This window comes from Carcharodon carcharias, chromosome 13 (assembly GCF_017639515.1).
Source record: "Carcharodon carcharias isolate sCarCar2 chromosome 13, sCarCar2.pri, whole genome shotgun sequence".
Lineage (NCBI taxonomy): Eukaryota > Metazoa > Chordata > Chondrichthyes > Lamniformes > Lamnidae > Carcharodon > Carcharodon carcharias.
In genome coordinates this window covers 85,756,629-85,900,807 of record NC_054479.1, presented here as the reverse complement: position 1 = coordinate 85,900,807, position 144,179 = coordinate 85,756,629, and the positions used below count along the sequence as shown (strand labels likewise).

Genomic DNA, 144,179 nt, shown 5'->3' with positions numbered 1-144,179 from the left:
GGGGCTTTTCAGATACCAATGAGTCCTGAAATGAAGCCTGGAAACGCTAAGAATGAAGCCCCGAGCAGAGATGAAGTTGCCAAGTACCAATAAGTCACCAGCAGAAACTATCTATCAAACTGCTCACTACTCCCACTGGCAATGCTGCTGACCCTTTTTACTCCACCCTTGGATGAGGTTTTTGAAAGTGTCGGCTGCCCGCCTGCCTGCTTTGCCCATGCAATGAGTGCGAAATCGCACAGGCAACAAAAAATCGTCGTAAATTGGACTGTTAATGGCCTTAAATGGCCTGTTAATTAATGGCAGGTGTGGCTCCAGCAGCTGCTCATGTCCGCCGAGCAAAATATTGCACAAGTGCACAATGATGTTGGGATGCTCGCCTGATGTCATCACGTGTTATTTTACACCCGATCAGGTGGGGCACACGCCCATCCACGGGACGTAAAATTCTGCCCCTGGAGTTGAGAGCACATGTGTAGTTGCTGCTGAGTATATTGTAAATAAACTTAATGTTTCCTCTTGAGAAGTGTCTGTCATTCAACTCTATTATCAATAGTACCACCCTACAACACCCATCATGTACCCAGCTCCCCATTTGCTGTCTTGTGTCCCAATGGCTGAGTGTAGGAGATACAGTCTTTGGCTGGGCCTTCACAGGCTCCAAAACCCAGAGACCTTTGCCAAGAATGCCGCGGCTATCCGAGCACAAATATGAGCAGCTTGCTTCTACCTATGCTGAAGGGATTGCACCAGTGATGTGCTGGGAAGAGGAAGAGTAAAGATTTGTAGTGCTCAAGTGTCCGTTAGACAATTTTAAAATATCATGAAGGCTCAGTTTACATACTGTGCCACCAGTTTCTCTTGCTACCCATTTTCGGTTACTGCCTGGCACGTGGCCTTTTCACCTGTGATGAACAGTAAGGCCTGAATTGATACTGAATAATAGGGGATTGTGAAAGGCAGGCTTGGCTGTTTGCAGGCTGCTGTGTGTTGGAGGAAGGTGTCGGGGGTGGGAGGAGTGGGGTTTAAGGGACTTGTGAATGTGGCTGTCAGGTGGGTAGACCAGTTATCCCATGCAGCAAACTGCATCACCGCTGGCACCTTGGCAGTATCACCTCCTCCTCTTCAGAGTCACCTGAGGAAACTCTGTGCTCTACGCCTTGTTTGTCCTCCAGGTCCAAACTCTCGCTGCTGCGCAACGTTGCGCAGAGCACAGCACCCCAAGATGATCCTGAATATCTGGGCTGGTGTGCATTGAAGATCGTGTCTGGATCTGTCCAGGCACCTGAAGCACATCTTCAGCATTGCTGATAACTTGCTCAAGGACACATCTAGATGTCACATGATTTTCATGGAAATACTCCTCGACCTCACTGGTTTGGGTTGCTCATGGGTTTCATCTGCCATGTTTTAAATGGGTATCCCTTATCTCTGAGCAAGCTGGCCAGGCACCCTGTTTCAAGGTATGGAGAGATTGGGGAGAGTGGAATGCCACAGGGTGAAAGCGTTGTAGTAGCTGCCTGAGAATATTGTGCACACCCCCATAAACATCTCTGTCCGTTTGCACACCAGCTGCACTTTGAGTGGAAGCATTTGCAGATGATGATCACTCCTAGATGACATGGGGCTGCCTTAACTGCCATGTGCATGTAGCCAGTGATGCCCAGCACCTTTGAGAAGACAGCCAGAGCTGCAAACCTGAGAACCTACTCATTCCGACTACAATCATCAGTGGCAAAGTTGACACAATTAACTCCACTGGCCAGCAAGCCATCAGTCACCTGTCTTACGCACTTGTGAGTAGCTGACTGGGAGATCCCGCAATATCTCCAGTAGAGACCTGGAAGGAACCAGAGGCAAAATTGAGGGCACTGCTGACCTTTGGCAATCACTGATAAAGTGTGGCCACCAGATCCAGTCTTGTTCCACCTGATGTGAGTCGCTGAACCTCCTGAGACACTCTTGTTCCAGCATAGTGAGGAAGCTTGTCCCTGTGTTGTGAGTATGAACTCCTGTGAGCTGCTCTGTCCTATGGAGCAGTAGATCTGTGTGGAACAGGATGGTGTTGTTTGTGCTGTTCTTGCTGCTATTGGGCATCTTGATCCTCATCTGAGATCCAAGGTAAATCAACAAAAGCATAGATAAATCACAGCTCCAAAATATAGATCAGAGGCACAAATCTAGTGAATTGTGAAATTCACTTTCAAGGTTGTGAAAATCACCTCTCAACACAAGTGCTGCGAACAGAGCCTTTCACACAACCAAGCAAGAAAACAGCTGTGTTTTTTTCAGTATTTATTGGCATATTTCCCTGTCATGCCTTCAGCCTCTCATTGGCCATGGAGTTTTTGCCTTGCTTTCACAGGAAACCTGTGTTCCCACTGTTACATTCCAAAAGCCATGTTACTGTTAACTCTACTTGACCAATTAACATATTGAAAATCAACAACCCTCCTCTGCTGAAGGGGTTGTTTGCATGCAGCCCAAAATGCTGCTGTTAAATGCAGAAGTCAGTGGGTTGGATCAAGCTGCCTGACATTGCTGTTAATTTGTGTTTTTAATCCATACCCTTCCACCCCCTAACTCCCAAAAGTACTTGCTCCTGCAAGGTAAAACTCACTCCATTATCTGCTTATGTAGCTTTCGTGACAAACTTTGTTCCATAACGCACTTGTAAATGATGCGCTGCAGCAAGCTTATAAGTATAGTGGGTGGTGCGTGGTGGTCAGAGCGCTTGTCACCTTTTGTTTTCAGCTCTCACCACTGGTTAGCAGTGTAACTATTTTGAAAAGAGAACCAATTGCCTCAGGCTCTCCCGCCAGTACATAGTGTCTTCATCATCAAGCCCAATGTAGTGCCTCCCCATGGTGACATATGAAAACTGAGTACCTTATGGACCCAGGCTAAACTACAGAGGACTCAGAGGAGGCCTGGCCCCCAGAAACATGACATACAGGCCCACTGGTGTGTGGTTACGCCCTGGTGCCCACAAACCAGACCCCCAGCTATGGATAAATAGCCCACTGCCTTGAAGGTGTCTGGCGAGAGAAGGCGGCTAGGGGAATAAACCTTGACAGAAAATCTGGAGTGGAGTCCCGTAGGCAGTAATCTGTCATCGATCAGGCAGCTTTCCGGCAACTCCTGCAGCAGAGCTAGTACTGAATAGTACTGATTTCATTCTTTCCTTTGGACAATCCTAGCAATGCTGAGAGGGGGGCCCTGATGCTTGGGCAACTCAGGGTCTCCATACTATTTTCCCAGGCCTGAACCCTAGAGAAACACTCCTGCTTTGTGGTTTCATCTGTGCCGGCTGCAGAAAGGACTGCCATTCACGAATCATCCTCTACACGCACAACAAATAATGTCCAATACATAAGTGACATACACCCTGGGTGCAGTCCATTGTCTCCCGAGGTGGATGGATGCCAACTATTTAACGTAAATGACCTTGGAATGTTTTATTACATTAAAGACAGTATATAAATGCAAGTTGTTATAGTTGGAGATGAGACAAACTCTTGATAGCTTAATTTAACTTGGATCATGTTTTCTCTGCAAGTGAGACAAGCCTTGGTGCTTGATGAGCTGACACATGTTGATATACCGCACTGTCTACCAGCTCTTGCACTATTTTCCCAGCCTTGATGCAGCAAGGAAGAGATCAAATTCATACAGCTTTCTGATTTTATGATCACACTAAACTTAAAAATACTTACAGCAGCAAAAGTAAAGCCAGTACCATTGACTGTTCCAGTTAAAATATTGGGTCTATTGTACATTGTAATTGCTGCCGCTTGTTGATACAGGATCGAATGCTTTCTGATAAAATATCTACTGCTTAAAGATCTTTTTGATTAACCTGGAACCAATTCTTCTAAAGAATGCGTTAGACTATACTTAAAGTATTTTATGGCATTTGCATTCTCAAAGCTAACATACTTATTATTGACACAAAGAGGCCTTGTTTTTGGAAGGTGAGTCAAATGAAACAGATTGGATTTTATTTACAAGTTTCCAAAACTTATCTGTGTGTACCATGCGTGTATAAGCAGAGTAAAGTTCAACTGAAGAGAAACTGAAACGTGATACACCGTTACTGGAAAATAAATTACTGAAGACAATAAAATGAGACAGTCCCACCAGCTTTGGTCTTTTCTCTTTACTAAGTTGGGAACAATTTTACCACACTCCGACCTCCATTTCACAGTAATTTTGAGTGGCTAACTAACAAGATGAGCTGAAAAGTCAATTGCTGCAGAAATCAGGACAGATTTGCTGAGACTCAGTGGGAACACCCTTGTCTTTGGATCAGATGTCCCACTTCAGAGATCTGTGCACTTAATCCAAGTTGACACTCGAATGCACCAAGGAAGTGTTGCCTCTTGGATGAGACCCTGCTTGTTAAATTGTACATCAATTGGGTGTATTCAGGTGGTGGGTGTTAGTTGGGGACTCATCTGTGTTTGTACACATATAGGAGCAGCCTGTGATCTGTCGAGTTGGAGTGCGCAATGTAAGCGTGTCTCTATAATGAAAATTTGTAAGTACATAAAGGCTAGGCTCCAGTTCTATCCTTTACCGCCTGGATAATTAAATTCTAACAACTGTCCTCTCAGATGGACATAAAAGATTCCACAGCACCATTTTTAAGAGGTGCAGAGGAATTCTGCCTGGTGACCTGACCAATATTTGCCTGACAACCGTACATCACTAAAACACAGATTTTCTGGTTATTAATTTATTGCTGTGTGTGAATTGCCTGCCCTGTTTCTCACAACTTCAAACGTGCTTTTTTTGGATGTAAAACGTTTTGACACAGCCCAAAGTTTTGAAAGGCATGGTACTTAAGTGCAAGTTCTTGCTTTGTTGGTTGTGTACATAACTGAGAGTGTTTCTTCTAAAAAGAGGATTTCTGCTCAGATAGTTTCTGCTGTGGAACTTTTTCCAGTTCTGCTTTTCATAGTTAAAGCTGTTGCTTCTCTACAAAAGCTGCAGTCATCATCATCACATTGTCTTAATCCTTCAATTTTGATTGATTAACTACTTTGGTCAAGTTCCTCTATGCAGATACAGGGGCAGTCAAATATATTTTTAATTCTTAACTTCAAAACCTGACATTCAAGTCGACAATTTTGCAGCCATTTTAATTGTAACTGTTCAATTGGGATATGGCTGGATATCGTTGACAAAATGAAGAGAAATGTCTTGCACAGTTTACCTATACAGATAGTCAAATAAACAGAAAAAGCCACACATAAAATTCCAACCGTTTGTTACAGATTTTTGGAAAAGTTACGTGATGATGCAATCTGAATATGCATTTGATGTTTACTGTAGCTTATGCCATTGGGTATATACTGAAATCCTAAGTTTCATTCCTCTACAATGAACAGGGTGTGTCCCTTTATTTTTAATTCATTCACAGGATGTGGGTGTCACTGGTAAGGCCAATATGTATAACCCATCCCTAATAGCCCTTGAGAAGGTAGTGGTGAGCTTAACTGACTTTAACCACAATGATATGGGCCTGGAATCATATAGGCCCAATCAGCTAAACACACCAGAACTGGTAGTTTCATGGTTACTATTACTCGTGCTAGCATTTTTATTTCAGATTTATTTAATTAACTTGAACTAAAATTGCGCAGATACCACTGTGGGGTGTCATTAGTCCAGGCCTCTAGATTACTAGTCCAGTAATATAACCACTATGCCACTATTGCCCAATTATGAGTGTATCTGTACAATGGTTGCCATTGATTTTGGAAAGCCTGTTCAAGTTCCACATCATGCCACTAATAACCGGATGCATTTTTTCCACTGTAGGCTAATGATGACTGTAAGAAAAATGACCCAGCCTTAAAACACTTGCAGAAATAAAAAAAGCATGTGTTTTGTATTTTGGTGTTTCAAACTAGAAAGGCCTGTTAAAGAGGTTTACAGTAAAACAGATGCCATTCAGCCCATCATGGCCAAGCCTGCTCTCTGAACGTATTCACAGATACCCATTTCCCTTCTCCTTTTAAATTGTTCCTTTTAAAATAATTTATCTGGTCCCGTTTAGTGCTTCCACCTGTTTTTGGTTGGGACTCCCATATCCCAACAACTTATGTAAAAATAATTCTCTTATCCTCTTTCTTTATTTTTCTGCGGATGATTTTATACTTCTATCCACTTAATACAGATGCACTGAGCAATGGAAATAGATGTAGGAAGACAGTAATATACACATCACTTATACAGTACATTATCGGCACCATATTTACTGGCTTAAACATCCACATCCTCCACTATCAGTGTAACGTGACTGTAATGTGCAGGAAACACTACAGCAACTCACTAAGGTTTCTTTGGTAGCACCTATCAGACCTGGGACGTCCAGCGCCTGGACGGACCAGGACAATAGGCACATGGTAATTCCATCATGTCCATATTCCCCTTCAAGTCACACGCTCCCCCGACTTGGACATAAATCATATTTCCTTCTTTGCTACTTTATCACAGTCTTGGAACTCCCTATCTAACAGCTCTGTGAGAGTAGCTTCATCACAAGGATTACAGGGGTTTATGAAGTTGGCTCACCCCCAACCTTTCCATAGCAACTCGGGATGGGCAATAAATACCAGCTTTGCCAGCAGCACCCACATCCTAAGAATGAATGGAAAAATGTAGAGCAACTCTGACTATGGGTATGCTTGCAAGCTTGCATTACACAAGCTTCAATTACTGTAATTCAATGCATATACTCGTGTTAATTGCAGGAGAAGTTGTCCTTCAATACTATTGAGTGAAAACATACCAGTTATTCCTGCCAATTGAGTCTCCTCACTTCCTATGAAAAAGACCTTTGTGGTCGCCATTGACATTTAGTTCATTGGGGGTTTGGAGATTGCAGCATCATGAGCGGCTGGTATAATGTATGCATCCTTGAATAGTTCAAAATTATTTTGCATTGACACATATTGCCATACCACTCCACTGCGGTACATAGCATGTGATCAGAAGGCATGACATTTAAGTTGCAGTGACACAGTAATAGCAATCTCTTTCACAGAAAAGCCAGTGTCATGAGAGTCCAAAGAGCAATGTGCCACTCATATCACTTTCCTCGAGGAATTCAACACAGAAATACAGCCCCACAGGGATGTAGCTGTAAAGGAACAGGAACTGCCACATGTGAGGTGCATCAAGAATTGACTGGGTTTTACAGAAATATGAGACGCTTTATGGATGCAATGATGAAATGTGGCTTCTTGGAAGCAGTTTGCAACTGTGTTCAGAGGAGGAGTTGGGGAGGGAAGAGGGAGGGAGGGAGAAGGAAGGGGGCGGGAGGGAAGGGGAAGGGGTGCGGAGAGAAAGGGGGGGGGCGGATAGAAATGGGGAGGGGGGGCAGAGAGAAAGGGGGAGGGAGGGGCGGAGAGAAAGGGGGAGGGAGGGGCGGAGAGAAAGGGGGAGGGGGGGGGGCGGAGAGAAAGGGGGAGGGGGGGGGCGGAGAGAAAGGGGGAGGGGGGGGGCGGAGAGAAAGGGGGAGGGGGGGGGGCGGAGAGAAAGGGGGAGGGGGGCGGAGAGAAAGGGGGAGGGGGGCGGAGAGAAAGGGGGAGGGGGGGGCGGAGAGAAAGGGGGAGGGGGGGGGCGGAGAGAAAGGGGGAGGGGGGGGGCGGAGAGAAAGGGGGAGGGGGGGCGGAGAGAAAGGGGGAGGGGGGGGGCGGAGAGAAAGGGGGAGGGGGGGGCGGAGAGAAAGGGGGAGGGGGGGGCGGAGAGAAAGGGGGAGGGGGGGCGGAGAGAAAGGGGGAGGGGGGGCGGAGAGAAAGGGGGAGGGGGGGGCGGAGAGAAAGGGGGAGGGGGGGGCGGAGAGAAAGGGGGAGGGGGGGGCGGAGAGAAAGGGGGAGGGGGGGGCGGAGAGAAAGGGGGAGGGGGGGCGGAGAGAAAGGGGGAGGGGGGGGCGGAGAGAAAGGGGGAGGGGGGGCGGAGAGAAAGGGGGAGGGGGGGCGGAGAGAAAGGGGGAGGGGGGGGCGGAGAGAAAGGGGGAGGGGGGGCGGAGAGAAAGGGGGAGGGGGGGCGGAGAGAAAGGGGGAGGGGGGCGGAGAGAAAGGGGGAGGGGGGGCGGAGAGAAAGGGGGAGGGGGGCGGAGAGAAAGGGGGAGGGGGGCGGAGAGAAAGGGGGAGGGGGGCGGAGAGAAAGGGGGAGGGGGGCGGAGAGAAAGGGGGAGGGGGGCGGAGAGAAAGGGGGAGGGGGGCGGAGAGAAAGGGGGAGGGGGGCGGAGAGAAAGGGGGAGGGGGGCGGAGAGAAAGGGGGAGGGGGGCGGAGAGAAAGGGGGAGGGGGGCGGAGAGAAAGGGGGAGGGGGGCGGAGAGAAAGGGGGAGGGGGGCGGAGAGAAAGGGGGAGGGGGGCGGAGAGAAAGGGGGAGGGGGGCGGAGAGAAAGGGGGAGGGGGGCGGAGAGAAAGGGGGAGGGGGGCGGAGAGAAAGGGGGAGGGGGGCGGAGAGAAAGGGGGAGGGGGGCGGAGAGAAAGGGGGAGGGGGGCGGAGAGAAAGGGGGAGGGGGGCGGAGAGAAAGGGGGAGGGGGGCGGAGAGAAAGGGGGAGGGGGGCGGAGAGAAAGGGGGAGGGGGGCGGAGAGAAAGGGGGAGGGGGGCGGAGAGAAAGGGGGAGGGGGGCGGAGAGAAAGGGGGAGGGGGGCGGAGAGAAAGGGGGAGGGGGGCGGAGAGAAAGGGGGAGGGGGGCGGAGAGAAAGGGGGAGGGGGGCGGAGAGAAAGGGGGAGGGGGGCGGAGAGAAAGGGGGAGGGGGGCGGAGAGAAAGGGGGAGAGGGGCGGAGAGAAAGGGGAAGGGGGGGCGGAGGGAAAGGGGAAGGGGGGGCGGAGGGAAAGGGGAAGGGGGGGCGGAGGGAAAGGGGAAGGGGGGGCGGAGAGAAAGGGGAAGGGGGGGGCGGAGAGAAAGGGGAAGGGGGGGCGGAGAGAAAGGGGAAGGGGGGGCGGAGAGAAAGGGGGCGGGGGGAAAGGGGCGGGGGGAAAAGGGGCGGGGGAAAAGGGGCGGGGGAAAAGGGGCGGGGGAAAAGGGGCGGGGGAAAGGGGCGGGGAAAAGGGGCGGGGGAAAAGGGGCGGGGAAAAGGGGCGGGGGAAAAGGGGCGGGGGAAAAGGGGCGGGGGAAAAGGGGCGGGGGAAAAGGGGCGGGGGAAAAGGGGCGGGGGAAAAGGGGCGGGGGAAAAGGGGCGGGGGAAAAGGGGCGGGGAAAAGGGGCGGGGGGAAAAGGGGCGGGGGAAAAGGGGCGGGGGAAAAGGGGCGGGGGAAAAGGGGCGGGGGAAAAGGGGCGGGGAAAAGGGGCGGGGGAAAAAGGGGCGGGGGAAAAGGGGCGGGGGAAAAGGGGCGGGGGAAAAGGGGCGGGGGAAAAGGGGCGGGGGGAAAAGGGGCGGGGGAAAAGGGGCGGGGGAAAAGGGGCGGGGGAAAAGGGGCGGGGGAAAAGGGGCGGGGGAAAAGGGGCGGGGGAAAAGGGGCGGGGGAAAAGGGGCGGGGGAAAAGGGGCGGGGGAAAAGGGGCGGGGGAAAAGGGGCGGGGGAAAGGGGAAAAGGGGCGGGGGAAAAGGGGCGGGGGAAAAGGGGCGGGGGAAAAGGGGCGGGGGAAAAGGGGCGGGGGAAAAGGGGCGGGGGAAAAGGGGCGGGGGAAAAGGGGCGGGGGAAAAGGGGCGGGGGAAAAGGGGCGGGGGAAAAGGGGCGGGGGAAAAGGGGCGGGGGAAAAGGGGCGGGGGAAAAGGGGCGGGGGAAAAGGGGCGGGGGAAAAGGGGCGGGGGAAAAGGGGCGGGGGAAAAGGGGCGGGGGAAAAGGGGCGGGGGAAAAAGGGGCGGGGGAAAAGGGGCGGGGGAAAAGGGGCGGGGGAAAAGGGGCGGGGGAAAAGGGGCGGGGGAAAAGGGCGGGGGAAAAGGGGCGGGGGAAAAGGGGCGGGGGAAAAGGGGCGGGGGAAAAGGGGCGGGGGAAAAGGGGCGGGGGAAAAGGGGCGGGGGAAAAGGGGCGGGGGAAAAGGGGCGGGGGAAAAGGGGCGGGGGAAAAGGGGCGGGGGAAAAGGGGCGGGGGAAAAGGGGCGGGGGAAAAGGGGCGGGGGAAAAGGGGCGGGGGAAAAGGGGCGGGGGAAAAGGGGCGGGGGAAAAGGGGCGGGGGAAAAGGGGGCGGGGGAAAAGGGGGCGGGGGAAAAGGGGGCGGGGGAAAAGGGGGCGGGGGAAAAGGGGGCGGGGGGAAAGGGGGCGGGGGAAAAGGGGGCGGGGAAAAGGGGGCGGGGGAAAAGGGGGCGGGGGAAAAGGGGGCGGGGGAAAAGGGGGCGGGGGAAAAGGGGGCGGGGGAAAAGGGGGCGGGGGAAAAGGGGGCGGGGGAAAAGGGGGCGGGGGAAAAGGGGGCGGGGGAAAAGGGGGCGGGGGAAAAGGGGGCGGGGGAAAAGGGGGCGGGGGAAAAGGGGGCGGGGGAAAAGGGGGCGGGGGAAAAGGGGGCGGGGGAAAGGGGGCGGGGGAAAGGGGGAGGGGAAAGGGGGGGGAAAGGGGGAGGGGGAAAGGGGGAGGGGGAAAGGGGGAGGGGGAAAGGGGGAGGGGGAAAGGGGGAGGGGGAAAGGGGAGGGGGAAAGGGGGAGGGGGAAAGGGGGAGGGGGAAAGGGGGAGGGAAGTGGAGGGAGAAGAAGGAGGGAGGGGCACAGGAGCAGGGAGGGGGAGGTAGGGGAAGGGAGGGGCAGGAAAGAGAAGAGGGAGGGTGGGGGAAGAAGAAGAGGGAGGGAGGGGGAGGGAGAAGAGACAGGGAGGGAGAAGAGACAGGGAGGGGGGGGAGGGAGAAGAGACAGGGAGGGAGGGGGAGGGAGGGGGAGGGAGTGAGGGGCAAGGAGGAGTAGGGACGGGGTGGGAGGGGAAGGACAGGGAAGGGAGGGGCAGGAGAAAAAGAGGGCAATTTTGAGGAAAAAGCAGGGGGTGGGGACAAAACGGTAGGGAGGGAGGGTGGAGACAAAGAGGGAAGGAGGGAAGGAGAAGGGGCAAGTGGAGGGAGGGAGGGGGAGGGGGAAGAGGGCAGGAGGAGGAAGGGGGGAAGAGGGCAGGAGGGGGAAGGTGGGAAGGGTAGAGGGGAGGGAGGGAAGAGTGGAGGGAGGGAAGAGGGAGGGGGAAGGGAGGGAAGAGTGAAGGGAGGGAAGAGGGAGGGGGAAGGGAGGGAAGAGGGGAGGGAGCGAAGGGGGAGGGAGGCAGGGGACGAAGCGGGAGGGAGGGAGGGAGGTCGGGAGGGAGGGGACAAAGCGGGAGGAGACAAAGCGGGAAGGAGGGAGAGAGGGGGAGGGAGAGAGGGGGAGGGAGAGAGGGGGAGGGAGAGAGGGGGAGGGAGAGAGGGGGAGGGAGAGAGGGGGAGGGAGAGAGGGGGAGGGAGAGAGGGGGAGGGAGAGAGGACTGAGGGAGAGAGGACTGAGGGAGAGAGGACTGAGGGAGAGAGGACTGAGGGAGAGAGGACTGAGGGAGAGAGGACTGAGGGAGAGAGGACTGAGGGAGAAGCGGGAGGGAGAAGACTGAGGGAGAAGCGGGAGGGAGAAGCGGGAGGGAGAAGACTGAGGGAGAAGACTGAGGGAGAAGACTGAGGGAGAAGACTGAGGGAGAAGACTGAGGGAGAAGACTGAGGGAGAAGACTGAGGGAGAAGACTGAGGGAGAAGACTGAGGGAGAAGACTGAGGGAGAAGACTGAGGGAGAAGACTGAGGGAGAAGACTGAGGGAGAAGACTGAGGGAGAAGACTGAGGGAGAAGACTGAGGGAGAAGACTGAGGGAGAAGACTGAGGGAGAAGACTGAGGGAGAAGACTGAGGGAGAAGACTGAGGGAGAAGACTGAGGGAGAAGACTGAGGGAGAAGACTGAGGGAGAAGACTGAGGGAGAAGACTGAGGGAGAAGACTGAGGGAGAAGACTGAGGGAGAAGACTGAGGGAGAAGACTGAGGGAGAAGACTGAGGGAGAAGACTGAGGGAGAAGACTGAGGGAGAAGACTGAGGGAGAAGACTGAGGGAGAAGACTGAGGGAGAAGACTGAGGGAGAAGACTGAGGGAGAAGACTGAGGGAGAAGACTGAGGGAGAAGACTGAGGGAGAAGACTGAGGGAGAAGACTGAGGGAGAAGACTGAGGGAGAAGACTGAGGGAGAAGACTGAGGGAGAAGACTGAGGGAGAAGACTGAGGGAGAAGACTGAGGGAGAAGACTGAGGGAGAAGACTGAGGGAGAAGACTGAGGGAGAAGACTGAGGGAGAAGACTGAGGGAGAAGACTGAGGGAGAAGACTGAGGGAGAAGACTGAGGGAGAAGACTGAGGGAGAAGACTGAGGGAGAAGGACTGAGGGAGAAGACTGAGGGAGAAGACTGAGGGAGAAGCGGGAGGGAGAAGACTGAGGGAGAAGCGGGAGGGAGAAGACTGAGGGAGAAGCGGGAGGGAGAAGACTGAGGGAGAAGCGGGAGGGAGAAGACTGAGGGAGAAGCGGGAGGGAGAAGACTGAGGGAGAAAGCGGGAGGGAGAAGACTGAGGGAGAAGCGGGAGGGAGAAGACTGAGGGAGAAGCGGGAGGGAGAAGACTGAGGGAGAAGCGGGAGGGAGAAGACTGAGGGAGAAGCGGGGAGGGAGAAGACTGAGGGAGAAGCGGGAGGGAGAAGACTGAGGGAGAAGCGGGAGGGAGAAGACTGAGGGAGAAGCGGGAGGGAGAAGACTGAGGGAGAAGCGGGAGGGAGAAGACTGAGGGAGAAGCGGGGAGGGAGAAGACTGAGGGAGAAGCGGGAGGGAGAAGACTGAGGGAGAAGCGGGAGGGAGAAGACTGAGGGAGAAGCGGGAGGGAGAAGACTGAGGGAGAAGCGGGAGGGAGAAGACTGAGGAGAAGCGGGAGGGAGAAGACTGAGGGAGAAGCGGGAGGGAGAAGACTGAGGGAGAAGCGGGAGGGAGAAGACTGAGGGAGAAGCGGGAGGGAGAAGACTGAGGGAGAAGCGGGAGGGAGAAGACTGAGGGAGAAGCGGGAGGGAGAAGACTGAGGGAGAAGCGGGAGGGAGAAGACTGAGGGAGAAGCGGGAGGGAGAAGACTGAGGGAGAAGCGGGAGGGAGAAGACTGAGGGAGAAGCGGGAGGGAGAAGACTGAGGGAGAAGCGGGAGGGAGAAGACTGAGGGAGAAGCGGGAGGGAGAAGACTGAGGGAGAAGCGGGAGGGAGAAGACTGAGGGAGAAGCGGGAGGGGAGAAGACTGAGGGAGAAGCGGGAGGGAGAAGACTGAGGGAGAAGCGGGAGGGAGAAGACTGAGGGAGAAGCGGGAGGGAGAAGACTGAGGGAGAAGCGGGAGGGAGAAGACTGAGGGAGAAGCGGGAGGGAGAAGACTGAGGGAGAAGCGGGAGGGAGAAGACTGAGGGAGAAGCGGGAGGGAGAAGACTGAGGGAGAAGCGGGAGGGAGAAGACTGAGGGAGAAGCGGGAGGGAGAAGACTGAGGGAGAAGCGGGAGGGAGAAGACTGAGGGAGAAGCGGGAGGGAGAAGACTGAGGGAGAAGCGGGAGGGAGAAGACTGAGGGAGAAGCGGGAGGGAGAAGACTGAGGGAGAAGCGGGAGGGAGAAGACTGAGGGAGAAGCGGGAGGGAGAAGACTGAGGGAGAAGCTGGAGGGAGAAGACTGAGGGAGAAGCGGGAGGGAGAAGACTGAGGGAGAAGACTGAGGGAGAAGACTGAGGGAGAAGACTGAGGGAGAAGACTGAGGGAGAAGACTGAGGGAGAAGACTGAGGGAGAAGACTGAGGGAGAAGACTGAGGGAGAAGAGGAGGGAGAAGACTGAGGGAGAAGCGGGAGGGAGAAGACTGAGGGAGAAGCTGGAGGGAGAAGACTGAGGGAGAAGCGGGAGGGAGAAGACTGAGGGAGAAGCGGGAGGGAGAAGACTGAGGGAGAAGCGGGAGGGAGAAGACTGAGGGAGAAGCGGGAGGGAGAAGACTGAGGGAGAAGCGGGAGGGAGAAGACTGAGGGAGAAGCGGGAGGGAGAAGACTGAGGGAGAAGCGGGAGGGAGAAGACTGAGGGAGAAGCGGGAGGGAGAAGACTGAGGGAGAAGCGGGAGGGAGAAGACTGAGGGAGAAGCGGGAGGGAGAAGACTGAGGGAGAAGCGGGAGGGAGAAGACTGAGGGAGAAGCGGGAGGGAGAAGACTGAGGGAGAAGCGGGAGGGAGAAGACGGAGGGAAGAAGCGGGAGGGAGAAGACTGAGGGAGAAGCGGGAGGAGAAGACTGAGGGAGAAGCGGGAGGGAGAAGACTGAGGGAGAAGCGGGGAGGGAGAAGACTGAGGGAGAAGCGGGAGGGAGAAGACTGAGGGAGAAGCGGGAGGGAGAAGACTGAGGGAGAAGCGGGAGGGAGAAGACTGAGGGAGAAGCGGGAGGGAGAAGACTGAGGGAGAAGCGGGAGGGAGAAGACTGAGGGAGAAGCGGGAGGGAGAAGACTGAGGGAGAAGCGGGAGGGAGAAGACTGAGGGAGAAGCGGGAGGGAGAAGACTGAGGGAGAAGCGGGAGGGAGAAGACTGAGGGAGAAGCGGGAGGGAGAAGACTGAGGGAGAAGCGGGAGGGAGAAGACTGAGGGAGAAGCGGGAGGGAGAAGACTGAGGGAGAAGCGGGAGGGAGAAGACTGAGGGAGAAGCGGGAGGGAGAAGACTGAGGGAGAAGCGGGAGGGAGAAGACTGAGGGAGAAGCGGGAGGGAGAAGACTGAGGGAGAAGCGGGAGGGAGAAGACTGAGGGAGAAGCGGGAGGGAGAAGACTGAGGGAGAAGCGGGAGGGAGAAGACTGAGGGAGAAGCGGGAGGGAGAAGACTGAGGGAGAAGCGGGAGGGAGAAGACTGAGGGAGAAGCGGGAGGGAGAAGACTGAGGGAGAAGCGGGAGGGAGAAGACTGAGGGAGAAGCGGGAGGGAGAAGACTGAGGGAGAAGCGGGAGGGAGAAGACTGAGGGAGAAGCGGGAGGGAGAAGACTGAGGGAGAAGCGGGAGGGAGAAGACTGAGGAGAAGCGGGAGGGAGAAGACTGAGGGAGAAGCGGGAGGGAGAAGACTGAGGGAGAAGCGGGAGGGAGAAGACTGAGGGAGAAGCGGGAGGGAGAAGACTGAGGGAGAAGCGGGAGGGAGAAGACTGAGGGAGAAGCGGGAGGGAGAAGACTGAGGGAGAAGCGGGAGGGAGAAGACTGAGGGAGAAGCGGGAGGGAGAAGACTGAGGGAGAAGCGGGAGGGAGAAGACTGAGGGAGAAGCGGGAGGGAGAAGACTGAGGGAGAAGCGGGAGGGAGAAGACTGAGGGAGAAGCGGGAGGGAGAAGACTGAGGGAGAAGCGGGAGGGAGAAGACTGAGGGAGAAGCGGGAGGGAGAAGACTGAGGGAGAAGCGGGAGGGAGAAGACTGAGGGAGAAGACTGAGGGAGAAGCGGGAGGGAGAAGACTGAGGGAGAAGACTGAGGGAGAAGACTGAGGGAGAAGCGGGAGGGAGAAGACTGAGGGAGAAGCGGGAGGGAGAAGCGGGAGGGAGAAGACTGAGGGAGAAGACTGAGGGAGAAGACTGAGGGAGAAGCGGGAGGGAGAAGACTGAGGGAGAAGCGGGAGGGAGAAGACTGAGGGAGAAGCGGGAGGGAGAAGACTGAGGGAGAAGCGGGAGGGAGAAGACTGAGGGAGAAGCGGGAGGGAGAAGACTGAGGGAGAAGCGGGAGGGAGAAGACTGAGGGAGAAGCGGGAGGGAGAAGACTGAGGGAGAAGCGGGAGGGAGAAGACTGAGGGAGAAGCGGGAGGGAGAAGACTGAGGGAGAAGCGGGAGGGAGAAGACTGAGGGAGAAGCGGGAGGGAGAAGACTGAGGGAGAAGCGGGAGGGAGAAGACTGAGGGAGAAGCGGGAGGGAGAAGACTGAGGGAGAAGCGGGAGGGAGAAGACTGAGGGAGAAGCGGGAGGGAGAAGACTGAGGGAGAAGCGGGAGGGAGAAGACTGAGGGAGAAGCGGGAGGGAGAAGACTGAGGGAGAAGCGGGAGGGAGAAGACTGAGGGAGAAGAGGGAGGGAGAAGACTGAGGGAGAAGCGGGAGGGAGAAGACTGAGGGAGAAGCGGGAGGGAGAAGACTGAGGGAGAAGCGGGAGGGAGAAGACTGAGGGAGAAGCGGGAGGGAGAAGACTGAGGGAGAAGCGGGAGGGAGAAGACTGAGGGAGAAGACTGAGGGAGAAGCGGGAGGGAGAAGACTGAGGGAGAAGCCTGAGGGAGAAGACTGAGGGAGAAGCGGGAGGGAGAAGACTGAGGGAGAAGCGGGAGGGAGAAGACTGAGGGAGAAGCGGGAGGGAGAAGACTGAGGGAGAAGCGGGAGGGAGAAGACTGAGGGAGAAGCGGGAGGGAGAAGCGGGAGGGAGAAGCGGGAGGGAGAAGCGGGAGGGAGAAGCGGGAGGGAGAAGCGGGAGGGAGAAGCGGGAGGGAGAAGCGGGAGGGAGAAGCGGGAGGGAGAAGCGGGAGGGAGAAGCGGGAGGGAGAAGCGGGAGGGAGAAGCGGGAGGGAGAAGACTGAGGGAGAAGACTGAGGGAGAAGACTGAGGGAGAAGACTGAGGGAGAAGACTGAGGGAGAAGACTGAGGGAGAAGACTGAGGGAGAAGACTGAGGGAGAAGACTGAGGGAGAAGACTGAGGGAGAAGACTGAGGGAGAAGACTGAGGGAGAAGACTGAGGGAGAAGACTGAGGGAGAAGACTGAGGGAGAAGACTGAGGGAGAAGACTGAGGGAGAAGACTGAGGGAGAAGACTGAGGGAGAAGACTGAGGGAGAAGCGGGAGGGAGAAGACTGAGGGAGAAGCGGGAGGGAGAAGACTGAGGGAGAAGCGGGAGGGAGAAGACTGAGGGAGAAGACTGAGGGAGAAGACTGAGGGAGAAGACTGAGGGAGAAGACTGAGGGAGAAGACGGAGGGAGAAGACGGAGGGAGAAGACGGAGGGAGAAGACGGAGGGAGAAGACGGAGGGAGAAGACGGAGGGAGAAGACGGAGGGAGAAGACGGAGGGAGAAGACGGAGGGAGAAGACGGAGGGAGAAGACGGAGGGAGAAGACGGAGGGAGAAGACGGAGGGAGAAGACGGAGGGAGAAGACTGAGGGAGGGAGGGGGAAGGAGGGGGAAGAAGGAGGGGGAAGAAGGAGGGGGAAGAAGGAGGGGGAAGAAGGAGGGGGAAGAAGGAGGGGGAAGAAGGAGGGGGAAGAGGGAGGGGGAAGAGGGAGGGGGAAGAGGGAGGGGGAAGAGGGAGGGGGAAGAGGGAGGGGGAAGAGGGAGGGGGAAGAGGGAGGGGGAAGAGGGAGGGGGAAGAGGGAGGGGGAAGAGGGAGGGAGGGCTGGAGGTGGAGGGGGAAGCGGGAGGGGGAAGCGGGAGGGGGAAGCGGGAGGGGGAAGCGGGAGGGGGAAGCGGGAGGGGGAAGCGGGAGGGGGAAGCGGGAGGGGGAAGCGGGAGGGGGAAGCGGGAGGGGGAAGCGGGAGGGGGAAGCGGGAGGGGGAAGCGGGAGGGAGTGAGGCAGAAGGAGAAGAGGGAGGGAGGGGGAGGGAGGGATGGGGAGGAAGGAGATGGAGGGAGGAGAGGGAGAGTGGAGAGGGAGGAGGGGGAGAGTGGAGAGGGAGGAGTGGGAGGGTGGAGAGGCAGGGAAGCGGAGGGAGTAGAGGGAACGAGGGAGAGCGGAAGAGGGGGAGGGGGAGGGAGGAGTAGGGAGGTGGACGAAGTGGAAGGGAGGGGGAGCGAGAAGAGGTTGGGAGAGAGGCAGAGGGAGAAGGGGGAGGGAGGGGGAGGCGGAGGGCATAGAGGGAAGGAGGTGGAAGGAGTAGAGGGAGGGAAGAGAGGGAGGGAGGGGGAGGGAAGGGGAGGGAGAAGAGGGAGGGAGGAGGACAGAGGAGTAGGGAGGGGGAGGGGCGGGGAGGAAGGGAAAGGGATGGGGAGGGAGAAGAGCCAGAGTGGGAGGGGTAGGGAAAAGAGGGAGGGAGGGGCACGGAGTAGGGAGAGGAGGGAGGGGGAGGCAAGGGCAGGAAACAAAAGAGGGTGGGAGGGGCATGGAGGAGTAGGGAGGGGGAGGGAGGGAGGGAGAAGGGGGAGGGGGGGGAAGGGGGAACGCGGGGGGGAAGGGGGAACGCGGGGGGGGGGAGGGGGAACGCAGGGGGGGGAGGGGGAACGCAGGGGGGGGGGGAGGGGGAACGCAGGGGGGGGGGAGGGGGAACGCAGGGGGGGGGGAGGGGGAACGCAGGGGGGGGGGAGGGGGAACGCAGGGGGGGGGGAGGGGGAAGGCAGGGGGGGGAGAGGGGGAAGGCAGGGGGGGGAGGGGGAAGGCAGGGGGGGAGGGGGAAGGCAGGGGGGGAGGGGGAAGGCAGGGGGGGAGGGGGAAGGCAGGGGGGAGGGGGAAGGCAGGGGGGAGGGGGAAGGCAGGGGGGAGGGGGAAGGCAGGGGGGAGGGGGAAGGCAGGGGGGAGGGGGAAGGCAGGGGGGAGGGGGAAGGCAGGGGGGAGGGGGGAGGCAGGGGGGAGGGGGGAGGCAGGGGGGAGGGGGGAGGCAGGGGGGAGGGGGGAGGCAGGGGGGAGGGGGGAGGCAGGGGGGAGGGGGGAGGGGGGGAATGGGAAGGCAGGGGGGAGGGAGGGAATGGGAAGGCAGGGGGAAGGGGGGAATGGGAAGGCAGGGGGAAGGGGGGAATGGGAAGGCAGGGGGAAGGGGGGAATGGGAAGGCAGGGGGAAGGGGGGAATGGGAACGCAGGTGGAAGGGGGGAATGGGAACGCAGGGGGAAGGGGGGAATGGGAACGCAGGGGGAAGGGGGGGAATGGGAACGCAGGGGGAAGGGGGGGAATGGGAAGGCAGGGGACAAAGCGGGAGGGAGGTAGGGGACAAAGCGGGAGGGAGGGAGGGGACAAAGCGGGAGGGAGGGAGGGGACAAAGCGGGAGGGAGGGAGGGGACAAAGCGGGAAGGGGGAAGGGGGAAGGGGGAAGAGGGAGGGAGGGCTGGAGGGGGTTGGTGAAGGTGGAGGGAGTGTGGCGGAAGAAGAGGGAGGGAGATGGAGGGAGGGAGGGAGAGAGGAGAGGGAGGGAGGCGGAGGGAGGAGAGAGAGGTAGGGGGAGGGCGGAGATGGAGAAGGGGGACGGAGGAGGAGGGAGAGGGACGAAGGGGGAGGAAGTTCAAGGGAGCGACAGGGAGAAGAGGTTGGAAGAGAGGTGGAGGGAGAAGGGGGAGGGAGGAGAATGTGGGAGAGGGAGAGAGAAGAGGGAGGAACGGGACGGAGGAGGGGGAGGGGGACGAAGGGGGAGGAAACGGAAGGGAGGGGGAGGGAGAAGAGACAGGGAGGGATGGGGAGGGAGGCGGAGGGAGTAGCGGAGGGAGTAGAGGGAGGGAGGGGCACGGAGTAGGGAGGGGGTGGGAGGGGGAGGCAAGGGAATGGAGGGGCAGGAATGAGGGAGGGAGGGAGATGGAGGGAAGAGGGAGGGAGGTGGAGGGAAGAGAGGGAGCGACGTGGAGGGAAGAGAGGGAGGGAGGGAGGGGCAGGAGAAAAAGAGGGCAGGTGAGAGGAAAAAGAGGCAGGGAGTAGGGACAAAGCGGGAGGGAGGGAAGAGACAAAGAGGGATGGAGGGAAGAGACAAAGAGGGATGGAGGGAAGAGACAAAGCGGGAAGGGGGGAAGAGACAAAGCGGGAAGGAGGGAGGGGGGCAACGAAGGGGGAGGGGGGAACGAAGGGGGAGGGGGGAACGAAGGGGGAGGGGGGAACGAAGGGGGAGGGGGGAACGAAGGGGGAGGGGGGAACGAAGGGGGAGGGGGGAACGAAGGGGGAGGGGGGAACGAAGGGGGAGGGGGGGAACGAAGGGGGAGGGGGGAACGAAGGGGGAGGGGGGAACGAAGGGGGAGGGGGGAACGAAGGGGGAGGGGGGAACGAAGGGGGAGGGGGGAACGAAGGGGGAGGGGGGAACGAAGGGGGAGCGGGGGAACGAAGGGGGAGCGGGGGAACGAAGGGGGAGCGGGGGAACGAAGGGGGAGCGGGGGAACGATGGGGGAGGGGGGGAACGAAGGGGGAGGGGGGGAACGAAGGGGGAGGGTGAAGAGGGAGGGAAGGGGAGGGAGAAGATGGAGGGAAGGGGAGGGTGAAGAGGGAGGGAAGGGGAGGGAGAAGATGGAGGGAAGGGGAGGGAGAAGGTGGAGGGAAGGGGAGGGAGAAGGTGGAGGGAAGGGGAAGGAGAAGCTGGGGGGAAGGGGCACAGAGTAGGGAGGGCTGGGCGGGGGAGGCAGGGGAAGGGAGGGGCAGGAAAGAGAAGAGGGAGCGGGGTAGGGGACAAAGCGGGAGGAGACAAAGAAGGAAGGGAGGGAGGGAGGGAGGGAGGGGGACGGAGGGAGGAGGGAGGGAGGGGGACGGAGGACGGAGGGAGGGAGGGGGACGGACGGAGGGAGGGAGGGGGACGGACGGACGGAGGAGGGAGGGAGGGAGGGGGACGGACGGACGGAGGAGGGAGGGAGGGAGGGGGACGGACGGACGGAGGAGGGAGGGAGGGAGGGGGACGGACGGACGGAGGAGGGAGGGAGGGAGGGGGACGGACGGACGGACGGAGGAGGGAGGGAGGGGGACTGACGGACGGACGGAGGGAGGGAGGGAGGGGGACGGACGGACGGAGGGAGGGAGGGAGGGGGACGGACGGACGGAGGGAGGGAGGGGGAAGGACGGAGGAGGGAGGGAGGGAGGGGGACGGACGGAGGAGGGAGGGAAGGGGACGGACGGACGGAGGGAGGGAGGGAGGGGGACGGACGGACGGAGGGAGGGAGGGAGGGGGACGGACGGACGGAGGGAGGGAGGGAGGGGGACGGACGGACGGAGGGAGGGAGGGAGGGGGAAGGACGGAGGAGGGAGGGAGGGAGGGGGACGGACGGAGGAGGGAGGGAAGGGGACGGACGGAGGAGGGAGGGAGGGAGGGGGACGGACGGAGGAGGGAGGGAAGGGGACGGACGGAGGAGGGAGGGAGGGAGGGGGACGGACGGAGGAGGAGGGAGGGAGGGAGGGGGACGGACGGAGGAGGAGGGAGGGAGGGGGACGGACGGAGGAGGAGGGAGGGAGGGAGGGGGACGGACGGAGGAGGGAGGGAGGGAGGGGGACGGACGGAGGAGGAGGGAGGGAGGGAGGGAGGGGGACGGACGGAGGAGGAGGGAGGGAGGGAGGGAGGGGGACGGACGGAGGAGGAGGGAGGGAGGGAGGGAGGGGGACGGACGGAGGAGGAGGGAGGGAGGGAGGGAGGGGGACGGACGGAGGAGGAGGGAGGGAGGGAGGGAGGGGGACGGAGGAGGGAGGGAGGGAGGGAGGGGGACGGACGGAGGAGGAGGGAGGGAGGGAGGGAGGGAGGGGGACGGACGGAGGAGGAGGGAGGGAGGGAGGGAGGGAGGGGGACGGACGGAGGAGGAGGGAGGGAGGGAGGGAGGGGGACGGACGGAGGAGGAGGGAGGGAGGGAGGGAGGGAGGGGGACGGACGGAGGAGGGAGGGAGGGAGGGAGGGAGGGGGACGGACGGAGGAGGAGGGAGGGAGGGAGGGAGGGGGACGGACGGAGGAGGAGGGAGGGAGGGGGACGGACGGAGGAGGAGGGAGGGAGGGAGGGGGACGGACGGAGGAGGAGGGAGGGAGGGAGGGGGACGGACGGAGGAGGAGGGAGGGAGGGAGGGGGACGGACGGAGGAGGAGGGAGGGAGGGAGGGGGACGGACGGAGGAGGAGGGAGGGAGGGAGGGAGGGGGACGGACGGAGGAGGAGGGAGGGAGGGAGGGAGGGAGGGGGACGGACGGAGGAGGAGGGAGGGAGGGGGACGGACGGAGGAGGAGGGAGGGAGGGAGGGGGACGGACGGAGGAGGGAGGGAGGGAGGGAGGGGGACGGACGGAGGAGGAGGGAGGGAGGGAGGGGGACGGACGGAGGAGGAGGGAGGGAGGGAGGGGGACGGACGGAGGAGGAGGGAGGGAGGGAAGGGGACGGATGAGGAGGGAGGGAAGGGGACGGATGAGGAGGGAGGGAAGGGGACGGATGAGGAGGGAGGGAAGGGGACGGATGAGGAGGGAGGGAAGGGGACGGATGAGGAGGGAGGGTAGGGGACGGATGAGGAGGGAGGGAAGGGGACGGATGAGGAGGGAGGGAAGGGGACGGATGAGGAGGGAGGGAAGGGGACGGATGAGGAGGGAGGGAAGGGGACGGATGAGGAGGGAGGGAAGGGGACGGATGAGGAGGGAGGGAAGGGGACGGATGAGGAGGGAGGGAAGGGGACGGATGAGGAGGGAGGGAAGGGGACGGATGAGGAGGGAGGGAAGGGGACGGATGAGGAGGGAGGGAAGGGGACGGATGAGGAGGGAGGGAAGGGGACGGATGAGGAGGGAGGGAAGGGGACGGATGAGGAGGGAGGGAAGGGGACGGATGAGGAGGGAGGGAAGGGGACGGATGAGGAGGGAGGGAAGGGGACGGATGAGGAGGGAGGGAAGGGGACGGATGAGGAGGGAGGGAAGGGGACGGATGAGGAGGGAGGGAAGGGGACGGATGAGGAGGGAGGGAAGGGGACGGATGAGGAGGGAGGGAAGGGGACGGATGAGGAGGGAGGGAAGGGGACGGATGAGGAGGGAGGGAAGGGGACGGATGAGGAGGGAGGGAAGGGGACGGATGAGGAGGGAGGGAAGGGGACGGATGAGGAGGGAGGGAAGGGGACGGATGAGGAGGGAGGGAAGGGGACGGATGAGGAGGGAGGGAAGGGGACGGATGAGGAGGGAGGGAAGGGGACGGATGAGGAGGGAGGGAAGGGGACGGATGAGGAGGGAGGGAAGGGGACGGATGAGGAGGGAGGGAAGGGGACGGATGAGGAGGGAGGGAAGGGGACGGATGAGGAGGGAGGGAAGGGGACGGATGAGGAGGGAGGGAAGGGGACGGATGAGGAGGGAGGGAAGGGGACGGATGAGGAGGGAGGGAAGGGGACGGATGAGGAGGGAGGGAAGGGGACGGATGAGGAGGGAGGGAAGGGGACGGATGAGGAGGGAGGGAAGGGGACGGATGAGGAGGGAGGGAAGGGGACGGAGGAGGAGGGAGGGAAGGGGACGGAGGAGGAGGGAGGGAGGGAGGGAGGGGGACGGACGGAGGAGGGAGGGAGGGAGGGAGGGGGACGGACGGAGGAGGAGGGAGGGAGGGAGGGGGACGGACGGAGGAGGAGGGAGGGAGGGAGGGGGACGGACGGAGGAGGAGGGAGGGAGGGAGGGGGACGGACGGTGGAGGAGGGAGGGAGGGAAGGGGACGGATGAGGAGGGAGGGAAGGGGACGGATGAGGAGGGAGGGAAGGGGACGGATGAGGAGGGAGGGAAGGGACGGATGAGGAGGGAGGGAAGGGGACGGATGAGGAGGGAGGGAAGGGGACGGATGAGGAGGGAGGGAAGGGGACGGATGAGGAGGGAGGGAAGGGGACGGATGAGGAGGGAGGGAAGGGGACGGATGAGGAGGGAGGGAAGGGGACGGATGAGGAGGGAGGGAAGGGGACGGATGAGGAGGGAGGGAAGGGGACGGATGAGGAGGAAGTGGAAGGGAGGGGGAGGTTGGGAGAGAGGCGGAGGGAGAAGGGGGAGGGAGGAGAAGGAGGGAGAGGGAGGGAGGGAGGGGGACGGACAGAGGAGGGAGGGAGGGAGGGTGGGGGACGGACGGAGGAAGGAGGGAGGGGGACGGACGGAGGAAGGAGGGAGGGGGGGAGGGGGACGGACGGAGGGGGGGGAGGGGGACGGACGGAGGGGGGGGAGGGGGACGGACGGAGGGGGGGGAGGGGGACGGACGGAGGGGGGGGAGGGGGACGGACGGAGGGGGGGGAGGGGGACGGACGGAGGGGGGGGAGGGGGACGGACGGAGGGGGGGGAGGGGGACGGACGGAGGGGGGGGAGGGGGACGGACGGAGGGGGGGGGAGGGGGACGGACGGAGGGAGGGAGGGGGACGGACGGAGGGAGGGAGGGGGACGGACGGAGGGAGGGAGGGGGACGGACGGAGGGAGGGAGGGGGACGGACGGAGGGAGGGAGGCGGACGGACGGAGGGAGGGAGGCAGACGGAGGGGGACGGAGGAGGAGCAAGTGGAAGGGAGGGGGAGCGAGAAGAGGTTGGGAGAGAGGCAGAGGGAGAAGGGGGAGGGAGGAGAAGGAGGGAGAAGGGGGAGGGAGGAGAAGGAGGGAGAAGGGGGAGGGAGGAGAAGGAGGGAGAAGGGGGAGGGAGGAGAAGGAGGGAGAAGGGGGAGGGAGGAGAAGGAGGGAGAAGGGGGAGGGAGGAGAAGGAGGGAGAGGGGGGAGGGAGGAACGGGACGGACGAGGGGGGAGGGAGGAACGGGACGGACGAGGGGGGAGGGAGGAACGGGACGGACGAGGGGGGAGGGAGGAACGGGACGGACGAGGGGGGAGGGAGGAACGGGACGGACGAGGGGGGAGGGAGGAACGGGACGGACGAGGGGGGAGGGAGGAACGGGACGGACGAGGGGGGAGGGAGGAACGGGACGGACGAGGGGGGAGGGGAGGAACGGGACGGACGAGGGGGGAGGGAGGAACGGGACGGACGAGGGGGGAGGGAGGAACGGGACGGACGAGGGGGGAGGGAGGAACGGGACGGACGAGGGGGGAGGGAGGAACGGGACGGACGAGGGGGGAGGGAGGAACGGGACGGACGAGGGGGGAGGGAGGAACGGGACGGACGAGGGGGGAGGGAGGAACGGGACGGACGAGGGGGGAGGGAGGAACGGGACGGACGAGGGGGGAGGGAGGAACGGGACGGACGAGGGGGGAGGGAGGAACGGGACGGACGAGGGGGGAGGGAGGAACGGGACGGACGAGGGGGGAGGGAGGAACGGGACGGACGAGGGGGGAGGGAGGAACGGGACGGACGAGGGGGGAGGGAGGAACGGGACGGACGAGGGGGGAGGGAGGAACGGGACGGACGAGGGGGGAGGGAGGAACGGGACGGACGAGGGGGGAGGGAGGAACGGGACGGACGAGGGGGGAGGGAGGAACGGGACGGACGAGGGGGGAGGGAGGAACGGGACGGACGAGGGGGGAGGGAGGAACGGGACGGACGAGGGGGGAGGGAGGAACGGGACGGACGAGGGGGGAGGGAGGAACGGGACGGACGAGGGGGGAGGGAGGAACGGGACGGACGAGGGGGGAGGGAGGAACGGGACGGACGAGGGGGGAGGGAGGAACGGGACGGACGAGGGGGGAGGGAGGAACGGGACGGACGAGGGGGGAGGGAGGAACGGGACGGACGAGGGGGGAGGGAGGAACGGGACGGACGAGGGGGGAGGGAGGAACGGGACGGACGAGGGGGGAGGGAGGAACGGGACGGACGAGGGGGGAGGGAGGAACGGGACGGACGAGGGGGGAGGGAGGAACGGGACGGACGAGGGGGGAGGGAGGAACGGGACGGACGAGGGGGGAGGGAGGAACGGGACGGACGAGGGGGGAGGGAGGAACGGGACGGACGAGGGGGGAGGGAGGAACGGGACGGACGAGGGGGGGAGGGAGGAACGGGACGGACGAGGGGGGAGGGAGGAACGGGACGGACGAGGGGGGAGGGAGGAACGGGACGGACGAGGGGGGAGGGAGGAACGGGACGGACGAGGGGGGAGGGAGGAACGGGACGGACGAGGGGGGAGGGAGGAACGGGACGGACGAGGGGGGAGGGAGGAACGGGACGGACGAGGGGGGAGGGAGGAACGGGACGGACGAGGGGGGAGGGAGGAACGGGACGGACGAGGGGGGAGGGAGGAACGGGACGGACGAGGGGGGAGGGAGGAACGGGACGGACGAGGGGGGAGGGAGGAACGGGACGGACGAGGGGGGAGGGAGGAACGGGACGGACGAGGGGGAGGGAGGAACGGGACGGACGAGGGGGGAGGGAGGAACGGGACGGACGAGGGGGGAGGGAGGAACGGGACGGACGAGGGGGGAGGGAGGAACGGGACGGACGAGGGGGGAGGGAGGGGGACGGAGGAGGGGGGAGGGAGGAACGGGACGGGGGAGGAGGTAGGAACGGGACGGGGGAGGCGGGAGGAACGGGACGGAGGAGTAGGGAGCGAGGGGGTCGGAGGAGGAGGGAGGGGGGGACGGAGGAGGAGGTTGGGAGGGGGACGGAGGAGGAGGGAGGGAGGAGGAGGGAGGGAGGGGGACGGAGGAGGAGGGAGGGAGGGGGACGGAGGAGGAGGGAGGGAGGGGGACGGAGGAGGAGGGAGGGAGGGGGACGGAGGAGGAGGGAGAAGAGGTTGGGAGAGAGGCAGAGGGAGAAGGGGGAGGGAGGAGAAGGAGGGAGAGGGAGGGAGAAGAGGGAAGAACGGGACGGAGGAGAAGGGAGGGGGACAAAGGGGGAGCAAGGGGAAGGGAGGGTGAGGTAGAAGAGGCAGGGAGGGATGGGGAGGGGGGAGGTGGAGGGAGAGAGGCGGAGGGCGTAGGGGAATGGAGGCGGATGGAGTAGAGGAAGGGAGAAGGAGGGAGGGGGAGGGAAAAGAGGGAGGGGGAGGGTGAAGATGGAGGGAAGGGGACGGAGGGGGAGGAAGGGGAAGGGAGGGGTAGGAAAGGCGAGGAGGGAGGAATGCGACGGAGGAGGAGGGCGGGGGTCGAAAGGGGAGGGAGAAGAGACAGGGAGGGAGGCGGAGGGAGTAGAGTGATGGAGGTGGAGGGAGTAGAGGGAGGAAGTGGGAGGGAAGAGGGAGAGAGTGGGAGGGTGAAGAGGGAGGGAAGGGGAGGGAGAAGAGGGAGGGTGAGGCACGGAGTAGAGAGGGGGAGCCAGGGGAAGGGAGGGGCAGGAAATAGAAGAGGGAGGGAGGTGGAGGGAAGAGGGGGAGGGAGGAGAGGGAGGGAGGAGGGAGGGAGGAGAGGGAGGGAGGAGAGGGAGGGAGGGTGAGGGGAAGAGGGAGTGGGGGGCACGGAGGAGTAGGGAGGGGGAGCAAGGGGAAATGAGGGGCAGGAGAAAAAGAGGTTGGGTGAGAGGAAAAAGAGGCAGGGGTGGGGACAAAGCTGGAGGGAGGTAAGGGACAAAGAGGGAGGGAGGGTGATAGGGGACAAAGCGGGAGGGAGGGTGGTATGGGACAAAGCGGGAGGGAGGTAGGGGACAAAGCGGGAGGGAGGTAGGGGACAAAGAGGGAAGGAGGGAGGGAGAAGGGGGAGGGAGGGAGAAGGGGAGGGGGAAGGGGAGGCGGAAGAGGTCGGGAGGGACAAGGGGGGAAGAGGGCGGGAGGGAGAAGGGAAGAGGGAGGTTGGGAACGAAGAGGGAGGGAGGGAGGGGGAAGGGAAGGAAGAGGGAGGGAGGGAGGGGGAAGGGAAGGAAGAGGGAGGGAGGGAGGGGGAAGGGAAGGAAGAGGGAGGGAGGGAGGGGGAAGGGAAGGAAGAGGGAGGGAGGGAGGGGGAAGGGTAGGAAGAGGGAGGGAGGGAGGGGGAAGGAAAGGAAGAGGGAAGGGAAGGCAGAGGGAGGGAGGGAGGGGGAAGGGAGGGAAGAGGGAGGGAGGGGGAAAGGGAGGGAAGAGGGAGGGAGGGGGAAAGGGAGGGAAGAGGGAGGGAGGGGGAAAGGGAGGGAAGAGGGAGGGAGGGGGAAAGGGAGGGAAGAGGGAGGGAGGGGGAAGGGAGGGAAGAGGGAGGGAAGGGGAAGGGAGGGAAGAGGGAGGGAAGGGGAAGGGAGGGAAGAGGGAGGGAAGGGGAAGGGTGGGAAGAGGGAGGGAAGGGGAAGGGAGGGAAGAGGGAGGGAGGGGGAAGGGAGGGAAGAGGGAGGGAGGGGGAAGGGAGGGAAGAGGGAGGGAGGGGGAAGGGAGGGAAGCAGGAGGGAGGGGGAAGGGAGGGAAGCAGGAGGGAAGGGGAGGGAAGCGGGAGGAAGGGGGAAGAGAGGGAAGCGGGAGGAAGGGGGAAGAGAGGGAAGCGGGAGGAAGGGGGAAGAGAGGGAAGCGGGAAGGGAGGGGGAAGGGAGGGGAAAGGGAGGGAAGCGGGAGGGAGGGGGAAGGGAGGGAAGCGGGAGGGAGGGGGAAGGGAGGGAAGCGGGAGGGAGGGGGAAGGGAGGGAAGCGGGAGGGAGGGGGAAGGGAGGGAAGCGGGAGGGAGGGGGAAGGGAGGGAAGCGGGAGGGAGGGGGAAGGGAGGGAAGCGGGAGGGAGGGGGAGGAGGGAAGCGGGAGGGAGGGGGGAGGGAAGCGGGAGGGAGGGGGGAGGGAAGCGGGAGGGAGGGGGGAGGGAAGCGGGAGGGAGGGGGGGAGGGAAGCGGGAGGGAGGGGGGGAGGGAAGCGGGAGGGAGGGGGGGAGGGAAGCGGGAGGGAGGGGGGGAGGGAAGCGGGAGGGAGGGGGGAGGGAAGCGGGAGGGAGGGGGAGGGAAGCGGGAGGGAGGGGGAGGGAAGCGGGAGGGAGGGGGAGGGAAGCGGGAGGAGGGGGAGGGAGAAGGGGGGGAGGGAGGGGGGAGGGAGTGGGGGCAAGGGAGGGGGGGCAAGGGAGGGGGGCAAGGGAGGGGGGAAGGGAGGGGGGAAGGGAGGGGGAAGGGAGGGGGGAAGGGAGGGGGGAAGGGAGGGGGGAAGGGAAGGGAGGGGGGGAAGGGGTGGAAGGGAGGGGGGGAAGTGGAGGGAGGGGGGGAAGTGGGGGAAGGGGAGGGGGAAGGGGAAGGGAGGGGGAAGCGGGGAAGGGAGGGGGAAGCGGGGAAGGGAGGGGGAGGGGGAGGGGGAGGGGGAGGGGGAAGGGAGGGGGGAGGAGGAAGGGAGGGGGGAAGGAAAGGGAAAGGGGTGAAGGGAGGGGGAAGGGGAGGGGGGAAGGGGAAGGGAAGGGGAAGGGGTGAAGGGAGGGGGAAGGGAGGGGGGAAGGAAAGGGAAAGGGGTGAAGGGAGGGGGAAGGGAAGGGGGGAAGGGGGAGGGGGAAGGGAAGGGGGGAAGGGGGAGGGGGAAGGGAAGGGGGGAAGGGGGAGGGGGAAGGGAAGGGGGGAAGGGGGAGGGGGAAGGGGGAAGGGAGGGGGAAGGGGGAAGGGAGTGGGGGAAGGGGGTGGAAGGGAGTGGGGGGAAGGGAGTGGGGGGAAGGGGGGGAAGGGATGGGGAAGGGAGGGTGGAAGGGAGGGGGGAAGGGAGGGGGAAGGGGGAAGGGAGGGGGAAGGGGGAAGGGAGGGGGGAAGGGAGGAAAGGGGGTTGGGGGTAGGGGTGTGGGGGGAAAGGGGTGTGGGGAAAGGGAGAAGGGGGGTAAAGGGGTAAGGGAGAAGGGGGTAAAGGGGTAAGGGAAAAGGGGGAAGGGGGTGGGGGTAAAGGAGTGTGGGAAGGAGAAGGGGAAGAGAAGTGGGGAAGGGAGGGAAGGGGGTGGGGGAAGTAGGAAGGGGTGTGCTGGAAAGGATTTTGAGGAGTTGGGGGTGGGGTGAACTCCAATTCCCAGGCAGCGATGCGCATGCGCCCTCCCGCCCCAGCGTCCAAAATGGCCGCAACGTGCGGTGTGAATGCGGCTGTATTTAAATAAGAGAAACCGGCGGAGCAGCAGAGAGTCCGAGAGGCTGGATGGAGACCGTTTGTCGCCTGTATTGAGAAATATATTAGTTACATATATTATCGACCCATCTTCTCTCTCTCTCCTCTTCGGATTGTCGGCGGCGGTTGCCCGCGCGCCTCGAGCCAGATGATGAAGATTAAGCACAACCAGACACGCACCTACGATGGCGAGGGCTACAAGAAGCGGGCGGCGTGTCTCTGCTTCAAGAACGAGTGTGAGGAAGAGGTGAGGATTTCCCGCCTTGTTGCGGCCTCACCGGCTGGTCTGTTCCGGGGATCCCTGTCCCCCGCTCTTCTCCGGTCCCCCTTCCGTTTTCACCGCTTAGTGGTTCCGCCTCCTTAAACCCCTTCTCCCTTTAATCCCCTTCTCCCCTCCCTTTAATCCGCCCTTAAACCCCCTTCTTTCCCCCTTTTTCTTCCTTCTTCCCCCCCACCCCCCTTAAACCCTCTTTTCTCCTCTCACAAAACCCCGTCTCTTTCCTTCCTTTCCCAACCACCATCCAATTCGGGCTCGTGTCCAGCCATTTGCCTAAAGGACGGCTTTAATACAAAGCACAGAAGCCAAACCTTTCCCCCGTGGCCTCCGCCCTCCCTCGGTCTCAGTATTTGGATCTTAAGTTTCGAGCGGCTCCCCCCAGTCCACCACATAAAATATTCGTAGCACTTTTTAATGCCTCCCCTGCCCTGCTTTGTTTTGAGAGCCTGTTGCCCTCTGAAGAATGGGTTCCCGCTGTCGATAAATCCGCGAGTTGTTGGATCGAAGGGTTCTCTTGGAATTTTGTTGTAAATTTATTACGTGTGGTTAAATGGTTCATAGCATCCCGAGACGAGTGTGTTATTTATGTGTGTATAACAGATCTGCAAGACGGGGCTTGAGCTCTCGTTAATTTTTACTAGATTTCCGTTGGGAGGAAACAAAACAGCATCCGAACGATGTTCTGCCTTCTCATGCAGACTTTGAATTGTGGCATCGATGTCTACCGTTTCTATAGCTGTTTAGCGATTGCCATCGATAAAGTAGGGTTGTTGGGAAGAATAGGCGATAGTAATGTGGGAAGCTATTGTGCAGCATTTTTAGAATATGAATGTTGATTCCTTAACCGCAACATTTAGAGGGAACTGTCACGGTCAGGTTATTTCAATGTTGAATAGACGCTACATGGACACTGGGTTATGGGTCAGGGGAAATAATCTGTTTTCTCTTTGCCCCCACTGTCCAATGAAGGAAATGTTTGAAGATGATACAAGAAGAGACTTGACTTGCCAGTTTGTCTCTTCTGTCTGAGATGCTTAGGGAATGATGAGAAATCTCCTTATTGCAGATACTGACTGCAGTACTTGCCTATAAATCAAGATTTAGTACTCTTGAATTCCAGTCTCGGCTGGTACCCACTTGGCTATGAGTGCTGAACTTGGGATTTAGAAGCTAGGGTGGTTGATTTCCCCATTGATGTCAACTGATAAAATCTGTCTGGGCTACATTTGGAAAGCATGAGTTTGTGAAGTATATCAATGTGAACTTTACTTGGAAAGTACTCTTCTTACATGTAATTTCTTGTATTCGGTGTATGTTGTGTTTTTCAAATATGGTTAGGGTTCAAGTTATTGGTAGCTGATTGTTAATCTAAGCATGTTATTGAGCACATGATCTGCAAAGTAATTACTAATTTTTGAGTCAAAGGCAGTAACTGTGGACAAAGATAGTAACTGTGGGCAGATGTGACCAGTAGGTGCCTGATTGAATTACAAGTAGTGATTCTAGATTTGTTGTAGCACACTGGAGTGCAAGAGTTCATGCAATAGCATTGGTGGTAAGTTACACAATGTCCCTTGTGACTGGTCTATTTATTTCTGTTGGGGGTGTCAGGGGAATGTTGGGTGGGATCTGGCTCCCAGTGTATCAACATTGGAAATTGGGCTGCTTTAAGGTGTAGTGTCTAAAGCCAGTGTCAACTTCACAACCCCTGGATATATGCAATTTTTTTGGAGATACATTCTAATTATTATTTCCTGCTGCTGCCCATTTCAGTAGCTGGATAAACTTCATGCATACAGTGACACTGAATTACCCTTACTCAGGAATGGTTAATTAGTTCAGTTTCTTAACCTGTTGGCAATCCTGTTGTTAACCATACCCTTCAAAGTGTGAACAGTTGAGCTGTAGGCCTCAGTGAAGAATTGCTGGAAAGAATCATTGAAGTTTACATGAATGTCAACACCTAGTGGTGTGTATTTTATGCATTGGTATTCCAGGAGTACAAAGTGTGTTTTCTGTTTAGTGAAACCTGTCAGTTGACCTTGTTACCAGCAGGTTAATTTAATCATGTAAATTCATAAAGGATTATGAAGCTTCACAAAAACAGTTGCTCTGTAATAATAGAAGATAAGATTTTGGGACTTGTTCCTTGGACTTTTATCTAAAGGTATATAAACTTTTAGATTACTGACTCGCCCAGGAAAATGTCTAGTCTTCCTGGAGGAATTGCTTTTCATAAAACTTAAGCAGTAATTAAAGAGCTACACAAATATGGATTATTACTGTAACAAACTCATTCAAGTAAAACCCACAGCTTCAACAGTTATAATGCCCCTTGTTCTTTTTCTTTTATTTTTATTTCAACTTGCAATTAATTTTGCCTTCCTTGATCTGTTCTCACTTAAAACAAAAAGTAACTTAAGTTGTTTTGTTCTTCCTCCTTTGGTCTAGTTTGAAGCTGGGAATCCAGTTTCCCAAAGTGTCATTCTGATAGTTTAGGTGGGTCTAAGTGAGGGGGTGAAACCCGGTCTTTGCTGCTTTTCAGCAGTACCTGCTGACTGGTGGTTAAGGTTGTACAGTCAGCTCAGACTTTGTGTCAGAAGAGGAAGAAAGCTTACTTGGGGTAGATGCTCCATGGAGCACAACACCAGTCCCAACAGCTGTGGAAGGTGTCTCTGTTAGAGGCAACAACATGGTCGAGGAGTTCCAACGAAAGAGCAAGTTTACTGTTGTTTTCACCACTCTTTTTGTAAAAGTTAGCTTGAAGGTGAATGAAGTAGCATGATTTTGGAACCAATTCTCATATATGTGATCAGAAAGTAACAGAGTAAATCCGTTTTTACTAACAATAAATCTCAAACTCCATCCATAGTCTTGTGCATCAACTTCAGCACCCTGTAGATACCAGCCTTTACAACTTCTCAGACTGTCAGTTTGTGCCTAGTGTGCATGAGCTCAAATCAATTGGGAACTAAAGTTGAGACTGAACCCAATGCTTTTCTTGAAATGGTGGCTAAGATTGTTGTGAATTCTTTCACTGTATAGAAAGACTGAACAGGTCATGCAGCCTGATCAGCCATCGGTTTTTAAATCCATTCTTTGCTGAATTTGGCACCAAAGGTGAAGTTTTCCCCCTCTTTGCCAGGAAGTTGGGGGGGGGAGGTGGTTCAGGGAATAAGTACCACATTGGTAAGTTGCTCCTGGGTTTAACCCTAGGTATAAATGAAAAAAAGCAACACTAATTAGAACATAGGAGCAAGCATAGACCATATGCTCAATCACCATTCAATAAAACAATAGCTGAACTTCTATATTAACTCCACTTTCCTGCCTATTCCTCCACCACCGGCCCCCTGCAAAAACCCCTTGTTTCCCTTGGTGCTCAGAAATCTATCTCATTGTCTGAGCATTCATAGCCATCAGGGTAAAAAATTCCATAAGAATTGCAATACTCTGCGAAAAAAAGTTCTTATTACCTGTAGTCCTAAAGGGCTGACACCTGATCCTGAGGTTGTGACTCCTAGTTTGAAACTCTGCAGCACAGCCAGTAACTACCCCAGTCAATCACCCTCAAAATCTAATATGTCTCAATGAGATCTCCCCTCATTTCCTCTCGCCTCTTTGGCAGAGAGCCCTATTTGCTTAGTCCCTCATTATTGGACAACCTCCTCATTTCATAAATTGAATTAAAACAAATACAAGATGGAGCTCATGAAGTTAATCTTTGTGGTTACTGGGAGGCACAAAGTAAACTAGGCTTCGGCACGTATTTGTCGCTAAATGGTGATCAGAGGTTGAAACAATTGACTAAACCACCTTACAGCACTGGAGGTCCTGTACCAGTGACCATTTGTCTATAGATTTGAACATTTATTTCTAGCTGGCACTCCAAAGGAACTCTTCAGTCTCTGGGCTATCCCAGATTAGAGCAGGTAAAAAGGAGCAGTTAGTTGATGCTGAGGCAGAAACCTGCCATCTGTTTGCAGCCCTATCACCTGGCACCCTACTCATCCTGCCTAGATGACCAAAAAAATAATGGAGGGAGAAAATAAACTTTGAGGGTAAACTAGCGGGTAATACAAAAACAAACAGTAAGAGCTTCTTTAAATATATAAGAGGGAAGAGTGGGACCAAAGTGAACATAGGCCCCTTAGAGAATGAGGCTGGGGAAATAATAATGGGGAACCAGGAAATGGCAGAAGAGTTGAATAAATACTTTGCATCAGTCTTCACAGTAGAACACACTAATAGTGTTCCAAAAATACTAAATAATCAAGGGGCAGGAAATAAGTACTTTCTCTAGTGATTGTTATTGTAATGGGGCTAAAGGGTGATAAGTCCCCTGGATCTGATGGGTTGCTTCCTAGGATATTAAAGGAAGTAGCTAAAGAGATAATGGATGCACTGTTAGCAATCTTCCAAGAATCCTTAGATTCTGGGAAAATCCCAGAGGATTGGAAAACTGCCAATGTAACAAAAAGGGAGGGAGACAAAAAAAACAGGTAACTGTAGGCTGGTTACCATATAGGCCAATTAGCTTAACAGTCTATTATAAAGGATGTAATAGCAGAGCATTTAGAAATTTGTAACCTAATCAAGCAGAGTCAGCATGGCTTCATGAAGGGGAAATTATGCCTGACAAGTTTATTAGAACTCTTTGAAGGAGGTAACAAGTAGGATAGATAAAGGGGAACTAGTAGATATACCTTTTGGAAATCCAAATATATTATTCGATAAGGTACCACAGTTACGGCTACTTAATAAGATGAAAGCCCATGGTCTTGGGGGTAGTATATTAGTAACAAATAGAGGATTGGCTAACTAATAGAAGACAGAGATAGGAAATGGTGGGGGGGGGGTGTGCATTTTCAGGATGACAACCTGTAAGTAGTGGAGTGCTGGGGCCACAATTAATTACAATATATATTAATGACTTGGATGAGGGAAGTGAATGTACTATCGCCAAGTTTGCAGATGACCCAAAAATAGGTGGGAAGGCAAGTGGTGAGGATGATGCAAGGAATCTACAGAGGGATATGGACAGGTTAATTGAGCAAAAACTTAGATGGAATATAATATGGGAAAATGTGAGGTTATGTGCTTTGGCAGGAAGAGCAGAGGAGCTGAATATTATTTAAATAGAGAAAGCTGCAGCATAGAGGGATTTTGGGTTCCTTGTGCATGAATCACAAGTTAGCATACAAGTTCAGGTAATAGGGAAGGCAAATGGAATGTTGACCTTTATTTTAAAGGGAATGGAGTATAAAAATATGGAAGTCTTGCTAAAACTATACAAGGCACTATTTAGACCACAACGAGAATACCATGAACAGATTTGGTCCCCTTATCTAAGGAAAGGTATACTGGCATTGGAGGCAGTCCAGAGAAGGTTTGCTCAGGTGATGCTGGGTATGGAGGGATTTTCTTATGAGGAGAGGTTGAGTAGGTTGGACCTGTACTCATTGGAGTTTAGAGGAATGAGAGGAGACCTTTATTGAAACATAAGATTCTTACGGAGCTTGATAGGGTAGATCTGAACGGTTGTTCCCCCTTGTGGGAGAGTCTAGGACCAGAGGGCATAATCTGAGTAAGGGATTGCCCGTTTTAAAACAGAGATGAGCAATTTCTTCTGAGGGTAGTCATTCTGTGGAGTTCTTTACCTCAGAGGGCCAAAGGGGTTGGGTCGTTAAGTATATTCAAGGCTGTGAGAGACCAATTTTTAATCAGTAAGGGAATCGATGGTTATGGGGGAAAAGGCAGGAAAATGGAGTTGAGGATTATCAGATCAGCCATGATCTCATTGAAAGACAGAGCAGACTCGATGGCTGAATGGCCTGCTTTTGATCCTACGTCTGGGGCCACAATTAATTACAATATATATTAATGACTTGGATGAGGGAAGTGAATGTAGTATCACCAAGTTTGTGGGTGGAGCATAAATAGGTGGGAAGGCAGGTGGTGAGGATGACAGTCTACAGACGGATATAGACAGGTTAAGCGAGTGGGTAAAAACTTGGCTTGTAGAATATGGTCTTATGGTCACCATGCTGAATAGATGAAGTGGAAGCTGAGGCTTGGAGTAAATAGTTTTCTTCCAACATAATCCTGGGTCTGGTGGGGATCGGATTGGCCAACCTCCTGTGGTGTTGCACACAGTTCCAGACCAAGCAAAGTGGGTGGTATTAAAAAGAGCGATGGGAGCATGAGGGTGAATAATTATACCAGAGCATGCTGGTGTTAATTTGTCCCTAATTTCAAGTCATAATTTCTGCCCTTATTTTATGTAGAAGTTTGATTTGTTAAATATCAATATCAATATAAATATCAAATTGGAGATGTTTGAAGCTTAAGTTTTATATACAACATGAGCTGACTACCTGGGCGATGCACAACTGAAGAGGGTGTAATGACTGCATGGTAAATTTTTACATGGCTAGTTTTCATTATAAATGTGTGTAGGAATTTGAAATACATGTGGGTCAGCAGAAAGTGCCAAACTTAACCATAAGAATTAAGATTTTGTTCAGGAAATTTGTGTAGAAGTAAGATTTTGGTCTAGATCAAATGTAATCTTTCAAGGGAAGTTGAAGTGTGGGAAACAAATTTAATTGGCCAAGACAAAGGGGAGCACTGAGGCAAATAGGAGTGAAGAGACGGGAAAGGAAGGGTAGAAGTGAAGTGGAGAAGAATGGGGAAGAAGGAAGACTGGTTTAGTCTGATCAGCTGAGTGGTTAATGAGAGGGAGATATCAGCAAGTGAAGAAGCTGTGCTACAATCGCCCAAATCATTCCTTTGTCTAAGTGGTTTGTTCAGCTGAATATGCTTTATAGCCCAATATCACGAGATGTTCTGATGACCAGAGCAATGCTTAAAACAGCATTTCCGCCAACTCCAGCATGATGCCATCACCAAACACATCTTCCCATCACCCCTCCAGCGGCATTCTGCAGGGATCTTTCCCTCCGGGACACCCTGGTCCACTCCTCCATCACCCCCTACACCTCAACCCCCTCCCACGGCACCTTCCTATGCAACCGCAGAAGGTGCAACACCTGCCCCTTTACTTCCCCTCTCCTCACCGTCCAAGGGCCCAAACACTCCTTTCAAGTGAAGCAGCATTTCACTTGCACTTCCCTCAATTTAGTCTCGTGCATTCGTTGCTCCCAATGAGGTTTTCTCTACATTGGAGCGACCAAACGCAGACTGGGTGACCACTTTGCAGAACACCTTCGGTCTGTCCGCAAGCATGACCCAGACCTCCCTGTCGCTTGCCATTTCAACACTCCACCCTGCTCTCATGCCCACATGTCTGTCCTTGGCCCGCTGCATTGTTCCAGTGAAGCTCAACGCAAACTGGAGGAATAGCACCTCATCTTCCGACTAGGCACTTTACAGCCTTCCGGACTGAATATTGAGTTCAACAATTTTAGATCATGAACTCTTTCCTCCATCCCACCCCTTTCCGATCCCCCTTTTTCCAATAATTTATAATTTATTAACAAATATATTTTTCTTTTTCCAGCTATTTTAAAATTTATTTCAATATATTGTTTCATCTTCATCTCTTAGCCCATTTCGATCCCTTCCCCCCACCCCACCCCCATTGGGGCCATCTGCCACTAGCTTGTCCTGCTTGCCTCACCTAATGTCCCCATTAGCACATCCTTTAGATAATATCACCACCGTCAACACCCCTTTGTCCTTTTGTCAATGACATATTTGGCAGTCTCTTCCTGGCCTCTACCTATCACTGGCCCCCTATCGAGCTCCTCCGGTCCTATCCCCCTCTACCAGCTTATATTTCATCTCATTTCTAGATCTTTTAGTTCTGATGAAGGGTCATACGGGTTCGAAACGTCAACTGTATCCCTCTCCGCGGATGCTGTCAGACCTGCTGAGTTTTTCCAGGTATTTTTGTTCTTGTGTTAGAACAGGAGTGCTTGGCTGTGGGGGATTCCAAATCTGAGGACAGCGTAGTTGGCTTCAACTCCCAAGTATTCATTGAGGGAGCGTAAGAATCACTTTCTGCTCTGCAAGGATTGTGCATATCTGGCTTCCTTGTATATATTTGTGCTGTTGTGGATAGAAACTGCTGGGGTGGAGTGAGGGTGTGAATAGCATGCTATCTCTGATTAATGAGAGAGAAACCTGAGGTGCGGTTGTAATTTGCTCAATATTGCTGCTTGTGCAATAAGATTGTTCTCTTTCAGCTTGCCCTCTGCTCACTGAAGACAATAGGTCAGAATCTGCTCTTAAAATGGGAGACTAACAGCACTTGCTTTTATGTGCAAATTGGACAGCAAATTCAAGTGAATACAAATGTGCAATTCAACACAGAAAACCTGAAGTTGCCTCTCCATAAGCTGCATCTCATCATCTGATTTCCCACTCAAACCTACTGAACATCGTGAAGTTCTTCTATACTTGCATGGTAGATATCAGCTAAACATGCTGCAGGATGTTGCACTTATCCATTTAAGTCTTAATTGCTGCCAGACAGCCTCTGACACTTAAAAGCACCTTTTTTTAACAAGTGTAGAATCTCCATTTTTTGCTTATAATTGTTGGAGTTTTAAATTATTTTTTTTTGCTTTCTTTTTCATTCAGTACAATCTTTCTTTCCTTCATTATTTTGTTTTCTGTACATTAAATGCCCTATTCTCATTTTGACTTCTTGGTTCAGTTTTTGAACTGTTCATTTCCAATTCTTTGATCTAGTTAAGGAGACACATAATTGCTTGGCCTATTTACACAGGTGTCGGCTTGGCCTGAATAGCCAAGTGGTTATGGTACTGGGTTTGTAACCCCAAGATCAAGAGTTCAAATCTCACAATGGCAAACTATGAAACAATGTAACTTCATCTGAAACAGATGGAAACAGGTTTACTCAAAAGAGTATCAAGAGTTTAAATCTCACAATGGCAAACTATGAAACAATGTAACTTCATCTGAAACAGATGGAAACAGGTTTACTCAAAAGAGTATCAAGAGATCAAATCTCACACTGGTGAAACAATGTAACTTCATCTGAAAAACAGATGGAAATGTGTTTGTACTCAAAAGAGTTACAAACTGGCTTCAGCATTTTAGGCCTAAATGGCCAAGTGGTTATGGTACTGGGTTTGTAACCCCAAGATCAAGAGTTCAAATCTCACAATGGCAAACTATGAAACAATGTAACTTCATCTGAAACAGATGGAAACAGGTTTACTCAAAAAGAGTATCAAGAGATCAAATCTCACAATGGCAAACTATGAAACAATGTAATTTCATCTGAAACAGATGGAAATGGGTTTGTACTCAAAAGAGTTACATCATTTACGCTTGGCCTAAATAGCCAAGTGGTTATGGTACTGGGTTTGTAACCCTAAGATCAAGAGTTCAAATCTCACAATGGCAAACTATGAAACAATGTAACTTCATCTGAAACAGATGGAAACAGGTTTACTCAAAAGAGTATCAAGAGTTCAAATCTCACAATGGCAAACTATGAAACAATGTAACTTCATCTGAAACAGATGGAAACGTGTTTGTACTTGAAAGAGTTACAAAGATACGTTAATTATTTAAAAGATTATTTAAAAGATTATCAAGAGTTCAAATCTCACAATGGCAAACTATGAAACAATGTAACTCCATTTGAAAAACAGATGGAAATGGGTTTGTACTGGAAAGAGTTATTTACACAGGTGTCAGATATCCTGTAAGGGTCCTGCACCATTTCGATTTCTCATTAACAGCAATTTGCTGTACAAGAGTTCATGGAAATTCATCAAGCAAGGGCAAGTGTGACATACAGTAAATTCTGGCCCATTAGCACATTTCTTCAAGGTAGCTGAGTGTTGCATTTGAACCATCTGTATAGATACATGTCCTTGAGAAAATCTGTATTCTTTTGCATTTCCTGTATCCCGCTGTCTGACAGACCACACTTGGTTTTTTGTGCTATCTTGCGTTACTGCAAAGTATTCTTTGGACAGCTACCGCTCTTTAAACCACAGTGTACCACTTGGTTTCTTTTTGGTTTCCCTGATATTGCTGTATAAAACACTGGTTCAGCCTCAACTGGAATATTGCATCCAGTTCTGGACACCAAGCTTTAAGAAGGATGTGAAGGCATTAGAGAGCGCGCAGAAAAGATTCATGAGATGCTTTCACGCAGCAAGTGGTTAGGATCTGGGATTACTGCCTGAGAATGTGGTGGAGGCAGGTTCAATTGAGACACCCCAGAGGGAATTTTTTTATTATCTGAAAAGGAAGAACCTGCAGGGTTATGGGAAGAAGTCTGGAGAGTGGCACTAGGTGAATTGCTCCATCAGGGAGCCAGCACAGATAAGATGGACTGTATGGCCGCCTTTTGTGCTGTAACCATTCTGATTTCTGTCCCAGGTGAAGCTTCCTTTATAAACAGGTGTGCCATTCTCCAGGCAAAAGGATTGCTGTGGCACCACCCCATAGCTGAAACTATGAACTATGCTAGCATTTGACTGTAGTTCATTTGGCAATCCACTAATGTGTGACAAAGTAAATGAGTCACAATTTTAATGCAGCTGCCTCTTACAGGTGCAACACTCAAAGTTGTAGCTGGATACAATATGCAACAGAGATCTTAGACCATGCATAAATCCAGACAAATTCAACATGACATCATTTAAATGATTTGCTTTTGTAATATTGAATTTAGTCAGTTTTCTGGGGGGTGTGGGGGTCAGACTTAATGTTAGCTGTACAATGTGCATTTTTTTGAATGGCTTGCAGTAATCCAATGCTTTTATTAGTCATTGAAACCTAATACAGAGTGTTGCAGTTAACAGATTGCTGTCTTGCCTCCTAGATTCTGCATCTGTACCCAGTCCAGATTAATGGGAGTAACATTTTTTTTCATCCTTGTTAAGGTAGTTTAAGTGATCAACTTGAACATTGGATACTTTTGCATTCCAGACTCTTATTTTGGCACTGAGCTGATCATTTCACATCAAAATATGTTGGTGTGAAAAGCAGAAATTCTGGCATCCTCTACTGGACTTTTTGAGTGCTTGCTCATGGTGGGGGGAAAAAGTGAGAAGTAAGGCGGCCAGTAATAGGGTACTTTGGAGTTGATGTAGGATCGATAATTGGACAAGAAGTGATCAGGTGACAATCTTGCCTAGTTTTTAAAAGTCTATGGGAGGTAGAGTTCCAGTTTTGATGTCATGGGAAGGGAATTTGAGTAGGCATCATTGTGATGAATCTTGATTTTAGTGCAGTGATGGTGTCAGGCAGTGGGATTAGATTGGGAAAAGATAGCATATTAGTAACGAAAAAGCCAATGTTATAACTTTTAAATCTGGCTCTCAAAACAAAAATGCTCACTTCCTGGGTTTTGATTTAGATGGAAATTTGGTTGCAGCAAGGTCTGAAAGTTGTATTTACCATCAATTATCACAATCACAGTGCAGAAGAGGCCCATCGAGTCTGCACTGACATGTGAGAAACACCTGACCTACCTACCTAGTCCTATTTACCAGCACTTGGCCCACAGCCTTGAATGTTATGACGTGCCAAGTGCTCATCCAGGTACTTTTTAAAGGATGTGAGGCAACCCGCCTCCACCACCCTCCCAGGCAGTGCATTCCAGACCGTCACCACCTTCTGGGTAAAAAAAAGTTTTTACTCGCATCCCCTAAACCTCCTGCCCCTCACCTTGAACTTATGCTCCCTTGTGACTGATCCTTCAACTAAGGGGCACAACTGCTCCCTATCCACCCTGTCCATGCCCCTCAATCTTGTACACCTCGATCGGGTTGCCCCTCAGTCTTCTCTGCTTCAACCAAAACAACCCAAGTCTATCCAACCTCTCTTCATAACTTAAATGTTTCATCCCAGGCAACATCCTGGTGAATCTCCTCTGCACCCACTTCAGTGCAATTGTGTCCTTCCTATAATGTGGTGACCAGAACTGCACACACAACTCTAGCTGTGGCCTCACCAAGGTTCTATACAACTCCAACATGCCCTCCCTACTTTTGTAATCTATGCCTCGATTGATAAAGGCAAGTGTCCCATATGCCTTTTTCACCACCTCACTAACATGCCCCTCCACCTTGAGAGATCTATGGACACACATGCCAAGGTCTCTTTGTTCCTCAGAAACTCCTAGTGTCATGCCATTCATTGAATACTTCCTTGTCAAATTACGCTTTCCTAAGCGTTTCACCTCACACTTTTCAGGGTTAAATTCCATCTGCCATTTATCTGCCCATTTGACCATGCCGTCTATATCTTCCTGTAGCCCAGACACTCAACCTCACTGTTAACCACCCGGCCAATCGTTGTGTCATCTGCAAACTTACTGGTCATCTATGTCATTTATATAAATGACGAATAACAATTTGTATAGCACCTTTTTTAAGAAGTAGTAAAACATCACAAGTCTCTTCACAGGAGCATTATAAAGTAAAATTAGACATTGAACTACATAAGCAAACGTTGGACTGGTGGCCTAAACTTTTGTCCGAGGTAGTTTTTAAGGAATGTATTAAAGGAGGAAAGAGGCAGACAGATTGAGGGAGGAAATTCCAGAGCTTAGCACCTAGGCAGCTGAATGCAAAGGCACCAGTGGTGGAGTAATTAAAATCGAGGATCCTTGAGGCCACAATTTGATGAGCATAGAGTCTTATGGGGTTGGAGGAGACAAAGACACAAGGTCAAGGAGGGATTTGAAAAGAAATGAGGATTTTAAACTTTGTGTTGCTTAATCAGTGTAGCTCAGTGAGCACGGGTGATGGGTGAAGACACACATTTTGTATGACAGGTTAACAGAAGTGTAGTATTTGGGAGGCTAGCCAGGAGTGTGTTGAATAGTTAAGTCTGGCAATAATAAAGGAATAAGGGTTTCAGCAGCAGATGAGCTGAGGCAGGGGTTAAGTGAGGTGACATATCAGAGGTTGAAATGGGTAGTGTTAGTGATGGTGGGATATGATATTGGAAGCTGATCTGTCAAATATAATATATTTTATATGGCACTTTTCAGGAGCACTGGACACCTCAACAAGCTTTACAGTCACTTATGGAAGCAGAGCAACCAATTTGTACACAGCAAGTGCCCATAAAGACCAATGATGTTTTTTTTGTTGATTCAAATATAAATATATGTCAGTTCACTAGGGATAACTCCCCTGCTTTTCTTTGAATTATTGCCACAGGATCTTTTACATCCATCCGAGCTGGCAGTTGGGTCTTGGTTTAATGTCCCATCCGAAGGACAACGCTTCTGATGGTACAGCACTCCCTCAGCACTGCACTGGAGTGTCAGGTTTGAGTTTTGTGCTGACGCTTTGGAGTGGGACTTGAATCCAGAAACTTGTGACTCCAAGTTGAAATTGCTACAACTGAGATGCAGCCGACACTGATGTTTCAGTAATATGACACCAAGGTTGCAAGCTGTCTGGTTTGGTCTTGGACAATTGCCATGGAAAGGGTGGAGATGGAGCTAGGGAATGGAGTTCGGAGCAGGAACCAACTTTCCATCTTTCCAATATTTAATTGGAGGAAATTTCTGCTCATCCAATACTGGATGTTGAGCAATAGCCTGATTTGGCTACAGTGCAGGAGAATGATGCACGTGCTCAAGAGTGGTGGAGGAGGGAAGGGTGAATTATGCAGTAGAGCTGTACAATTTGCATGGTATCTCCCAGAACTGAAAGATACGTGACTGATCAGCATTAGGTTAGGAAAGACTCTCTTATTTGCATCACTTTCAACTAAGCACTGTACATTGCTGCAGGGATGTAAGAGTGTAGCATATGGAGGGTATCTGATAAATTAAATGAGGTCAATGAAACTTGGAATATTTCATGTCATGGTGATCTTGAAGTTGGAATATTAACTGCCAATTAATGAAGAAAGGTGGTTTTAGAAGAAATGTAAACGTGCCCCATGTGTTTTGAAATGAAGAATTTTAAATATTAAGACTACTCATTTAAAACATAAGCTTAATTTGCTTAATTCTGTAATAGTTGACATTGATCTTTTTAAATAAAAAAACAATCGTGACCAAACAGTTACTTTTGCCCAGATAATTGAATTTTTTACAGTTTGGTTATAATGTGCAAATAATCAATATGTGAGTGATAAAGTTGTTTGGCAAGTAGAGAATGCTCAGCTGACAAACTACTTGGGTGAACTTTAAGTTAGAAGGGTCACCATAACCCCAAAGGTGAAGTGACTGCCCTGTAGTTACTCATTATTTCTCCTCCTTGTGATGTATTTTGTTTCTTTAGAAATGTGGAAGGGGGTGGGGGGGTGTAATTCTATTTTGGGATTTTGCTGATGGGCTTTACTGTTGCTGTGCATGATGCTGTTGATTTGTTATTTCCATGCTGCTGGAATGACTATAAGTCCAGTTTGCTCATCCAGTAGTAATGCTCAGTTAATTGGTCTGAAAAAATAACAAGTAAACCTCACTGTCTGCTGATTTGAGCTGCAGGGACTGAAGTCTGCAACTGGTTTGCACACGTTCTCATGGACGGATGGACGGACGGACGTTGGGGGGGGTGGGGGGGTGCGTGGACAGCAGAGAAGGAGATTTAAAATATGCCATAAAAAGGGAGAAGTCCTCATTTCCCTAATATTCTTGATATGCACTGAACTGAGTAGGAGTAAGCAGATATGTATATATGTAGTGCTAACTTTGAACACTGCAAATCTAGTTGCTCCATTAATTTGAAAAATGCAATCAAAAGGGCACTTGTACTGTAGGCTTCAGTCATATGAATCCAGTGGGAAAAATCTGCATCACTGTCCAGTGAATTCCTTCTAGTGTCTATATGTTAAGTGCCACATAAACTGGTAACAGATTATTTCAAGGATAACTTTGCATAAGTGAAAGCTGGCTTTTACACAATGATTGCCCCTAGTAAAATATGTCAGGTGGTGTATTTGCTGCTCAAAATAAAAGGGGAAAATGTTTAGTGGAGCAATGACCATAGTATAGAGAAGGGGGAAATGTTGAGATGCTGAATGGTAGGATGGAGACCTTGCACAAATGAATATGAGGAGAGTAGGTTGTTCAAGACCTTAAGGGCCGTGATGTCAGGATTCCTACCGATATCCTGAGCTAGGTAGTTGGTCAAAGTATATTTGATGTAATGATGCATGGTGTAAGTGAAGACACAGAAGTCAGTTTCAAATTACGTGGCATGGCTTCACCTTAAATGAACTGGTACCTGTGTTCTATGGGAGTGTAAAATGGAACAGTTGGGGAGACTTAAAACTAGGAAGGGAATTTAAAAACAATATAGCAGAAAATTGCACATTCTGAGAAAAGTTAATGATTGTAAAATTGAAACAAGGAGACGAAGAGGCTGCTGAAATGGGAGGGGATGAAATTGCAAAGATCTCCATTGGAATCAATGTGTGGAACAAAGGATTTGGGAAGATATCATTTATAGACCACCTGAGAAGGCCATAAGGGTCGAATTGCAGCAATCGCAACTTGCCAAGAAACTGGAAGCAAAGCACAACGGAGAAGCAAATTACCATACCGAATACGTTCAAGATAGTTTCCTAAAGCAAACATGGAACAGTTGATACATTTATGAGCAGTGAGCTTGAAATGGTGTCCTGGTAGAATGGGAGCATCTTGGGAATAGTGGCCATAATATGAAAGTTTTTACTGGAGCAAAAGGTCACAAACCAAAGTTTTTGACTTGTACAAGGCCAATTATAGAGCAATGAATAATGAATTAATCAACAGTGGGAAAGATTTGTGGTAAATCTGCAAACCAGCCATGGAATCTGTTTGAAATGTTAATTAATAGATGGGCTGATGTGGTAAGGGCCTCTATTTGATGTCAGGATTTAAAATGGAGACATGGGATTATACAAAGAAACAGATGATGACCAGGTTGAGGGGGTGCAGGTGGGACTTCTAGCTGGTAGGGGTAATATTTTTACGGACATCAGGAAAAATAATTCAAGGGATAAATGGCTTTATTTAAAAATTCAATTGTGGGATGTGAGCGTCAGTAGCAAGGCCATCATTTGTTGCTCATCCCTAATTCACCTTGAGAAGGTGGTGGTAGTTACATGGTTTAACATGGATTAAGTTTCAAGTGGGTTTAAAAGATCTCAAGGCACCATTTGAATAGCAGGGGCAATATGCAATGACTTAGATGACCCTCTTGTGTACACCAGGTTTCGATATTAATGGTTCTCCTGTTGGTTTCCTCCTAGTCTGAGCCTGTGGTTTTTAATAACTGAATGTTATTAGAGCTGATACTCAGCAGTGACTGAATAGCAAAATTCTGTTCTAGTGTAATTTAATTCCTCCGACTTGACGTCTATTTAAAAACTGTAAATCACAGCTTTTATAATGCATTCTTTATCAATGTACTCAGTTTTCATGTTAACACGGCCCACAGTACACTAGATGTATTAGGTTGAAGATTGGTACTCATTTAACAGTATTTGGGATTGTAACAGAAAAGAAGGCAGGTGTCTTGGATTTAACAGAAAATAAATGAAGGTATTTGAGTTTGGCAGCAGTGTGGTAAGGATCCTGAGGTTCACAGCACCATGAATTCGCTTGAGTCTGGGAGCATTGGGGAAGAGGTACTATGGCCTGTCAGGACTGGAGACCTAGTCTCTGGTTATGGCACTTACTGGGCACTGTAGTGATTGGAAAGGACAGTGCATGATTGAAGGAAAGGACGGCTTTATCTGGTTGGACTTGAAAGTCCCAGGGTATGGTAGCAGTGTTGAGGAGCACTGTAGAGGAATGGGTGTTCTCCTTTACCTGAAAGATCCGTGGCTATAGTACCATGAAGGGATTGGTAAAGAAGGGGCCTAGGAGCAGTCGCACAAGGAATGTTAAGGTAACTTAGCATTGGCAGGGAGCAAGAACCTAAAGGATCTATTTCAACTGCTGCTGGTCCTAATTCTTGATTTCCACAACACTTTGTGTGAAGAAATGTATTTTGCTTCTGAATGTTATAGCTCTAATTTTTAAAATGGTGTCCCCTTGCTCTGGATTCTGAGGAAATAGCTTCTCTGTAGCAATTGAACCTATTTATTTGAAATACCTTGATTTGCTTGCCCTTGTCCCCAACCCCACTGCCCCAAACCAATCTTTTCTACTCAGAGGAATATGAGCCAGGTTTACTATCTTGGTATTCTGGTGAAGCCGCATTGTGCCCCCTTCAAAAACCTTTTACCGTGCAGAAGGCAACATATTAGCTCACGGTGTCTGTTCTGACACTGTTTGTAGTTTGGCTGCAATTGTTGCAAAACCATGTTTTCAGATTTTTAAAGCTGAATGAGTTCAAGGCAGTCTGCAAACTGTGGGTGGTGGCTCCCTATGAATGACTTGACCGAGCACAGTGTTAAACCAGTAGAACAACTTGCTGGTACTGTGTTGCATTGTTCTAAAACAAGTTGTTAGTTTTTAGATGGCAAATGTGATACCCAAGGGACTGGCCTAGGTGATATTCCAAATATTCTCCAAATGATGCTCTTGTTATACGGCATTTTGCTGAGATTTCTTGTACCAGAACTAAGGCTGCTGTATAATGCCATTGCAGCTGGCTTGATCTCGACAGTTTTGATGGAAAACTACTTTGGAGATTGTCCAGATTGCATGTCTTTCTCTGCATACCACAGCTGCTGAGAGGCCTACCCTTCATCTGCCCATTTTAAAGTTCAGTGGCATCAGAGATTGTCTTTCTGGCTGCTGGTGGGAAAGATTGCACAATAATCATACATATGGTAAATTAGTGTGCATGGGTTTGAGGGTACATTGAGCTGAGCTATTCTGCTCCATAGTGGTGCAGTGGGCATGCAATTATTTTTCACTTGTTTTGATAACTTTTATGGCTGCTAATATAATTGGTATTACATTTTAAACCTCATGCATTCGACAATTGTAAACAAAGTAGTTTTTTTCTGATCTTTCTCATCTTAACACTTGTTTTCTTGTTTTCTGCAACACTGTTCCAAACATGATAGCTGACCTTTTTTAACTAATTGAAGCTTGAACAGCAGCAGTTACGCATTTGACACTTGCCATATTAAATGAAGCAGGTGCTGTATGCCTGTGTGCTTGGTACTACATTAAGGACTCCCACATTGCCTGTATAGAAAGCAAAGCCCTTTATAGCAGGGCCAGCATACCTGCATGAACATGCTAAATGCACTAGTCATTTTATGATTGTTAATGACAAAATATCTCTTACCAACTTTTGATAAGAGTTGAGAAATTTTGAGTGTTCATAAAATATAGTCATAGAGGAACGACTGTTATACAGAGTGGGATGCTTAAGAAATCCAGTTACACCCAGTACGGGCTGTCTGAAAATTACCTTGGAAGCGATCAGTTCTAAGGAAGTGCCAACATTGAGTGACACTTAGGACTTTGACATTCTGACTTTTATTGGGCCTCAGCACTCACTGGCATTGGCTGTAACTGAGGTGAGTTCTTTGGCCCCTGATAACAATAAGAATATCTGTATGTGCTAAAATATTGGTAGCACTAGCTGCTGCCAGATTTCAGAGTAGATAAAGGTGAATTGCACATCTAAAGAGGTAATTATCCTTCCCTCCGCTTGAGCAATCCTGGATAGGCTACAATTCTCTGGAGTGAGGAGGTGGTGTTTTTTATCCAGTGATAAATTGGCACTTGGCACATTGATTGAAAATGCTTGAACTTGAGTAACTTTTTTATATTGTACCTAATTCCAGTCATGTAAATGTTAACTTCAATTTGCTCCAGAGACTTTTTTAAAAAAAAAAAATTGTGTTATGTGCCAGGTTCAAATTACAGGTTAAGCTATTTCAACTGTTTACAGAGTATTCTCTAAATAGGATATTTGGTCAGGAGCCATTGGATGATTCACTTCCCACAAGTGATTTATGGTCAGTGCCTTGATTTTGGGGTAGAATGCATTCCATCATTCTGTACTGTAAATTTTTAATGGTGTAAACTAGATCCAGTGATTTCAGTGAAGCTTGCACTGCATCTGCCCCCAATGTATTCTCAATTATGGTATCCATTTATTATCATGTCGTATAATTTTGAAATGTTGGATACTCTTTTATTTGGCTTGCTTTGGTTCACAATCTAAGCTACTTGATCTACAACTTTAAACAACACTGAGAAGCCAATTTTTCTGTTCAAATCTGTACTGCTAATCAAAACTCCTTGTGCTCTTTTAATTACAAAGTTTAATCCTGTGACTGACGCTATGTAATGTTTCCTTTTGAGATGTGAAGAACTAAGCTTATGTTTGTGGCAATATTAATTGTTCAAATGCTCAAGGAGCATGACGTTGAGATGCCTAGCTCACTTCTCCAATTTGGTGTCATCTGGGCAGTCTTGAAACACATACCTGGCTTGTTTTGCTTGCAGTATTGGTTTATGGGATATAGTGGACAAAATTAGCTGAAAATCTATTTTAAATAATACAATGAGCTTTCGGTCCCAAGTCAATTAACTTACTTTCCTGCTTCATCTCAAAACAGCAAGAATTGAACAACATTCAAGCTTGGGCTTAGGTATGGCGTGAATGTTATTTGCCACTTAAGTGCCAGCCAATGACCATCCCCAACATGAGTTAACTACTTTCCCCATGACATTCAACAGCATTACAATTGCTTTTGAACTTAATGTTAACTCTTTCAGTCTCAATTGATGCTGCATGATCTGAGTGTTTTCACCATTTTCAGTTTGTATTTCAGACTTCTATCATTTTGATTTTTGTAAAATTATGGCATTTTAAGATGGTTGGAGATTCTCTACTTGCCAAGTTTACAATTTTGATTGAAGTAAAGGCAAAATGTGCACTTCCAACAAGTAAAGGAAGATCATATTCATGTTTATAGGATCTGGATTTTTTTTGTATTTGATACCGGATTTGGCCAACTAGGCCTGTACTCACTGGAGTTTAGAAGAATGAGAGGGGATCTCATTGAAATGTATAAAACCCTGACAGGGCTGGACAGACTGGCTGCAGGGATGACTTTCCTTTTAGCTGTGGGGGGGTCCAGAACAAGGGGTCACAATCTCAGGGTGTGGGGTAGGCTATTTAGGACTGAGATGAGGAGAAACTTCTTCGTTCAGAAGGCGAATAACCTGTGGAATTCTCTAACAGAAAAGGCTGTGGAAGCCAAGTCACTAAATATATTTAAGAAGGAAATAGATTTCTAGACTCTGAAGACATCAAAGGGTATGGGGAGAGAGCAGGAGTATGGCATCGAGATAAAGGATCAGCCATTATATTGAATGGTGGAGCTGGCTCGAAGGGCCGAATGACCACCACCTGCCCCCATTTTCTATATTTCTATGATACTTGTATGGATAATCTTCATAATGAACTCTATATATTCTATTGGAAGTGTTAAGGAACAGCAATAATTGCTGGATCATGCCATGAACGATGCCAACTTGGGTTTGAAGTAGGAATTTACAGTGAACTTTATACCGTAATGTTACCAATTGGTGCAGTAGGCTTGGCCAGTGACTGGAGTTCATTCCGCATTACTAGGGAGGCTGCATTGGCAGTTCGTGGAATATTGTGATCTCCTGTATCTGAATTGATGTCAACTTGTATGTGATCTAATTGTGTAGATCTAAATTGAATTATGAATCAAATCATTTTGGAGCATTTCTAGCTCAAGTACAATCTTAATACATGTCAGAAGAAATAAAATAAATGGTTCATTTTCTTGAACCACTTCAAAGTTGACAAGTTTGGGATAGCTCTGCGTTCGTGCTTATGAGCACGTATCTGCAGAACCTGGCACCCAAAAATGTGATTCATAGCCCGCGGAATAACTAAAGTGTTTCCTGATGTGAATTGCACTCTTGTGAAGCTATTGATTCCTGGCCCATTCTACAGCTGATGTCAACACTTTACTGTTTTAATGTTTTTGTTTAGTTTGATGTTGAATACTGTGCATTTATTGGTTGCTCTTCCCTGGTCATTCTGTCACCAAAATGGTTGGCCATCTCATTGAGCCACTGTAGCCCCTAGGATGATAGTGTTTCCACAAAGGTGTTTGGTCGGAAACTTAAGAATATTAACTGGTGGCAATGAAGGAATGTACAACCAAGTTTGTGACTTGGATGTAACAGTGCCTCTTTCAAAAGGGTTGGTATTTCTCTTTCGTGTCAGGGAATCGGTGCTTCTTCACACCCAATAGATTACTTTTGAAGTGCAGTCAATAAGTGTACAGAAAGACCCCATAAACAGTAGGGAGAGAGACTGGTATGTTTTTGGTATTGATTTAAGGGGTGGCCAGGCCAAGACGACCAGTGCACTTCAGGGCATTCCATACAGAATCTAGAAGTTTAGATAGTGACCAAGTATTAAATGGTTGCACAAAGTTTTTAAACTAAATTGGATTTTGAAGCTTATCAGGTCAGCTCGTGGATCTTTCACTCAACTAAATGCATGTGTCAGAAGTGTTCCCATTTCAGCAAACACTGGGATTGACTTGTCTGTAACATGACTCTGAATTCACTTAGGGTTTAAAAATTCCACAATCTATACATTTTTGCAGTTTTTAATTTTAATGTTTTCATACCAATTGTAATGCGTACATTTATTTATCAAAAGTAGCAAAGCCACAGAAATTGTAATAAAGAAAGCTTGCATTTATATGGTGCCTTTCACAACTACAGGCTGTCCCAAAGTACATCATTGGTTGTAAAGCACTTTTGATTTAACAATAGTAATGAGAAACTCCAGCAGCCAATTTGCACACAGCAAACTTCCACACAGTAGCGTGGTAATGACCAGAATCTCTTTTTGTAATTTTTTTTTAAAATTGAGGCTTAAATGTTGGCAAAGACTCCAGTGAGAATTCTGCTGCTCTTTGCAATAGCCCTATTATGGGTCTTTTAAGGCCCACCTAAGAGGGTCGTTGGGGTCTTGGCTTAATGTCCCATTCAAAAGGCAGCACTCCCTCAGTACTAATACAGGGGGATGAGCCTTGATTTTATTTTATGCACCAGTCCTGTCGTGGGTTTTGAACCCACAACCTTCTGAAGTGAAAGTGCTACCAACTGAGCCACAGCTAAGACAAGAGTGCCTTTTAATTTCTTTAGTTTGATTTTGATCTTTTAAATGTGATGTCTGTCTAGAGCTTTTTAACTCCCCTTGGTTCTACATCATTCTACTGCATCAGTTACTGGCATTTATATGCATCCTTTAACATAGTAAAGCATTCCAAGGAGCTTTAACCAAGCCACTTAGTGACCAAGCGTTTGAAAGAAGAAAGCATTGAGTGTTGTTAAGGAGGAGAGAGAAGCAGCGAGGTTTAGGGAAGGAATTGGGCCCTTAAATCTTAACTTGATGCTTGGTCAAATGAGGAACTTGAGTGTTTGATCAGATCACTGACTGTCAATGGCTCAGTGTTTCCTTTGCCATCTGTGCCCAGATCAACAAGATTGTTAGACTGTGTGTGTATTCTCCTCCACCATTCATGTTCCAGGCTCATAAATCTCGAATTAGCTAATGCTACAAGTGAAATGCTTCAGACCACAACTCCCATTTGTCATTTCACACCTGGATGAACTGAAGTCTCAAGTGCTTGGCTCCTGCCTTTCTGTGCCCTACACCCATTCTCAAACTCATCTCTTTAGCTACTTGTGTCAGGTCTGCTGTGGCTCACGGATTCTGTGGGTAGGTGTAGTACATTACCTTAGGATGTATGATTTTTCCATTGTCTGCCCAACTGAGCGCTGACATACTAATTGATTCTTTCAACTCTGGACTTAATGGGTAAGAAGCAGCATGAGGCTCTTCCTGATTTTTCTTTCTTGTGCTCATTGAAAAATGTGGCTGTGAATTTTAGATGTGGATAGGAACAGGTTTGGCAGATTTACTCAGACTTTCACTGGAGGGTAGCCACTCGGGTGAGGTTGAGACATGACTGCCAATCCCTTTTAGACCATAAACTAGAATGAGTCACTGCATTTGGAAGAGGAAAAAACTGCGGGGGAGCTGCAAAAGCAGATGGTTCAATAAAACTATTAGCCTTTATGATCCAATCAACAAAACATCTAAGATAAAGGGCGGAACTTGTGACTCACCAGCAAGCATGTTACATGTTTTATCAAAGGCTGCCTCACCTGGATGGTGATTCTGTTACAACTTAGAAAGATTTGGCCCACCCATTCAATGTATCACAATGCTAACAAGTTGTTTAGGCAAAGTTTTATATGCGCATCACAAAAGTGACACAAGTGGTGAGCAAGTCTGTGTAGATAGTTGTTATGGACAACTCTAGTTCAATTATATCCTTTTTTGAGGCTATTGCACATGTTGACTGTGTATATACACAGGTGTCAGTACTTAGAGATTGAAGGTTTGGTGTCAATGATGTGTAACTGGAAACTGGTTCTTTATGGTTTGACTGGTTTTGGAGCTGCAGTATATTGTGTACAAAATGTTTATCAACTACGTTAGTCAGTGATTTCAATACCTTCAAAGATTTTTAGTTCTAGTTTAGTGTTTGTGTGCCAATTTAAGGTTACAAAACATGGGGTACTTTTTATAAGATTGGCTATTTATCTTTTATGTATTTAAGGATGGGTCAATCACTGAAATTGGTGTGATGTCCATCCAGAAGTTTCATAAATGAAAATCTGCCTGCGCATGAACTCCATGGAGCGGGGAGAGTGAAGATATATCACTGACCTGTCGTCCTGATGCAGCAGCAGTAACATTTGCTGTCCTGAGTGGAATGGCTCCTCTCATAAGGCTTGCTTCAGAAATGATCAACTTCTCCTATTTTAGGAAGTTTCAGCCTAAAGTTTGCTTTTAAATACTTCGACTGTAACCTAGTTTTGGGTGGCTTGATTAGTAAAACCTGATGTCCTTGGAAACCAGGATGGCCCCAAGTTGAATGAGATCATTTAACTTGAATGACTTCACCTGCCCCAGCAGTGGGTGGCTAAAATTGGTGCATGGGAGCACATGATTTCTTCTGCTGAAAATTAGCTAGAAACCCATGCCAGAAGTATGTTACTGATGAATGGATTAGAGCTTGAATGTGATGCCTTCATTTTTTTGATGTTCTCTTGGCCCTTCTGATTACTCTATTAACACGTGTCTGCATATTCATCTGTGAATGTTCTCTCCCTTCTCCCTGTAGGATTTGTAGATCTTTTTTTCCTCCATTTTTAATTTGTTAATCCACTTGGCTGGTTTGGTCAGAAATTGCTGATTTTAAGTGTGTATTTGGCTGAATGTTGAACATTATTTATTCCTTTTAAAGGTGGTCTACTTAACCCTCATGTTGTTGAACATCCTCCTCCAACCCATTTGTATAGTTCCCTTTTTAAAATTATTTTTGAAGTGTAGTTACTGCTACAGACACACTAAGGATTTAGTAATGGACAGAATCACCAACTAATCAGTTACAGTGCTGATGGTCAAGGGAGAGATTGGCCAGGAGAGCAGCTGAACTTTGCTTTAGATCATGTTATCTTGAGTGGCACAGCCACATTGGTTTCTGTCTAACAATTCATCCAAAAGAGGAGACATTTGACAATACCACACTCAGTATGGCACTGAAGTCCTAGCGTTGGGCTTGAAACCTATGGTGGAATGATTTGTGTCAAACTGTTGCTACAGCAGAACCAACTAATCTGTACATAGGGAGTTTAAAATTCACCCCACCCCACCCCCACTAGAGCTATCTGTACCTTGTTTGTCCTGCTTTCTACCCTTAGCACATACCTTTAGATAATATCACCACCTTCAACACCTCCTTTGTCCTTTTGTCTGTGACTTCTTTTGGTTATCTCCACCTATCACTGGCTCTTTACCTAGCTCTTCTTGTCCCAACAAACCCCCACCCCCCCGCTTAAATCAGCTTATATTTCACCTCTTTCCTATTTTTACTTAGTTCTGTTGAAGGGTCATGTGGACTCGAAACGTCAACTGTGCTCTTCTCCACCGATGCTGGACAGTCATTGAACTGGCATTGTTCATATCATAAAGGGTTTGCAGCATGATCAAAGGTTTTTTTCAGTGGTGTCTGAAGACTAATTTATGCACACTAGAACTGTACTAAATGGCATGTTCCCCTTAAGAATTGTGTGCCCTTTTCTATCATACTGTTTTATTGGAATGTGTTGCCTCTATTACAACATTACTACCATCGTTTGCTGTAAACCTAAGCAGGGGAATGGTTTTATGCCTTGCATACCAATATAGTACATACATTTGTTTTTGTGTACACATACTAGCTTCCAAAATAGCTTTTTTTTGAAGAGAGTACTGAGTGAAGTAACAAATAAACTTCAAAGTTCCCGCCTCCCCCTCACAGCATTTCTCTGTAGACTGGTTTGATGATCAGCATTGTTCCAGAATGAGACTTAGCACCTATCCAGCTACACTCCATAAGATACACTCCATAAGACAAAAACAAAAAACTGCGGATGCTGGAAATCCAAAATAAAAATACCTGGAAAAACTCAGCAGGTCTGGCAGCATCTGCGGAGAGGAACACAGTTAATGTTTCGAGTCCGTATGACTCTTCAACAGAACTAAGTAATAATAGAAGAGAGGTGAAACATAAGCTGGTTTAAGGGGTTGGGGAGGGAGAGTAGAGATGGATAGAGGGCCAGGGTTAGGTGGAGATAACCAAAAGATGTCATAGACAAAAGGACAAAGAGGTGTTGAAGGTGGTGATATTATCTAAGGAATGTGCTCATTAACAGTAGAAAGCAGGACAAGCAAGGTACAGATAGCACTAGTGGGGGTGGGGTGAAGGAATCAAAATAGGCTAAAAAGTAGAGATAAAACAATGGATGGAAATACATTTAAAAATAATGGAAATAGGTGGGAAAAGAAAAATCTATATAAATTGTTGGGGGGAAAAAAGGGGGAGATCGGAAAGGGGGTGGGGATGGAGGAGAGTTCATGATCTAAAATTGTTGAACTGGAGTTGGCAGAAATGGCGGAGGATGATGGCCCACCGGGATGGTCTGTTGGTTCTCCGCTTCTTCCTCGAACAGAGACCCAAACAATTCCCATCCACCACAACTCTCCTCCGTCTGGCTGAACTTGTTCTCACACTGAATGTTCCTTCACCTCCGTCACATCTGTTCTGATGAAGCCACTTTCAAAAACAGTTCCTCTGACATGTCTTCCTTCTTCTTTAACCGAGGTTTTTCACCCACGGTGGTTGACAGGGCCCTCAACTGTGTCCAGTCCATCTCCCGCACATCCGCCCTCACACCTTCTCCTCCCTCCCAGAAACATGATAGGGTCCCCCTTGTCCTCATTTATCACCCCACTATCCTCTGCATTCAAAGGATCGTCCTCTGCCATTTCTGCCAACTCCAGCATGATTCCACCATCAAACACATCTTCCCTTCACCACCCCCCTCGGCAGAATTCCATAGGGATCGTTCCCTCTGGGACACCCTGGTCCACTCCTCCATCACCCCCTATACCTCAATCCCCTCCCATGGCATCTTCCCATGCAACCGCAGAAGGTGCAACACCTGCCCCTTTACTTCCCCTCTCCTCACCATCCAAGGGCCCAAACACTCCTTTCAAGTGAAGCAGCACTTGCACTTCCCTCAATTTAGTCTAGTGCATTTGTTGCTCCCAATGCGGTTTCCTCCATATTGGAGAGACCAAACGCAGACTGGGTAACCGCTTTGTAGAACACCTTCGGTCTGTCTGCAAGCATGACCCAGACCTCCCTGTCGCTTGCCATTTCAACATTCCACCCTGCTCTCATGCCCACATGTCTGTCCTTGGCCTGCTGCATTGTTCCAGTGAAGCTCAATGCAAACTGGAGGAACAGCACCGTATCTTCCGACTAGGCACTTTACAGCCTTCCGGACTGAATATTGAGTTCAACAATTTTAGATCATGAACTCTCTCCTCCATCCCCACCCCCTTTCCAATCTCTCCCTTTTTTTTCCCCCAATAATTTATATAGATTTTTTTCCCACCTATTTCCATTATTTTTAAATGTATTTCCATCCATTGTTTTATCTCTACCTTTTAGCCTATTTCAATTCCTTCACCCCACCCTATCCCCACTAGGGCTATTTGTACCTTGCTTGTCCTGCTTTCTACCCTTAATTAGCACATTACTTAGATAATATCACCACCTTCAACACCTCTTTGTCCTTTTGTCTATGACATCTTTTGGTTATCTCCACCTAACCCTGGCCGTCTATCCAGCTCTACCGTACGGACTCGAAACGTTAACTGTGTTCCTTTCCGCAGATGCTGCCAGACCTGAGTTTTTCCATTTTTTTTATTTTTGTTTCAGTTACCCTCCATTTTTTACTGGTATACTTTTTAAAATTTTAGGGGAAAAGGTTTCTCAATCATTCCATTAAACTACCATTCATTATTGCCTTCATTATTACTGCCAGCAATTGTGGGCAAACTACCTACTTCAGTTCCCAAAAGGGCACAGCACATCCTTGTAGTGGATTCTTAACCTATTCCTAAGTAAGGCCCATTTGGCGTGCACCTTTTTGGCCTAGCCCCTGTATGGAGGGTTTTGGAAAAAGTACCGATCTGCTGTTAAATCGCATTTTGGGATGCAAAATGTCATCTATGCTACCTAGGTAATTAGCTAATTGAAATCCAAGTCGAGGATCCTGTTGGCATAATACAGTCAAGAGTTGGAATTCGGTCAGTTTATGACTGTCCTGTCTAGCCATAAATCAACAGTGGAATCTTTAAGATCATTATTTCAGGCAGCCCAGCAGGGGATTTTTTTTTTTCATTGTCTCTGGGATCCTGTATCCTTTATGACATGAAGTGCTATGAGAATTTTTAGTCTAATACTGCAGTGATTGTAGTTGCCAGCAACTTCTCATCCCTCCTGCTCAGATGCGAGTTGGATGCCCCTTCTCCCATCAAGTGGATAGTTTGAAAGCCAAATGATCCAAGGCCAATTACGTTGAATAAAATCCTAACAATTCCTGCCCCCTTTTTTTCCTGCAGTAGAGAGATTGGCTTGCTTGCTGTCAAATAATGCTGGGGAAGCCCATGAGTAAAACATTAGATGTGAATGTGTGTTCTTCCATTCATGTGCATATTGGGGAGGTATTTCTCTCATTTGCAAATGTATTTTGACTTGCAGAAACTGACCTCTACAGAATAATTTTGCCTGAGGTATTTTGTGCTTCAAGACTGAGCGCTATCTTTAAAAATGGCATATATAACTGCTAAATTTATTGGGTGCTTTACCAGCAACACACCGCGCCCCCCCCCCCCCCCCCCCCCCCAAAAAGGTCCAGAGATGCCAATTGTGTACTTCTCCTGGGTGAGAAACAAATAATTTGGCACAGATGTGGAATGGTACAGTGTGGTGTGAGATCATCATGCATATCCTCCTCTTGCTGCTAAGTAAAAGTAGTGGCCCTGTGTGTAGGTATTCTAATGTTGAACCAGAAAGTGGCATCATGTTGTTGCCATGCTTGGCTCTCACTTAATATACTGTTTTGGAATTGAATAAATAGGGCTTCTCCACATGGAGCAAATAAGAATGAGACATCAAGGGCTGCTTTCAGATACCTCCTAGTTGAATGTTGTGTGGCAGCTTAAAGGAAGTCGACGGCCTGCCACCTTTTTGGAAATTAATTTTGTGACAAGGTGGTGTGAGGAATAGTCATGGTCTGTGAAACTTTCCTGTTTGAAGTCTGTTTGTAGAAGTTTAGGAAAACTGCAGGTCACATTTATGAAACCCATCCCTCTGATACAATAACTCTTCTTTTGTCATCTGATTCTATTTTGCGTCGATGACTACAACAATTTACATTCATATAGCAGTTTTAACAATTGTCTTGAGCTTCATGGGGTAAGAAAGCCATTGCTGGAGATCATCTGGCTATGATTGGGCAAGTAAGCATAGAACTAAGTGAAGTATCTGACTGAGCTGGATATGGGAGGAGAGATTTTTGGATGAGAATGTTGGTGTCATAGGTTGAGGATAGGTTGCCATAGTCACATCTGTAATTTTGGTTAGGGCCATTTCAGTGTTGTAATGGGCAGAAACTGTTTCAAACAAAGTTGTGGGAAAGATGAGCATTGACTTGTGAGGTGGCAGCATACTTGAGGTACTGGAAGAGGGAAGTAAGATTGATTTGTAATCTAGTTGTTTTGAAACAGTTCATTTTCGTATTATGAGATGTACTCCAGTCAAATGTTACTTTTTTTTTATATAGGCATAAATCTGGAAAAAATTTAGGATTTATTGTGTTATGCTTATGTAAAGTGTTTCTGTGCAACGTATGACATTCCTCAGGCACATGTGGATTGAAGAGCTGACTGCTGCCTATAAACAGCGATACTATTTTCGTGCATCTTCTGACGCATGCAGTACTGTGGCACAGCTGGTGCAATTAATACTGCCTTGCCATAGGTTGCATTCTATTTCTGTTGAGTTTAAACTTTGCTGACTTGGTTTTCAATGCATGTTGATGGAAATTTGGCAAATAAATGGTGGAAAACTGACAATTGTGCATGAATGTCATGGTTGAATTTTCCTCTTGTGGATTGTAAGGTATCACATTTATGAAATAGTCTCAGCTCCTCAATTCATCCAGCCTGCCTAGTTTCTGCCGCCCACCCCCCCCCCCCCCCCCCCCCCACCCACACTCCCCTTTTTTTAAGATCAAGTGTATAAAACCTTGGGGTCCTGCAGGGCTGGTGTAGGAGCAGTACTGTTTTAAAAACATTTCTATCAATAATACCTGAACACATCAGTAACTTCATTTCAAAACTCTGGTACCCTGGCAGCATACACCAAGTAATATTTCCAAGAGATGTAGAAATATTTGAGGGGTTGATCTCTCCTCCTGGTTAGTCTTTGGGATTGTATAGATAGTCCTACCTATGGGTTTTGAAACTATATTTGTTGCAGCTGGGTTTAAACTAAATGGTATTTCCACAATATCAGATTCTTCTATCCAAGCGATGCAATCTGTCTGAGACTTGGATACCCTCCATCAATGCACCAGAGAGAGAGAGAGAGAGAGAGACAGGCAAACCAGTGGCCACCTGTGGCATTTGGGTGTGGTATTTGTGTTAGGGCTATCCTAATTAAATTGTTGATTAGTGGCCCCATGATGCATGTTAATTATTTCTAGCACTTGGAGCGTACTTGATCAATGTATTTTTTTTTGTCCAGGTGTATGCCAGTAATAGTATTTTGATTGGCCTTTTCCTTGTATATTTTACATAGCTGCGCATGAGCATTTTTTAATATAAGATGCAAAGTTCAATGTTAAAACATCCTAAGTTTCACACAGTTTAAATTAAATCATCCTAAGGATAAAATCCCTTGTACAGAACTGGTGACATCTTAAAGCGGTATTGTAATGATGGCAGCAGAAGTCTGATGCAAACCCTGAGTCTGACTGTCAATTGCATCAAATTCTAACCATTGCATATTGCACACAACTTCTTCACAGCCCATGACGATTGGAAGGGATAAAAAATAAAGGGGTACTTAAGGTTGGCAGTTTTCATAGTTGAAAAGTTGTCTGGATGGGATGCATCTTAAGATACTGAGGCAAGTAAGGGTGGAGATTGCAGAGGCTTGGACCACAGTTTTTGAATCATCTTTTGTTGTGCCAGAGCACTGAGGGATGGAATATTTACAATCTTTTTTTAATAAGGAGCAGAATAAATCCTGCAACTCCCAGGCCTTGGATCCATTAATCTAGGACAAAATTAATTGGCATTTGGAGATGTATGGGCAAATCAGTGGGAGTCAACATGGATTTGCTAAAGGCATCAAGTTTGACTAACATGATTAACATTTTTGAAGTAAGTGTTGATGAGGGTAATGTGCACAACAAAAAGCATATTTCAAAAGATGTTTGATTAAAATATCATGTAATAAAGTTGTTTTTCAGACTGGAGGATAAGATACAGTAGTGTTCTGCAGGGATCGGTATCAGGATATGTTTTTAATACATATTAATGAGCTGGACTTAGTATACGGGGTATAATTTCAAAATTTGCGGATGACATAAAACCTGGGATTGCAGGAAATTGAAGAGGCTACTAAGGTTTCAGGAGGGTATAGACTGCTGATATGGGCAGCATCATGGCAGATGAAATTTAATATAGAGAAGTGTGAAGTGACACAATATGGTAGGAAGAATAAGAGGCAATATGAAAATGTTGCAATTTTAAAGGGATTGCAGGTACAGGAAAACCTGGGAGGTGGTGGTGTATGTTCACAAATCATTCAAGGTGGCAGATGATGTTGAGATGGCTGTTCAACCAAATGGAGTCCTGAGCTTTGTTCATGAAGGAATAGAGTATAGAAGCAAGAAATTAATGTTAACCATCTATAAATCACTAGCTAGGCCTCGGCTGTCCTACTCTGAACACCGTGCTTGTGGAAGGATGTCATGGTGTTGGAGGGGGTGCAGAAGAGATTTGCTAGCACAGTGCAGGAGTGAGGGAGTTCAATTATAAAAGACATTAATTTATGCGATGCTTCTCATGATCATCCGAGATCTCTTATGCTTCACAGCCATTGAAGTTGTTTTTTGTAATGCAGGAAATGAGACAAGGTTCCTTCGACAGCACCTTCCAAACCCATGACCTATACCACTTAGAAGGACAAGTGCAGCAGATGCATGGCAACACCACTACCTGCAAGTTCCGCCCCACCATCCTGACTTATTGCTGTTCCTTCACTGTCACTGGTTCAAAGTCCGGGAACTCCCTCCTTAACAGCACTGTGGGTGTACCTACAACACATGGACTGCAGCAGTTTAAGAAGCTGGCTCACCACCACCTTAGGGGGTAATTGGGGATGGCAATAAATGCGGGACCAGCCAGCAATGCCCACATCCTGTGAAAGAATATTTTTAAAAGGAAGGGAAATTTTCACACTACAAACTCCCACAAATAGTAATGTATTGCTGAAAAAAGACATCTGAAGCTTTTTGCCATGCACTCATCAGGACAAATCGCAAAAAAAAAACAATGTCCGGGAAAGCAACAACTTTATGCTGTCAGAGAAGAGAATGCTGATTGGTTGGCAAGTGGACTATGATTGGTAAAGGCATTGCCATGGAGAATGCACCACTTAATGGTGACTGACAGTTAATAGCCAAGCATTGTTTGAAATTTAAACCAAACAGTTTAACTGGTCAAGGCATTGCCCTGGGGAGTGAACCAGCAAATGGCCATCACTTATTTTGTTTAGCTGAAACAGGTGCAATGTGTGTACACGTTCTTTCTGTCTGCAAATGAACAGGGCCCTGTGTATTAATATATGTAGCTTCCAGTACATGCAAATGTGCCACACTGCGACCCTGACTGATCATCTTAAATTGGTTGTCAGTGTAATTTTAAGCACATTGTGGATTACTTGGCAAATGTCCAATCACAGAATCACATCTAAGATTGGAGACTGTTTTGAGTTTTGCAAGTATGGGCTGGTTGGTCTGTGCCTTGCCCGCTGCGAAAAGTGGAGGGGACATGCTGTTTGATACAATCCACCAGTCTTTGGGATGTACAACCTAGCCTCTCATTGGCACTGAAATTTATATACCACGTTACTAATTTGTGTGATGGGCAGAATGTCTTGGCTTAATGGCAGCATCCTGTTAGTGACAAATACCACTCAGTCAGCAGCTGCTATGCAGTTGCAATAAGGAGTTGTGATCTGGAATGCACTGCTTGAAAGCCTGCTGAAAGTAGTTACTTTCAAAAGAGAATTGAATAAATACTTGATTTGGAATCATTTACAGGGCACAAGCATTGAGAAAAGAATGGAGGTGAGACTAATTGGATAGCTGTGCCAAAGAGCTGGCACAAGTGGGATAGGCTCAATGGCCTCTCTCTGCTGCATCAGTCTAAGGATTAAGAAAGGGCTCTACAAAGAGACTGCCCTGATATTCGACTGGTTATTTACCGTTATCTGCTTTGACGTGAACTTTACCTCCATTGTGGGTTCAAATTACTTTTGTTACTATATTCCTATGAAATTTGTGTGCCTTTAATTCATTCAATAGCCCACTTGAGCAAATGTGTTGAAATACTTTGCGTTGGTATTTCATGCTGACTTTAATTTTAAAATTTTCAGTGTCTCACTCCTGTCAAGAAAATGCCCTCCTAAGTTTACCCTTATTGTTTTTCTCTTCCCTGCCACTACCACTCCATCCTCAATTCTAGGATGTCCACACAATATACAATGAGATCAATATTTCTCTTAATTGTCTTTTACAAGTTTAGATTCCTTAGACACCATGGTTCTACTCCCCTGATCAGAGGAGCAGTTACAAGCCCAAAGATTGTGGGTCCCTGGTTATACAGCTTGCTCTTTCACTAGACCTGGATCTGACCTTTGTTTTTGTGCTGTAGTCAGGAGGGTCTGCTGTTACTCCATAGTGCCACAAACTACTTGTCCTTGTTTTGCCTGTAATAAGAATTGGGCAGGCTATCTACACTGCGCTGCTGTTGGTAAATAAACCCTAAATTCATTGTTAGCAGAACAAAGGCCAACCCTTGCAGGAATTTTGCACCGTGGAACTGCAATGCAAAGTCTCATTTCAGACTTGATGATTAGCACAAAAATCTATATGTTTCATCCAACAGTCTGTTCCTGAACTTGTTCATACAGGACCAAGTCTTGTTCTCCATCTTCATTGACTATTCATTTCCAAATCTTAGCCCTAGTTTTTAAATCCCCCCCATGCTTTTCCTGAAGCCTTGCGCCCCAGCTTTGAGTCTACACTTTTGTGTCAGCCACCTCATCTGCTCAACCAATAGGATATCCTTCAACTGCAATATCACACCATTGTATTTTAGAATTCTCTTCCAGAATACAATCGTAATGCTAAATCTCTGTCCATCTCCAAACACTTTCTCAAACTCAACTTCTTCAGCCTTCCTCCCTAACTCAGCCCTAAAATTGTGCAATGTCCAGCTTCACACTTTGTGAAGCACCTTGGGATATTTCGGTGTTAAAAGTGCTGTGTAAGTAGCGGGGGTTAGGTTGTCACTACAATTGTTATAGTATATTCAAATTAGAGTTTCTCCATTACTATTAACCACATCTGCCAGTTCCATGTTTCCATTTGAAGGAAAAAATAAGGACAAATGGGCACTCAATTCTGCCAAATTTTCCAGTAACGCCTTGTATGGATTTAAGGAGAGGATTTATAAAGTGGCCTCCTATCTTGAATATCCTTTTCCCTCCAGGGCTGTTGGACTGTGGGTGGTGTCAATACTCACCAATGGGTTTATAATAGTATTAGCACTCCAGTTGAAAGGCTTCTCAGCACTGTGATATGAATCTGATGCCAATGGTTTTTTTTAAAGTTTGTAAAACTGTGCTTAAAAGTGTACTTAATCTGTGGTGGAACTGAGAATGTTTGTTATTTGTGCAGTATCTTGCAAAGGCATTAAGCACTCTGTGGTCAGATATACAAGGCTCCCTATGTTCTTGTAATGTGTCCTGTCTCTCAACTCCATAAGAGCTTTGTGTACCAGTGCACTGCCTGTGTTTTTCAAGCTTGCTTCTTTTGTGCCTTCTCCAGACCTAGAATTTGGTAAAGAATGTATAAACAGTCTCCTTATCCCTTTTTTTCCTGACGTTTCCCCATCATGGACATGCAGCATATAAATCCTTTTCAGATGGGGTGTCTTGATACGCTGTCCTGTGCTGATGGCTGAAGATAATCGTTGAGAGGCAGGTTTTGCCACAAATGTTTTTTTTCCAATTCACGGGATGTGGGCTTCGTTGGCTGGGCCAGCATTTATTGCCCATCCCTAATTGCCCTTGAAGGTAGTGGTGAGTTGCCCTCTTGAACAGCTACAGTCCATGTGGTGTAGATGGTGGACTGGCTTTGGGCAGTCAGGAGGTGAGTTATTTGCTGCAGGATTCCTAGCCTCTGACCTGCTCTTGTAGCCACAGTATGGCTAGTCCAGTTCTGTTTCTGGTCAATGGTAATCCCCAGGATGTTGATAGTGGGGAATTCAGTGATGGTAATGCCATTGAACATCAAGGGGCGATGACTGACAGGACCCTTAACCATGTCCGACTCATCTCCTATTGCCTCTGCCCTCACACCTTCCTCTTCTTCCTCCCAGAACCATGATAAGGTCTCCCTTGTCCTTACTTTTCACCCCACCAGCCTCCACGTTCATAGGATCATCCTCTGCCATTTCCGCCAATTCTGGGACTGTTCCCTCCAGGACACCCTGGTCCACTCCTCCATCACTCCCAATATCTCAACCCCCTCCCATGGCACCTTCCCATGCAATCGCAGAAAGTGCAACACCTGCCCTTTACTCCTCCTCCCCCCCCCCCCCGCCACCTCATCTTCCAAGGGCCTAAATACTCCTTTCATGTGAAGCAGCATTTCACTTGCACTTCCCCCAACTTAGTCTACTGCATTCGCTGTTCCCAATGCCGTCTCCACTACATTGGAGAGACCAAACGCATACTGAGTGACCGCTTTGCGGGACACCTTCGGTCTGTCCGCAAGCACGACCCAGACCTTGATGCCACTTGCCATTTCAACACACCACCCTGCCCTTATGCCCACATGTCTGTCCTTGGCCTACTGCAGTGTTCCAATAAAGCTCAACGCAAACTGGAAGAACAGCACCTCACCTTCCAATTAGGCACTTTACAGCCTTCCGGACTTGGTCTGAAGTTGTTGAACTCCATATTATGAGCTCTCTCTTCCATCCTCACCCCTTTTTGATCCCCTTTTTTTCAATTCATTTTTATTTTTTAACATCTATTTTTCCCACTTAAATTTAAAAATAATAAAAATATTTCCATTTTTATTCATTGTTTTATCCCCAGTTTTTAGCCTATTTTCGATACTTCTTCCCACCACCGTCCATTCCTCACTCCCACTAGGGCCATCTGTCACTTGCTCATGTTCTTTCTGGCCATTATCACATTCTGCTTTCTACTCTTAATGTCACCATTAACACCTCCTTTAGCCAGTATCAGCACCATTAACCTTTGACATTTTTTGTTTGACATATTTTGCAATCTCTCCTTTGCCTCCACCTATCGCTGGCCTTCTATCCAGCTTCACCTGTTCCACCCACCTTAAATACTATATATTTCACCACATTTCTACTTCCCTTTAGCTCTGAAGAAGAGTGATATGGACTCAATGTTAACTGTCTTTCTCTCCACAGATGATATCAGACCTGTTGAGTTTTTCCAACATTTTTTTTGTTTTTGGCTCAAGGGGCAATGGTTGGATTCTTTCTCTTGTTGGAGATGGTCATTGCCTGGCAATTGTGTGATGCGAATGTTACATGCCACTGAACTCCAATAACCACAACCATCTTCCTTTGTGCCAGGTATGACTCCAACCAATGGAGAGTTTTCCCCCCCGATTCCCATTGACTCCAGTTTTGCTGGGGCTCCTTGATGCCATTCTGTCAAATGCTGCCTTGATGTTAAGGGCTGTCACTCTCACCTCACCTCGGGAGTTTAGCTCTTTTGTCCATGTTTGAACCAAGGCTGTAATGAAGTCAGGAGCTGAGTGGCCCTGGCGGAACCCAAACTGGGCATCAGTGAGCAGGTTATTGCTAAGCAAGTGCCACTTGATAGCACGGTTGATGACCCCTTCATTACTTTACTGATGATCGAGAGTAGACTGATGGGGTGGTAATTGGCCGGGTTGGATTTGTCTTGCTTTTTGTGTACAGGACATAGCTGGGCGATTTTCCACATAGCCGGGTAGATGCCAGTGTTGTAGGTATTCAGGAACAGCTTGGCTCGGAGCGTGGCAAGTTCTGCAGCACAGGTCTTCAGTACTATTGCCAGAATATTGTCAGGGTCCATAGCCTTTGCAGTATCCAGTGCCTTCAGCTGTTTCTTGATATCACGCAGAGTGAATCGAATTAGCTGAGGCATCTGAGATGCTGGGGACCTCCAGAGGAGGCTCAGATGGATCATTCACTCGACACTTCTGGCTGAAGACTGTAGCAAGTGCTTCAGCCTTATCTTTTTCACTGATGTGCTGGGCTCCCCCACCATTGAGGATGCGGATATACGTGGAGCTTCCTGCTCCAGTGAGTTGTTTAATTGTCTGCCACTGGATGTGGCAGGATGGCAGAACTTAGATCTGATCTGTTGGTTGTGGAATCGCTTAGCCCTGTCTATCACTTGTTGTTTGGCACACAAGTAGTCCTGTGATATAGCTTCACCAGGTTGATACCTCATTTTTAGGCATGCCTGATGCTGCTCCTGACATGCCCTTCTGCACTCTTCATTGAACCAGGGTTGATCCCCTGGCTTGATGGTAATGGTAGAGTGGGGGATATGCTGGGCCATGAGGTTACAGATTGTGTTAGAGTGCAATTCAGCTGCTGCTATTAGTTCACAGTGCCTTATGGGTGCCCAGTCTCGAGTTGCTAGATCTGTTCGAAATCTATCCCATTTAGCACGATGGTAGTGCCAAACAACATAATAGAGGGTATCCTCAATGTGGAGGCGGGACTTCATCTCCACAATGACTGTGCAGTGGTCATTCCTACTGATACTGTTATGGACAGATGCATCTGCGGCAGGCAGGTTGGTGAAGATGAGGTCAAATGTGTTTTTCCCTCTTGGTTCCCTCACTACCTGCCGCTGATCCAGTTTAGTAGCTATGTTATTTAGGACTCAGCCAGCTCAGTCAGTAGTGGCGCTACCAAGCCACTCTTGGTGATGGATGTTGAAATCCCCCATCTAGAGTACATTCTGTGCCCTTACCACCCTCAGTGCTTCCTCCAAGTGATGTTCAACATGGAGCAGTGATTCATCAGGTTTGGGTGGGGATGACATGTAATCAGCAGGAGGTTTCTTTGCCCATGTTTGACCTGATGCCATGAGACTTCATGGAGTCCAGGGTCGATGCTGAGGTCTCCCAGGGCAACTCGCTTCTGACTGTATACCACTGCCGCCATCTCTGCTGGGCTTGTCCTGCTGGTGAGACAGGACATATTCTGGGATGGTGATCCTGGTGTCTGGGACATTATCTGTAAGGTACGATTCTGTGAGGATGACCTTTTAGGCTGTTGCTTGACTAGTCTGTGAGACGGCTCTCCCAATTTTGGCACTATCCCCCAGATGTTAGTAAGGAGGACTTTGCAGGGTCAACAGGGCTGAGATTGCCATTGTTGTTTCCCGTGCCTAGGTTGATGCTGGGTGGCCCGGTTTCATTACTTTTTTGTGACTTTGTAACAACTGAGTGGCTTGCTGGGGCATTTAAGAGTAAGGATGACAGATTTCCTTCCCTAAGGGGCGTTTTTACAACAATCGACAGTGGTTCTATGACCATTAGCCTTTTAATTTCAGATTTTTATTGAATTCAAATTCTGCCATCTGTTGTGGCAGGATTCAAGCCTGGGTCCCCAGAGCATTACCTTGGGCCTCTGGATTACCAGTCCAGTGACAATACCACTATGCTATCCCCTCTCTGACCTCGAGTGCCACACATTAAGCTACAAAGTGACCTGGGTTGTTGTTTTTGGTGCTGGGTGTCTGTTGCCAAGCTGCTGTAGCCACTGGTCATTGTGGTGGTGCACACCAGCCTACAGGAGGTATCTCTGTTTTCCTGTAGCCAGCTAGTGACTCCCAGGTGTGATAGTCGATGCCTCAGGCCTTCATGTCCATCTCCAAACACTTTCTCAAACTTGGCTTCTTCAAGGACTTGCATCCTTGAAGTGTAGCTTGGGGTGTCCCACTGATCAGCTGGTTTTAGCTTCCTCACCACACAAAGTACTTGGGTACGTGACTGTCTTCTGTCCTGCGGACATGTCTGGACCAACAAAGCCACTTCTTTTCGAGTGCTAACAAACATGGCAGCTCTGCTTTTGAGAAGACTACTGCCTTTGTGATTATTGTCCTGCCAGGATATACCCGTAATGCACCACAGACAGCAAAGATAGAAATTGAGCCTTTCTTTTGATGCTGTGAAGTCATCCGTATTTCACAACCATACAGCAAGGTGCTGAGGATACGGGCCTTATAAACCAGCTTCATTCCTTGCCCTTCTTGGTATGCTATTAACCAATTCTAACTTTAAACAATCTGCACTGCACTGCACTGGACTGGACTATACATGTAACCCTTCCAATCAGTCTGGACTGAAATCAGAATTTGTGTAGTAAATTGCACTCCTTAAGTGCCCAGTTTTAAACTTTGGGCTTCCTGAAATTTTAAGTGCTGGATAACTGATTGCAATTGACTTGCAAATTTAGATCAGTTACAACCATTCTGTCCCAGCACAAGTGTGTGCTTGGCAATAGGATCTTGTGGAAACTGGGCACCAAGTGTGTATTTAAACATAGCATTCAATTTATTTGTGATCTTCACGTACCAAGGATTCAGCAAAGCAGCTCTGTGCTGTTCAGCAGGAGCGCTATAATTTGTAACTGAGCACAGGTGGTAAAATTTATTTTTTTTCCCCTCCAGGTGCTTCTAGTCAGTAGTAGTCGTCATCCAGACCAATGGATTGTGCCAGGTGGAGGAATGGAGCCCGATGAGGAGCCAGGTAGTGCAGCAGTGAGGGAAGTTTATGAAGAGGTTGGTACATAGTCCCTTAAACTTTTCTGCCTCACTTTGTCACTTTTTCTTTGGTAAACTTTGCTTTTTTTCTACTCTTGAAAATATGTTGGCGCACATCTATGATGCTAGCACTTCTGATTCTTATATTAATGCAACCTGTCTTTCTGATATAACGGTCTACAAAGGTGTTCTGTCTTAATACATGATAACGTACAGAAATAATCCACTCATTTTCTTAAATGTCCTATAAATTGGCAATGTGATATATTTTGTAGGTCTATTCCCCTGTTCCATTTTCTATCTGATTAGTGGTTGTGATGGGTTTATGTAGCATTTCACTACCCACCAGATAAACCTCTCCAGCCTGGTGGTTTTTGTCTTGCTCTGTTGATTACTTTGACGAGTACTTGACACCTGTCAAAATGGATGCCATGGCTGAGTTAAATGTAAAAGCTTTCACTTAATCCTGTGATTAACTCATTGAATAATTCAAAAGCCAGTGCCGAAACTGAATGGTGAGCTTTTAATTTGCTGCTAGTGTGCTTCAGTCTGGTTCTTGAGTTCTTTGTCTAGCGAATTTGCCAGCTGTTCATCCTGCCTGCCATGAGAAGCACATTCAAAATCCTACCTTTCAGCAAACGCCATTGAGGTTTACAGGAGTACATGTCATTTGATTGCTATAATCTTGCTCGTGAATTTCTCTAGCCATGCAATCAACCCAAACTATTAACACCATTTTTTTGTGTATTAACTCCAATACATTTCAATATGTTAACTTTTATGAAGGTAACTGGTAAAGTCTTACTATATGTTGAGTTGAATCATTTCTGTAGGTAAGTGTGCTGGGCCAGGTGCTCCTGCATTCTCTGCCACAGTAGAGCTTTCGGACCCTAATAAGCAAATGGCAATTTAAGCAGGATAATTCCAGTCTTGGGGCTTCTTAATGTCAGAAACCACTCTGTGGTGTGGCATTGGTTTGGCATTCTTTCAACTCCAGGCACCTTTACTTCTTAGAATTAGGAGCTTGTAGGTTTGATTGGGAGGTCCACCACAGAATTTAACTTTTTTCTGAAAAACTGAAATGTGTAACTGATCTTAAAACCAGTATGTTGTCAAATACCTTTTTAAGAAGCTATACATTTCCCAGATATAATTCACACTTAATGGAATTTAAAGTTTTACAAAATTCAGAATCAAGTAATTTTTGATACCACCATGGTTGAAAGGAGTGAGGAAGATAGTTTTAGTGACTCACTAATTCCTGATTTATGCAAGTTTCAAAGGCCTGTAAATGAGGAAGAAAAACTGAAGGGGGCAAGGAGCCTCTCAACTTTGTCTGGGGAAAGAATGAATTAGAATAGGAGATGGTGAATTTCAGTATTGGGAGGAAAAAACACTTTCAAGCTCTGAAGGATCAACTGGGGCAAGTTCACAGGAGCATTGACCATTGTGTTTTAGTATTTTGTACTACGATGGCTATAACTGAGATCGGAGGCATGTTTTGCAGTGTGAGAGATGAGACATACTGACAACAAATAGATGATGAAGTACTTGTATTCCTTAGAATTTGCAGCACAGAAACAGACCATTCAACCCAACTGCTCTTGCTCCATATGAACCTCTGCCCTATTTACTTCATTACTTCAACTTGACCTATCAGCTTATCCTTATTCCTCCCTTCAGCCTTCCCTACATGTCTTAACTCTCCCTTTTATAGCTATTCACCCTAACTACTCCCTGTTGTAGAGTTCCACATTCTAATCAAGAAGTTTCTCCTAGATTTCTTAATGACTTATTGAATATGTCAATGACTATCTTACTTATGGTGCCTGTATTGGTCTCCTCAACAAGTGACATCATCTTTTCTATGACTATTTATTGATTTCCTTCATAATTTTCAAAATCTCTGGTTGCCCATCAGTCTTCTCTCTCTAAGGGAAAAGATACCCAGCTGATGGTTGTACCCTCTCCATTCTGGTGCTAACCTTGTAAATTTGTTTGCACTTTTAAAATCATTGAGGCCATCAAGTGGATTGTTAAAGCTTCTAAGGGGAAGAATTGATCTTTAGTTTGACTTACAAAATGTGATCATAGATTAAGTCAGAACTTTCAAGAGGATGGATAATTTGGCTTCTGTAGATTTAGAAAATACTGACATAAAGACATTAGGGTAGGTGGGAATACTTGGGATGAACTCCATAATTTTCAAAGTTCATGCAAGGTGGATAGGAGATAAGAGATTAAAGAGAATTCACAGGACAATGAGTTGAGTTTTGAGCAATTAATGAGGACTTGATCCCAACAAATAATGGTGGAACATAATGGGATGATGGAGAAATACTAGTTTAGCAAAATCTAAAAAGCAGATGGGAGAAAGGTTTTTTTTTCTTCAGGAGAGCTGGCAAAGGTCTCCTTAAGATGGAAGAGCGGAACCAATGACTGACTGAAGTTGTCAGTCGGGGGGAGGTGGTGGCAGAGTTCAATTAATAATCTGGAATTAAAAGCTAGTCTTGGTAATAGTGACCATGAAATCATTGTCGGTGGTCGTAAAATCCCATCTGGTTCGCTAATGTCCTTTTATAGAAAAGGAAATCTGCCACCCTTACCTGGTCTCGGCAGTGATTCCAGACCCACAGCCATGTGACCCTTAAATGCCCTCTGAAATGACCTAGCAAGCCACCTGGTTGTATCAAACTGCTATGAAGTCTAAAATAAAACCGGATGCGCCACCTGGTATTGACCTAGGCACCAGAAGTGACAACGGCACACTCAGCCCTGTCAACCCTGCACAGCCCTCATTGCTAACATCTGGGGGCTTGTGTCAAAATTGGGAGAGCTGTCCCAAAGACTAGTCAGGCAACAGCCTGACATTCTGTCTGTAAGATAAGGTTCCATGATTGACTCTGTCCCAGACACCACATTCACCATCATTGGGATGTGCTGTCCCACTGACAAAGACCCATCAGAGGTAACAGCACAGCAGTATAGAAACAGGAGGGGGTTGTCTTGAGAGTCTTCAATATTGACTCTGGAGGGCATGAAGTCTCATGGCATCAGGTCAAACATGGGCAAGGAAACCTCCTGGATGCCACCTAACCCCCCCCTACCCTAAATCAGTCAACTGATAAATCAATACTCCTCCATCTTGAACCACTTGGAAGAAGCGCTGAGGGTGGCAAGGGCACAGAATGTACTCTGGGTAGGGGACTTCATTGTCCATCACCAAAGTTAGCTTGTGCTAAATGAGAGAGATTTCAAACTGATCTAGCAAATTGAAGCTGGGCATCCATGAGGTGCTGTGGGCCATCAGCAGCAGCTGGATTGTACTTGATCTCAATCTGTAACCTCATGGCCAAACATATCCCCCACTCCTGGCCATCAAGCTGGGGGATCAATCCTGGCTCAGTGAGGAGTACAGGAGGGCATGCCAGGAGCAGCACCAGGCATACCTAAAATGAAGTGTCAACCTGGTGAAGCTGCAACCCAGCACTACTTGCGTGCCAAACAGTGGAAACATAGTTCACTAGACTGAGCTAAGCAATTCCACAACCAATGGATCAGATCTAAGCTCTGCAGTCCTGCCACATCAGTCGTGAGTGGTGCATACGAATTAGCAGTGGAGTAGGCCACTAGGCCCCCTCAAGCCTTTTCCATCATTCAGTAAGATCACAGCTGATCTGAATGTGACCTCATCTCCACATTGCTGTGTACCCCAGCCTTTCACCCCTTCTTAATCAAGAAACTGTCTAGCTCAGCCTTAAAAATATTCAAAGACTCTGCTTCCACCACCTTTGAGGAAGAGAGTTCCAAAGACACTCACCCCTCAAAGATTTCTCCTCATCTCTGTCTTAAATGGGTGACTTCTTATTTTTAAACAGTGACCCCTAGTTCTAGATTCTCCCACAAGAGGAAACATCCTCTCCACATCCACCCTGTCAAGAGCCCTCAGAATCTTAAAGGTTTCAATTAAGTTGCCTCTTGCTCTTCTAAATTCCAGTGGATACAAGCCTAACCTGGCCAGCCTTTCCTCATAAGACAACTCACCAATTTCTGGTATTAGTCTAGTAAACCTCTGAAATACTAATGCATTTACATCTTTCTTTAAATAAGGAGACCAGTACTGTGTACACTGCTCCAGATGTGGTCTCAGTGATGCCCTGTACAACTGAAGCATAACCTCCCTGCTTTTGCCCACATTATACTCCATTTGCTAGATCTTTGCTTGCTCATTTAACCTAATCTATCTTTCACTTTGTAGCCTCCTTATTTCCTCTCCACAATTTACTTTCCTACCTATCTTTGTTGTCAGCAAATTTAACCACCATTCCTTTGGTTCCTTCACCAAGTCATTTATATAAATTGTAAAAAGTTGAGGCCCCAGCACTGATTCCTGTGGCACACCACTTGTCACATTCTGCCAATCGGAAAAAGACCCATTTTATGCCTACTCTGCTTCCTGTTAGCCAGCCAATCTTCTATTCGTGTCAATATGTTACCCCCTACACCAGGAGCTTTTATTTTCTGCAATAACCTTTGATGTGGCCCTTTAGATTTCCAGAAGGCCTTTGATAAGTATAGTACATCCACCGGTTCCCCTTTATCCACAGCACATTTAACTCCTTCAGAGAACTGCAAAAAATTGGTTAAGCATGACTTCCCTTTCACAAAACCTTGTTGACTCTGTCTGATTGCTTTGAATTTTCCCAAGTGCCCTGTTATAACAATAGCTTCTAACATTTTCCCTATGACAGACGTTAGGCTAACTGGCCTGTAGCTTCCTGCTTTCTGTCTCCCTCTCTTTTCGAATAAAGGAGTTATATTTGTTATTTTCTAATCTGGTGGAGCCTTCTCTGAAACCAGGGAATTTTGGACAATTAAAACCAACACATCAACTATCTCACCAGCCACTTCTTTCAAGACTTTGGGGTGAAGTCCAACCGGACCAGGGATTTGTCAGCCCCAACAATTTGCTCAATGCCACTTTCCTTGGTGACTAATTTTCTCGTGTTCCTCCCTCCCTCCCATTTCCTGATTTACAGTTATTTCCAGGATATCCTCTATAGCGAAGACTAAAGCAAAATACCTGTTTAATTCATCTGCCATCTCCCTACTTTCCATTATCAATTCCCCAGATGCACTTTCTATAGGACCAATGCTCACTTTAACTCTTTTATTTAAATACTTATGGAAACTCACACTATCTGTCTTTACATTACTAGCTAGCTTTCTCTCATACTCTAATTTTTCCCTTTTCTCTCATTAATCATTTTGTCATTCTTTGCTGTTCTTTTATATTCTGTCTAATCTGATCATCCACCTTTGTGCAATCATGTGCTTTTTCTTTAACTTATTAGCTAACTATGGATTGGCAATAAATGCTGGCCTAGCCAGCGATGCTCAGATGCCAAAAACAAATTCTTAAAAAACCCTTGCTAAGTACATACCTTGATGGTAAAGCAGTTCTGGGATTGGCACTCTGCTATTCTAAATACTTAATCAAGTTTTAGCTTATTAGGTAGAAAGAAGGAAGATTCACTTGCATTTATATATCACCTTTCCTGACTTGAGTGTCTCCAGGTAACTGACCCAGGAAATGTAGCAGCCAAATTGTGCAAAACAAGGTTCCATCAGTGTGATCGTGACTGGATATGCCTTAACATTAGCCAGGACAACAATGAGAATTCCCCTATTCTTCAAAACAGTCCATGGGATCTCTTGTACCCATCTAAGGGGACAAACAGGGTCTCAGTTTAACATTTGATCTGAAGGAAACGGTCATCAGTGCTGGTCTGATCAAAAGAGAAGGAAAGCTTCTTGAAGTCACCAAGAATGGTGTTTTTTTTAATAGAGGAAGTTGGATTTAATAGAATTGATATTTTTGATTGCCATTAAGTTTTCAAGACTAGAATAGATGAGTTTAATGTGATTTTTAACTCAGGATATTGAGGGTGGGTGACTTTAAAGGCGCTTGAGAGCAGCATAGACTTCAGAACAAACACAAGACATTGTAAGTTGGAAAATGGACGAGAGAAAGAGGTGAAACTCTGGTTTCAGGGAAAGAAATAAAGCTCAATACGGATGACTGGATGGAAATGAACATAATCCAGTTTTGAGGGAAACAGTGTGTTAGCAGATTAAACAGCTGTGCTTTGGGTGTCTTAATAAATTGTACATCTTTGAACAATAAGAGTATTATCCAGTAGTGGTGAGCAGACTAATAAAGGGGTGAATTGCTGCCTTTGCCAAGTTTGAGAGACAATAGCAGATTCTATGTGGTGTGCCTGGTAAACCTCAGGGTCTCCTGGGCAAAGTGACATGATGAAGGTATTTATCCAATCTCAAATTGGTAGTGCTGCTATGCTGGAGTATGCACATGCTGGTACAGCTTCGAAGCAGAGCAATACCTCAATTCTAGGTCCCTGACTGTAAAACTCAATTGGACTGCAGGCCCCTCCAAGAGGAACAGTACTAGCCTCCTTGAGCAGCAGTGGACCAGAAAGAGCCAAAAGGATATGTGAGATGGAAAGTGGACAAGTATTCATGGTTAGTGATATTGATTTTTGAGCAAGAGAATTTTAACAAATGGAATGGTAGTCACCGTAGCATAAAAACATGCCTGACTTTGTAAATTATGGCAAGGCAGAATACAATTGTCCATCACACTCTTTTCTGTTTTGCCCTCTACCATCTTCCTGTTGAGTGCTGGCAGTAATCCAGTTCTACAAGTACTCATTCTGTTTTATAGTGCAGAGTAGTTTCAACAACAGAAGGGTGGTGATGGCAGTGTAAACATGGCCACCACTCACTTAATGAGTCACTCTCCTGGTCCATAGGTGACAAGTTTAATGTAACTTTAAAACAGCCCCACATACCAAGGCCACAGCCTCTTCCTCACACCTGAAATGCATTGGCCCAAACTTCAGGTGGTCATATATTTTTGCTGTGTACAGGGGCCAGAGCAGGGGCCTTTGTTACAAAAATAAAGCTTGGCTTCAAATTATCATTAAAATCAAACAGTCAGCTCTTTCTGTTTTCAATGGAATGTACCCTAGCTCAATATAATGAGCAGCCCCTGATTCCACTCTAAATGATCCTTCCCAGTTAATACTACAGAAATTGTGCTGTGGTTATGGAATTGGCTTTTGTATAATTCACCCAGATACTGATGCAGATTAACACTGGAGCAAAGCAATTCATACATGTCTGGCTTAATCAGCAGCAGGGTCACAAGGGTGTGTGGTAAAGCAAACTGGAAAAGTGGCCGAGTTGGCACAGTATATAATAGAAATGTAACCCTGAATTCTGGAAATGGAATGAAAACACAAGGGATGCAAGAAAGTCAGTAAGAAACCCTTTGATAAACTTTTGGATAGTTACTCATCAAAACAAAAGATAATGCAACAAAAATATAAACCTTCGTATATATGGCAAACATGTTTACACAATAGTGTGTATGTTTTGATCAGCTATTCAGTTGACACAACATTTGAGCTGCATAAGAAACGGCTCTAATTTTATGCTGGGTCAGCAAATCAGAGAGGACTGTTTATTGTATTGCTGACTGGGTTTGCACGATGCAGCACCTGCCTGGACCTGACCATGTACACAGGATTTTACTGATATGTATTGAAGCTATTTGAAACTCGCAGAAAGTATTTATTGTTAGGTTATGGATCATGCACAAAATGCGTTATATGAAATTTTAAGCTGAGGACGACAGATGTGTATATATTTAGTCTGAATCAAAATAGCAAGAATAACCATTTTTCCTTTATGCCTTCAAATGCGTACCACATTGCTCTGCCCTTTTTCATTGCTTGAAATTTTGTTTCTTTTTCTATACATCATTGACGTGGATTGTGCTGGCATTTATTACCATCTCTAGTTGCCCTTGAGAGTTGATGGTGGGCTACCTTCTTGAACCATCGCGGTTCCACTGCAGGTGCTCCCACAGTGGTTAGGTGGGGAGTTCTAGGATGTTGACCCAGGAATGGTGATGTATTTCCGTACATAACATTAGGGAGTTTGGCAGCTAATTCTAGAACTACTTAATAGCTAATTGGCTGAAATGTTTTCCTTCCCTCTTCTACGATTGGGGGGAATTTAAGTACCATTTATAATTTTGTTTTGAACTCTAAATGTAGATTTGCTACTGCCCTCTCAAAAGCAACTTGCAATTATGTAATGCCTTTAACATAGAATGTCTCAATACTCCACAGGAGCACTGGTGCAATATTGTAATTGGCTGTGAACTCTGTGGCTGGCTCATACGATTTTGATGGCCTTGAAGTCTTTTTCCTAATTTAAGTTTCTCAGATTGATTTGTATAGTGTATATATAAGCACACATAGTATAGTTGGTTTAATTTATAATGTTAATACGGATTAGAAGGTTATAGAAGTCAGTGAGTATTAAATAAAATAGGTGATGATGAACAATCCCCTGTCCTTGTCAAATGTCACATGCGTGTCCAGCATATAGATCATGAAGACACCTGTCTGTTTTCCCCCACCATAACTTGAGACTAGTTTCTAGGATGTCCACTGCTACCCAACCTGAAGTCAGTTAAATGAATGCAAGCAGGGAATTGAATGTGGCTACACCAGCTAAGCTGCTGGTGCTGGAAATATTTCACTGCTTATCCAAATGCAAAACTGTCCTAGACCTACCACTTTGCTACCACTATCACCAATTTTGGTTGTCTTGGATTTTTTTTTTCTTTTTGGAGAATCTATGATATGCATTTTTTTTTTATATATCTATGTATATGCAGGCTGGTGTGAAAGGAAAGTTGGGAAGATTACTGGGAATATTTGAGGTGAGTTTCACTTTTGAATGATTAAATTTAAATTTATACATTTTATTGAAACTTTACTTGATCACTGATCACTATGTATGACAAAGCATCCCCCAGTATAATAACTGCACCTTCGTCATTTTAAAACAACACATTCTCCCTGCCACCCCCACCCCCCTGCCATATCCTTGCTTTTTATGTATCTATTGCTTGTCCTGAGAACATGGCCTTGTGCTTCTTACTAGTTTCCTCTAGTAAGAAATTCATTATTTACCTTGTCTGCCTATTTGAACAACTTTATCAAATCTCCCCACAATTTCAGTTTGAAAGCATACAGCCTTTCTATGTCAGGCACCTCATTCCTGGCATTATCTTTCTGAAATGTACTTTCACCAGGGCGCTTATAGACGATGATGGCAAGGAAGTAGAAACTGTACACCATATTCTCGATGTGCTTATCAATGTAGTATAATAATAGATGCCCTGGAGTGACTTTAAGGTTATAATCCTATGCAAATAAGATAAAAGCAAAATACTGCAGATGCTGGAAATCTGAAACAAAAACAAAATTAGCTGGAAAAACTTTTTACATCTGGGTATGATTCTCTTCAAGAATTCCATTTGTCTTTTTCTTTTCCTCTTCACTCTACTTTTTTTCGTTTCTTTTGCTGCAGTAAAAAATTAATCATTCAGGATATTTTGATTCTTTTATTCCCTTTCCCAAAATATTTTTACATGTCTGTGTTACACAATTTTTGCCCATTCTCCTAAGCAGCATCCTTCTGAAATCTCCTGCTCTAGTGGGTCTAAGACTGTTTTAAACATGAATAAGGGTGTTAGAGCAGATCTAACTAAAGCGAATTAGGAAGCTAGGTTAAAAGTAGGACAGTATCAATGCAGTGGTGGACTTTTAGGGAGATGTTTATTCGCTTACAGCAAAGATTTTTCCCAGTGAGAAAGAAAGGCTCTTTGAGAAGGTTACATGTTCTATGGCTGAATAGGATAGGATCAAATTGAAAGAAACATTGTACAAATCTGCAAGGATTAGCGGTAGGTCAGAAGATTGGTCAAAGTTTAAGAACCAGCAAAGAATGACAAAACAGAGGGAGAAAAAAAAAGAGTGAGAGAAAGCTAGCTAGTAATATAGAAGTAGATAGAAAAAGTTCCTACAAGTATTTAAATAGGAAAAGAGTAACTAAAGCTGGTGTTGGCCATCAGAGTGAGTATCTGGGGAATTGATAATGGAAAACTAGGAAATGGCAGAGGTGTTGAACAGGTATTTTATCTGTCTTCACAGTAGAAGACTTAGCTTCTCAAAGGTACTCAAATCAAAAGGTGAATGGCAGGAAGGAACTTAAAACAATCGCCAGGGAAAAGGTGCTGCGAAAGGTTGTCCAGTCCCCAGGACTAGATGGCCTACATCCTAGAGTCTTCAAAGAAATGGCTGCAGAGATAAATGCATTGGTTATAATCTTACAAAATTCCTTAGATTCTGGAAGGTTCTAGTGGATTGGAAAATAGCTAATGTTTCACCTTTTATTCAAGAAAGGAGGGAGACAAAGTAGAAATGACAGGCCAGTTAGCCTAACGTTATTGGGAAATTGCTAGAATTCATTGTTAGAGGTTATAGCAGGATACTTTAAAAAATATATATATCATTGCAGGCAAAGTCAACATGGGTTTGTGAAAGGGAGCTTGTATTTAACTATTTTATTAGGAGCTTTTGAGGAAGTAACAAGCCAAGCAGATAAAGGGGAACTGGTAGATGTGGTGTATTTGGATTTCTAGAAGGCATTTGATAAGGTGCCACATCAAAGTTACAACACCAGATAAGATTACATGGTGTAGCGGTTAACATATTAACATGAATAAAGGATTAGTTAGCTAGCAGAGAGTAGGGATAATTTTTTTTTTTCGAGTTGGCAAGCTGTAACATGTGGAGTGCCACAGGGATCAGTGCTGGGGCCTCAGCTATTAAAAGTCTGTATCAATGATTTGGATGAAAGGACTGAATGTATGGTAGCTAATTTTGCTGCTGACACCAAGATAGGTACAAAAGTAAGTTGAGTGGAGGCAGAGAGTCTGCAAAGGGACATGGGTTAAGTGAGTAGGCAAAAATTTGGCAGATGGAGTATAATGTTGGAAAAAATGAACTTGTCCACTTTGGCAGGAAGAATGGAAAAGCATTATACTATTTAAATGCAGAAAGATTACAGAACTCGATGGTACAGAGGGATCTAGGTGTCCTGGTACATGAATCACAAAGTTAGTATTCAGGCACAGCAAGTGATTAGGAAGGCAAATGGAATGTTGACTCCTATTGAAAAGGGAATGGAATATAAAAGTAGGGATGTTTTTACTGTAGCTGTTCAGGACCTTGAGATCACATCTGGCATACTCCATACAGTTTTAGTCTCCTTATTTGAAAAAGATATATAATTACATCAAAAGCAGTTCAGACAGGATTCACTCATTCCTGGGATCAGGGGCTTAACTTATGATGAAAGGTTGAATAGGTTGGGCCTATACCCATGAGAGTTTAGAAGAACGAGAGGTGATCTTATTAAAACATGTAGGATCCTGAGGGGACTTGATAGGGTGGATACCAGGAGGATGTTTCCATTTGTAGGAGAGGCTGGAAGTAAGGGGTGCAGTTTGATTAAGGGGTCCACCGTTTTTAAGATGGAGATAAGACTTTTTTTGAGGGTTATTAATATGTGGAAGTGAGGGCTGGGCCATTTGAATTTATTCAAGGCAGAGTTAGACAGATTTTTGATAGACAGGGGAGTTAAGGGTTATGGGGGACAGACAGCAAAATGGAATTGAGACCACAGCCAAATTAGCCATGATCTTATTGAATGGTGGAGCAGGCTCAAAGAGCGGAATGGCCTATTCCTACTCCTAAGTCCTATGTTCCTAGTCCTGTCAGTTTGCTATAGAGCTCCATTGGTATTAGTAAGCTTAGATACTCATCCCTTTCTATCAAAGTCTAGATTATATATTTCTGTAGGTAGGACCATGCAGCACCCATTACCAGCTGCCTGCTAGTCTGAAATATCTGTGCTTCATTATCACATGTTGTCTGCCCTCTAGCCATCTCCATCCTTATTCTGCCATTCTCTTTGTCACGGACCTTGAATTTTAACAGCCAGTATTGTCTTTATTTTTCTTTATTGTCCAAGTTTCTGAGGCAGACAGGAAAGTGGATAGAATGTAGCATCTTGGGAGTTTTTTTTTTGTTTCAAACTTGAGTTTTCTTGTTAACACAACCTTCATCTTTACAAAATTACTTCTGGCTCTTTCCTTTTTCTGACTTCAGCATTGCATCCACCATCTTCTGTTTTATCATTTGTCCTAAGTAGACAAACCTATCTACTTGTTCCAGTGCGACACCATCTGCTTCAATCTTCACTCTAGTTTCGTCTAATGTATTCTTTCTGACGGCCATTGTTTTTGTGTATTAATCTTCTATATTTTTCTTGATCTACAATATTTTGTAGGGCCTCTTCTCATTCTGCAAGTAGTACTAAGTTGTCTTCAAGACACAAGTTTGTTCTTGTCTCCAATTTTTGTCCCTGGAAGTACCTCTGATTCTCTGTACGATGTATTTTCACGTTTTTCCCTAACCTTTATTGAGAGCCATAGACCTGAGCATTTTTCTGATCAAACTGTATTCTTATGATGCAACGTAATCGTGGAATGTATACCTAATAACTTCTGATTCCCATGCAGCAAATGCAGATAGATACATGGCTCTCAGATATACTTTGCCAATTGTCCTCTGTATATATAATATAAACATCTGTAAATTCTCTGTTTACTCCTTTTTGAGTGCATTTTTTCTTTGCAATAGAATAGAGACCGAAAACACAGAACCTATGTGTATGTTCTTGTAGTGACGGAAATTCTGGAAGATTGGGAGGATTCCGTTAACATTGGTGAGTTCAAAATATTTTCATTATTGATGGATTCACTGCTTGATGCATTCAAAGTTAATGTAACATTACAGAACCATAAAGAAAACGGCTCCAAGGTAGGCATTAGTGGATTTCACAACTGTAAGTAAATGTCATTGTGATTTAAAGTAGGTGGCGTTTTAAGCCTGGATGTTAAGCCAAGATGTCAAGTACTATGTTTTCAAAAATAAGTGAAGAACCTTAGAATGAAAAGTTTAAAACCTTATTGAATTAAAACCTCGATAATCTGATCCCTCTAGGGGGTGTGGGGGAGGGACAGAGTAATGATGCTATCCCAATAGAAATTTCATTGCAGTGCAGCTACACGTGAGTGGAATAGAGAGGAGAGGAGTGGGGTGGGGTGGATGCTCCTTGTTGGAACTAGCAGAGATACTAAATGCTGTGGGCTGCTTTGGATAAATGATAACCCTACATCTACATGCTTTAGAAACTTGTCTTTCTCCCCAGCTCTACTTAACTCTGTCACCTTAAGTTACCATTTTTTTTTCTCACTTCAACAGAAAACTGTACTCTTTCAAACAGGATAATGCTCTGGTCCTTATGAAAAGGAGCACCCTGATATGCAGAGCAATACCACAGGAGATTTATCTGATTTGAATTTGGCTGTGTTAACCCAGTACATTTCTCTGACCACCTGCAGCATGTATTTTACCCATAATTTGACACCAATGGCTACTCTCTGAAATTTCAAATCTTACATTGTTAACATTATCTATCAAATGAATATACTTAAATCATTTACTTTGTTTTAGTAAAACGCACATATCAGAATTCCTAACTGGTGGTTTGAGAGGAAAATGAAATGACGCAATATAAATAATAATCCTGCGTAAAATAGTTTATATACACATATTCTTGTATTATCAACGCAGAAGCTGTGCTAGTCTGAACTATATCTTTTAGAAATTTCCATGTGCCATCTGAGACTCAAAACACATGGAGTTCCTTTTGTATCCCTAAGGAAGTTACTGGGTTTTCAAATAATGGCCACATTCAACTGCCTGTCATACAGGAAACTTAACAAATCAGTCCTCCTGACAATAAGTGTGATTCTTTTTTCCTCAAGCTCTGCAGTCCACCAACAACTCGCAACATTTGTATTTAGTTTTAGTCGATTCTGACTAACCTTTCAAAAAAAATTATGGTTAGTCACTGAACTGAAGGAGCCTTTGTGGTGCTAAAACAAGGAAAGCTGACATTTAATTTGTGTGGGAGGGGGGTCCTGGATTAGAATGTAGAGGGGGTTGTGCTTCAGTTGTACAAAGCTGTGGTCAGATCCCACTTAGAATACTGGGTTCAGTTTTGGGCACCATGCTTCAGGGAGGATTCATTGGCCTTGGAGGGGGTGCAGTGCAGATTTACCAGAATGAAACTGGAGCTCAAAGGGTTAAATTGAGGACAGGCTGCATTCCCTTGAGCATAGAAGATTTTAGGTTGGTCTGATCAAGGTGATTAAAATGTTACAAGGATTTGATAGGGTAGATACAGAGAAAGTATTATCTCTGGAGAATCGAGAATAAGGACACAATCTTAAAATTAGAACGAGGCCATTCAGGAGGGAAGTTGCAAGGCACTTCGTTACACGAAAGGTAGTGAAAGTATGGAATATTCCTCAAAGGCTGTGGAGGTGGGGGTGGTCAATTAGAACTATCAGACTGAGAATTTTTGTTTGTGTATCAAGGGCTATGAAGCTAAGGCAGCTAAATGGAGTCTCGTGGGTTGAGTGACCTACTCCAGTTCCTATGTAAACTTCATTTTTACCAGACAGGTGTCATCCCTGAAACTTTAACCTGCAAGTAGACTTTTTGTAAGTCGATCCATTATTCTCATTCTGACTTTGGATGGATTAGTGGTTTTATTTATGGCTGCTGCTCTCATCAGTTTCCATTTACAGGAAATACTACTTCGGACCTTCTCCAGAGGGAAGAACCAAGTCTGAGGTGCTGGAGGGAGGTTGGGGGGTGGGGTGGGGGGAGAAAATTTATGATCCTAGATGTGTACTTTTTAAAGAAGTGGTGTTTTTTTTTATATTTTCCTCTTATTTTGGAACCCATTGATTAATGGGCAATGTGGCTGTTTGGATGGAAGTTGAATCTGCAGATAAAAAGAATGGAAAACATTGTAACTGTTTAATCTGTCATTTCATTTGAACCTTGTAGAAGGCCACTAAATTCAAGTTTTCAGCAGGGTGCGGGGAAGTTAGATATTGCTGAAAAAAGAGACACGTCATAGTTTTTTGTCTTGCACTCATCAGGAATATTCACCACTAACAGGATGCTGCCGTCAAACCAAAGATATTCTGCCTATCTCACATGAGTAATGTGGCTTATGAATTTCCATGCCAGTGTGATGCTAGGTATGTAGGTCATATATCCCAAAGACTGGCAGATCGTAGCAAACAGTATGTCCCAGCCACTGTTTGCAAGGTAGAGACCATACCCAACCAGCCCGTATTTGCAAAACTCAAAACACAATGTCCAACATTAGATGTGATTTTGCAATTGGACAACGTTTGCTAAATAATAAGTGCGCTAAGAATTACACTGAGAACCAATTTAAGATTGCCAGTCAGGCTCATGGTGTGGTGCATTTGCGTGAACTGGAAGCTACATATACAGGGCCCTGTTCTTTGCAGATCGAACATGTGCACACATTGCGGCTCTTTCAGCTAAACAAAATAAGTGACAGCCATTTGCTGGCTCATTCCTTGGGACAATGCCTTGACCAATCAGGGTCAAGCTGCCTAGTTTAAATTTCAAACAATGCTTGGCAGCTAATGGTCAGTCACCATCAGTGGTGCATTCTCCATGGCAACGCCATAGAGGTCAATCAGAGTCCACATGCCAACTAGTCGGCACTCTCTTCTCATACAGTATAAATTATTGTTTTCCCCCTTTATATTGGTGTTCTTGCGAAATGTCCTGATGAGTCTAAGATGAAAAGTTTTGACATTTTTTTTTCAGTAATACTCAAGTTCTCTACTACCAAATGACTAGATGTTGGATAGGGATGGAATGTGATCCTCAAGCTAGTTAATATTTCCAGAAATCCATGTAATGAACTGTATTTATGTTTATTAAGTCACCATTGACAAGAGGTCCTAGTTATGCACTTTTTCTTTTGAAGACTACTTTGCAGCCAATATGTTGACACTTACAGTTTGATGTATTGGCATTGTGGTTTGTGCTGTGACAATGTGTAATTAAGCTTGGTAGGTTAGCATTGTGGGCTATCCATTCTTGTGTGAGGGCAATGTTTGGGATTTAAAAAATTAAGAGCTGTTTGGTTTCTGGAGTGTCTACATGGATGTTTTCCACCAAATGGTGCCCTTTATCATAGAATGGCCCCTTGTGCTGTATCATTCAACTCATCATGCCTGTGACAGCTCTTCAGTAGAGCTATCCAATAGATCCCACTTCCCTGCTCTTTCCCATATCTCTAATTTTGTCCCTTCAAGCATTTATCTAGTTGTTTTTTTTTGAAAGTTGTTGTTGAATTTGCTTCCATCAGCATTTCAGGCAGTGCATTCCAGATCATAACTCACTTTTTAAAAAAAAAGTTACCTAATGTCATCTTTGGTTCTTGTGCAATCACTCTAACTCTGTATCTGTATCCTTTGTTATTGACCCTTCTGCCACTCTCCTTCTCTGCCTCCTTATAAAGCCAAGGACCCCTTACACTTTTTAACATCCTTCTCAACTTGTCCTGCCATCTTCAAAGATCTGTGTGCATATACCTCCAGTGTGACCTGCACCCACTTTAAAATTGAACTATTTAGTTTATATTTTCTTTCCTCATTCTCCCTCCTAAAATGCATCAATTAACACTTTTTTTGTTACATTCATCTGCCCTGAGGCTGCCATTTTACAAGTCAGTCTGTGTCCTGTTGAAGTCTCCTGCCATCATCCTCATTGTTTACTAAATTTTGTGTTGTCACCTGTGAAATCTGAAATTATGCCTTGGATGTCCAGGTCATTATTAAACATCAAAAAGAGCAGTGACCCTTTGGAACGCCACTTTTCTTTTGAACCCCTTGACCCATGAGATGATCTATTCCTCCCTACTTCCCCAAGTGTGAGCTCTTCAATCTGCACTCTGGAAAAGCAACCATTCACTGCTACTCTCTACTCCATTCAATTATTATCTTATTCAATTTTGTATCTGTGTGCTAGATGTCTTTTGTAAGTCCTTATGGTCAGTATCATTGGCAAAATAAATTTTGTTTACATTTTGCTTTCACAGGAAGGAAAAGGAAATGGTTTAAAATTGAAGATGCAATTGAAGTTTTGCAGCGTCACAAACCGGTGCATGCTGAGTACTTGCAAAAGCTGAAACTGGGCAACTCGAACACGAATGGAAACTCTTTGGTCTCCACAAATTCTGTTGGCACAGCTACTGTGTACGTGACCTCTTCCCAAACTTCAGGGATGTCATCTGACCTCAGATGAAATGGACATTCACATCTGGCCTTTCTGCTCTTGTGCAGTCAATTAGGAAATTGCATTCTGCTTTGGAAAGCAGAATGGTCTAGGTTAGATTGTATATGTATAAATACTTTGCATGAATACTTGCAGTGTTGATATGAAACTTTTTATGATGTAAGATAGTGTTGAAAACCAAAGCCATACACTGATTTATGTTAGCATTATTTTGTTAGACATGCCTTGCAGGCCACTAACTGTTTTAAGATTGCATTATATAGAAGGGTATATTTAATCCTGTTTCAATTTTACCATGCATAGCATGCCACAGATGTGAAATGACTTTCTATATTGGTGTTTTACAATGGTAATGTGGTATCTGATGAATGTTTTCCACATCAAAATTAAATTGAGAAATATTTAGAATGAACACTTAGACATCCTATTAGAAAGTCTAATTGCTCAATACAATTTCAAAATTCAAATCTTGAGAAATGAATTGCCCCTTTTTGAATTGTTTGGGTAACTGATTAGAAGCTTTTTTTCAAAACTTGATCATTTGATGTGCTGTTAATTAAATATGCTTATATTCCTGATTTTTAAGAACTCTGTAGCAATGTCCTTAAAGCTTTACTGATCTATAATTGTTCAATGGATATTCCCGTCCCTACCCACCCACCACAATGTTCAATAACTTATAACTTTCAGAATTCCATTACCAATTAAAACAGTTGCCAATTTGACTTTTTGTACTAAATTTATTGCTTTTCCACATCCTGTCCCTTTTTCTGTGTAGTTTTTGTTCCTTTTTGATTTGCCTTTTTACTTGCACTTATTTTTCTCTAAATTCACTTTTCTTTTGTTCACGCTCTCTTTCCATCTCAATTGAAACGTTCTATACCCAAGTCACTCAATAGTTTGGAAAATACTTCTTCTGCAGTTGAAGTGCAGCTAGAGTTTTCAAATGTACCAGACTCCCGCTAAAATGTACCAGACTTCCCGGAGGAAGCTTCTAAAAGCTGAATGGTATCTACTTTAATATTGCCTGTGCCAAATTGAACTGTTTCCCTCAGAATTTTGGTATTTAAAGTAGTTAAAATCAATTCACTTTCACATGTCGGTTGCCTGGATCCGTGTTTTGTTTCCAAGTTTCTCTTTGATTATATGTTTGTACCTTGCTGAAGGGAAGAGGTGATGGTCTGTTTTAAATGAAGTAGCACTCCAGGGTCTCTAGTTTGAGTGCCCCTGAAATGGAAATTATACAAGGCAGTTTAGCAAGATTTTGAATTTTTTTTGTTTTAAAATTGCAATTATAAAAGATTTGTTTTGTGTTTAACTTTTTGTGGGCAAGAATTGGATGATGAGATGGGTTCATGTTCACCTATTATGGGTTGGTCAGAATTCAGCCCTGACTAATCAGTTTCTGTCTCTGGCTACAAGAGTTTCACATGAAATGAGTAGACAGTCTCTATCCATTCCTAGATAAGTAAAAGGCCACAGTACCAAACTGTCTCTTAGCAATATCTCTCTGCCCCATAGTCAGTATGAAGCCTGCTATACTTCACCCTGCTGTATTTGAAGGTGCACCTCAAAGCTTGAAGGACATTGGGAATTTGTTGACCTCCAAGAAATCGTAATACTTTTTTTAATATGAAGAATGGAAGTGTGCTCCATTTATATTTGTTTAAACTCCTGCTCAGTGGCCTCTGACCCTACCTTGATCAAAAGGATTTTTTTGTTAAATGTGTGGTTAAATTGCAATACTGAGTTTGAAGGCAGTAGCCTAAAGACTCCTGCGAATGAACCCACCTTATGCAGTGTCTGCTGTATTTAAGAATTCAATATTGCTTCATTTAATTAGTGCCCTCACAATTTTGTGGTTTCCAGCTCCATTTATAGAGACTTGTCACCTTCCTTAAAAGCTTTCTGTACAGTCCTGAGGACACCATTCGAGAGAGTCTACTGTATTTGATTTTAAAAAAATCATTTTCTTAATGAGACTAATAGTCTTAAATAAAACTGAATTTTGAACAAAATGTGTTCTTTCACTTGTTTCTATTAAGGACTTGTTCTTTAATCCCAATCTGGACAGTAGATGCATGGAAACACCACCTGCAAGTTTCCTTCAAGTTGCACACCATCCTGACTTGGAGATATATGACTGTTCCTTCATTGTCACTGGGTCAGAATCCCAGAACTGCTTTCTAACAGCATTGTTGGTGTACCTATACTACAGACTGCAACAGCTCCACCACCACCACCACTTGGAGGGCAATTAGGGATGGGCAATAAATGTTGGCCTTGCCAGTGATGTCCACATCCCATAAATGAATTTAAAAGAAAAAACCTGGGCATGGAGATGCAAAATATTTACGAAGCATGAATTGTTTGATTAGTTAAACATTTTGAGGAAGAAAAAGAGAAACTCTTGGACAGAGCCGGTGCAGATACAAATGGTACCTTTTTAATTTCTGCCACTGTCGTCACTTTGCTTCACATCCACACTGCAAAACTGACCTTTTATTCTTTGAAGGACACTTCATAATTCACATTGAATAAATGAACTGGCATTACGGTATATAGGTTCACCTTAATGAAGAGGTTCTCCGTTTTGTATTGAAAATAGCGCTGATTTGGAAACGTTTGTAACATCTTTCTAACTTGTGCTCTGAAATAAAGTTGACTAGCTGAATTAGATTATCCCTCCAAGCACAGTATGGCTGTGACTCTGCTAAAACTGTTTTGTTCCATGCTTTTCAAGTGGCTATTCTCAGTACAGTTTGTCTCTTTTTCCCCCTGCTACTGCCATGCAGCATGATGTGATCCTTAAATTAGCACATTGCTGTTATTGTTGGGACATTTTACTTATTGCTTTTTAAAGCTTCTCTGAAAAGATTAAGCTCTTAAGAGGAGCTTTAGCTAGTGGGAAACTATTGGCTACTTTGAATATTACTAGTGAGTTGCATTTTTTTTTGAGAATCAAAACCCTTGCAGCCAGTGAAGTACTTTAAGAGTTGTCACTGTTGTAATGTAGAAAAACAAGAAGCCATTTTCTGCACAGCAAGCTCCCACAAAAACCAATGTGCTGACCAGATAATTTGATTTCACTTGAGGGATTAAATATTGGCCTGGACATCAGGGGGAAAGTGCCATTGCCCTTCTTCAAATTACTGCAGTAGGATCTTTAAAGTTCCTCTGGGAGGACAGGGAGGGCCCTTTGTTTAACATCTCATCTGAAAGACAGGATCTGTGTGTAGCATTCCCTTAATACTGCACTGGGTGTGTTGGTCTAGATTAGGTATTCAAGTTTCTGATGATGGTTGAACCTACAACTGTCAGAGAGATACTAACTGAGCCATGATTGAAATTTCAGCAAGCTGAGAGGTACAAATTCTTAAGGAAAACAAAACATTTATCAGCATTACAGTATTGGATGGCTGTCAAGTGAAAAATGTTGCTTTATATTGGGCCCAGAATCAGAGGGGGAGTAGACAAATAGAATACAAGCTTTGTGCCACCCCCAGCTTGATGTGAAATGCGTTTGAAAATTGTAGAGTGAATATACTGAGGTGTGTGTAATTGCCAACAATGGCCAGGGGTAGAACATTAAATGTATTAAAAGAAAATTGATCTAGAATTACTCTAGGTGTAATCTACAAAATATTGGGCTCTAGCTATGTGGAATGGCACTAGTGTGTATGAGCTTTACGTAACTTGGGCTTCAAAAGCAGAAAACATGCACTCTCCTTAAAGTTAACAAAAATCTGAGGTCTGAGTTGTGCATCAACTAGGAAGAAGGTGGTTTTGGTAAAGCAAGTTGAAGTACAAATCACAGCCATGATCTGATTAAATGGCAGAACAGAATTGTTTGGTTGTCTTCTGTTGCATTTTTACACTTGCTCTAGTCTCCATTGAGAATTGTATGGTTGTCTTCTGTTGCCATTTTACACTTGCTCTAGTCTCCATTGAGAAACCAGAAGCCCTCCCTCACGATCACCTTGGAGTATCTAGTTCTGAATAGTATGTATTCATCCTGAAATGTTCAGCTGTATGGAGTTTATCAGAATGTTATTGCCACCATCCCAAAATACTGTGTCATTTTGCCAATGATTCTGTTACTTTTTATTTTCAAATGGAATTATACAATTCTGCTTCACTGTAGTCTTAAATTTCCCATTCCAATTGTCAAAGAGCCTTCATATCCTTATTACTCTATAATTAATAATCCACTTCTTTCCTCATGGACCTTCCTGGCAAGAAACTTATCTGGCAGGGTAATAAAATTCCTGTGTGTATGGGGAAATTCTTAACTCAGCAACCTGCACTGGCCTGCAGTACAGGAGATGGCACTATTAGCTAGTTTCAGAAGTTCAAAACCAACAAGCACTTCATCCATTTATTCTTAATGGGATGTGGGCATCGCTGGCAAGGGGTTGCCCATCCCTAATTGCCTTTGAACTGAGTGCCTTGCTAGGCCATTTCAGAGGGCAGTTGAGAGTCAACAACATTGCTGTGGGTCTGGAGTCACATGTAGGCCAGACCAGGTAAAGATGGTATGTTTCCTTCCCTAAAGACTATTAGTGAACCAGATAAGTTTTTACATCAATCAATAATAGTTTCATGTTCACCATTGCTGAGACCAGCTTTTAATTACAGATTTATTAACTGAATTTAAATTCCATCAGCTGCTGTTTTGGGATTTGAACCCATGTTCCCCAGGGCATTAGTCTGGTTCTCTGGATTACTAATCATGATATTACCAGTGTGCTATCATCTCTTCCTAAATTAAGGTATTTACCACTGGGAGCTAGATTGACTGGGATTTAAAATAGTAAAAAGGGAAAAAATTAGAAACTTAAACATCAACAATGTGGATGAACTGGCTGGTTTGCAGTGGAAAGGAGGTGAGCTATATTCTACAAAGTTGAATGGGTTTACTGAGGGAGATAGCCCAAGGATGAGCTAATTTCTGTCCTGAATTTAACAATTTAAATTAAAAAGCTCAATACAACCAAACTAGGGATGACAGCTGAGACATAGAAATTTACAGCTCAGTAGGTGGCCATTCAACTGATTATGTCCATGCTGGCCAACAAGGAGCCATCCAGCCTATTTCCTGGCTTATGGCACTTCAAGTGCACATCTAAGCAATTTTTAAATATCAGGGTTTCTGCCTCTACCACCATTTCAGGCAATGAATTCTGGATCCCTACCAACCATCTGGGTGCAAGCATTTTCCCTCAAATTCCGTCTAAACTTTCCTACTCTTACCCTAAGTCTATGGACCCTTACTCAAGAGGATTAGGACCTTCCTATGTGCTCTATCTAGACCGTACATAAATTCCCACAGATGTAACTGAAGTAAATAAAATTATCAAAAGCATTGCTAAAATCCACATAGGCTATATCTAATGCACTACCCTCATTGAATTTCTTCAGGAGGTAACCCAGGAGGGTCAATCATGTTGGTCAGACACTATCTTTGATCGACAAATATGCATTGACTGTGTTTGATTAATCTGTGCCTTTCTAAATGGCAATTTTCCCAACCCTCAGAATTTTTTCCTATATTTGCCCACCACCAAGGTTAGGCTGAATGGCCTTTAGTTACTTGGTTTATCCCTTTCTCTTTTTTAAATAATGGGACCTGTAGAATGGACTTTCAAAAACAATGTTGAAGGAAATAGTCCTGGAATCAGTTAAACAGTTGGAGGCTGTGATGGATTTGCAGGTTCTTTCTAGATGGAATAAGTCAAAGACTGCATGTTCTTTGTTTCCATCTTCAACTATAACAACAGCTTGTATCTATATAGGGCCTAAAATGTAATAAAAATTCCAATGCACTTCATAGAGTTATAAAGCAAAATTTGATACCAAGACACAGGAGATATTAACTTGTAATTTTTAAGGAGCGCCTGGAAGAGAGAGGTAGAGAAGCAGAGATGTAGGAAGGGAATTTCAGAGGTTGGGGCTTTGGCACTCAAAGGCATTGTTGCCAAAGATGGAGTGATTAAAATTGGGGATGCTCAAGAGACCAAAATTCGAGAAACACAGGTATCTCGAAGATGGTTGTAGGGCTGGAGGAGATTACAAAGATGGGCAGGGGCAAGGCCATGGAGGGATTTGAAAACAAGGATGAGAAAATTGAGTCATTACTTAACGGGGAGTGAACATAGGCTGGCGAGCACAGGATTGACTGGTGAAAGGAACTTGATGTAAGTACGAGTTTTGAATGAGTTCAAGTTTACATAAGTTAGAGCGTGGGAGGCCAATCAGGCTTGTGTTGGATTGATCAAGTCTAGAGGTAACAAAGGCATGTATGAGGGCTTAGCAGCAAAGAAGCTGAGGCAGGGGTGGAGTTACGAAAATGGAAATAGACACTCCAGTGATGGGGCGATAATGTGATCAGAATCCCACCTCAGGGTCAAATATGACTAAGGTTGCAAACAGTCTGGTTCAGCCTCAGACTGTAGCCAGCGAAAGGAATGGAGTCAGTAGCTCGGGAATAGAGTTTAGAGTGGGGACCGAAATCAATGGCTTTGGTATTCCCAATATTTAATTGGAGGATATTTTTGCTCATCCAATGCTGGACGTTGGACAAACAGTCCGATAATTTAGAGATAGTAAAGGGGTTCAGAGAGTTGGTGCAAGTTAGAGCTGAGTGTCATCAGGGTACACAGGGAAAGTGATGGATGATGTTGCATGTTGATAGAGATCTTATTCCCAAACTGACTAAAGTCTTTACATTACATGTATCAGCGTGAATCTGTTCTTCTAAGCCAAGTAAAGACCCCAATCACTTGTTCTAGTTGTTGTCATGCTCTACTCAAATATTCACCGAATCTGATCAAAATGTTTCCATTAAGACCAGAAGGGTCTTCACAAGAGAAAATACATCCATAGAGAGCTGGATCTGCAAAGACCTGTTACTCAGTTAATATGAGAAAGATCATTCAATTGGAAATTCAGGTAGCCATGGTGAAGAAACCAATTCTAGCCATTACAGTAAGACACTGAGTGAAATAACATGGGCAGAAACTTGACTGGGATTGAAAATATGGTGTCTTAACTGAGTTACTGACCATCTACAGTGGTAGTTGCTTCTTTGAAATTTGTTTCTTCCAAGCTCCAAGTAAATGTCACTATGCTCCGCCTTCCTTGGTGAAAATTGTTTGTCACATGATTAGGGCTGTGTTAGTGCTGTGGTGGAGCAGAATCTGGAGAGATTCAAAGTTGGGGCTGTGCAAAATATAGTGTTGTCAACTCATTGAAGGACTTTAGACAAGGAAGGTTGGAGACAGGATGATAGTTTGTAAGGACAGAGGGGTCAAGGATAAATTTTTTGAAGTGATAGTGATTCTGAAAGGGCAGAGGAATCATTTACAATGTTGGACAGCATAGAGACCAGGTGCTCAGCAACTTACTGGGAAAGAGTTCAAGGAGGAGGTGGGTCAGTGGATGAGATTTGTGGAAATAAGAGGGAAAGATGGAAAATCTGGACCAGGGCAGGGAGGAGTCCGGGGGTGCATAGCCAGGATAGGTTGTGGGTTTGTTTGATTGAGCATCTTGGTTGAATCTTTTAACTCAAGCTCTCCACCTCCTCACACTTCAACGAACCAGCACTAATTGAAGGCAAAAATGGCATTCGCCATGATTATGCTGCATTATCTGGAGCCTACAATAAGGTGGTCCAGTAACAACCTTCTAAATTGACGAGTCACAGTGAGTACTGTGAATTGCCTGGTTAGGCTGGAGAAGCTGGGGTTGTTCTTCCTGGAGAAGAGAAGGTTGACAAGGGACTTGACAGAGGTGCCCGAAATCATGAAAAGTCCGAATAGAATAAATAGAAAGAAATTGTTGCTGTTGGCAGAAAGGTCAAAAACCAGAGGGCACCAATGTAAGGTGAATGGCAAAAGAACCAAAGGCGTCATGAGGACAAATGTTTTTATGCAGTGTGTTTAGATTCTGTAATGCACTGCCTGAGAGTATGGTAGAGGCAAATTCAATCATGGCTGAATGGTATCCTTCTGTGCTGTGACCATTCTACGACAAGTGCTAGGAATGAGGATGAGTCTTTTTAAAGCAATTTATGAGATTTAATAGTGATGCCCTATTGGGTTATAGGAGAAACTACATCTGCCAGGAATAATATTCAGGTTATTCACTCTTTCAATTAGTTTGAACGAAACTGTGAATGGAAACATTTTGGCTTTTATGAAGTTCACATTTTGCATATTACTGAATATGAATAAAAGTCTGGGACATTGGCAACTCGAACCTGCTGAGCAGCATCTCAACATTTGGCTAAAATTAGCACATCAGAATGTAGAAAAACGGAAGGAAATGGTTGTCTCACGGACAGTAATCTGAAACACACAAAATGCTGGGAAAACTCAGCAGATCTAACAGCATCTGTGGAGAGAAAGACAGAGTTAACGTTTTGAGTCCTTATGACTCTTTTGCTTGGAGTAATCTAACCTTCAATACTGGTCCCCACAGGTTCTTATCCATTGGACTCTTGGCTCTCCCTGTTCTGTTTTGTGATCAGAAATAGCTATGTTGTCTGGATCTTCCAGTTTTTACATTTCCTACCTGTGCTCTGTTTGTTTTCTTTCTCTCACGTGCTCTCTTCCTCGTGCACCTTTCTAATGTTCTCCCCTCTTGCACTCTCTCATCCTTGCATGCTTTCTCATGTCTGTTCTATCAAGTGCTCTCACTCTTGCACTCTCTCAATCTAATTCGCTCTCACTCATATTCTCTCTTCCATGCTCACACTTGCTGTGCTGTCATGAGTCTTCCCAATATCTAGATGGAGATAATTTCTGCTCATCTAGGACTGGGGATCAGACAAACAGTATGACTAATCAGAAACAAGTATAATAATGAGGTAAGAACTCACTATTCAGGTGGCCTTGTGGCACAGTGGCAGCATCCCTACCTTTGGGCCAAAAGCTCTGGGTTCAAGTCCCATCCCAGAACTTGATGGCCACTGGTGTGTTCATAACACAGCCAAACAGGTTGATTATCAACGTATAAATCCTTACAATATACTTAACAACAGGCAGTCAGAGCTGGACAGTTTTCTGGTCAACCATACTGCAGAATGCAACAGCAAACCACTGCAGTGCTTTGCCAAGAATAATCATGGACCAATCTGGAAGTTCATGGCATGGTACCTGGAGGATTGAGGGTGTTGTCATCATACACACGGAATCTGAAATTGTGTTTTTAGATGGTGTGACCAAGGAGCAACATGTAGATCAGAAAGAGGCAGAGGCTATATCCTTAGAGGCAACAGGGCAGGAGCAGGATGAGAAAGCATTGGTGATCCTCTAGCTATGGCTGAGAATGAAATCAGGCAAGAGTCCCACCCAACTGGACAATGGGGGAGAACCATTTAAGAATGGTGTGTCCGACTGTGTCAAAGCTGCACACATCAAGGATAGTTACCATGATCACAGTCACATAGGATATCACTTGTGACTTTTTTTTTAAAGAGAGCATTAGTGCTGTTGCAGGACGAGAAACCTGATTGGAGGGGTTTAATCATGGAATTGTAATAAACATGGGCACAGATTTGGGAGAAGAGGAAGCCCTCAAAGAAATTGGAGAGGAATTGGAAGGCAGATAGGTCAAGGGTGTTTTTCTTGAGCTGGGAGGTGATGACAGTACCCAAGAAAGAGGAATGACTTTAAATGAGGACAAGGGCAAAGGTGGGAGGTGAGGTGTAATTGGTAGCTGCAGAAGTCTCATGGTAAATGGAGGATCAAAGAAAATACACATGGAATTTTTAAAGAGCTATTGTAAATGCTTTAGAGAACAGAGTAATATCAGGGGTGGATTCTGAAGGAAGCAGTGTTGAAAGGGGGATGTGGGTGGAAAGGGATACAAAAGTATTTAGAAATGGCAGCTGTGATCATGCGGGAGAGGTCATGCGAGATGGCAAAGTCAAGCAGTTGTTTACAAATACGTGTAGTGGTGCTTCCACAGAGGGTGAGATTAGGGGTAACAGAAGCATGAACTCAAAGCAGTTGTAATGAGCTGAAATCACAGAGGATAAGGCAGCATTCAGTGCGGGGGCCGAGGAAGGAAAGCATTTAAGATCTCGGTGATAAACATGGCATGGTATTTGGGCGGACAGGAGAAAAAAAAGAGAAACGGACGGACCAAGAAGAGATGCTCAGAGGAGGAAAAAGTAACAGAGGAGCAGTGGGACAGATCAAGGTACGATTGGTAACAAGAGCCTTGGTAATTTGGCAGAGCAAGTGGTGGAAGATAAAGCCACGCATGGAGGCTTGGAAAAGGTGTCATCACCCGTAAGCAAAGTTTCTGTCAAGGCCATGACGTTGATACAATCATCCACAATATGCTCATGGAAGGACATTCTTCACGTAAGAATGGATCTTGTGGAGGGAGATGCAGTGATAACTGATCCATTGGCAGAGCTTACTGGGTGAATCGTGTGCTGGGCAGAAGGTTGGTGAGTAGGTTGGGGCAGTTGGAATTGTTGCTAGTGAGCAGGCAGTGACGAGTGGCTTAATGGCCCTTTGGAGGTTGCAGAGAGATACAAGACCTATTAAGGGTTAAGCCTGGGGTGGTTAGGAGAGTAAGAAGATCAGAGTGCTGCAAGATTAGGGTCAGCAGAATATGCAAGAGGGGAGAAATCAAAAAGGAAACATGAGGACATGAGAGAGTTTATATCCAGAGCAGTAGCCAAAATATGTGAAAGGACACAGGAAAGTTCATGTTACATAGCAAGGTCATATTTATGCCCTGGTAATAAAAGTAAGGAGACACTAGGAGGGAGTCTAGAGTTAAAGAGATACTGTGTTGGAATATAAGTTGATGCAGATAGCATGGAATCAATTTGGAGCATTGATGAACTGATGTCCAGGTTCAGAGATAGGTATGGAGTAAGTGATTCCAGAGCTATTTGAAGGGCAAAATAGCAGTGGGCACATTTCTGGAGGTATTTCCAAGGGGATGAAGAGCTAGGTGATGTGCAGAAGTGATCATGGGTTAGTAAAGCAGTGGTGTAGTTCAATGTCAGTACAAGATGTAGGTAATGGGGAAAATGGATTTGGATAGTAGACAATATAGATGGCAGAGAAAGCCAGGAACTTGGAAGCCATATGAACGAACATCCAATGTTCATTAATGAAAATAAAGTGCAGGCATGTTTGAGTGATGGGCAGAAGTGGTCATGGGTTAGAAAATGTGGTGTAGTTGTATGGATGAGCATAAGATTGAGGTAATGGGAAAATGGACTTAGGCACAGGAGAATGAATTTGTGACCAGGAACCACAAAAGCAAAATAAAGCTGGAAGGCTGTGGGTGCAAGTAACTTCAAACTTGCAGTTTGGGATAAAGTCCTACCCACTGAGCCAGGGAAACAAACAGTGGAAGAGAGGAGATTGAAAACATGGCAACAGAAGCCATGGATAAAGCTACTTAAAATACATTTAGATTGCACCAGTTCAGGTCAGACGCTAGGAATCCTGCAGTAACTCACCTCCTGACTCTCCAAAGCCTGTCCAACATCTACAAGGCACAAGCCAGGAGTGTGATGGAATACTCCCCACTTGCCTGGATGAGTACAGCTCCCACAACACTTAAGCTTGACACCACCCAGCACAGAGCAGCCTATTTGATTGGCATCGCATCCACAAACATTCACTCCCTCCACTACCAATGAAAAGTAGCAATGTGTACCATCCACAAAATGCACTGCAGGAACTCACCAAGGTTCCTTAGTCAGCACCTTCCAAACCCACGACCGCTACCATCTAGAAAGACAAAGGCAGCAAATACATGGGAACACCACCATCTGGAAGTTCCCCTCTGTTAGGAACTAGAGATAGCTTAAATAAGTTATATTTGTATTTGTGGGTATTAGGAATGAAGTCTGATTTGTATTTTTGTAGTGGTGTGTTAAGAAAGGGAGAACTTGACTTTTAGTTTCACTTTAAAAGATGCCTGCGTTTAATGAGGTTTATGACTCTTGAAGGGGAGTTAAAACAAAAGGTAGAGAAAACAAAACTCTTGTTGCTTAACAACCAGGGTCCAGAGAGAGGCCCCACACAGACACAAAGGTGGTGAAAGCAGTTTGAGTTTAGTTGAAAGGAGTTGCCAGCAGAAGCAGCATAGGAGAGGGACAGATAGCAAGTCCCAAACTAAAGCTGAAACCAGTTGCCTGGAGAATCTGGAGAGGAGGAAGCTGCAGAAAGCAGATTTCCCCAAAGAACAGAAGAGGGGTCCTGAGAAGACCTTCTAGTCAAAAAGGAATCTGGAAAAGGTCCTGTTAAGCGAAGTTAGGAGTGAGGAGCAGAGAAAGGATCCAAACTTAAAGGGAGAAGCTGCCAGACACAGATTTAAAGCAACATAGTCTTTTGAGAAGCCAGCAGATCCAAGGAGACAGCGGAGGGTTTGTAACTCTTTACTATGGGCATGTGAAGCAGTGGTATTCTGCCAGCATAGCTGAGTCAATGAGAGCGTGCGTGCAAGGAAGTGTGATCCAGGAAAGCTTGAAACTCTGGAGGTGGACCCTTGTGGAAGGTGTCATTTGGGATAAGATTCCAAAGAGAATTCGTTGAAAGTGGAGATTGGAAACTGTGTGAAAGGCAGAGTTCAGAGAGACCAGATGGCTCACAGTGTAACAAGTGTCTGGGGTTGGTGGGGGAGGAAGGAGGGGTGCAGTTGAGATGAGATCCATAGCATCTGTTTAGGGTGGCTTCTGTCACTTGGTTTCAGAGTGGGGTGTGTCTGACCACAGGTCACCTATTGATTTACATGGTCTGTGTACTTACTGTGAACATTAGAGTAAAAGATAGCTTTTGCGACTTGGTGTTATCTTTAGTTGTGGGTGAAGGAGTATTGTAACACAGTTCAGCTTTGTTTAATAAGCGTTTTTTTCCTTTTGTTAAAAGTTCATCAGCTGACTCCTGTGACTGTTTAGTAACCACTCTCCACGTATCTAAGCAAAGAATAAAAGTTAGGATCTATCAAGCTGGGCTCCATCCTGAGATCCAGCTTGTCCAGTAGTAACATCAGCTGTGATCATTACATCACTAAGCCACTCACCATCCTTACTTGGAAATATATCACTGTTCCTTCACTGTCGCTGGGTCATCATCCTGGAACTCCCTCCCTAATAGCATTGTAGAGGTATCTACACCATGTGACCTGCAGCAATTCAAGGCAGCAGCTCACCACCACTTTCTCAAGGGCAATTAACACTGGCCTAGCCATCGCAACCCACATCCCAAAAAAGAATTTTAAAAATTAACCATTTATCCTAGAATTTTACCATCTAGGAGGCCATTTGTGCCTCTTGCCTGAACTGGCTCCCTGGGAGAGAATTAGTCCCACTCCCCATAGCCCTGTAAATATTTCCTTTTCAGTGTGTAGCCAATTCCCCTTTGAAAGTTAGTGCTGAATCTGTTTCTACTGACCTTTCAGATAGTGCAATCCAGATTATAACAACTTGCTACATAAAAATAATTCTCATTGTTTCTTGTACTTTTGCTAGTATATTAAAAGACAGAACCTCTAACAGTGCAACATTCCTTCAGTACCGCAGTGAAGTGTTAACTTGGATTATGCAGTCAATTCTTTTGGAGTGGGGCTTGAACCAGGGCTAACATCTTCAAATTGGGCAGCAGCTATTTTTATACTTCTTCTAATTCAGTAGATCTGCAGATTCCAGACACCAATTTTACTTATTAGTAATCACAATTGGCAGCATGGATAGAAATCTGTAAACTGGGACAGGTCTAAAGATTTGAACCCAATGATTGTAATATATTTCAGATTGTTATTTCAAGGAAACAGCAGTTAACTTGGGTACACTCAGTTCCAGGCCTGCCCCTAGCTGAACACAGCTCTATTACCTGCATTCTGATCAAAGGCTGACCAAAAATGACCAGAGCCCAGAGCCGTCAACTTACTATATTGTGCAGGGTGTTGCAAGGTTCAGGTTTAACTCTTGGAGGAGGAAGGTTACTGTTAACCAGAAAAGTTGATATAAAAGAAAAAAACTTGCATTTGTATAGTGCCTTCCACAACTCAGGTTGTTCCAAAGCATTTTAGTCAACAAATTTACAGGAATGAATCATTGGGACCTCCCTTTAATAAACCCAAGTCAGAGACAGAAATGCAAGTTAGAAGTGGTTATAAATGTTATGCAGTGCTCCTAGACAGCTGTTGAGTTCAGTGGGACAGCATACAAGATCTGGACATTGTCATAGGCTTTAAAATGAAAAACCACAGTGAATCGTTTTAAAAGACAAGCCAATGTAGATATTTTCATTAACGAGCATGAAGCCAACCACTAAAACCTCAAAGATTTATTTACTGCATTGCGCTGTGGAAAGATTAACACAGGTACAACAGTTAAATGGAACAAAAAAAAGTTTACTAAAACAAAAAGTTTTACAGAAATCTTTCTTCCCCCACACCATCCCCCAGACAAGCCATACAAAGTAACAAGCTTTCTTAGGATCTACATTTGAGTCACAATATTGACACGCTGCTTTTTCCTTTCCTTTACCGACTGGATGAACTAATAACCAGCTAAGCTGCTTAATCTATTGCACCTAAAAAGAACAAGTTACTACTCTTGGCGAAGGGCATGATTTACTGTGTACAAGTTAGCCGCTTTCAAAATGCTTTTAGCATCACAAAACACAAAACCCAGAAAATGAAAACTTACAATAGGGCAGCTAACTAAGCAGATTTTCATTCACAGTGCTAAGAAAAAAAATACGCCAGTCTTGGTAAATAAAGCAGAGGTCCATCGCTGCTTTTTCAAATTACCTGGGCGGCAGGGAGGGTTGGGGGGGGGGGGGGAAAACAGAAAAGCAAAGTGGTATATACTCTGCTCATGCTTTAATGGTGAATCGGAACATGACAAATAGTCTCTAATATGCATTTAAACACCAAGAATTTTATTTGTTTGGGTTTATTCTGCAGTTTTCTAAGACTGTTCTTTGAATGCAAGGAAAGAGATCTTGGCAGAACAAGGATTGTGATGTGCATTCAACTTCATCTGGAATTGCTGTTCCCACTGGCATATAGCCTAGTCCATGTTCTGGCTGCAAGATAAAGACATATTTAAGCAAATAATTCTCATGTGGAAACTGCTTTCAAACTATTTCAATATTTTACAGGTTGAGTATCCTTTATCTGTAAATCTGAAAACTGAACACATCCAAACACCACACATTTTTTTGGAACCTTATCGACCTCCAGTGTAAGAAGCCTCTGACCTGAGCCAACAAACCTCACTGACCACACCTGACCTTTAGCGCAGGAGGTCTACTTGCTTGTCTGCACTGCTTACCTTGCAAACCCTCTCATACAACCAGAATCACAGATGGCGCCATGGGTAGGAACTTATTACAAGTACCTTGTATTTATTATTCAGTGGTACATCTTACTTTTCTAAACATTTTATTTACTTTAGACTATAGCTAGCCTAGGCGTCAGCCACCCTAATATAATTAGGCCTAGGCTTATATATGGTATCCCAAAACCAAAATCATCTGAAATCCGAAATGCAATCAGTCCCGAGGGTTTCAGATAAAGGATACTTAACCTGTATTAGTAACAAAGTTAGCAGCATTGAGTTGATCACAAGCCTTTGAAAACAATCTGTCTGGTACAAAAATAAAACAGGAGAGGTGACTCAACAATGGCTTACAAAAGAAATTAGGGACAGTATTAGATCCAAAGAGAAGACATATATAATTGCCAGAAAAAGCAGCAAGTTTGAGGATTGGGAGCAGTTTAGAATTCAGCAAAAGTGGACAAAAAGATTGATCAAGAAGGGGAAAATGGAGTATGAGAGTAAACTTGCAGGGAACATAAAAACTGACTGTAAAAGCTTCTTTAACATGTGAAGAGAATAAGATTAGCGAAGACAAACATAGGTCCCTTACAGTCAAAAACAGGTGAAATTATAGGGGGGAAACAAAGAAATGGCAGAAGAATTGAACACATTTTGGCTCTGTCTTCACAAAAGAGGACACAAATATTTTCCCAGAAATGTTAGGGAACCAAGGGTCCAGTGAGAGGGAAGTATTGAAGAAAATCAGTATAATTAAAATAACATGATGCTAGAGAAATTAATGGGGTTAAAGGCTGAAAAATCCCCAGGGCCTGATAATCTACATCCCAAAGTACTAAAGGAAGTGGCCCTGGAAATACTGGATACATTGGTGGTCATCTTCCAAAAGTCCAGATGGTCTGGAGCAGTTCTTACAGATTGGAGGGTGGCAAATGTAACGCCACTATTTAAAAAAGGGAGAAAAAACAGAAAATTTCAGACCAGTAGCCTATCAGTAGTGGGGAAAACACTAGAGTCTATTATAAAAGACGTGGTAACAGAACACTTGGAAAACATTAACGGGATTAATCAAAGTCAGCATGGGCATATGAAAGGGAAATCATGTTTAACTAATCCACTCCCACTGGAGTTTTTTGAGGATGTAACAAGTAGAATAGATAAGAGAACCAGTGGATGTGGTGTATTTGGATTTCAAGATGGCTTTTGATAAGGTCCACAAATGAGGCTAATGGGCAAAATTAAAGCACATGGGATTGGGGGTAATATACTGTCATGGATTGAGAACTGGTTGACAGACCGGAAACAGAGAGTGGGAATAAATGGGTCTTTTTCCAGGTGGCAGGTGGTGACTAGTGGTGTACCGCAGGGATTAGTGCTTGGGCCCCAGCTATTCACAATATATATAAATGACTTGAATGGGTGAACCAAATGCAATATTTCCAAGTTTGCTGATGACACAGAACTGGGTAGGGTTGTGACTTGAGGAGGAGGATGCAAGGAGGCTTCAGAGCGATTTAGACAAGTTGTGTGCGTGGGCAAAACCATAGCAGATGCAGTACAACGTAGATAAATGTAAAGTTATACTCTTCAGTGTGAAAAACAGAAGCTCAGAGTATTAATAAAATGGTGATATATTGCAAAATGTGGATGTACAAAGGGATTTGGGTGTCCTTGTACACCCGTCAATGAAAGTAAATCGACAGGCACAGCAAGCAATTAGGAAGGGAAATGGTATGTTGGCCTTCATTACATGAGGATTTGAGTTCAGTAGTAGGGATGCCTTACTGCAGTTATACAGGGCCTTGGTGAGACCACACTTGGAGTATTGCATGCAGTTTTAGTCTCCCACCTAAGAAAGGATATACTTGCCATAGAGGGAGTGCAGTGAAGGTTCATTGGGCTGATACCAGGGATGGCAGGACCGTCATATGAGGAGAGATTGGTTCGACTGGGCCTGTATTCACTAGAGTTTGGGAGAGTGAGGGGAGCTGATTGAAATATATAAAATTCTAAAAGGACTAGACAGACTGGATGCAGGGAGGATGGTTGGGGAGTCTAGAACCAGGGGCTACAGTCTCAGGATATGGGGCAGGCTATTTAGGACTGAGATGAGGAAACATTTTTTCCACTCAGGAAGGTGGTCAACCCGTGGAATTCTCTTCCACAGAAAGCTGTGGAGGCCAGGGCACTGAGTATATTCAAGAAAGAAATTGATAAATTTTTGGATGTTAGGGGCATCAAGGGATATGGAGAGAAAGTGGGAACATGAAGTTGAGATAGAGGATCAGCCATGATCATAATGAATGGTGTAGCAGGCTCAAAGGGCCGAATGGTCTACTCCTGCTCTTAGTTTCTATCCTCATTTTAGAAGCGTAATAATCAAAACGATCCCATCCAAAGCCATGTTTTTCTCCAACAATTGCAGTCAGCAACTGATTGGGATATTTTTTTTATACCTGAAATACTCCCCAGATTGCAACTGTGTAAAGTGATACTTCCAGAGATAATTGGTATCATCCAGTTTATAATTAGAATTGCACCTGCAAAGCATCTAGGGAAAACCCTAATGCTCATTGCTGGCTGCATGGGTTGTTTCTGCCTGGACCCAAGTGCAAACAATCACTTCCACAAAACTTGCTACCTCTTTGCTGGAGACAGCATTAAAAGTGAGGAATGAGAAAAGTCCCAGGAAAGCAAGGGACTTGGGCTGGCTGGAGAAAGAGACGCATAGCTTCAATCACTGTGCATGTCGGAATCTGCATCCACAGCATGAGAGCTGCGGGAAGAGCAGGGAAGAGACAAGGTGGGGCGGGGAAAGCAGAAAAAAAAGAGGAAAATGCCACCCCAGGTTAAACATGTTATACAACACAAGGCAAGAACATCTTAGCAAAGTCAGTGTCAAAAAGGCCATAGCTGGGATTATTGAGACCTGTTTAAGAATTAAAGATACATGTAAAATACATAGCTAGAGCTGCCCCTTTATAATTTCTATTTCCTTTACTTAACTAGCTGAATATCAAATGATCACATGTACCTGTTTCTATGGCTTGGGCTTCATTGCTCTTCCACTGTTCAGCTACATCATTTGCTAATGGATCATCTGGATTTGGAGCACTTAACAATGCCTGGATTGATAGCAGTACTGTACGAATCTGCAAAGCTGGGGACCACTTATCTGTGGAATCAAAACATTACAAGCCATGACAAAAACATTCTCGTTAAAAATACACAAATGTTGCATTTGCCACTGGTACAATGAATAAAATTTAGGTGCAGAAACTCGAAGCAGCCATTACCTTTCAGAATATCTAAACAGATTCTGCCCAGCTTGTCTACATTTGGGTGATATATTTTGGTCATAAAGCGAACTTTTGGAGCCGCCATAGGATATTCTTCTGGAAGAAATAGTTCAAGTTTAAAAGTTCCACCCTCAAATGGGGAGTCCTGTGGACCAGCTATAACAACATGAAAGTAGCGTGCATTGAATTCATCTGCTTCTGCCTTTATACCAGGCACTGGCTCTGCGTGCAAACGCTGGGTTTCCTGTAAAACGATGAAAAAAGACAATTGTTAGTAATGCACAGTCCAAAACAACATGAAATTACATTTCTAAATGAACATTATACACAGTATTATGTTTCCATTATCACGGAATGCTGAATCAAGGGAGCCAATAGCATTTGCGATTTTAAAATATTCCATATTGAATTACAGAGCCATAATTACTGCTGCGTTTTCAACTTCACAGCAGATTTATTCAACTGCACTTGTTAAATAATGTAAAGTCCACTTGCGAACATGTATCCAACTCATCCAAAACAAACAACACTTAAGTGTCAGCCAAGGCCCAATGGTAGCATTCTCACCTCAGTCATAAAGCCAAGGAGTTCAAGTCACACTCCAGAGGCTTAACAGCATAATCCAGGCTGACACTTTAGTGTAGTACTGAGGAAGTGCTGCACTATCAGAGAGGCTGTCTTTCAAATGAGATGTTACGCCATGGCAATCTTTGGGTACAGCAGCCATTGCAGCGCTCAAACTAGCTGCCAGGTTGTCTACAGTACAACAGTTGCTACACTTCAAAGTACTTGGCTGGAAAGCACTTTTGGATGTCCTGAGGTCATGAAATGCAAGCTCTTCCTTATCTCACAGCTAAGAAGAATTTGAAACCAGCAGTTACATAGTAAAAGTGCTGGCATTAATATGGCTGGGTTTTAATTCAAGCCATGTGCTTAAACAAAATTCAAGGCAAACAGATACGATGCATGATTTCTGCTCTTTAAATACTTAAAGTTGCAATCATCAAACCAGTTGGAGTATTTTAACCCCATAACGTGTGTCAGAAAGGTCACTAGATACTAAAACAGATGTGTCCAATAAGGGTGCTTCCTATATTGAGGATTATAAAGATTTTCAGGTCTTTGTGCAGAGTCCGCTGCAAACATTTCTATCACTAAACTTCATTTTTGAGTGTAGAAATGTGCTGATAAGTCAAATCCTAAATAGATAAAAATCAGATAATCCTGTGGATACATTAATATCTAGAGGCATGATTGAGCCCCAGCCTCAATAGCTTTTTTAGGGAAACGAGTCCTAGGTTTCCACTCTGCTTTGTGTGAAGCAGTGCTACATGTATCAGGATATAATAATGTAAAATAATGTTACTTGTGCCTATATGTGCCTGTGTGAGACTTAATTGGATTAAAGGCAGCTGGTCTGAAGGCTTTGATGTAAACATGGGGGAAATTTAGAATGTAAGGTATAGAAGGACATTTGCATTTTTAAATAAACCAGACAAGATTGTTTTCAAAGGAGTGAAATGTGTCACTTAGCCAGGTAAAGTTTAGATACAATGTTTCTTTTCCCCCCAAAGATTACTGGTAAAACTTCGTGCTATGAAAGATTTTTTATTATCAGAACGTGAAACAATGGGGATAAAAGCCCATTTGTTAATTTTAAAAATATTAAAATTAAAATGTATTAACTTTGCGTCCAATTTCCACCTCTCCATCACTTTCACATGGTCCATCACTGACATTTCCCTTCTCTCCCTTGACCTTTCTGTCTCAATTTCTGATGATAGACTGTCCACCAATATTCATTGCAAGCCTACCGACTCACAGATACCTCGACTACAACTCCTCAGGCCCTGCTTCCTGTAAGGACTCCATCCCATTACCACTTTCCTAAACAGTGCTTCTGACATGTCTTCCTTCTTCCTTAACTGAGGTTTCCCACCCACGATGGTTGTTGACAGGGCCCTCAACCGCATCTGACCCATCTCCCACATCTCTGCCCTCACATCTTCCTCACTCTCCCGGAACCATGATAGGGTCCCCCTTGTCCTCACTTTTTACCCCACCAGCCTCCGCATTCAAAGGATCATCCTCCGCCAACCCCAGCATGATGCCATCACATAACATATCTTCCCTTCACCCCCCTGTCGTCATTCCACAGGGACCGTTCCCTCCTGGACTTACTGGTCCACTCCTCTATCACCCTCTACATCTCAACCTCCCATGGCACCTTCCCATGCAATCGCAGAAGGTGCAACACCTGCCCCTTTACTTCCTCCCTCCTCACTGTCTAAGGGCCCAAACACTCCTTTCAAATGAAGCAGCTCTCAACTCGGTCTACTGCATTCGCTGCTGCGATCTCCTCTATTTTGGAGGGGCCAAACGCAGACTGGATGACTGCTTTGCAGAATACCTTCGGTCTATCTGCAAGCATGACCCAGACCTTCCTGTCGCTTGCGATTTCAACACAACACCCTGCTCTCATGCCCACACGTCTGTCCTTGGCCTGCTACAATGTTCCAGTGAAGCTCAACACAAACTGGAGGAACAGCACCTCGTCTTCCAGTTAGGCACTTTACAGCCTTCCGGACTTAACATCGAGTTCAACAACTTTAGATCATGAGCTCTCTCCTCCATCCTCACCCCTTTTTTCAAATATTTATTTTTAAGTTTTATATATATATTTCTTTCCCCCACCTATTTCCATCATTATTTTTAAAATTTATTTCCATTCATTGTTTTATCCCCACCTTTTAGCATATTTTGATCTTTTCTCCCACACCTATCCCCACCCCCACTAGGGCCATCCGTCACTTGCTCATCCTGCTTTCTCTTAATGTCACCATTAGCACCTCCTTTAGCTAATATCACCACCAACTGCCCTTCGACCTTTTGTTTATGACATCTTTTGCAATCTCTCCACCTATCACTGGCCTTCTATCCAACTTCACCTGCCCCACCCCCTTAAACAGTATATATTTCACATTTCTACTTCTATTTAGTTCTGAGCAAGTCATATGAACTCAAAATGTTAACTGTCTTTCTCTCCACAGATGCTACCAGGCCTGCTGAGTTTTTCCAGCAATTTTTGTTTTTGCTTGTGAAACAATAGGAATTTGCATTCAAAGGGGAAAATATGTAAAAAAGAGCAAAGTCTGTGTGTAAGGGAAGGCATTTGTTAGATCTAATAAATGTGAAAAGCCTTCAAGCCCCATCCATGCCTCAAGCCTGTTTTCAAAGAACTGAAGTTAAGAAAACTCACTTTGAATTCGACTGGTTCAGAATAGTGTGTGTTACTTTGCCTGAGTCTTTTAAAATCTGTGTGTCTTACTGTTGCCTTAATTAATGTGTAAATGGGAGTCAGATTAAGTAGGGGATTTAGGAGTTATCATATTAGTAATTTGTAGATCTATGCACTTAAAATCATTTTTTCTATTAATAAATGATTAATTTAGTTTTGTAAAAATCTAAGACATGGTGGTCTTATTACTATTGAATTCAAGGCATACATCTCAAATTTATACAAATTGCAAAACAAGTTATGGCAATTGTTCCAAGCTTCCCTTTGGGATTTGAACAACTCGGCATTTACCATCGGCTGTGTCATAACGTTTGGCATCACCCCTGAACAGCCTAGCCCTAAAGTTATGCCCCCTTATTCTGGATTTCCCCCACCAGAGAAAGTAGCTGCTTTCTCTCTCTCTCTCCACCCTATCAAACCCTTTATCTTAAATCACTCAGATTTCTTCATAACCCTCTACATTCAAGGGACAGGCCTAGTTTATGCAACCCATCCTTATAATTTAAACCCTTAAACCCCGATATCATTCTGTCAATCTTGCAATGCCAATGTGTCCTTCCCAGAGCCTAGAATGGAATGCAGTACTGCAGATGGGGTCTAACTAATGTTATATAACTGTAACTCGACTTCCACTTCATACTCAATAATTCAAGATAATTTTATTTGGTATGGTGTCCCTGTTAATCTAAAGACTTCACTGAACAAACTCAGACATTTAAGGCACAGAGGGCGGCTACTCGGCCCATTGTGTCCGCACCAGTCAATAAAGATCTGACACTAATCCCATTTTCCAGTGCGTGACCCATAGCCCTGGAGGCTAGGGCAATGCAAGTGAATATCTAAATACTTCTTAAATGTTGAGAGTTTTGAACTCAACCATCCTTTCAAGTAATGAGTTCCAGACTCCCACCACCCTTTGGGTGAAAAAAATTCTCCTCAATTTCCCTGTTAGCCCTCTACCTCTTACCTTAAAGCTATGCCCCTGGTTACTGACCCCTCTACTAATGGAAAAAGTGCCTTCCTATCCACCCTATCTATGCTCTCAATCTTATATACCACTATCAGGTCCCCTCTCTACCTTCCTTGCTCCAAGGAAAACAACCCCAGCCTATCCAAACTTTCCTCATAGTTCAGACCCTCCAGGCCAGGCAGCACCCTGGTAAATCTCCTCTGCAATCATATCCTTCCTATAATGTGGCGACCAGAACTACATGCAGTACTCCAGTCGTGGTCTAACAAAGGAGGAGTTCAGACTGTGCAAACTAAAGAGCAAAAATTACAAAGCACAATTTCTGCAAATTCAAATAGCTTTCTCTACATAGTTCACTGGGGGGCTCTTGTGGCCAAAACTTGCACAACAATATGATCAGAAAGCACACACAGACCCTTTTCATCAGTGTGAAGTAACATCTGTTCTCATTACATACAGGCTTTCTTGTAAGTATCCTAAAGCTCTTCAAGTGTTTTACTTGATGTACAAATAATAAACAGTCCCAATGGCAAGGGCAATTCAACTAATACCAAAACATTTCATAAGCGAGGTTAACAAAGATTGAAGTATCACTGGAAGTTATCAGAGACCCCACTGATTTTTGGTGACTATGATTATTCGATTTTATTAATTACAGTTTGGGTATCTTCACTTTTTCTTTGGGGGGGGGGGGGGGGGGGGGGAAGAGAAGGCATGAAAATTATGAATCAATACTATTGGATTACAGAAGTAAACTACAATGAAATATTAAACTGGTTGGTATGAGCTTCTACAAGTATATAAAATAGCCATAGTAAACGTTGGTCCCGTAGAAGACAAGACTAGGGAATTAATAATGGGAAACAAAGAAATGGGGAGAGATTTTGAACAAGCACTCAGTATGTCATTATGCTAAAAGTATAGTGGGAAAACAAGGGACAAAAGAGAAAAGCTTAAAACAATCATGATCACTAGAGAAAAAGTACTAGCAAAACTAAAGGGATTAAAAACCAACAATCCCCAGGACTGATGGCCTGCATCCTAGGGTTCTAATAAAGTAGCCATGGAGAAAGTGGGCGCATTGGTTGCGATCTAAAATTCTCCAGATTCTGGAAAGGCCCTGGGGATTGGAAAACCACAAATATAACATCTCTATTTAAGAGACAAGGAAGGCAGAAAGCAAGGAACTATAGGCCAGTTAGCCTAACATCTGTCAACAGGAAAATGTTTGGAATCCATTAAGTAGTAGGACATTTCAAAAAGATCATACTACCATTAAAATAAGTATTCCTTTATGAAAAGGAAAATACTGTTTGATAAATTTAGATTCTTTGAGGATGTAAGAAGCAGGGTGGATAGAGGGAAGCCAGTAAATATAGTGCATTTGGATTTCTAAAATGGTATTCAATGAGTGTCACATAAAAGGTTACTCTGCTGCACAAGATGAGAACTCATGGAGTTGGATGTGGGGTTGTCTTGATGGCAGTATAATATAGATGTCCTGCTACATCAAGTATTGTTGGAGCTGCACTCATCCAAACAAGCAGAGAATATTCCATCACGCTCCTGACTTGTACCTTGTAGAAGGTAAACAGGCTTTGGGGAGTCAGATGGTGAGTTACTTGACGCAGAATTTCCATCCTCTGACCTGCTCTCGTAAGCAGAGTATTTATATGGCTGGTCCAGTGCAGTTTCTGGTCAATGATAATTCCAAGGATGTTGATACCAGGCAATTCAGAGATGGTTAGATTCTCTCTTGTTGGGAGGTAGCCATTGCCTGGCCCTTGTGTACCATAAGCTCTACTTGCCACTTATCAGCCAAAGTGTGAATTTTGCCTAGGCCTTGCTGCATATGGACATGGATTGCTTCAGTATCTGAGCAATTGTGAATAGTGCTGAACATTGTTAACGGATTATTGCATATCCCAACTTCTGACCTTATGTTGCAGGAAAGGTTATTGATGAAGCAGCTGAAGATGGTTGGGCCAAGGACCCTGCCCTGAGGAACTCCTGCAGTGATGTCCCGGGGCTGAGATGACTGGCCTCCAACAACCACAACCATTATCCTTTTTGTTAGGTATGACTCCAGCCAATAGAGTTTCCCCCCAACTAAATCCCAGACTTCAATTTTACTAGGGCTCCCTGATGCCACACTTGGTCAAATACTGCCTTAATGTCAAGAGTTGTCATTCTTACCTCACCTCTGGAGTTCACCTCTTTTGTCCATGTCTGGACTAAGGCTGTAATGAGGTCAGGATCTGAGTGACCCTGGAGGAACCCAAACTGAGCAGAGGGTTTATTGCCAAGTGCCACTTGATTACACTGTCAACGACCCCCTTCCATTACTTTGCTGATGATCGAGAGTAGATTGATGGGGTGACAGTTGGCCAGTTTGGATTTGTCCTGCTTTTTGTGAACAGGGCAATTTTCCATAGTGCTGGGTAGATGCCAGAGTCATAACTGTACCAGATCAGCTTGGCCCGGGGCAAGGCTAGTTCTGGAGCACAAGTCTTCAATACTATTGGCAGAACGTTGTCAGAGCCCTTAAGCCTTTACAGTATCCAATGCCTTCAGCCGTTTCTTGATAGCACGTGGGGGGAATCAAATTGTCCGAAGGCTGGCACCTGTGATGGAGACCAAGAGAAGGCAAAGATGGATCATTCATTCGGACTTTCTGGCTGAAGATGCAAATGCTTCAGCCTTGTCTTTTGCATTGAAGTGCTGGGCTCCCCCATCCTTGAGAATAGAGATATTTATGGAGCCTCCTCCTCCAGTGAGGAGTTTAAATTGTCCACCACCATTCACAACTGGATGCAGCAGAACTGCAGATCTTTGATCTGATCCATTAGTTGTGGGATCGCCAAGCTCTGTCTATCATATGTCAGTGGAAGCAGCATGCAAGTAGTCCTGTGCTGTAGCTTTACCTGGTTGACACATCATTTTTAGATATGCCTGGTCTTGCTCCTGCACTCTTCATTCAACCATTACCATCAAGCTGGGAGATCAACCCTGGATCAGTGAGGGATATACCAGGCCGTGAGGTTACATAATGTGATTATATACAATTCTGCTGCTGATGGCCCACAGCGCCTCATGGATGCCCAGACTTGAGCTGATAGATCTGTTCAAAATTTATCCCATTTAGCACAGTGGTAGTACCACACATGGAGGGTATCCTCAATGAAGTGTTGGGGAAGGAGTAGCAGTAGATGGTAATCAGTAGATTTCCTTGCCCATGTTTGACTTGACACCATAAGACTTCCTGGGATCCAGAGTCACTGTTGAGGACTCCCAGGGCAACAGCCTCCCAACTGTATGCCACTGTGCCATCACCTCTCATTGGTTTGTCCTGCTAGTTGGACCAGACATATCCAAGGATGGTGATGTCTCTGACATTGACTATAAGGTATGATCCAGTAAGTATGACCATGTCAGGCTTGACTAGTCTGTGGGACAGCTCTCTCAAATTTGGCACAAGTGTTAGCAAGGAGGACTCTGCAGAGTCGACGGGGCTATTATGCTGTGGTCATTTCTGGTGCCCAAGTCGATGCCAGGTGATCATTCCTTTTTGACTTTGTAGAGATCTGATGCAACTGAGTGACATGCTAGGCTGTTTCAGAGAACATTTAATCAATCACATTGCTGTGATCTGAAGTCACATGCAGGCCAGACAGATAAGGATAGCAGATCATTAGTGAACCAGGTGGGTCTTTATGATAATCCACTAGCTTTCAATTTCAGATTTATTACTTGAACTTATATTCCACCAGCTGCCGTGGTGGGATCTGAACCCATGTCCCCAGAGAACTAGCCTGGATCTCTGGATTACTAGCCCAGTGACATTACCACTACACCACCACCTTGTCCAAAGGTTAGCCACTTCAGTAGGAAGTCTAGAAAAGCAAAATACATTTAACTGGAAAGATTGCAGAATGTTACTGGGGGGGGGGTTGTTCTTGTACTTGTTTCAAAAAGTCAACTTGCAGGTATAGCAAGTGATTAGGGAGGCAAACAAAATGTTGGCCTTCATTGCAATGGGAATGCAGTATAGAATTAGGGAAGTCTTGCTAGAACTGTATAGGGCATTAGTAAGAGCACACCTAGAGTATTATTTGACAAACTTGCATTGGACTGGTGGCAGTTCAGAGATTCACGAAGTTGATTCCTGGGATGAGGGGTTTGTCTCAAAGAAAGGTTGAGCAGGTTGGGCTTATACTCATTGCAGTTTAGAAGAATGAGGTGATCTTATTAAAACACACAAGATTTATGAAGGGACTTGACAGGCTGGATGCTGAGAGAATGTGGCCCCAACTAGGGGGATACAAGAATCAGAATAAGGGATCTCCCATTTAAGACAGGAATGGAGGAATTTCTTCTGAGGGTCTTTAATCTTTACGATTCCCTTTCCCAGAAAGCCATGGAGTATAAGTCATTGAACATATTCAAGGCTGAGATAGATTTTTGAACAATGGGGCAGGTCAAAGATTATGGAGAGCAGACAGGAAAGTAGAGTGAGGCCAAGAGCAGCCATGATCATATTGAATAGTGGAACAGGCTTGAGAGACCCCATTGCCTATTCCTGTTCCTACTTCTTATGTTTTTAATGGCCAATTAACAAGCATCAGGTGATGCCTGCTTGGTTGAGGCAACTGCTGCATTAATTGCAGCTGATGCAAAAGAAGCATGGTGCAAGAAAAATAGATCAGTTTGAGCCCTCACCTGTACTCATGTGCCTCAGGGCGTTGTATGAATTTTGAGCTACATTTAGACTAACATCATCAGTAATGTGTGTGCACACATGTGCATTTAAATGGCAAGGTGGCAGCGACAAAGCTAGACATTTCCCAAAACTAACAGCCAATACATCGGTCTACTAGCTTTTATATCTCACAACCAGATTTGGCTAGTAAGAAGTAATGTCTCAGGGGGGAAAACATTTGTTTTCTGCATAATAATTATAAAAACTACTTGCTTCATCGTTTTTTTTAAAACTCATTCATGGGATGTGGGCATTGCTGGCTGGGCCAGCATTTAATGCCCATCCCTAACTGCCTTTGAGAACTGAGTGGCTTGCTAGACCATTTCTGAGGGCATTTAAGTGTCAACCACATTGCTGTGGGTCTGGAGTCACATGGAGCTAGACTGGGTAAGGGACAGCAAATCTTAAAGGACATTAATGAACCAGATGGGCTCTTATGACAATGGTTTTCTGGTCATAATTAGATTTTTAATTCCAGACATTTTTTAAAATTCAAATTTCACCATTTGTCATGGTGGGATTTGAACCTAGGTCCCCAGAGCATTACCATGGGCATCTGGAGTCCAGTGTCAACACCACTACTCCACCCTGTACTCGATATATATACTATTAGACTCCCAGTGGTACTTGTGGCAAGTTGAAATGACATGATGGTTTAGATGTCCCTCTCCTTACAAAACAACTACAATCTATATTCCACATCCCCTTAAGGCAATAAATTCAAAGGTTACTTGTTAATCAAACTAAAGATCACAACCCCGTTTGCAGGAGGGCTGATTAAGTGTCTGGGACGGTTATGTTTCAGAAAATCTATTTGAACATTTGAATGATTACAATTTCCTTTTTAAAACGTAGTTCATTTGCATTTGGCACTATGTGACAGCAAATACACAAGACAATTTCCATCTAAATTAAAGTGCAAAACTTCTCAAACAGTAAATGCTCGCCACCACACCTCCAGTGGCTGAAGCAAATCCTTCTGCAATTCCATGCTGTAGTGCTGTTATGGCAAACACGAATGTCTAAAAAAGATGCTGCATTGCAGTGAACAAATTGAAGGCTTATGATTTCAGATAAATTGGCCGTTGCTGTCCGTGGGATTAATGACTGCCAACAGCACTTCAACAGTAATTATACCTTAGCTGCCTACAATTAAAGTACTATCTAAATGCAAATGTCATTCTCTAGCTAAGTGACCCTCATTGCTACTACTACAGATATCCACCGAATTCCAACACTCTAATCTCTACTTCAGAATGATTATACACTGTCTAACTGAATTGAGATATTGCTATTTTAATAGTGTACTTATGTGAATCATAGGACTATGCAGACTATCCAACAGAAAGAATAGGTACCCAACCTGCTCCTTCACTTTTGTTAATGAAACGCTAAAGCCACTTGCTAGGTGATCTCAGAACAGAAGAATTTAAGATCAGGAAACAGCCAGAAGGCGCAATAATCCCAACCCTGTTTACTTTGGCATGATATATCTGTATTTTTTAATATTATTTCATGGGATGTGCATGTCATTGGCTAGGCCAACATTTGTTGCCTATTCCAAATTGCCCATGCAAAGTTGGCGAGCTGCCTTCTTGAACCTCTGTAGTCCATGTGATGTCAGTATACCCATAATGCTGTAGGACAGGAGATCCAGAGACAGTGAATATGGTTCCAAGTCAGAACAGTGAGAGACTTGGAGGGAAATTTGCAGGTGATTAAATTCCCATGTGCCCACTTGCCCTTCTAAGTGGTAGAGTTAGCAGGTCTCCAAGCTGCTGATGAAAAAGGCTTAGCAAGCTGCTGCAATACCCACTTGACCAGAACAAAGTAATTTGCTGTGACAGCACTGAATTTAAACAGAATGTCATGCTTCCCACAGTAAGCTGCAAGTTCTGGAAATGTGAAAAAGTCAGTTTGTAACTGATTAGAAATCGCTTGCTATAATATAAGCCACTTGCTTTAACAATGACTCAACAACACAAATCTTACAGCCCAAACTCTTTAGGTATGCACACATTTTAGTCAACATCACGTTACCACAACATAGCAAGTTCTCATGGCTACCAAAGCAAACTGCCTCATGAATTCTTAAAATAAATACTTATGTTGCACTCCCCAATAGCTCAGTGAGTAAACACACACCTGGGGTGGAAGAGTTGAGAAGCTGGCAATTCAGTGCCCAATCTGTGCACCATCCTGGATATCAAAACAGGATTGACTTCTACTTCAGAGTAGAATGATCTGCCAACATTGGACTCCTACATCAAGAATCATAAATGGCACTATGACAGTGCTGATCCATTCAAATGAGTTTAATCAGCCTTAATTTGCTAAGGAAAGTGGAGGGTGAATGAGGAAGACAGGGATAAAAAGGGCAGAAAGAATCTATTTACTTGCACTGTCCAACATCACTGGAATCAGCAAAATAGATCACAATGCCATTGCCAAAAATGTGCACTCCCAATGTTTAATTTGATGAAGGTGTTATATACTTCCCACTAAATACATGTTCATGATCAACAGCTGCACAGGATACTCAGGAGCAAATGCTGAATCATAAGCCTGATAATGTGCAAGTCAAATCCATTTTTTTCCCATTTTTAACCAATGTTTTGAAATTGCATTCAATAATTCCATTTGTTTTTCAGTGAAAGCCACAAACCAGTGACCTTGCACACAGGCAAACTAATTTGTAAAGTGAGAACAATTCACCAGACTTGCAGGAATTAAGGAGAGTTGAAGCAGGAGAAATAGAAGAAAAGAGAACAATATCCAAACAGAGGATCAATACAGTTAATAGAGGGGTCTGGAGCAGTCTTTAATTCATCGCTGTCAAACAAACTGCACAGTTTATAAAGATATTTAGAGTTGTAGACTATTAGCAGCATTCACCATTTGGAATGAACATATCACCACAAGACAAGTATTGCATTCTCAGTCTGCCAAAACCTGAATGCAGACAAGGTTAAATGCAGCAGTTAAATGCTACAGGATCCTATAGTAACAGAATAACAATAAATTTGGCAACAACTTGTGGCCAGTAAAGCAATGAGATGTCTGGGCTCTGGGGTCCTCTGGAAAACAAAAAAGTTGTGTAGCATTATTTCAAACTATTATGTGGAAAAAATAACCCAATATACTGCAAGATTCTTTGCCCTTTCAGTAAAGGTTAGACGTTACAAAAATACTGATTGGTTGGAATGTATCAAGCAGCCAGATTGAGATAATTAACACGAGCTGCTACCTTCAGTTTCACATGAGTCGACAAGTTATGTTTGAATCTCACTCTTAGCTATGCAACATCCTCAAATCAATAAAACACCATAAGTTATATTACAAACTTACGGCTTACATCATAAGCCTTTGAACATTTATTCATATAGAAGCAGAATTGTTAAATATACTTGCATCATCTGAGTGAGATGCACTAAGTGCAGGTGGAGTGGCATTTTGGATGAGCTGAAGTTTATGAATGACAAAGGATGAGGGGCCAACCAGGTTGAGTGTGGAGGGAACGAATGCATGGATGAGAGTTACAACCAGAGGAGATAGGAGGCACTGGCGGAGATGGGCAATGTTACAGTGGTGCAAGTAAATATGGGATTAGGAGCTCATGTTCAAATACAGGGCCAAGGCTGGGGTCGGCTTAAACCTGAGACAGTGGCCAGGAAGAGTTCTGGAGGCAAGAGTACGGGGCTCGTGTGGAGCATGAAGACAGAGACTTAGTTTTTAACTGGAAGAAATTGCAGTTCACCCTGGTCTAGATGTCAGTCAAACAGGAAAGTGACTCAAAGGCAGCAAAGGAATCTAGAGAGGTGGTGGCAAGGTGGGGTGCTGTCACCTTACATGTGGTACCTGGCACACCTTCAGGTGATGTCACTGAAGAGTAGCTTGCAGATCTGGAAGAGGAGGGGACCAAGAACAGGTCCTTGCAGGACTCCAGAGGTAATGGCACAGGGGCAGGGAGAGAAGCAATTGCTGGAAATATTCTGGCTACAATTAGATAGTTAAGCAGGTTGCTTGCAGCTAAGCATGGGAAGTCCCACTGAGCTGGACAGATGAAAATTACAGCACAGAAAAAGGTCATTTGGCACAACTAGTCCATGCTCGTGTATAAGCCCCCTCATACCCTCTATTTATCCTGATCAGCAAAACCTGTTCTTCTTCCCCCTCCATGTTGATCTAGCTGCCCCTCAAATGCAGCTATTCTCTTTGCCTCAACTAATCGTGATAGCGAGTTCCACATTCTAACCATTCTGCTGAATTCCCTGTTGGATTTATTATCGACCATACCATATTTATAGCCCCAGTTTTGGTTTCCCCAGAGTGTAAGCAAAGATATTGAAAGTGTGGTATTCCATAATACCACTGTTTAGTTTGACAAACTGTACATAAAGCCAATGTGAAAGTGCATCGAGAAATAATAATCAAAAGTAAACCAAGCTTTGTCTATATAATTAGGAGTCAGACTTCCAGCATATATCAGTAGATATGGTCACAAAACTGTGTTGCCTCTGGGATAAAAAATTGTGTGACTGGCTCAAATAAGATTAAACAGGAAGTGGTAACTTAAGTTACTAAACTGCTTAAACTAATTCCTTCACAATTATTACAAAAATGTATTTTTTAATGCTAGAAAGTCGTGTCAGAAGGGTACCTCTCTCGGCTTGGGGGTTGAGTTGGAGCTTTCATCTGCTTTTCATTAATTTTATGCATGAGACACATGCATCCCAAATTAAAAAACAGTTCTGAAGAGTCATATTGGACTCAAAATGTTAACAGTTTCTCTCTCCACAGGTGCTGCCAGATCTACTGAGTTTTCCCAGCATTTGTTTTTATTTCAGATCTTCAGCATCCGCAGTATTTTGCTTTTTAAAATTACATCATGAATTCTAGTTTTCATTGCATGGAACAATACCCTTGTGCTGTAATGTCACGGAAGAAAATTATAGATACCGAAAGTAGTATCTAGTTATCCTGGAATGAAGGGGTTGTCATGGGAGGAAAGGATGAGCAAGCTGGGCCAGTACTCATCGCAGTTTAGAAGAATGAAAGGTGCTTACGAGGGACTGGCAGGAAAGTGGAGTTAAGGCCACAATTAAAGATAACAGAGCAGGTTCAATAGGCCAAATGGCCTACTTCTATTTCTTATGACCTTACCTACTCCCTTAATTAAATAATCTTGTTTAACTACATCATTTCTACTCTGCACCTCCTCCCCTTGGGCAGTCTCATGCTTAATGATGCCTTGATCAGCATTCTGGCTATGCTTCTCAGTCATTCTGCATATTCTCACTGGTACCGATCAAGTACTTTGTTATGGGTGGACAGGAGCAGTAGCTGCTGAATCACTGCCACCACCTCTCCCAAGTTACCCTTACCCAGTCACACACTCCTTTCCTACACCTTGTTATGTGGCTGCACACTGAAGTGAACTATCCAGCAATTCCTTTTTGTGTGTTGAGAGCGCCTTTCTAGTTCAAACTCCAGCTCAATCGCTGTGAGCCAGGGTGTTGAGATGGGACACATTTCCTGTAGTTGTGGCAGTCTGAGTCAGTCTTGCTGTCCACAATCACACTCGTACTACATCCCTGATGCAGCCTGCACCACATCTTTATCAATTCATTAGTTAGTTGTAATTTTAAATATTAAAAAATTAAGTTTTTAGTTTGATGTTAAATAGTTACTGTGGTTAATTATTTGGCCATCAGTTATTAGCATCTTTAAGTGCAGCTAGAATTTAATCACTAGCTCATTCTCCTTTGACTAATGCTTACTTGTACTAATATTAACTACATAAGTCAAGCTCAACATTAACCACTAAAGACATATATCCAGATACCTACCCATGTAATAAAAACAGAAAATGCTGAAAAAAACTCAGGTCTCACTGCATCAGTGGAAAGAGCAACAGAGTTAATGTCTCGAGTGCATATGGCCCTTCTTCAGTGCAGCTCTGAAAAATACAGACTCAAAACATTAACTGTTTCTCTCTCCACAGATGCTGTCAGATTTGCTGAGTTTTTCCAGCATTTTCTGTTTTATTTCAGATTTCTGCAGTTTTTTTGCTTTTACTTACCTATTTACTGCTCCTATGTTGATTATGTCACTTGACTATTTCCTGTGCAATTATTTACATATTTATTTGATGGCCCTTGCACTAAATGAGTTAGCACCTCCTTCTCACCAAGCCCACACTGAATTCTCAACACCATCAAATTTCCATTGCCACTCACCAGCTCTGTGCACATAGCTCATATTAAATGATTACTTGGAATATGTAGAGACTACTACCAAACTTAATTTCTACATCACTGACAAAGAGATGCAGACAGGCTCAAAACCAGCATGTCCCCAGGGATGGATGAGATATACCCAAAGGCTTGAAAGCAGCAGTGAAATCTACAAAGTACTGTCATTATGCTAGTCAACGAATACAGGAGGAGCCTCAAGGGATTGAAAATAGGTCAACACAGCAACTTTTATTCAACAGGACGATAAAACAAACCCAAGCAACATTATACCTTTTTTTTTTGCATCAACAGTTGCCAAATTAACATAGCAGAAAGCAGTCAATATGAATACAGAAGAGGGAAATCCTGACAGAAAAAATCTGACTCTTAAGACTAAAACTTGGATAGAGAAGGAATTGGACAAAAGAGAACTATTTCTGGGAGTGATGCTGGGTTGGAATGGTACAGAGATTAGTGAGTAATATCACCACTAATCTACACAAAGGATCTGGATTCATAAATATAGTGCATGTCAACAGATAAATTATGCCTGATTAAACAGCTGAGGAATAATAGCAAGACTTGGGATAGCATTTACAAATGGCTGGAAGTCTTGCAGGAGAACCTTGATAAAGATAATTTTAAGACATTACTTGCAAGAAGGGAGGTGTGAAGGAAGAAAATACTGGAAATCTGATAAGTCATCTCCACATGAAATGTTCACTTGTCCATTATCACCTCAGATATTGACCAACTTGCTGAGACAAAATGACCCAGCATTTTGCAGTCCGGAGCAAGAGAGGGGTCATGGGTGCACAGAAAAGGCCATTACAAATGCAAACAAAGAATATCAGTTAATACCTAGAGGATCAAAACTGAAAAGCTGGAAAGTTATGTTAACATTTATATGGACTCTTGGGTGGACCACACAGTACCACACCATTCTTCACATTACAAAAGGGGTATAAAGACACTGGAAAGGACACAAAAAAAGATTTCCCAACCACAGGTCAGTCTGGAGATCTTTTCTCTGGAAAAGAGAAGGCTAAGAGGCAGTCTAGAGATCAGATAAAAGATTTTGGGGGGTTAGATAAAGAGAAGATACCTCCACTTTTGGCATTGTCTAAAATATAATAGCGAAGTAAATCCAATAAGGAATTCAGGAAAAACCTCTTACGCAGAGTGTAATTAGAATGTGGTATTGTAGGTGAGACAAATAGTATTGATACCTTTATGGAGAAGCTAGGTAACTGCATGAAGGAGAAATAGATGGACATGTAGATAGGATTAGATAAAGTAAGGTGAGGAGGAAGCACATATGGAGCATAAACACTTGCACAGGCCAGCTGGGCTGAACAACCCTTTTCTGTACTGTAAATTAAATGCAATTACGGATGGTGTGTCTGAGGTTAAACCAGGCATTTAGCAAAGCAGCTTAATATGTTCTATTTAACTGTCTCATGTCCGATCTGGAATTTTTCAGGCTGTTGCCGTGGTGGAAAACTGCCCTGTCCAATTTCACCCAAAACTGAAAATCTACCTTTGCATATCTCTGCAGGAATCAGCTGGGCACAGAGGAACCATTAACTGTCAACCATGTCTTAAATTATACAGTTTTTCACGCTATTTTAGATCATCTTTTTAAAGAATTGTATCCGAACAGGATATAATGCAGTCATATACCATATGCCTTTTCCTTACAAGCCCTGACACTAAACTCAGCACTTGAGTATCTCCCTTTTTTTTGGCTAGCAGAACTGGACAAACTATAATGGTGCAATCTGAGCAGACCGTGGGACAATCTGACCATGACTTCCTGTGGCATTTAACTAGATCATGGAAGAACTCTATCTTAAAGCCAATTACCCACCTTGGTCCCATATCCCTTACACCACAGAAATCTCACTCAGATTTCAAGCTTTCATTCCACCTAGCCTCTACAGCTCTTTGGGTGAAAGATATGTCACCCATTTTTTTCAATTTAAGTTCAACACTATGCATTAAATTCCATCTGCTGTTGTTCAGTGCACTGGTGTATGTTGTCTAACTCATTGTGATCTTTGTGCTTCCTCAATTCCACCATCACTCCTTGTTAGTATCATCTCCAAATAGGTTCTGAATCCAAACTACTGATGCAAAGTAAAAAAAAAAGCACTTGCACTGACATAGCATCTTTTACGACCTCAGGAGTGTTTCAAAATGCTTTACAGCCAATGAAGTACAAAATTGTTTGAACTTCATATATGCAGCAGGAAATCATCCAGTTTGCATACAGCAAATTTCCACAAACAGCAAGGCGATAATGGCCAAGGTAACCTGCTTTTGCCATCTGGCAGTCTAAGCACATCATGGTGGGTTTAGTTAGGTTGTCACTTGCTCAGAAGAACTTGATTAAATTGGATCCATCCCTCCGAAAGCCACACTACTATTCATTATGTCGCACATTTTAATTTTCATGTTTACTCTTAGTTCTAATTGTAAAACGATGGAATTGACCAAGTCTATTGGTATTGCATTCTGATTTGACACTTCTTGAATTAAAGCATTACATTCCCATCTCTAGGCTTTTGATTCTCCTTCACTCGTGAGCCACAATGCCTCAGAGCTCTCTGGTTACTTTCGGCAGTGAGCCAAAGACAATGGGGATCTCCATTTTAAGCTCTTTCAGCTTGTCTGTGACTTTCTCCCTCTGGTACTTTTTGTTGTTTCTGGGGATGGTGATGCCCTGGGTCAACTCTCGGGATGCAGGCTGAGAACAGATATGCAAACTACTAGAAGCTTCCACTGCAGCCAAAACGGAAACGCTAATGTCGCACCAGCAGTTTAAATGTCACATTCTCTGCCTTGAAATCCGAACCCTGGTAACGAATATGCACTGCCACAACATGGCTGGCGACCCCCACATCCCCGGCTGAGAGTGACCCCGGGGTCACGTGGTCACGTATCCCGCCCCTCCCCCTGGCGCGAGACCCCACCCCACCCCACCACACCACCAGGCTCGAGGCCGTTGAAATGCGGCGCGAGCGCCCTTTCAAAAGCAACAGTCATTCCGCCCGCGTGCCCATCACTTCAGGTAGTTCCGGTCACAGACAAGGGGAGTTCCCCCCGCCCCCTCCAGCCACCGTTAAAGCCTTACAGAAAAGATCGCAAGCCAAGAAACAGCATCACCACCGCCCCAGCACCCTTCCGCCGCCAATTCCCGCGCCCTGTCAGTCAGTCAGGCCTGCCTCCCCCCCACCCCGGTCACCAGGCTCTGCTCTTACGCAACCCGCCCGGTTCGGCGACGGGCCTTCTCAGCCATCCTCGCCTCACCCCACCCCGGCATTCCCGTGTAGGCCTGGTTCACTGGGCCCAGCAAGCGGCAATCTCCCTCCCCGCCCACACAGCGCCAGCCGCCGCCATGTCGATGCCATGAGGCTCTCTCTTTTCAGGCTTCACTCGCTTGGAAGCGGAAGTGGTTTCGCCAGATGGGGATGGGGGGGGGCGGGTGAAAGAGAGAGAGAAAAAAAAATCACCCGACCGCCTCAACAGGTAATTCATTATGTTTTTTAAATACACGTATGTAAAAGCAGTTTTTCCGAGTCCCGTACCTTGGTGATGCGCCTGGGAAGCCCGCCTGCCATGGTCGCTCGATGTTTTAGGCGGCGATTCTCTTTTTCTCTCTCTTCCCACAAAACTGCGGGAGGAGCTGGAGCCTGTCGTCTCTCTCTGTCCTCTCCTTTTTTTCGCCCTTCCCCCCACTTCCGCGTGCGTCTGGGGTTCCGCGCGGGGGTGGCTGGGCAATGTCGTCCACCGGCCAGCCCCGCCCCTACAGCTGGTCACGCGGGGGAACTACAACTCCCGAGCTGCATCGCGGCTTCCACCCCTCCCCCGGCGGCTCGGGTTCTTGAGTACGTGCACGGTCGGGTAAATGAAAATGATACTGCATGGCTGGAAATGCGAAACAGAAATAAGGAAATGCTGCCGGTTAGGCATCATCTGGAAATCAAGGTTTCACCAGAATCTGCAACTTATTTTTTTTGTGAAACGCTGTTCACAGAATGTTAATGACACAGGAGGAGGCCGTTCGGCCCATCGTGTCTGCACGGGCTCTCCAAATGACCATTATGCCTTAATCCTTGCCTTTTCCCCGTACCCCTGCACTGTTGAAAGGCATTAAATCACCAGGATCCCCCTCAGACCAATGGATATGTGCATTTTTTCGTAACTTAAGAGTTGGGTAAAGGAACTTTCCAACACCACCTTTTAAGTTTAAAGATAATTCCAACAGTATTGAGTTTTTTAAGCAATTAGATTGTCTAACTTTTAAATAATGCAAACTTTGAACAATGATTTACTCTGCAGTGTCAAGTTTGCACCTGGCCTTGCCCACCCTCCCAGGCCTACAGTACTAACTAGCTTCAGTGCATCATTACATTGGCCACCTCACAGCTTGCCTAACTCAACAATGACTGTGTCCTAATCCTGCCTGACTTTGTGCTAATGAGCTCTTTCACCCTCCTCTAGTGTTTAGCTTCCAGCCCTACATTAACCAACTCCCACATCACCCAACTGACCCTACAGTGTCTAGTTTAAGAACTAATGCTGTTATAGTCAGCTCTGCATTGTCCAATCGAGCAGAAGCTTCCCTTGTAGTAGCCAACTCTCTCCACATTCCCCACCAGTGATGTAGTAACCTGCTTCCATTCTGCCCAAACTGATGCTGTAGTAGTCAGCTGTCTACATTCTGAGCCTGTCCCACCCTGTCCAAAAGTATAGTAAAAAGCTGTTCTCTGTGCCTGACCTTGCAGTGTCTATTTGCTGAGAAACTTGCATCAGTTATCTTACCAATGTACCAGCTCATCATTGTCTCATTTTAACAAAACAGAATTACAGACAAAAGTTTTGGCCAGTTGATTGTTCCAAAGGCGGGAATGGAGTCTAAAAATCTTATTGCGTTATTTGTATAGTAGGACATTTTCCAGTGGTTTGGTCTTCCCTCAACCAACACCAACAAAACAGTAACTGGTTATTCATCTCACTGCTGTTTGTGAGAACTTATTGTCTGCATCTATTCCCCATCCCCCCAACTTTACCCTAACCCAGTTCCCCATCTATCTTCCCTGCTAACCCCCTTCTTTCTTAAGTTCCACACTCTTATCGCTCAACTTCATTTTCTCCTTCCATGCCCTTTGCCTATGATACAGAGCTTTTTCCAGTTCCCACTGGGCCTATTGCTCCACCTTCACCAACTTTCCAACAGTTGGACAACGAACAGTTTACTTCTGCAAGCACGGGATACTGTAACTGTAGCTAAATTGCTTATTGTGGGGAGTCATCATGGGCTAAGCAGGCTGAATGACCTCTGGTGCTGCAACTATTCTATGATTACGACTTCCTTCCATGCATTAATTTGCCTCGCAGTATAAGAATGCATAGGAAGTATTATGACCGCAGGAAAAGGTTTGCAGAATGGTAGTTAGTGGGTGGTATAATGTAGTGAAAGCAAATTTGAACTTTGCTGGGAAACCTAAATTTAAATTCCAGTCTTGAATATTGCTTACATTCCAATATCCCTGAGAGTTTCCTGACCTCGGCTGCATTGTGTAGAGGAAGTAAGGAGGCTGGGCTTCGAGGCATTCATTTCAATTTTGCTATATTATGTCCCATGGTGGATAAGGAAGCATTCAGACTATTTGAGTTGCAATTTTCTAACCTACAGTCGAAGGAGGATATGGATAGTAGGAAATAAGATTGCAGGAGGTTGCAAAACACAATAATATCAGCTCTTAGAACCAAAGACCTGTTAAGATTTACAGCATAGAAGGAGGCATTTAGCCCATCGGATCTGCTGGAGTAATCTAAAACTAATCCCAATGCTTCACTCCCCATAGCCCTGTATCAAACCTAGAGTATTCACACTTACCCCACTGTCTCCCCATAGCCCTCCATCAATCCCAAATTAATCTCCCTATACAGCTCTTCCCTAATCACTGTATCAATTAAAAACTTAGCTCACTGCCCAACTCTCTACCCATAGCCTTGCATTTCCTCTGCTGCAAATATTTATTCCATTTTCCCTCATAAGATGCACTAATCTCTGCCTCAACTACTCCAAGTAGCAAATATTCCATGTTCAACAATTCTTTGTGTAAATACATTATTGCACCTAGCCCTAATCTGGATTTGCTTATTTTTCTCTTGATGCTACAATTTACAGCAGTCTAACAGAAGCTGACTTCTTCCTGCTGCAGAGCAGAATGTAACCTTCCAAACATTTTGAAAGTGACGACAAGGGAAAGGGAGAATATGGTTACAGAAGACTATGCTACTTTTGCTTTAATGCCTTGGGCAAAAAAGCCATTTCCTTTGGTACAACAGTGACTCAGTGGTTACATAATGTAATCACTAATGTAGAATTTAACTATTTTCTTACTGCTTTAATTGTAATTCCCCCCTCTCTCTACCCCCTGCCACCACCTGAAGACATTAACTCTTACTGGTAACACTGACCAGCATCCAAAACCTCACTGAAGTGGCTCTTTTTCATTTGTGAGCTGAGAAGACTTGTATCAACAGTCTTTTTGCCTGCAGGGAGCATCATATCACAGTGCAATTCTATCATCACCTGATTTGCATGCATTTCCGTGTAGGGGGTCCCCAGATAGTGAGGAAATCCTGCAAGTTCCCCTCTACTTTTGTCCAGCCAGGGGCATAGGCACCAATTGGCAAACTTGCACAGATATCCATTTTGGCAGAAAGAATAGAAAGGAAGCATATTATCTAAATGGTGAGAGATTGCAGAACTCTGAGATCCAGAGGGATCTGGGTCTCCTAGTGCATGAATCACAAAAGGCAGGTACAGCAAGTAATTAGGAAAGCTAATAGAATGTTATCTTTTATTGTTAGGGGAAAAATCATGGGCAAAATTTTACAGGCCTCCAGCAACTGGTTTGCAGGTGGCCTGTAAGATTCTCCAGGTGACCTTCCTGCTGCCATCTTGCCCATCCCAAGCAACATCACTCTAAAAGGAGATCAGTGGTCTGCGGATGAATCAGCTGCAACATCATTTCCCATTGAATTAAATAAGAGTTTTCTCAAAAGAGGATACACTGAAGAACAAATAAACAACTATGGCAAGATGATCCTGGACTACAAATGTTACCACAAGAAACAACACCAACAAGATATTCAGGTGTAAACTGATATAGAAAAGATTCACAGCCCTCCTTTGCTGCTACAAAACTGGATACCATGGGGACAGGCCCAAGTCAAAAGTTACCAGTAGCAAGATGCAAAATGTTCACAACTGAAACAAAGGCATGAGCAGCTGGGGCTGACATTGGGCATATCTTTTGTCTCTGAGGTTTGGGACAGAGAGGTCTCACAGAGACAAAAGACTGTAGCTTGTGTTGTCAGCAGAGGGCTGCTGCGTTTCTGTGAACTGCCAAGCAGAACCTGGGAGGGAAGATATATGTACATACAAACATAGGGGCAGGACTAGGCCACTTGGCCCCTCCGTCATTCAATAAGATGATGACTGATCTGATTGTAACCTCCACTCCACATACCTGCCTACCCCCTTATTTATCAAGAATCAATCTGGCTCTGCCTTAACAGTATTCAAAGACTCTGTTTCTACTATCTTTTGAGGAAGAGAGTTTTAAAGACTCTCAATCCTCTGAGAGAAAAAATTTCTCATCTCTGTCTTAAATGAACAATCCCTTATTTTTAAACAGTGACCTCTTGTTCTAGATTCTCCCAGAAGAGGAAACAGAGTAGGAAACACCTACTTTATCAAGACCCCTCTGGATCATAAAGGTTTCAATCAAGTTGCCTCTTACTTTTCTAAACAGCAGTGGATACAAGCCCTACCTGTCCAAACGTTCCACATAAGACAACCCACCCATTCCTGGTGTTAGTCTAGTAAACCTTCTCTGAACTGCTAACTCATTTACATCCTTCCTTAGATAAGGTGACCAATAATGTACACAGTACTCCAGATGTGGTCTCACCAGTGCCCTGTATAACTGAAACATAATCTCCCTTCTTTTGTAATCAATTCCCCTAACAATAAAAAATAACATTCTATTAGCTTTCCTAATTACTTGCTGTACCTGCCTTTTGTGATTCATGCACTAGGAAACCCAGATCCCTCTGGATCTCAGAGCTCTACAATCTCTCACCATTTAGATAATCTGCTTCCTTTCTATTCTTTCTGCCTAAATGGGCAATTTCAAATTTGCCCACATTATACTCCATTTGCCAGATCTTTGCCCACTCACTTAACCTATCTATGTCACTTTGTAGCCGCTTTACATCCTCTTCAAAACCTGCCTTTCTACCTATCTTTGTGTCATCAGCAAGTTTAGCAACCACACCTTCAGTCCCTTCATCCAAGTCATTCATATAAATTGTAAAACGTTGAAGCCCCAGCACTGATCCCTGTGGCACACCATTTGTTACAGCTTGCCAACCAGAAAAATGACCCATTTGACCCAAATGACCCTCTGTTTCCTGTTAGCTTGCCAATCTTCTATCCATGCCAATATTCTATCATTGCAATATTTAAACCAGATGGATTTTGATAAACGTGTCCGCATAGCAGCAAAGTTCTGACGGCAGCAACACCCTGGAGTAACAGGTTGTTCACATCAGAATTGAGGGGCTACATGCCAATGACTCAAGTACCTTTGACTGTACAACCACAAGTTGATGAATGTCACCTACCAATATGTTCCCCCACACGCCATGAGCTTTTATTTTCTACAATAACCTTTGAAATCTTATTAAATGCCTTCTGAAAATCTAAAGACAGTACATCCACCAGATCCCCTTTATCCAGAGCACATCTGAATCCTTCAAAGAGCTCCAATAAATTGGTTGAACATGATTTCCCTTTCACAAAATCATGTTGACTCTGCCTGATTACCTTGAATTTTTCTAAGTGCCCTGCTATAACATCTTTAATAATAGCTTCTAACATTTTCCCTATGACAGATGTTAAGCTAACTGGCCTGTTGTTTCCTGCTTTCTGTCTCCTTCCTTTTGAATAAAAGAGTTAAATTTGCCATTTTCCAACCAGATGGAACCCTCCCCGAGTCCGGGGAGTTTTGGAAAATTAAAATCAATGCATCAACTATCTCATTAGCCCCTTCTTTCAAGATCCTAGGATGAAGTCTATCAGGACCCAGGGATTTGACAGCCCATAGCTTCAACAAGTTGCTGAATACCACTTTTCTGGCGATTGTAATTTTCCTGAGTTCCTCCCTTCCATTTCCTGATTTACAGTTATTTCTGGTATGTTACTTTTATCCTCTATTGTAAAGACCAATGCAAAATACTGGTTCAGTTCATCTTCCATCTCCTTATTTTCCATTATTAATTCCCCAGACTCACTTCTATTGGACTAACACTCACTTTTGAAACTTTTTTCTTATCTAAATATATATAGAAACTCTTACTATCCAATTTTATATTTCTAACTAGTTTCCTTGCATAATCTAATCTTCCACCCTTATTACTCTTTCTGTCATTCTTTGCTGTTCTTTATTTTCTGTCCAATCTTATGACCTGCTTTGTGCAATCATTTTCTTTAAGTTTGACACTGTCTTTAACCATTGATGGTCAGTCCTCACCCTGGAAATTTTCTTTCATTCATTCATTGGAATGTATCTATTCTATCTATTCTGAAAAGTCTGCCACTACATTTCCATTGACCTATCCCTTAACCTCATTTGCTAGTTCACTTTAGCTAGTTCTCCTTTCATGCCCTCATAATTGCCTTTATTTAAGTTTAAAATACTGGTCTCGGATCCGCTCCTCTCTCCCTCAAACTGAATGTAAAATTCAACCGTGATCGCTGCCACCTAGGGGTGCCTTCATTGTGAGGTTATCAATTAATCCTATTTCATTGTACAATACCAAGGGTGGAATTTTACGGCTTTGTTGTGGCGGGCAGGGCCATAAATGTGACGAGCCGTTCAAATTTCAATGATTTCTGCGGGACTAAAATTCCGCCCCAGGTCTAGTATAGCCTGCTCTTTGGTTGGCCCCAGAGCCATCTGGAAACATTCTATGAACTCGTCATTTACACTACCTTTGCCCATCTGATTTTCCAAGTCTATATGTAGATTAAAATCCCCCATGATTATCACTGTACCTTCCTGACAAGATCCCATTATCTCTTCCTTTATGTTCTGCGCTACCATGTAATTACAATTAGGAGGCCTGTACACTTTTCCCACAAGTGACTTCTTGCCTTTATCATTCCTCATCTCAACCCAAACTGCTTCTACATCCTGATTTCCTGAACTTAGGTCATCCCTCTTAAATGTGCTAATACCATCATTAAGGGCAGAATTTCCCCTCGTTGGGGGGGATGTTGAAGAGCGGAGGCGCGCCTCCAGTCAGTGCCCCCGATTGGGGGCGCGCCGCCATTTTATGTGGGCGAGCCAATTAAGGCCTGCCCAGCGTGACATCCGCACTGAAACACTATGCATTCCCTGTGCGGGCATGGGGGAATCCCTAAACCCGAGAGTGCGCTCTTTCGTGCATGCACGAAAGAGCGCATTCATCTCCCTGAGGCTAAGTGCTGCCTCAGGGAGATCGTCTCTACTGTAAAAAAAATATTAAAAATAGAAAATAAAAAAATCCCTGACATGCCCCCTCATGTCAATTGGCCATTGACAGGTCAGTGGGTGCACAGCTGATTTTGCTGAGCCCCCGCCTATCAGAAAATTTAAATGGGCGCGGTGACATCGAGAGTTCCACCCGACGTCATCGCACATCATTTTACCCATCAGCGAGCGGGCCCTGCCCACCCCCCCCTCCACTTGCCGACGGGAAAATCCTGGCTTAAGTAACAGAGTCACCACTCCACATTTTCCTAACTTCCTGTCCTTCCTAGTTGTCATGTACCCTTTAACATTCAGGTCCCAATCTATATCACTTAGTAGCCATATCTCTGTAATACCTATCAGATCATGAGTTCTGATGAAGAGTCATACAGACTCAAAACGTTACTCTGTCTTCCTTTCCACAGATGCTGTCAGACCTGCTGAGATTTTCCAGCAATTTTTGTTTTGGTTCCTATGAGATCATATTTATTATTACTATTTGTCTTATTGGTTCAATTGTTTTGTTTTGAAAGCTACGTTTGTTTAGATACAGAGCCTTTAGTTTTGTCCTTTTATTATTTTTATATCTCCATATCTGCTGATTTACTCTTAGATTTGTACTCTGTCCGTTCCTGTCATGTTCTGTTTATCATTTCCCATATTAGTACCTTTCTGTCTTGCCTTGTCTATACTTTTTGGTTTACCACATCTTCCCAAATTTGATCCCTTGCCCCATTATTTAGCTTAAAGCCCTCTCTACTTCCCTAGGTATGCGGCTCATTAGAACACCAGCCTCAGCATGGTTTAGGTGTAAACCATCCCAATGATACAGCCCCCACTTTCCCCAGTACTGGTGCCAGTGCCCCATGAACTGCAATCTACTTCTCCCATACCAGTCTTTGAGGCACACATTCAAACAGCATGTTTCAGCTGCTGTTCACAAAGGGCAGGGTACAGACTGTACACAACTAGCCCATGCTTACAAACCTCAAAACGCAGTGTCCAATATTAGATGTGATTCCACAATTGGACAACATTTGCTAATTAATCCTCAGTGTGCTAAGAATTACACTGACAACCAATTTAAGACTATCAGTTGAGCTCGCGGTGTGGTGTATTTGCGTGTATTGGAAGCTACATATATGAAGGCACAGGACCCTGTTCTTTGCAGACAGAAAGAGCATGTACATACAATTGCGCCTGTTTCAGCTAAACAAAATAAGTGACAGCTATTCACTGACTCATTCCTCAGGGCAGTGCCTTGACCAATCAGGGTCAAGCTGCCTGGTTTAAATTTCAAACAATGCTTGGCAATTAACTGTCCATCACCATCAGTGGTGCATTCTCCCTGGCAACTCCACTTGCCAACCAATCAGCACTTTCTTCACATACAGTGTAAATTGTTGTTTTCCCCTTATATTGGTATTCTTGTAAGTGTCCTGATGAGTACAAGATGAAAAGCTTAGACATGTCCCTTTTTCAGCAATTCTCAATTTCTGTAGTATCAAACAAGTATTTGAATCTAGAAGATTCATCCTGGGGTGGGGGAAGAATCGCTGGAGTGGACCTTACTGATTGTATTTGGTTTGGGATTTCTCTGGACACATGGCTTTTTGACCACGGGCATGATTTTGCCCTTGGTGGGGGTGCTTTGCAGGGGTGGCCGGGAAGCTGACCACCACCCGCGATCGGCTCCACACCACGATTTCACGCTGGTGGGCCAATTAAGGCTCGCCCAGCGTGGAACACAAGTGGCAGCGCTCAGTGCTGCCTGTGCAAGCAGGTGGAGGAGAGTGAGTGGGCCTACCGTGATCTTTGCCCGTGCACCTGAAAGAGCGCTTCAATCTCCCTGAGGCACAGAACTGCCTCAGGGAGATGAAGCGCTGTTTTAAAAAAAAGGAAAAATGACCCCTCATGTGACTCTTTCACATGAGCTGGGGCATGTTTTTAATTCAAAAATAAAATTTTTATTTGATGTTTATTTGTTTTAGAAAACCTCATCCCACTCATGGATGAGGTTTCCTAAAAAAGGAAACACTGCTTGGCCTGTTCACCTGCCCGCCAGCTGTTAGGTTGGACAGCAGTGTAAATTTGAATTTAATTAGCTTCTTAATGGCCTTAATAGGCCTTTTAATTGTCAGTGGGTGCGCAGCCAATTCCGGCGCACACCCACTGAACAAAATATTGCAAGACTGCACGATGATGTTGGGACGCTTCCTCCACGTCATCGCACATCATTTTACACTTGGGCTTATGGGGCGCGCACCCACATGCTGAGCATAATATTCTGTCCGATGTTATGACTCTGTGAAATGGGGAGTAGTGAGCATGTTGGAAGCTGGGAGTGATGTTGGATTGGTTTCTATAAAAACTCCAAATCTCTGGAGAGCGGGCAATGAAGTATAACTGTGGTACATGATTTTCGGTCGTGTTGAAAGTTAATGGAAATTTACCTTCTCTATAATTTAGTTTATTAGTTGCCTACTAGATATTGTTTAGTCAATGTTATGTTTTGTTTGTTTGTTGCAGTAAATATCTTAAAACTTGGAATCTTGTCGTGTGATTCCTTTAAATTGATCACTGGGAATATATATCTTTCTAAACATTATCAGTCTCTATGGGGCTCATAACAACGTCGAAAAACATTGCAGACAGAGAAAACTATCAAAGAAGGTCATCTTACTGCATGACAACTGTCTTGAACAGCCACCCGTAGAGAACCCTGGTAACATAAAGTCGGAGCATCAAATGTGTCTATCCACCTAAAAACACAATATCACAACTTGACTCCTTAACCAAGGCATCATATCAACCTTCAGCCATAACTGCAGAAGAGAACTGACCAAGAGAATGGTGAACAGTAAGGGTGACATAACAAAAACAGAATTACCTGGAAAAACTCAGCAGGTCTGGCAGCATCAGCGAAGAAGAAAAGAGTTGACGTTTCGAGTCCTCATGACCTTCAGCAGAACTGACTCAGTTCTGTTGAAGGGTCATGAGGACTCGAAACGTCAACTCTTTTCTTCTCCGCCGATGCTGCCAGACCTGCTGAGTTTTTCCAGGTAATTCTGTTTTTGTTTTGGATTTCCAGCATCCGCAGTTTTTTGTTTTTATATAGTAAGGGTGACATGATAACTTGCCTGAAGGAACTCAACATGAAAGAGAGAATCTATTTATGCTAGCAATAAGTGATAATCAACTTTATCAAAAACTCCTGGCTCCATTCAACAGAAACCAACAACAATGACAAATGCTTTGCTGAAAAAGAAATAATTGAAAGCAGGAAAGAAGTTATGGACTACGATGGCTGAGCCCATGATTTAAGCAATGTCAGATCCATTCTTGGGGCAAATTAGATACTGACAATGTAACACATGGTTGAAAATTGACATCCAAGAAGCTACCAACAAGATTATGACATGCTGAAATATTGGTTATTGTGTCAGATCCAAATCGTCAAGATGTCCAGCAAGCTGAAGATGATGATGATGATGGCACTGAGACCGAGCCACTTCCATCATCCCAGTTGTCTGCTATCTGAAAGCATCTCCGAGATAGTTGGAAATCAATGAAAAATCACTTCTAAGTGTGACAACTTCGGGACGTTCTACATCTAACAAAGGCAGAGGTGAGGACTAAATGCGAACAGTTAAAAATTATTGATTTCTTCAACTTTGAATGTCCATCCGTTCAATAATGACTGATTGTGTGTGTATATATATATATATATATATATTCGCATTTCTGTTACCTGAGGAAATAAAATGTAATTTATTTGAATTGATTGTATTCATTTTGTTAATTATTCTGGCGACTGGCTTGGATGCTTTTGAAAATATCTTGTTATATCACAATCTCATTTATAACATGGTCTCAAGATATGGAACCCCTTGGACCATGTTATAGTGAGGAGCCACTGTGAAATAATTCCACTGTGTAGTAAGTTAAGCACTCCTAATACAAGAACATGTTTAGCTAAATAGGTAAGTAAACCAACTTAAACATTCACTTCCTCCACCACTGACACACACAGGCAGCAGTGTCTGCTATATACAAGATGCACTGCAGCAACTCACCAAGGTTCCTTCGACAGCACCTTCTAATCGGCAACCTCGACCACCTAGAAGTACAAGGGCAGCAGATGCATGGGAACACCAACACCTGCAATTTCCCCTCCAAGTCATACACCATCCTGACTTGGACCTATATTGCCGTTCCTTCATGGTTGCTGGGTCAAAAACCTGGCATGCCCTTCCTAAAAGCACTGTGGGTATACCTGTACCAGAAAGACAGCACTGGTTCAGGAGTTCTCAAGGGCAATTAGGATGGGCAACAAACTGGCCTTGCCAGCCACACCCACATCTCATGAAAGAATAAAAAATGTTTTATCTTAACATAATCCATTATTTAAATAACTGACAACTATTCAGTTTCCAAACTGCTTTGTATAAGATCAGTTTCTTACACTACTGTTAATTCTACCTGTATCACCTTAGCAACAGTATTAAGGCACCACTGCAGGAAAACATACACAATAGGTTGAACTAAAATATATATGAAAGGTTACACCTGAAGATGAATATTGATTTGGTCATTTATTTTTTATAGTATTGCACTGGAGTTCCTTCATTGGATAGTGTTCACTCCAGAGCTCAATCATTTTTGCTGCACTTGTATTTTCTGGGCACATGGTACCAAAGATTCCTTATCCCATCAAAATTAATTTCATTTTCTCTTTCTAGATGGCACCAACATTTTTTGAGCTATGAAGGGGTCATATTATTCTGGCCTAATTAGCTAGGGAATGTTTCGTTCACAATTTCAATTAGGTGTAATCCATCTGGAGTTTGACTTGAAAATCATCAAAGGATTTAATTGTTCTATTAGTCAATGTGAAGGTCCATTGATGCCCCTATCATTGCAAGCCTTGAAGCCTTTTTCCAGGGCTTTAAATGGGATATCAGAGTTAGGATGATGCAAATAACACAATTCAAAAAGGCCCGTCTTCTCAGGGCAACTAGTGATGGGCAATAAATGTCCCGTGCTAGTATCCGCAACACCTTGAGAGCAAATTTTAAGAAAAATCCTCCAAAGGATATGAAAATACATCATCTCTAAATAGTAAATTAGAAGCTACTAGACAATTTAAACCCAGCAGTTTCTACAGCTGCAGCGGCAGGTGGCGATGCAACATGATTTTAGGAAGCAGTTTTGTAAAAACAATCCAAATTTACAACAAATCTAAACGGTAGTAATCTTGATTAATGTCATGGACCATAGCATTGTGAAAGAGGATTTTATTTAGAGTAATGAAGAAATTGATTGAGCGCCCTCAAAATGTAGCTCTAAATGTATAGTGACTTTAATATCTAGGAGTCTCCTTGATTCTACAAAATGCTGTCTTAAATACTAGTGTCACTTAATAAATATGCATCCTTCCTTAAAAGTATATAGTTTATGTTAAAGTCTCCTCATCCATTATTGATCAGAATTAATTTGCACTGTTGGTCTCTGTTGAGTTAGTATTTACACTTTGGCATTCAGTCAGGCTAGTTGCTGGAGAATATCAATTGACATATTGGATATCTATGGCAGTATGTACAATGGGATGGGATGAACAAGGGAGCTGAATCTCAAATTTCTGACACTGTGACAAGTTAGCTGTTTGTATTTTGCACACACTGAAGCCTTTTAATGCATGTTTAGCTGTTATACTTTAGCCTGGAATGCATGTAAATTGAAATCCATTTGAACTTGCAGCTGACATGGTTGAGGCTTGGTAGAGAAGAATGCTGCAACACATGTAAACCAAGAAAGTCGGAATTACTGGCAATGCCTGCAGCTAAAGGGATTTATTGAAAGCTGGTGGGATTCAGCATATGACCTGAGTAGCTGCTGCTGTCTCTCAACAAGCACAGTTTAAATGTTAACTCAAGTATTTTCCTCTTGCATATTTATTAAGTGACACTTGAATTTAAATATTCCTTGCAGTGCACGTTTAGATTGTAGCATACTGGGAATCGTTGGTACAATAAGTTGTAGTAGTTAAACTTTTGTCAAATACCTGTACTGGCACTGAGATCATGAAATCAGTCGCTAGAATTCTCAGAGATTTCTGCTGAAGGCCATTATTGTACACTTTTAATCACAGAAAATGTTGATATATAGGTAAGGCTTATGACTTTCTTGGAAATTAGTATGTTAAAAACTTTATTTTTTGTTGTAATTCTATTGTAATTTTCACAGTTAATGAGAGTCCAAGATGGCAACCAAGAAGGTTGTTACAAATTAGTTTGATTCATTTTTCTCTTGCCTGTTTTTTTTGGAATATTTTGAACTTGCAGTTGGTGACTTTAATTCCTGCTTGCGAATTGTGGAGTTCTACTTTAGTCCTAACTAGATTTGGGACTATTTTATGAACAGGAAATTTGAGCAGATGAGGTGAAGACTTTGTATAAAATGTGACATATTAACCCAATTGACAAAATGCGCACACACGCAATTTTTTTAAAAGAGCCAGTGGGTTAGTTATACTGTCAACCATCCACAAAAACGTTGCCCTAGTGTTGTTGCTTGTCCATTGAGATCCTGTTTGATTTTCATTCCATCGATTTCAATGGATGGGCTCACCAGTAAGCAATAATAAAAGTAAAATACTGGGGATGCTAGAATAAAACAACAATAAGCTATCTTTTCTATCAGATAATAAAGTTGAAAATTACCTCCAATATTCCATAATTAATTTTGCTAATTTTGATTCATTTCCCATTTAAAGGCAAAGAACTTTGTAGCCTTGTTCTGAATATGGACAAAACAGCTGAATTCCAGAGGTGAGGTGTGAGTGACTGCTTTTGACATCAAGGCAATTTGACCAAGTGCAGCATCAATAGGAATTGGGGAAAACTCTCCACTGGTTGGAGTCATGTCAAGCACAAAGGATGATGGTTGTGCTTGTTGAAGGCCAATCATCTCAACCGCAGGACATTGCTGCACAAGTTCCTCAGGGCAGTGTCTTAAGCCCAATTATCTTCAGCTGCTTCATCAATGGCCTTCCCTCCATCATAAGGCCAGAAGTGGGGATGTTCACTGATAATTGTTTAATATTCAGTACCATTTGCATCTTCTCAGATACTGAAGCAGTCCATGCCCACAAGCAGGAAGACCTGGACAACATTCAGGCTTGGGCTGATAAGTGGCAAGTAACATTTGTGCCACATAAGTGTCAGGTAATGACCATCAGAGAGAATCTAACCATATCCCCTTGACATTCATTGACATTATCATTGCTGAATACCCCACTATCAACATCCTAGGGGTTACCATTGACCAGAAACTTGGACCAGTCCTATATATAATCTGGCTACAAAAGCAGTTCAGAGGCTGGGAATTCCATGGTGAGTAACTCAGCTGCTAACTCCTCAAATTCTGTCCACCATCACAGCTCAGGAGTCTGATGGAATACTTTCCACTTACCTGGAAGAATGCAGCTCCAATAATACTCAAGAAGCTGACACCATTGATACAAAACAGCCTACTTGATTGACACATCATCCACTGCCTTAAAAGTTCACTCCCTTCACTACCAAGGCATTAAAAATTTAAGTAAAGCATTCAGTTAGCTTCCCTTTATTTAAGTAATACAAACAGAAGAGAAATGAGTAGTTGGTGAATATTCTCTTTTTTTTAAATAGTAAGGTTTATTATTACAGTAGTAAGGTTTATTAGTTGTAGTAAGGTTAATTAGCAGTAGCAAGGTTTAGTAATAGCAGTAATGTTTATTATCCGATAGAGGAATGGAAGGGCTGCTCTGGCCTCTAAAGTGCTCATCCTATGCTATGTGGGAACTGCAGGATGTTTCTGTTATAATGGATAACCATAACCAAAAACAGAAGCTGAGGAGAGCCATGGCACCACAAGGGCTGTGGTGGAGAGAGCCATCAGTCTTCTCATGATGCGTTTCCATTGCCTGGACCGCTCAGGGGGTGCACTCAAGTACCCCCCAGATCGCATCTCGGTGATAGTGGTAGCATGCTGTGCTCTGCACAATCTTGCGATGGAAAAGGGGGATGCAGTTGACAATGAAGACCTTGACACAATGGATGAGGCTGCACATGATGAATCCAGCAGTGGCTCAGAGGATGAGCAAGTACAGGACAATGATGAGGGGCAGCATGCCGACCCGCTACTACACCAAGGAGGCAGGGACACCTGGGACTCTTTAACCCAATGAACCATCAGCTAGTTCCACACACATCGATCAGCAGGACAAGCAAAGCATTAGAGACAGTGCAGAAAAGATTCATAAGAATTGTTTCAGGGCTGAGGAACTTAAGTTATATAGATAGATTTGAGAAGTTTGGATTGTTTTCCTTGGAGAAGAGAAGTTTGACAGAGGCATTCAAAATCAGGACGGGTCTAGACAGAGTAGATAGGGAGAAACTGTTCCCATTGGTGGAAGGATCGAGAACCAGAGACACAGATACAAGATAATTGGCAAAAGGAGCAATGGAGACATGAGAGACTTTTTCACGAAGCAAATGGTTAGTATTTGCAATGCACTACCTGAGAGAGGAGGCAGGTTCAATTGAGGTATTCAAGAGGGAATTGGATTATTACCTGAAAAAGAAGAATGCAGGGCTATGGGGAAAAGGCAGGGAGTGGCACAAGGTAAATTGCTCCTTCAGAGACTCAGCGAAGACACGATCGGCCAAATGGCCTCTTTCTGTGCCGGAACAGTTCCATGATTCTCAGAATGCACAGTGGCAGCAGTGTCTACCATCCACAAGATGGACTGCTGCAACTCGCCAAGGCTCCTTCAACAGCACCTTTGAAACCTGTGTCATCTACTACCTAAAAGGACAAAGGCAGCAGGCACATGGAAACACCACCACCTGCAAGTTTCCCTCCAAGTCACACACCAAAATAACTTGGAACTATGGGTGGAATTTTCCCATCCTGCACGTGGAGGGTTTCATGGCAGGTAGGAGTGGAGAATTCAGCAGCAGGTAAAAAGTTGGAAATCTGCTGACTTATAAACAGCTTGCAGTTCTCCCGATGGTGGGTTTATGGTGGGTCAGTTATCCCGCCGACTAGTGGCGTGAACACTATTTGTATTCATTGACATGTTACGAATGCCCATTAACACAGCTGCTCGCCGGAATCGTGTCAGACCTTCCAAACATGCATCACACTAGAGGGAAATTATGCTGGCCTCAAACCCGTTTGAAAAGGGGTAGCATGCACAAGTCGGACCTCAGTTCCCTGGTAACTTCGAGGTGAGTGGAACATACATGGCCTACCTACCATAGCGCTGCACCAGCCTTGTAGCGATGAACGCCACTCTGCTGGGGCTGTAGGGTTGCTCTGCTCCTGCTCTTTGCCTACATTGTCCCAAAGAACATCACTGTGTTGTTGTACTCATGCAGGCCTCCACTTTCAGAAACACTTCAACCGGGGGTGGGCTGTGAGGTGAGGGTGGGGTTGACAAACACGAGGGGGGCAATCAGGAGGGAAAGCTGTGGAATGGCAGTCAGAGGTAGGTTGAACATGAGGGGGGCAACGGGGAGGAAAGGCTGTTGAATGGCAGTCAGGGTAGGGCGAGCATGAGAGGAGCCTTTCTGGGGTCGCCCTCTACCTCTTGTTGCTGCAGGAGTGAAGAGGAGTCTGTTTAGAAAGAAAGGATGAAGACCTCATGCGACGAAAGCCACTGAAAGCCAATGGCTTCATTAGCACTGTTAAAAAGCTATTCAGAACTCAGTGGCTTCACATCATAGTCACTGAATCTCAAGAGTAATACATAGGATGTTGATTTTGTGAATGCAGGCAATAGTGAAGGAAGCACAGCTGTATCCAATGTGGCATTCTGTTAATGAAGGCCTATTACGTGTTCACCATATTTGACGCTCCTAATGGGCCAAAAGCATCCATTCATTGACCATGAGCAACTGATTGGTCAAACATGCCGCATCAGAGATTGGAGCACAGAGCTAGGTTGAATCGCCCTTCTCAACTAAACTTTAGCATCCCACACAGGGATCAAGATGTTACATATCTGAGATGCCATCTTGGGCACTTCGATATGTGTACTAGTGTCTCAGGGACAAGGCAGCATCTGCCACCATGCAAGTAGGGCAGGAAAAGCTATGGACCCTTACAGTCTCCAATCATGTCATCTTCTGAAAAAAAACAAAAACAAAAATTGCTGGAAAAACTCAGCAGGTCTGATAGCATCTGTGGAGCGAAAGACAGAGTTAACGTTTCGAGTTCGTATGACTCTTCTTCAGAACTAAAGAGAAGTAGAAATGTGGTGAAATATATACTATTTGAGGGGGGTGGGACAGGTGAAGCTGGATAGAAGGCCATTGATAGGTGGAGGCAAAGAAGAGATTGCCAAAGATGTCATAGACGAAAGGTCAAAGGGCTGCTGGTGGTGATACAGGCTAAAGGATGTGCTAATGGTACAGCCATGTGGCTATACTGGCTCCATGGCAGTAGGCCCTAATGTTTATAAACCGCAAAGGCTATCCATCCAATGTACAACTAGTGTGTGATCACCAGAAGCACATGCTGCACATTTGTGCATGGTACCCTGGAAGTTGCCATGACTCCTACACCCTGAGTCACTCCCAGGTGCCTGAGATTTTCGAGGGGCCATTACGTCTGCAGGGATGGCTGCTTGGGGATAAGGGGTGCCCACTGAAAGGCTGGCTGCTGTGAGTGATCTCACTCTGGGAACTGCGAGTCCAGTTAGGAACAAGAGTGATGCAAGAGAAGACTTGAAGCCTTCTCCGCCATCTAATGATGCAAACACTGCTGCGACTTGAGATGAGGACATGCCTAGGGATCTCCTCCTCCCATACATGTCTTTTCTTCTGCCACTACCACTGAGAAGACACAAATGCCACTAGAATATCTGATGAGCTGCCCTCACTCAATGGTGTTCCTTGAGGAAGAAGGATTAAAAACACTTATATCACACACTTTCAATAAAGATTTAAACGCATCTCTCTGACATCACACAAGGGTGTGGAGCCTAGACAACTGTGGTTGACATCACAGGAATATGAACCTCACAGTGGGACACGTTGACTGAGTGGGAGGAAAGCTAAACCTCGAAATAAGAGGATTCCAAGGTACAAAATCACAACACCTTCAGCTGACAGGAACATTCACATAACCATCAAATGTATTAACAAAAGTGTAATTACTTTACATTTCTTTAGCACACCCACGACCCAAAAGTGACATTAATTTTTCTTAACATTCCTAAATCTACCGCTATGCCTGGGTGCAGCCCTGACATCTGCAGCAGAGTGGAGGCAGCCTGCTGACTGCTATGTCCAGATGTCTGCGATGAACTTGGAGGGCATCCTTTGGTGGCCTAAGGCCTGGAGGGCCCCGACCTAGTAAGCGTCACCTGCTCAGGGGTAGAAGCACCCTTGGCAGCCTGGGAAGCTGGAGTGGATGGGGTCATAGGCAGAGGGGGCAGTGAGTGGCTGCACACCCTTGGAGTGTCCTGAGATGAGGCCCCCGGGGTGTCCGGCTGATGATCATCCTCCCTGTGGGTGCCCGAGGGCCCCACCCAGACACTTGCAGGAGATAGCGCATCTGAGGGGCGCTCAAGATGCCTCATCCCCATGTCACTTGCATCTTGATGGTGCACACCAGGATGTGTACCCATGGAGTGCAGGCCCGAATGCAAAACTGGCAAGACCTGCTGGACCAAGTCTCCATGGTGGTCGTTAGCCTTTCCATAGTGACCTTGAGGCACTAGCATGTCAGAGCTATGACATCAGACAGAACATGGACGGATTCCTCCATCATTCGCTCTAGTTTGCTAAGTGACTGTCGAATCTTTGCCTGATGTTCTGCCATCTGTCATTGCATATCCAGCTTTGGGTTGGTGGCCGCTTCTGGAGGCTCATCATCTGACTTGGACTGAGCAGGTGGCTGGTCTCCAGCAACCTTCCAAGTGATGGAGAATTTGGCTGTCCCTGCCTTTGACTGCTGTGGGGATGTGTCAGTGAGGTGTTCCCCAGAGAGTGAGCCCGAGTCAAATCTACAGCTGTGCCCCACCGAGGTGTGTGTCTCTGAGCTGGTGGAGGGTGTGTGTGAGCACTGTGACGGTTCTTCTGGAGCTTCCTGTTCGGGTGCAGTCTGGGGGCTAATTGGACTGGTGCTGGACTGGCTTGGGGGTCTCGATCTGCTGGTGGCTGGAAAATAGAAAATAGAGTTTCAGTTAATGAGCATGAGCGAGATAAGACTGCATGTAACTCACCGTGAATGTCAGCATTTGATGAAGTAATGGAGCTGTGATCCGTACTCGGTTGCTGGGAGAGGCCGATCTCCCCTTCCCCACAGGAGCAATCCCTGTCCTTCCCAGACAGCTCGGCAGCAGTCTCCCCAAACTCAGTGAGGGCAATGATGTCGGCCGTACCCCCCACCCGGTCTGTGCTCTCTCACGCCTGTTGTACGCCAGCTTGGCCTGTATGAAGATAGAAGAAAAGCATGTGATGAAAAGGGATGGAGCAGAGGTTGGGTGAGATGCATGTTCCATGTGTGTGTGGTGAGCCCTCCTCAGAAGGGCCAGAGGATGGAGTGTGAGCAACCTGACAGATGGGGTGGTAGTGATGTGAAAGTCTCAATGAGACAATTAGTGTTGATATGTGCCCTTGCTAATGGTTGCGTGAGATCCCTGAAGAGAGTAGCTGTTTGAGTGCATGTTGCCATGATAAGAGTTTGATATTGGAGGGAGTTGAAGAATGACTTAACCTGGCAGAACGAATTAGATCATTCATCCTCTCCCTGCACTGGATGGCATTTTGGGCGCGGTCACTAGCTGCGCTGACCTGCTCCATGAAGGCCTCCCAGGCTGGAGGGATGAGTCTGATGTGCTTCCTGCAACAATCCCAGGGATAGAGCCCTTGCCTGTGCACCTGCACCCCTCTGATCAAGGCCTGGGGGGACTAGTAGGTGAAGTGGGGTGATGCTTTATTCTTGAGGCTCTTGGCCTTCTTCTTCTGGCTGCAAGACATTTCTGGTGGGCTAGAGAGAGTGGTCTTTAAATATGGCGTCCGGACCTTTGAACCCACCAGCTGATGGCAGGCGGAAGAATCAGCTCCCGACCCGCCAGGTGATTCAGACCGATACAGGCTTTGTATAATTAATGATCCTCCAAGCGTGGAATTGGGCACCAGAATAGTGTGCTTCAAGTCATTAATTGTATCTGTGGGGTCATCCAACTGTTGCATACATCTATGTTT

General features: G+C 45.7%; 2 protein-coding genes across 2 annotated transcripts; one reads left to right on the top strand and one right to left on the bottom strand.

Moving 5' to 3' along the window:
* Positions 1–29,347: 29,347 nt before the first annotated feature.
* On the top strand, positions 29,348–88,447 carry LOC121286468 (diphosphoinositol polyphosphate phosphohydrolase 2-like). The gene is made up of 5 exons (XM_041203594.1): positions 29,348–29,664; positions 69,124–69,234; positions 77,990–78,034; positions 81,867–81,951; positions 86,233–88,447. Exons 1-5 carry the CDS (start codon positions 29,566–29,568, stop codon positions 86,436–86,438), a joined length of 546 nt encoding a protein of 181 aa, XP_041059528.1. The 5' UTR covers positions 29,348–29,565; the 3' UTR covers positions 86,439–88,447.
* Positions 88,448–100,802: 12,355 nt separating this feature from the next.
* Positions 100,803–124,076, bottom strand: LOC121286325 (ubiquitin-conjugating enzyme E2 N-like). The gene is made up of 4 exons (XM_041203400.1): positions 123,910–124,076; positions 105,054–105,300; positions 104,792–104,932; positions 100,803–101,503 (listed from the first exon to the last, which is right to left on the bottom strand). Exons 1-4 carry the CDS (start codon positions 123,940–123,942, stop codon positions 101,454–101,456), a joined length of 471 nt encoding a protein of 156 aa, XP_041059334.1. The 5' UTR covers positions 123,943–124,076; the 3' UTR covers positions 100,803–101,453.
* Between the last annotated feature and the right edge of the window lie 20,103 nt (positions 124,077–144,179).

Bases quoted from the DNA above. Each gene is read 5' to 3' on its own strand.
- LOC121286468 (XM_041203594.1), top strand. From the start codon at position 29,566: ATGATGAAGATTAAGCACAACCAGACACGCACCTACGATGGCGAGGGC. The intron at 78,035-81,866 runs GTGAGTTTCACT...TCTTTGCAATAG, and splicing joins GATTACTGGGAATATTTGAG to AATAGAGACCGAAAACACAG. The intron at 81,952-86,232 runs GTGAGTTCAAAA...TTGCTTTCACAG, and splicing joins GGAGGATTCCGTTAACATTG to GAAGGAAAAGGAAATGGTTT.
- LOC121286325 (XM_041203400.1), bottom strand. From the start codon at position 123,942: ATGGCAGGCGGGCTTCCCAGGCGCATCACCAAG. The intron at 104,933-105,053 runs GTAATGGCTGCT...TTGATTCCACAG, and splicing joins CTGTTTAGATATTCTGAAAG to ATAAGTGGTCCCCAGCTTTG. The intron at 101,504-104,791 runs GTACATGTGATC...TTTATCTTGCAG, and splicing joins AGCCCAAGCCATAGAAACAG to CCAGAACATGGACTAGGCTA.